The sequence below is a fragment of the Puccinia triticina genome, chromosome 12A (assembly GCF_026914185.1).
Source record: "Puccinia triticina chromosome 12A, complete sequence".
In the NCBI taxonomy this organism is placed as follows: Eukaryota; Fungi; Basidiomycota; class Pucciniomycetes; order Pucciniales; family Pucciniaceae; genus Puccinia; species Puccinia triticina.
In genome coordinates this window covers 4877569-5018983 of record NC_070569.1, presented here as the reverse complement: position 1 = coordinate 5018983, position 141415 = coordinate 4877569, and the positions used below count along the sequence as shown (strand labels likewise).

At 45.7% G+C, this 141415-nt stretch overlaps 20 protein-coding genes across 20 annotated transcripts in view; 12 read left to right on the top strand and 8 right to left on the bottom strand.

Moving 5' to 3' along the window:
- Window positions 1–10284: 10284 nt before the first annotated feature.
- PtA15_12A487 (uncharacterized protein) lies at window positions 10285–13700 on the top strand (the record flags this gene model as incomplete). Its single annotated transcript, XM_053162100.1, has 10 exons — window positions 10285–10479; window positions 10650–10793; window positions 10957–11601; window positions 11680–11853; window positions 11924–12243; window positions 12313–12574; window positions 12671–12799; window positions 12868–13017; window positions 13090–13410; window positions 13527–13700. 10 exons carry the CDS (start codon window positions 10285–10287, stop codon window positions 13698–13700), a joined length of 2514 nt encoding a protein of 837 aa, XP_053026052.1.
- A 13806-nt stretch (window positions 13701–27506) lies between these two features.
- PtA15_12A486 (uncharacterized protein) lies at window positions 27507–28496 on the top strand (the record flags this gene model as incomplete). The annotated part of the gene is made up of 3 exons (XM_053162099.1): window positions 27507–27648; window positions 27742–27845; window positions 27942–28496. 3 exons carry the CDS (start codon window positions 27507–27509, stop codon window positions 28494–28496), a joined length of 801 nt encoding a protein of 266 aa, XP_053026051.1.
- A 4123-nt stretch (window positions 28497–32619) lies between these two features.
- On the top strand, window positions 32620–34306 carry PtA15_12A485 (uncharacterized protein; the record flags this gene model as incomplete). The annotated part of the gene is made up of 7 exons (XM_053162098.1): window positions 32620–32741; window positions 32847–32918; window positions 33086–33455; window positions 33539–33683; window positions 33784–33899; window positions 34007–34107; window positions 34222–34306. 7 exons carry the CDS (start codon window positions 32620–32622, stop codon window positions 34304–34306), a joined length of 1011 nt encoding a protein of 336 aa, XP_053026050.1.
- A 1578-nt stretch (window positions 34307–35884) lies between these two features.
- On the top strand, window positions 35885–37164 carry PtA15_12A484 (uncharacterized protein; the record flags this gene model as incomplete). The annotated part of the gene is made up of 7 exons (XM_053162097.1): window positions 35885–36064; window positions 36157–36255; window positions 36368–36507; window positions 36614–36747; window positions 36847–36922; window positions 36990–37066; window positions 37142–37164. 7 exons carry the CDS (start codon window positions 35885–35887, stop codon window positions 37162–37164), a joined length of 729 nt encoding a protein of 242 aa, XP_053026049.1.
- Window positions 37165–37972: 808 nt separating this feature from the next.
- PtA15_12A483 (uncharacterized protein) lies at window positions 37973–40445 on the bottom strand (the record flags this gene model as incomplete). The annotated part of the gene is made up of 15 exons (XM_053162096.1): window positions 37973–38069; window positions 38148–38188; window positions 38271–38290; window positions 38367–38418; window positions 38496–38575; window positions 38645–38748; window positions 38853–38974; window positions 39064–39290; window positions 39369–39411; window positions 39470–39570; window positions 39651–39814; window positions 39884–39894; window positions 39971–39987; window positions 40079–40328; window positions 40401–40445. The coding sequence occupies 15 exons, from the start codon at window positions 40443–40445 to the stop codon at window positions 37973–37975; spliced, it is 1374 nt and encodes a 457-aa protein (XP_053026048.1).
- A 928-nt stretch (window positions 40446–41373) lies between these two features.
- PtA15_12A482 (uncharacterized protein) lies at window positions 41374–43046 on the bottom strand (the record flags this gene model as incomplete). The annotated part of the gene is made up of 4 exons (XM_053162095.1): window positions 41374–42060; window positions 42146–42587; window positions 42679–42858; window positions 42988–43046. 4 exons carry the CDS (start codon window positions 43044–43046, stop codon window positions 41374–41376), a joined length of 1368 nt encoding a protein of 455 aa, XP_053026047.1.
- Window positions 43047–43745: 699 nt separating this feature from the next.
- On the top strand, window positions 43746–44582 carry PtA15_12A481 (uncharacterized protein; the record flags this gene model as incomplete). Its single annotated transcript, XM_053162094.1, has 5 exons — window positions 43746–43810; window positions 43880–44010; window positions 44086–44231; window positions 44299–44379; window positions 44445–44582. 5 exons carry the CDS (start codon window positions 43746–43748, stop codon window positions 44580–44582), a joined length of 561 nt encoding a protein of 186 aa, XP_053026046.1.
- A 1184-nt stretch (window positions 44583–45766) lies between these two features.
- Window positions 45767–46469, bottom strand: PtA15_12A480 (uncharacterized protein; the record flags this gene model as incomplete). Its single annotated transcript, XM_053162093.1, has 4 exons — window positions 45767–45855; window positions 45958–46205; window positions 46320–46356; window positions 46460–46469. The coding sequence occupies 4 exons, from the start codon at window positions 46467–46469 to the stop codon at window positions 45767–45769; spliced, it is 384 nt and encodes a 127-aa protein (XP_053026045.1).
- A 2190-nt stretch (window positions 46470–48659) lies between these two features.
- On the bottom strand, window positions 48660–50635 carry PtA15_12A479 (uncharacterized protein; the record flags this gene model as incomplete). The annotated part of the gene is made up of 6 exons (XM_053162091.1): window positions 48660–48704; window positions 48810–49840; window positions 49946–50225; window positions 50362–50413; window positions 50508–50523; window positions 50629–50635. The coding sequence occupies 6 exons, from the start codon at window positions 50633–50635 to the stop codon at window positions 48660–48662; spliced, it is 1431 nt and encodes a 476-aa protein (XP_053026044.1).
- A 646-nt stretch (window positions 50636–51281) lies between these two features.
- PtA15_12A478 (uncharacterized protein) lies at window positions 51282–52205 on the top strand (the record flags this gene model as incomplete). The annotated part of the gene is made up of 5 exons (XM_053162090.1): window positions 51282–51373; window positions 51449–51473; window positions 51546–51644; window positions 51751–51824; window positions 51944–52205. The coding sequence occupies 5 exons, from the start codon at window positions 51282–51284 to the stop codon at window positions 52203–52205; spliced, it is 552 nt and encodes a 183-aa protein (XP_053026043.1).
- A 419-nt stretch (window positions 52206–52624) lies between these two features.
- On the top strand, window positions 52625–52909 carry PtA15_12A477 (uncharacterized protein; the record flags this gene model as incomplete). The annotated part of the gene is made up of 2 exons (XM_053162089.1): window positions 52625–52742; window positions 52830–52909. 2 exons carry the CDS (start codon window positions 52625–52627, stop codon window positions 52907–52909), a joined length of 198 nt encoding a protein of 65 aa, XP_053026042.1.
- A 2275-nt stretch (window positions 52910–55184) lies between these two features.
- PtA15_12A476 (uncharacterized protein) lies at window positions 55185–56597 on the top strand (the record flags this gene model as incomplete). Its single annotated transcript, XM_053162088.1, has 5 exons — window positions 55185–55711; window positions 55824–55894; window positions 55980–56111; window positions 56209–56305; window positions 56399–56597. The coding sequence occupies 5 exons, from the start codon at window positions 55185–55187 to the stop codon at window positions 56595–56597; spliced, it is 1026 nt and encodes a 341-aa protein (XP_053026041.1).
- A 542-nt stretch (window positions 56598–57139) lies between these two features.
- On the bottom strand, window positions 57140–58088 carry PtA15_12A475 (uncharacterized protein; the record flags this gene model as incomplete). Its single annotated transcript, XM_053162087.1, has 4 exons — window positions 57140–57261; window positions 57332–57571; window positions 57667–57819; window positions 57902–58088. 4 exons carry the CDS (start codon window positions 58086–58088, stop codon window positions 57140–57142), a joined length of 702 nt encoding a protein of 233 aa, XP_053026040.1.
- A 9944-nt stretch (window positions 58089–68032) lies between these two features.
- Window positions 68033–70282, top strand: PtA15_12A474 (uncharacterized protein; the record flags this gene model as incomplete). The annotated part of the gene is made up of 3 exons (XM_053162086.1): window positions 68033–68234; window positions 68322–68590; window positions 70271–70282. 3 exons carry the CDS (start codon window positions 68033–68035, stop codon window positions 70280–70282), a joined length of 483 nt encoding a protein of 160 aa, XP_053026039.1.
- Window positions 70283–78188: 7906 nt separating this feature from the next.
- On the bottom strand, window positions 78189–79125 carry PtA15_12A473 (uncharacterized protein; the record flags this gene model as incomplete). The annotated part of the gene is made up of 5 exons (XM_053162085.1): window positions 78189–78214; window positions 78363–78395; window positions 78499–78666; window positions 78775–78849; window positions 79044–79125. The coding sequence occupies 5 exons, from the start codon at window positions 79123–79125 to the stop codon at window positions 78189–78191; spliced, it is 384 nt and encodes a 127-aa protein (XP_053026038.1).
- A 7611-nt stretch (window positions 79126–86736) lies between these two features.
- PtA15_12A472 (uncharacterized protein) lies at window positions 86737–89829 on the bottom strand (the record flags this gene model as incomplete). Its single annotated transcript, XM_053162084.1, has 2 exons — window positions 86737–89717; window positions 89808–89829. 2 exons carry the CDS (start codon window positions 89827–89829, stop codon window positions 86737–86739), a joined length of 3003 nt encoding a protein of 1000 aa, XP_053026037.1.
- An 8981-nt stretch (window positions 89830–98810) lies between these two features.
- On the top strand, window positions 98811–126951 carry PtA15_12A471 (uncharacterized protein; the record flags this gene model as incomplete). The annotated part of the gene is made up of 2 exons (XM_053162083.1): window positions 98811–98818; window positions 126186–126951. The coding sequence occupies 2 exons, from the start codon at window positions 98811–98813 to the stop codon at window positions 126949–126951; spliced, it is 774 nt and encodes a 257-aa protein (XP_053026036.1).
- A 7050-nt stretch (window positions 126952–134001) lies between these two features.
- Window positions 134002–135145, top strand: PtA15_12A470 (uncharacterized protein; the record flags this gene model as incomplete). Its single annotated transcript, XM_053162082.1, has 3 exons — window positions 134002–134310; window positions 134382–134643; window positions 134718–135145. The coding sequence occupies 3 exons, from the start codon at window positions 134002–134004 to the stop codon at window positions 135143–135145; spliced, it is 999 nt and encodes a 332-aa protein (XP_053026035.1).
- A 3679-nt stretch (window positions 135146–138824) lies between these two features.
- PtA15_12A469 (uncharacterized protein) lies at window positions 138825–140183 on the bottom strand (the record flags this gene model as incomplete). The annotated part of the gene is made up of 7 exons (XM_053162080.1): window positions 138825–138909; window positions 139008–139193; window positions 139297–139449; window positions 139550–139684; window positions 139886–139923; window positions 140002–140082; window positions 140181–140183. The coding sequence occupies 7 exons, from the start codon at window positions 140181–140183 to the stop codon at window positions 138825–138827; spliced, it is 681 nt and encodes a 226-aa protein (XP_053026034.1).
- A 567-nt stretch (window positions 140184–140750) lies between these two features.
- The window catches only part of PtA15_12A468 (uncharacterized protein), a gene marked incomplete at both ends in the record, with an annotated part of 1308 nt that continues 643 nt past the window's right edge, over window positions 140751–141415 (top strand). Inside the window, 2 exons of the mRNA XM_053162079.1 lie at window positions 140751–140940; window positions 141025–141415. The exon at window positions 141025–141415 is cut by the window's right edge and continues 643 nt beyond it. Of these exons, the coding sequence (XP_053026033.1) occupies window positions 140751–140940; window positions 141025–141415 (581 nt within the window). The remainder of the gene's footprint in view (window positions 140941–141024) is intronic.

Here is a 141415-nt window from a genome sequence, read left to right as displayed (position 1 = left end):
AACATCAGAGCACCTCCAATGGCCCTGAGGTGACCCAGCTGGGCAATTGGGGGCCCTCATGGCAAACATGGAGTGTAATACATATGTGCACCGTGATCCCAACACATCCCAACCCCTTTTCCAAGTGATTTTGGCCATAAAAAATTGGGAAAAAACAAAAAAACCGGCCCTAAAATTCCGGACGGGGGTCCCCTGGGGGTATTTCTTGTACAGTAGGATGCCTTGCGCAACTGTATTGTATCAAAAAATATATGATACAGTGGTATTGTATTTATAAGTATTACCCCTTTGGGGGCAATTGGCGCTCAATCCAACTCCCTGTCCCAGCAATACACTTAGTATTGGACTGTAATGGATCAGGTTGGCAACACAATCTGCATGTATCAGATTGGATCAGTGAACTACTGATACATTTTATTGGGCCCAAAAACCCATCTGATACTGATAAATCTCAATATGTGTATCAGACCAGTTTCACTGTTGGTACCAGTCAAGAGTACTTAAAGTTACAGTACAAGAAAAATTCCAGAAACTGGTAGCAGTTGACATGCGGCATACTCTAGTGTAACTTCCATTGGAACTCCACATAATTAAATCATCCCCTTTCATGCACAGTCACTGTGCAATTTTCACAGTTGCTGTGCATTCAGCCTTGGTTAAAATAAACTTTGAGAGAGGCTTGACTATCAACTCAACCTTTCTTTGAGCTTCTGCATTTAAAATGCTAGTAGTTCTAGAGTTGTTGTTTTTTGTATTGTTACAGCTCCCCTTGACAACCAGTCAAGCTGGTCATTGAGCTGATTTGTAACTCCCTTGGATGACCAATGACCAGATTTACCAGTCATTGAGGGGAGTTGTATCCCCCCAATGACAGGTGACTGTTCATCAAGGGGAGCTGTAGTTAAACTTGATGGCCATTCAGTACTCTAGTCATCAGGGGGATTTGCAACTCCTGCCAATGACCAGTACAGCTGGGTCATTGAGAGGAGCTGTAACTCTCCACAATGAGCCATGACCAGTACAGGTGTTCATCAAAGGGAGTTACAACTCTGCATCAATGACCTAGCTGTAACGGTCATCAAGGGGATGTAAATCTCCTCAACTTCTGTTGCAGCTGGTCATTGAGAGGGAATACAAATCTCCATGATGACCTGTACTTTGCACGGGCCTGTCCACCCTAATTTTGGCGATTAAGGGAGGCCATATGACCAGTGATCCTTGGATTCTGCAAAAAATATGGTGTCCAAATTGATTAAATTGCTTGATAACATTTTTTTTCAAAATTTAGAATCAATGAAAATCTCAGATAAACAGTTTTGCATCAAAATATGGCTTTTTTGGTATTTCAGGTCGTATGTAGTTATAAGCTGTTTGGAATATAAAGATGGTCTTTTTTGCACATAGGCATGTTGTGTGAAGCTACACTGAAAGACAAGAGAAAAACACATACCTAATTGGGTAAAAGTGATGAACCAATATATGTGCCCAACTTGCACTGCCAGCATATTTGGCTGGGATGAAGTCATACCAGTTTAACTGGGATGCCCTCAACCAACTTAAAATGGGTTGATCTCATCCAATGGAATATAAAACCAAGACCTTGGATTTATGTTTCATCAGTTGAGATCAACCAAGTTTAAATTGGTTGATTTCATCCCAGTTTAACTGGGATAACCTCAACCCCGCCAATTATGCTGGCAGTGTTGAATCAAATACCACAAGGAACAAAGCTATAACGGTTCTGATCCCGGGAATGGTGTTGTTCCTTATCAGCCTGAAATTCAATCCAATATTTTTGGATTGGATTTAATTGGCCTAACATTCCAATACCCTTGTTGAGAATAATGGGGATTAGACATCCAGTAATGGGCAATACACCAGCTATTGGCTTGTATTTGCCGGTGTTTCAATAATTTTTATTGGATCTACCCTCCAATCCAATACACAAAGTTGATGAAATCATGTATTGGGTGAGTAATCCAAATTCCAATCCATGGTATTGCCAATAAAATCTTTGTATTGGAACATTTGCAGTGTTGCAAGGAATATTGATCCATTTTTGAAGTGAGAGTGTCCAATGGACACACTAGTCCAAATTGGACACTCAGGGCAGAGGGGTGTTGCTGGTTGCAGTACTTGACTGATGAAGGTGCCTGAGATTCACAGGTGTAATGTTTGTGGTGCAGTTGGGAGAGTGGTGGGTTTAGAAGATGTACTGTACATTGTAGAAATAAACACCAGGGGAGATTTTGACGCACTCTCCAGAGAGTGCCGTACTGTACCCTTTTTCTTTAACTGCGCTGGATGCGTTTGATGAAATTAGTGTAAGAATTAATGAAAAATTTTGGAACTAATCCACAAGTTATACAAAACTGATCCTGGATTCATGCATAAACCATCCAGAATTCATCCAGAATTCAACTGGAACGCAGTTGAAACCACTAAGGCACAATGGCCACAATCAAATAATGATTCAATTTGAACAGTTTGTTAATTGAGATGAATTCTTGGGGTTCAATTCATATTATTTACATGTGCATGAAGGTGGTCATTGTTTTCACTTTGCTAACGTAACTTTCATGTGTGTGTGTAAGTTTGTTACAAATTGCAGGTTGGGCCTCCCACAGATCAACAACATTTACACCCCTGTTAGAATGATGGGAAAGGCCCATCTGAATTGGCATATTTACCTAAAGAAGGCGGGTATCATCTAGAATTGATCCAAAAAAAGGATGAAAGTAGGGTGAAAATATGAGTTAAGTCAAGCTTGGAGGTGTGTGGTCCCAGTTTTCAGCTAGGCAACCTGACTTCTTAACATATATAAGCTTGTGAGTTGTTTTTGTGTTTGTTTGTTTTCCAATGTCTCCATGCACATGCATGTGGGTTTTTTTCCACTTCGCCAATGTCACCTTTGTGTGCGCACGTACATTAGGGTGACAGATCACTGGAGGGGGCTTTCACAGCTCCATTACAAGTGAATACTGTTCAGAAAGCCATGAAAGCCCCCGCAAGACACATTTACGTTGTGTGGAACCCCTTTGAAATAGAGAAATTGATCAACAGAAATTCACCATAAATGAGTAATAATTGGGCACTGATTAACTATGATTTCATTACAGGTTGTAATTAATTTATCCTTAGAAAATTAAATGGTTCTATACAACATTGCACAAGGTCCTGTGACAATTCTGCATCACTTCTGAAACACTTCCCATTGACTTCTGAATAATTTATCAATCATTTCCTAATCCACATCTAACTCAAATCAGACCCAGAACAACATAAAATTAGACTCTGGCACTCTCTGGAGAGTGCATCAAAGTCTCCCCTGGTGAAAGGATGTTACTGGTAAGAAATGACCAAGTTTGCTGTGGTGATCAATTCTGGAACACATTTCAAATTGTCCACAGAGCAATCAGTGCGGATACGGTGCGGAAACAGTGTGGAACGGAGCGGAGCGGAGCGCTCAACTGAAGGCGGCGGTTCACGGAGCTCAACGGCAGAACTGGACTCAGACTAAGCAGGCCAGCGCGGACTGGATAGTGGAGGTGGTGATTGGGGGAAGCCGTGGCAGCCAGAAGGGAGGCGTGTGGGATCCTGACATCATAGGCTAGACAGGGGCGTGGAAGCTAGAGAGAGGAGTTTGACGGCGGTCAAAGGCGAGCGGCGCAGACAACAGGAGTTGGCGTGAGAGCGGAGCTTGGCGGATGACATGCGTGTGTTTAGCGCTTGGCAGATGATGAGTGTGCGGACAGAGTTAGCGGATGGCGTGCGTGGGAGGTGGGCGGAGGATATCTTTTAGTTGTCTCCCTTTTCTCTATAAAACAACAGTGGGGGAGGGAGGATTCATCATCATACTCCCCAGAGACTCTCTTTTTACGGTTTACTTTACTTTGCGGATTGTTGTGCTTCTTTTACGTTGCGTACATTGCAGAGCGGGGTTTTACGTTGCGGACTTGCTTTATGTGTTACGGTTGTGCTTTGCGGAGTTTTGTGCTTGCTTTACGGCTGTTTTCTTGCGGTTCTTGTGGATTTTTGTCGCGGAGTTATCTTCTTTATGAGGCAGAGCTTTATTTTGACAGTTTAAATCTGCGGAGCTTTGTTATTTTTACGTGCTTTCCTTTATTCATCCCACCCAGAGCCCTGCAAACGCGGTGGAGCTGCGGAGCGGAGTTTCTCCACATCACCCAACTTTACCTGGGAATCATCTTGGAGCGGTGGATTCCTGCCAATTCTACGCAGTGACCACTTTTGTTCATCACACCACCCTTCTTTAAGGATAGTTTTTGTAAGAGTTTCACTCACATTTCACCCTTACTCAAACGCAACTCAGTAGAAACATACATACTTATGCTTGTACAGGATACTGTGCACAATACATCTTGTACTCCCGCTCAGATGGACTTCTCTTCTCTTTTTCCTCAAGCTGCACTTCACCATGGTTTTGCCTTTCTTGTCTTTCTTTTGAAATCCACACTCTTTTGATAGAACTTCTGGCCTTTGGCCCTCTGCTCCACTGATTGTTCAGGGAAGGACTTGCAGTACTTACAGTGTTTTGGGATTGAGTGATTATTAGTGACTTCCTGTCTGTACCAATATTTCTGCCTATCTCCAGCACTCCACCATGAGCCTGATCTTTGAGAGAATTGGAAGGACTAGAAGATTTATTTCATTAACTACTCTTCTTGTTGGCTACTCTTCTTGTTACAACTCTATCTTTCTCTAGCAGTCTACTTGTTAGGAGAGGGAATAATTAGAAACATTTATTTACCTAGAAGCAGACCTCTTGGCCGTGGTCTAGATAAATATGAAAAAGGTTGAGCGTCCTTTCGCTGCGCTTCAGCTTTTAGTCTGTTACAGGTTAAACTGTCAGCTTCAGCTTGCACATTCACTCTTGGTGCATTCTGCTTACTTGGCCGGAGTACTTCTCCAACTTTGTGGCCTAGCGTCTTCGTAGGATTAGTTCGGTCTCGCCGATCCTGCCCGCGTTGTCTGCTTTAGCACAGTCAACCGTCAGGAACTAATCTTTCTCTACTTTGCACTTTTATTCTTATAGACTCGGCTCCTTACCTCCTTCAGATCATGTTGGATTGGGGATGACTTTAGCTCTGGTCCTGCTTTCGTCGACTTTGTCTACGGAAAGAGAAACATGCTGATTTAGCTATATTCTGTCAGTTATTTGGCTTTGTCTCTTTTAGCTTGCTCACCTACGGTGTTTGCCGAGATTCTTCCTAGTAACGACGATCGACAGGTTAGACCTGTTTTATCAATCTTGCTTTCCGCTGCGCCTGGTTCTGCTTTCATCAACACGATGCTATCAGTTAACTCAGTCGCGCGTTCCGCTTGGGCTGCGGAAAGAGGTTTGCTTAGGTTTGCTTGGCTTACCAATTTCCGCAGCTATTGTGGTTCGCGGCACTTTCCTCACTTTGTGAGGATAGCTCCGCTCCCCTAGGCTTGTATTCTTACAATCTTTAGAGTAATAATTTTCATGTGATAATTTCTGCACTCTGTAAGCACAAGCCTGCAACTGTGTGCAATCACAAGTCTTATAATACTCTAAGCACCATCTGTCAGGTTTAAGTATATTTTTGAGTAGTAAGGTAGATGGTAGAAGGAGAAGAGATCCTGAAAATTTTCCCCTTCCTCCCCAACATGCTTTTCCACTTCTGTTCCCACCCAAATCCACACTAAGGATCACCAAGTGATACCTGTTTGGTGGTACTACTACAGCGGGTACCCACCCATGGGTGCAGGGTGCAGGTGCAGTTGTTGGAAGATCCTTAATCTGCACTAATAAACCATCCCTGCCTGACATCCACATGCTACACTCCCAGGCTTGTAAGGGTTCACCAGGGTTCACCCTTACTGAAACTAGATTGTACTAGAAGCATTGTATTTATGCTTATACATAGTATTTGTTGCTCTACATATCTTGTACTCAAGTTCGAACTCTCTCTCTTCTTCTTCTTCTCAAGCCGGTCTTCACCTTGAGGTTCTCTTTCCACTTTTTATCACCAACTTCTCACATTTATATAGTGTAATCACATTTTTTTTGATAGACTTCTGGCCTTTGGCCTTCCGTCCCACCAACTTTCTCAGTGAAGGGATTCAAACCCTTGCAAGGCTCTGCTCCTCTCCAATGCTTGACCTCCCACATCCTCTGTCTAGCCCCCAAAATTCAGTCTCTGACCATCTCCATCCACCGATGGAACCCACTTCAGCCGCCCCCTCTCACCTGCTGCTGCGCTGCTTCTATCCAGTACAAGCCTTTGATCTTCTGTGGTTCAGCTCTTGCCTTCCCCTTTGGTCCAACTACCAATCCGCAATCCGCAAGCCGTCCTGGTCACTTGCTTTCCTGGGTGCACAACTTTCCACATGCATTTGCCTGAGCTTTCTGACATCACCACCCGTGCTTATGTCACCAAATGTGTTTTGAGCTCAGCCACCCACGCTAACTCCAAGTGTAAATTCTTTAAACCTGTACCCACATGAACCACCACAATTTTATGGGACTCCATCCATCCTAGGAGAGCCCTGGCAGCAGTCGGGAGAGGGGAAGAAAGGTGCTGTTTAGGCTGCTCTTTGTGTTGGTATGGATGATGTGCAAAATGAATCAAAGATGATAGCTGGGGTTGGGTTGGATTTTAAGAGATACACCAATTTTGGAACCCCCGGTGGCGGTTTGGATGGTTTATTGAGGTCCAGAAAATGAAGAAACAATGGCGGAGAAGACTCTGCAATACTCAAAACTCTGAAAATCAATCAAAAACTTTGATGGTTATTCTGTGGATCAGAAATTCCCCATGCCAACCCATCCTATGAGTGCCAATTATCACTTGGACTCCAAGAGGAACATGCCACACAAGGTTTCATCCTCTCCTTGCGTGTGAAAAGTGCACAGACCTCAAAACAACACAAAGTAAAAGAGAGAAAAACAATTATGAGAAACAAAAGAAACAAATTTTGGAGCGGAGCAACTTCAGAGTGTTGGACCAAACATTGAAAATTGAACTACGCCTGCGCAGTGCGGAGGAACTTGCAAACCAACCCACTACTGGAAATTGGGGCAGAACCTTGAATATCCCTCTCCACCTTCTGCATCTTGAAGTCAGCCTCTTGATTCATCCGCTATCCTGAGACTTCTGCACCAGTGGGAACACCAGAAAGTTTGTAGGCAGAATGCATTTTCAAATACTGCTGGAGGCCTTTGTGAAGGAAGTGTGGCTGCAGGTGTCCAGTGGATTTCCTTTGAGACAGCTGAGCAATTCAATTTTTTCATCCTGGCTGAAGCCTAGAGCCATCCAGAAGACAGCCCTTCAAACATCTGTTGGACAGTTCCAAGCCAACCAGTGGATGTTGTCTTCTGTTGTATTTCAGAGCCATGCACCCTTCAAACATCTGTTGGACATTTCCAAGCCATCCAGTGGATGTTGTCTTCTGTTATATTTCAGAGCCATGCAGCAGAGTAGTCTCTGATGGACAGTTCCTGCCTCAAAAGCACTGAATGGCAAAAGATAAGTTGAACAGGACATCCAATCAAAATTGGATTTTCTTGTGAAGAGAAAGAGAGGTTCTGGGGTTCTGGATCTTAAGATGGTAGATTTCAGGATGAGGAGACAGTCTGGATCTCCAGCATTTCAAACCTTGAGAGTGTGATCTGTGAAACTTAGTCCCTTGCTGCTGCGGGCGTGTGACTTGCAAAGCAAGCCTCCGAAAGCCCTTGGCAGGAGGGACTTGCGCCCTATTGTCCCTTTTTGCGGGGGCTGGACTCTAGATTTGGGTGGAAGGAATTTTCAGATGTGTATAATTCCTTGCTTCCACAATTTGCTCAAGATTAGATTTGCTGAGGCTGAAGACTGGCTTGTGCCTGTCCAACCTATAGAATCTGATTTAGCTGAAGTTATTCCTTCCATTCCAAATAAAAACATCAACTCCACCCAAAATATAAATTTTGCATGGAGAGGGTCTGTGCTCACCAACTCTGTTTCCACAGTTGGCTCTCCACCAGAACCTAGAGGGGATCATTGTCGATATAAAAAATTGCACTATTTTCTACAGCATCTTCTGATGAAAGTGAGCTAACAATATAGGAGCAGATGTGGTAGGTAAGCTGTAGAAAAATTAAACAAAATACCTTCAAAATCCATTCTTGGTACATGAGTTTGGGGAGCTAAGGGGTAAGTCCCTCTGACAGAGGCTTGCTTTGCAAGTTCACCCCCAAAGTCTTGAGGGACTTGATTAATTTCAAAGCTATGTACATATGAGATCCCGTGCTACAGCTCATAACAGGTGGTCATCTATCAGCTCTCTGGGAACCCCCAGCAAGTTTGTAGCTAGCCTAACTAAGCCTCTCAAATGGTGGGGGGGCGTTTCCAAGGGATCTCCCTCAATGAATGGAGGGGGGATGCCATCATGCAGGGACCCTCCAAAGGAGGGACTTACACTCTATGTCCAAGTTTGGACTGACAGAATCAGAAATATGCCATTTTGCAAACCTTTCTGGCTGCACCCTTCCCCATTGGGCAGCAAAAGTTTTGGGGAAAAAAAGATTCTCAAGATCATGGAGAATCTCTCCCAATTTTTCTTGATTTTTGAGGGCCTTTGGCACCCCTCAGATTTGTTTTTGTGACTTTCAGTGGTCTGCTTCATCCTATATTACATTTACACAGTTCACACTGTACAGAATCCAAAACCAATGATGTTACAAGGGATATTGCACATCAAGAAGACAGGTTGGGGATAGATGGGTATAGTACATGGACAGGGAAGACTTTGTGATGATGGAAATCCAAACAAGAATGAAATTGGGTGAGAGCAGTTTCAAAAATGTCCCCACCAAAAACCAAATGCTGTCAGCCTGTAAGTCCGTTTAGCGCGCAAGTCCCTCCCTCCGGTTGGCGCAATGCGACTCGTGTTTTACCACTTGACGGGTAGGAGGGTGGGACTTAGCTAAGTTAGGGACTCTCTCCTCCTTCGGAGGCAGTTCGCGCCAGCCCAGGCTGTACCAGTGCCCTCTGAAGTGAGGGATTTGTGTTCGGTTAGAGTGGGTAGTGCGCAGCAACTCGGCTCGCCCTGGCCGGGGAGCGAAGCCGCCAATCGTCGGGTCATAGTCGAGCTTTCGGGCCGACCCGACAGAAAAATGCCCTTCCCCCACCCGAAGCATACCAAGAGATCCTCGACTTACACTGACAGCCCGGGCCCCGACGGCCCACGGGTTCCGGGTTTGTCGCGGGTTAACCAACATATTGCAGTGGTGCCCACTGCGGTGCATGGGGAGCTTTTGGCAGACATAGCATGAGCCCAGCAATGTGGGTTGGATAGGATTTCAGCTGGTCCTCCCTCCGGACCCAGGGGTGCAGAACAGCAGGCTAGCTCCAGCTGGAAATCACCCTAACTCACCACTATCTTAAGATGTTATATGGCAATTCACAGTATTTGTGACCTGAAAGTTAGATCCAGACACAAGTGGGACATTCCATCATGGAGGTCTGCAAGCTGACTCTGGGAGTCATATTTCACTACATAGTCAAATATTCGCTCCTCTCAGTCTCAGATCAATATGTTATGAGGTCAGTTGGAGGGGCACAAATTACATCATGGGGCAACCGTTATTTGCAACCTCCAAGGACACCACTTTCCTCCAAATGAGTGCATGTGGTAATACTTAGCAGTGCATTATTAATCTGCCCACCAATCTATGGTGTCTCTTGAAACGAAACTCGTACAGAAATAAGAAATGTAGGGACGGATGTGTGCACTAGACGGTACATAACTTGTCCTTATGGTCTTGCCTTCGATAGGTTGTTCTGGCGACAAAACTGGACAAAACCTGGGTTAAACCGAGATAAGTTTCGGATCGTGATTAGCTAAGCACAGTCGACCAAAAAAGAGGCCATCTCCTCCAGAGCCGGCAGCTTGCTCCCTCCCGCCAGCTCCCCTCAGCGATTCTCTCTTCCCCTCGTTCACTTCTGCCCTCCTTCCCCCCGATACGATACTATCCTTGCTTCCGACTCACTCTCACCCTTCGCTCTTGAACCAGCTGGGTGTGTCCATTCTCGGATCGTGTTGCCTCCTGAGAAATCAATCCACTCACCAGCTCGTTCTTGTGAGACTTCACCAGTGTCCTAGTAGTGATAATCGACCTTCAAGAGTCTCCAGACCAAACCAAGCCAGCCATCCTCCTCCTTCCCGCTTGCCTCCATCCATCCCTCATCGCTCCTCAACCACCCATATACTCTGACTCTGCTCAAAATCGTTGTGGATGTCATTCCAGTCGTCCCGATCATGTTAGACGACCAACGAAAGAGAAGGATAGAGCTCAATGCCGGACCTACTGCACGCAAGAAACCTATGCTTAACGCCTCGAGCTCAACCCCATCCCCAATCCTCGATACTAACCATCTCAACCCGGCCGATCGAACTCTGGCCGAGCCGGCCAACCATCTCAATCAATCGGTCGGCGATGACGATCTCCTCGAGGTTTGTCCTCGTTCTCTCTTCTCTCACCTGCCTCCTTTCCTTCCACCTCATCCATCTCTATAAGCTGTCCTCAGCCCCTCAGTCCCGCTCGATCACACGCTTCTCACCATGATACCCATGCTAACTTCAAACACCATATCCTTCGATCTCAAAACATCCTCCTTATCCAGAACTTTCGCAAAGAGGCTCTTTGGAGGCAATTGCAGGAATATAAACGCGACCTGCAACGGGCTCAGGAGAGGATCGAGGAATCCGAGTCACAAAAGAGTGATGTCGAATCACGTTTAGCAGCGATCGACATATGCTGGAACCAGGTCAGCCATTTCATCTGCTTCAAACCAAACCATCATCCGCACCCCTCTCCTTCATCTCAACTCGCACACAAGCCCATCGTTTCCATTTGTGCCTCGGGTTTAATTAAATTGACTCTTCCCGTCTCCTGCATCTACAACCTTGGCTATCGGTATCATCTCTCAGTTAATCGAAGATGTCCGCGTCCTTTTTAAAGACTCCTGCACCAATCTTGACAGCTCCACTCACGCCACCCTCATGTCGCTCCCGTCTACACCCACAACCCTGGATCGCGCACTTCACCAACGCTCAACCGCTTCAAAAGACCTCATCATTCACCTGATCTCACTCGCATCCTCCTCATCAGTGGCTTCGCCTGATCTCGAAGAAATCAGAGCGCGCTGTCGGCGTCTCACTGCCGAATCGGCCTCGAGCAGGGCTGCGCTAGGATTGGCTGAGAGTAAACTCAAACAGCTACAGGATCAGCTTGATGCTGCCCAAGAAGCAACCAGACGAGCTGAGAAGAAGCTCGACCGGGAACGTAGTCGAACCGTGAAAGAATTAGATGCCCAAGGTCAAGGCGGATCTACATCTCAGCCCCCCAAGAGTGAAAGCCGATTACCCGCTGATGATTCTCCCAAACCTCCTGCGGAGCAAAATGGCAATGGAACTCATACTGTCAAACCTTCCAGTCTGCCTGTGTGTAACGGTACTGATTCGACCGATCACGATTCTTCAAAAGAACTTGACAACGCTCGCTCGCGAGAACTGGAAACACTTAAGGAGCAGCTTCTACAGCGGGCCCATGAAATCGATATACTGAATTGGAAGGTTTGTCATCTCAGAACGCTGTTTCAATATGCTACTCAGTTCAATCATCCATATTCACTAGCTTACACCAGCCTGTAGATGATTAATTTGCCAGATGAGATTGTACGAAATACCCCCGCTTTTACCCGCCTGAAAGCGGAAGTCGCGCACGCAACGTTAGAACTTGAACGTGTCCGGACCCTGTTAGAGGCTACTCAGAAGGAAGCTGATGATCTTAGGGAACGTCAGGAGGAATTCCGAACCAAGGTTGTGGTAAGTTCATTTTTTCTTACCTGTCCGGCCAACTTGCGAAACTGGACACTCAATTTCATCTTTGCTGTAGACTGAGATGACGAAGCGTGTGGAGGACATGGAGAAAAAACTGGCCAGCAAAGATGCTGATGTTACCCGAATCCGAGCAACACGCGAGGAAGCGCGGTCCGAGCTACACGAACTCAAGTCGCGCGATGTTGAGAAAATGAAGCAAGTGGCCCAAATAAGAACGCTGGCCAACAGTCGTCAGGACCGCATCAACGCCTTGTCTTCTGAAGTTCGTCGGCTGAAGATGCGTCTTGCTGCTGATGTTGGGGATCGCAACACGGTTGACTTCCTAGCAACGAATGAAGAGGTTGATGTTGCCAAAGCCCTCCAGGAGCGATTAAAGTGAGGCGTTGGTTTGGATGCTACTCCCCATGTCAGAGTTTAATTGTTTCGGTTATGTTTTCGTATCAGGATAGCCGAGGAAACCATCACAAGCCTTCGCGCTCAAATAGAACAACTTGCGCAAGATTCAAAATCGGAAGATTCAGCACCCCTCATCCGTTCTGAAGCCGAGGCCCGTCAAGACCTGGTAGTTGCTCGGCAGCGTGTAGAATCGATAGACCGACTGCTGGGACCTGATGGTAATTCAGAAATTTCGGAAATAACTAAAAGGCTTCAAGCGGAAGTTGATCGTCAACAGGTTCTCGAGGCCAAACTAGCTGCTCAAGAAGCGGTCAGTCTCACGCTCATCGTCGGGTAACCTATCTTCGAAACAAAACTTGAACACTATATTGACTCGGTTGCGTATTTTATCTGGCGTGATCCGTAGTCAGCTTCAATGTTGTATACCGAAGTCGATCGACTTTCTACTGCTTGGGCCGTGTTGGATGAACAAAACCGCGACAAGGTCTTTAAACTGGCCGAGCACGACGAAAAAGTACTCAAAGCAGTTCATGAGGTTGGTGGACGGTCAAGCTTAGGCATTACGTATTGAGATCAGCTGACGCCACCTTACGACAATTGTAGAAAGCCAAAGCTGATAATCGATATTTCAGTGCCATGCGCGCGAACGAGACGTTGAAGTCCCAGACTGCTGTGTTGGAAAAAATGGCTGAAAAGCAAACTGTGACGATTTCGAAAATATCAGACGAGCTCCGGGCAGTTTCCGCTAGATTGGTTGGTCACACTGATGATGTCTCTTGAAACTCTGCTTCAGTGTCCCATTGTTGATCAACTTTTTTTTTCTAGACCTCTGCTGAGAAAGAAATTACAATCCATCAAAAAATGGCCGAAGCTCACAAAACAAAGACGACGGAATTGTCGATTGAAAATGCGGACCTCATCACGCGGTGCTCACAACACGACCAGAAGGTGATCGAACTATCAGCTCTTCTACGCGATCGTACGGCGCAAGCTGAAACCGAAGCTTCAGCTCGCAGGACTGCTGAAGAGAGTGTCATGAATCTCGAAAAAGAGATCCAACGATCAAAATTGACAGGCTCAAATGGACGCGGCGGGCTGGAACCGGCAGAGGTCGCTGAACTCCGGAGTTTCAATGACGATTTAACCGTAAGCATCATTGACAGTCGCCATCTTGATTGCGGCGAAGCTGACACATAATCTGGACTTTTGATATTACATGCTCACCTTCCGACCTCGCATCACACCTGAACACGCACCCACAGAAAATGCTGAAATGTAATTCGTGCAAGCAGAGGTTCAAATCGCACGTGATCACGAGATGTATGCATTTGTTTTGTGGTGCTTGTCTAGAAGCCCGGTTAGAAACCCGACAGAGAAAATGCCCGACGTGCAGTATTGCTTTTGGTACCAATGATGTTTCGGCTGTGTATTTTTAATCAATCTATTCATTAATCTTTATTACACTTTTTTCCACATGAAACATCTCAACAAGAATTACAAAATCAAACTTTTTTCTTCCTTTTTTATAACAAAATTATTCATTTGATTATGAGATGTTCATCTTTCTTATTTATACTCTCTCCTTCGTATCATGCATTCTTCACACCAATAAATCCTGTGGCACTTCATTTTTATTGGATTTTTTTTTTTTTTTTGATCCTTGAAAAATAAGTTGGTGAACACTGGTGAGTACATATTTGTGTACTTGAATAATAGGGGGTATCAAATATAAGAAATCCACAATTAGAAACCAGTCAATTAGCCAAAAATATAATTTGTCACCAGTAGATCCCAAAATGGGGGAGGTGAATGACTAACATGTTTAAAAAATGGTGGATTTTTTCAAACCAGTCAATTACATAATGGTGGATTTGGTCATATTTGATACCCCCTAATGAAACCCGTTCCCCCACACAGTGGGGATCAACTTATTTGTACTAAATTTGGGGTCAGCCTCAATGCACCCCAAAAATTTACTTGATGTACACCCACATTTTGGTGTACCCACATGTGCACCCCAATATTAGCACTCTTCACGTAAGCTAAACATCAGCAAGATTGAAATAAAGTTTATCCCATTCTGCCAGCCAATTTGGCTGGGAAAGTATGCTGATGTATATCTCTCACCATGGTCATAGATATCTTACGTGAACAGTGCTATTACTAGGGTGCACTTCTGGAGTACCCCCATTTATTGGTGTGCAGACCTGCTTACCCCAAAAACATTGGTGTGCAGGTGTTAAAACCCCCAGACTGCTGCAATTTTTGGGGTGAAATTCAATGTACACCAAATGAAATGGTGTACATAAGTAGCGCACCCCATTGGGGGAGTTACTCCCCCACCCACCCGCCCGGCTTGTTAGACCTGCACACATTGCGAACTTAACTAAGCCCCTGTCCCCACTGCGGCTTGGCCGGGGAGAGATGTGAGCACTTGTGATCTCTCCGGTGTGGAGGGGGCTTATGAACTATTGGTACATGTTGGCGTGAGAGCATTCACCACTTTTGGTGGTAGTGGATGTTTTTCCGCCATGACCATCACAGTTTGAACCAAGTTCATTTTTCCTCCTGGCCAGTGGTTCTTGAGTATAGTCTTGTGAATTCTGCCAACTCAGAATTTACCCACTCCCTCTCCATCATTCCCAATTGAGCTTTCCAAACTTTGTATTGTGGTTTTTCAGCTGGTTGGCAGTGGTCTGTTGCCTCAACTTCCTGCCAAAACCCTAGGTGCAAAAAGCAAAAAAAAAAAAAAAAAAAAACGGTAAAGGGCCTACAAGACTTGAAGAAGTCGTTGATTTCAAAAAAAGATAGAAAAAATACAAAAAGGGTTAGAGAAAAACTGTTAGAATTTGGATTCAGGACACAAAAACTCAAAGCAGATGCACAAAGAAGAGCTGAGAAGCTCGAGAAAGAGGGCAGTGAGGATGTGGAGCTCACCGGATGCGGCTCAAGGTACGGCGCGGATTGAAGAGGAGAAGAACCAATGTTGTTATTGCTCTGTGCTAGGCTAGGCTAAAATAGACTAGATACACAGGACTGACATGTGGTTGAGACACAATGAATATGAGAAGAAAATGAATAGAAAGGAATGGAACCTGATGGAATCTCAGGAGGAGAGAAAGGTGACATACAAGCTATCACAAACAGAGCGCGCACACGAGTGAGACATATGGAAAACTAGCAGGCAAATACAGGCAGGATCAATTTCACTTGGCTGAGAAGACAGGATAGTATGACCAGAGAAACTACAAGTGAAGAGCGGACATAAGAAGTGATAGAGAGACAATCACAGAAAATGAGGCAGAAGGAAAATGAAAACCCAACAAAAACTGAGCAGACCAAAAGATAGCCGAGATGCCAGCGCTTAGCTGGCGTAGAGTAAGAACTGAAGTACATGTAAGGGTGAGGTGTGAGCTGGAAACCGAGAATCTTCACAGTTATTTTTGAGATCGCCTCATGCAAACTCTTTCCTTTTGGTCATAAGCCCTGCTTGCACCTACACAACTTGCGGTGCATGCGGGCTTTGTTAAGCTTGCACACATTGGTCATTGAGGGGAGTAGCACCCCTCAATGACCATTACAGACCAGTCATCAAGGGTGCTACTCCCCTCAATGACCAACAGAGACCAATCATCAAGGGTGCTACTACAATTGATCATTGAGGGGAGTAGCACCCCTTGATGACCAACACAGACTGGTCATCAAGGGTGCTACTCCCCTTGATGACCGGCACAATTGTTCATCAAGGGGGGTGCTACTCTCCTTGATGAACAGCACAGATTGGTCCTCAAGAGGAATAGCACCTCCCATTGATGACCAGCACAGATCGGTCATCAAGGGGAGTACCCCTTGATGGCCGGCACAGATTGGAGTCGCACCTCCCCTTGATGACCAATCTGTGCCGGCGTTTGGGGGCTACTCCCCTCAATGACCAATCTGTGCCTGTCATTGATGGGAGGTTCTATTCCTCTCAAGGACCAATCTGTGCCGGTCATCAAGGAGAGTAGCACCCCCCTTGATGACTGGTCTGTGATAGTTATCAAGGGGAGGTGATACTCCCCTCAATGAAAAATTGTGCCGGTCATCAAGGGGAGAAGCACCCTTGATGACCGGTCTGTGATGGTCATAAAGGGGTGCCACTCCCCTCGATGACTGATGTTTAGTCAGGCAGGTGGGTGCGGCACCCCAGATACATCTGGGGTGTTGAGTGGCTCACCCCTTTCACAGGCCTGACATGTTGGAGTACTGGGGGTTTGCACCCCAGTATGATGGGGTGTTGTGGCTGTGTACACTGTAGATTCCAACGGCTTTGGGGTACCCTGTGGCTCACCCCAAATTACATGGGGTATGAGGTGCTGTACCCCATCTTCACAGGGGTGTGCAAAAGTACACCCCAAGTGGTTTGGGGTACATTTCAGCAGCACCCCTTTTTGGTGTACATGAAGTAAATGTTTGGGGTGCATTTAGGCTGACCCTAAATTTGTCCCTCCGTAGTTGGAGGGCCCCTCCTAGCCCCTCCCCCCGCAGAGGAAGAAGGGAAATACAAAGGCAAGCATGGATACAAAACTGAACTTAACACAAATACCTCCCGTGCTTGCGGGGTGCGAGCACCCTCCTGCCAGAGAGGGACTTACCTGAACACTATCACACCCCTCAGAGCCCTTACAATGGCTTTCTTGAAACACATGTAGAAACCTCAACAATTCCCTTTTTGAATTGGAAATCATAGGCAACAAGGTAGGCTCCACTTCCCTCACTTTGATTCTTTGTTGGGGTGCTCAGATGTAGGTACAGGATCTTGAAACCAAAACACAACAAAATAACGCAAAAAACCTGGTCTTCTCAGGCCGCGACCCCAACTTTACACGTAAGCCTCTCCTTTGGAGACGCTTTGCACCTCCTCAGAGCGGCTTAGTTAAGGGGGATGTTGAATTTTGCAAATTATTGTTTACATGGTATACTGAATGCAAAATTGGGCCAATGCAAAACTATACACACAGCCCCAAATAAATAATTTTTCACCCACCACACTATAACTAACACTGTGCAATATCATGCTGTGCCAAATTTCCAGTGTAAAACTACCATTGAGTTGTGGAAACATGAGTTTTGCACATGACAATGCACAACATCACCTCAATGTCAAACATGTACAATATAAAATTACATACAGTGAAGTTAAAAACCAAATTTACAACCAAAAAAACAGGCAACATCCAGGCAATGCAAAAAGAAACATGTAAAATTAAATATGCGGAAGAGAGCAGAGAAATTTTGCAACATAAAATGTGCTGCAAAGGAAAAAAATAGGGTGGTAGGAACACTAAAAATCAAGAAAGGCACCATCCAGAGGGAGACTATCGCAGAAACAAACAAAAATAAAAACAGCCTAGCAATCGGACTGAATACCCTTGGCGCGGGCAGATTTGGGATTTGGCTTTTCCTTACCTTTGCGTTCTTGAATAGGCAAATCAGCCGCCTTGGATGAAGGAGGCGGCCAATCCTTCCACCGCTTCACTTCTTTCATCCTTCTCCTGAACGTTGCACCAATAATTTGCTTCAATACAATTCCAATAGTTGTAATTTAAGGGCGCAGGCTGAAAAGTCTTGGATGTATAACAAGCTGAATTTGTTGTGATACAGTCCAGAGAAGAGGTCAGGTGGATGACTGCAGCAAGTCAGTCAGGTGAAGCGGGCCTGGTACAACTTTGTTTATCACTACATTAGGTTTAGAATCTTTTATCTAGTCTGTAGTTGTGTTGTACCGATTTCCTTTTTCTCCACTCATCATTCTTCCGAGTCATTCCCTGCGCACCCCAATAAGTGCTTATTCCATTTCCTTCTCATCTCTCTTTGATGTCTGCCTCCCTAGCTCACAGCCCACTGTTCTGGTTTCTCAGGTTTGCTTGCTTTTATTTTCTTCTCTGTTCCTTTCTCTCTCTTTTGCTCCCTATGCAATGTCACTCATCATTCTTCCGAGTCGTTCCCTGCGCACCCCAATAGGTGCTTAGTCCATTTCCTTCTCATCTCTCTTTGTCGTCGGCCTCCCATCACGGCCTCCCTAGCTCACAGCCCGCTGTTCTGGTTTCTCAGAATTCTTCTCCCGCCTACCACGCTTGGCAGGAGGTTTCTTCTCCAAGGCCAGCCTTGAAGCCGCTGTTTCCAAAACCTAAGTCCAAATCGTTACCAGGGCTGGCCTTGATGCTCAAGATTTAATGCAGCTTGAGATATTTTCTCCGCTGAGACACGCACAGGTCTTGTGCTGGGAACGTAGCAGGTAGAGTTGAGTTGGGACTGTCCTGCGACATTAGCTGATCATCCTGCAGAATTGGCTGTGTGGTGGGCCAGATTTGCTTACTCTGTCGCTTCGTTGTGATGGGCCGGTTAAGCTTTCTTTGTGGCTTGACCACAGGTAATGTAGCAGCAGGGATTGCAGCGGAGTCATTGATAGCAGGGAATGTAGCGGAGGCATTGATCAACAATGTAGCGGAGTCATTGATTGCTGGGTTCACCTCTTCTGGTTGGCGCTGGGTTCGCCTCTTCTGGTTGGCTACTACTTCAAAAGTTACTGCCCCAACCATTCTTGCCAAGGCGGATCTTGATCTTCAAGCCGGGCCAATCGGTCTTTGGCATCTATGAAACTTCCTCAATTTCTAAATGTGGAAGCAAATCAGCAATAATCACATCTGATAATCCTGCATGGATGATTTCCTTACCCAATCGAGCATCTTGACCATTAGCTTCAGTAACTATTACAGTTGGAGTGACCTGGTGGGCAGTATTCCTTCCATCATTCTGAGGAATTGGCATTGGCAAGTGATACAATGATTCAATGATGGCACTCATCCCAATGAAAAGGACACATGCTTTTGATTGGACTCAAGGGTTATTGCGCTTCAAGTTATTGATCCCAAGATCCACAAAGTGGGTTTCTTCAGTGTTCCACTTTTGAGAATAAATGAGCCAACTGGTGTACATCTGAGCTCCACCAATACTACTTGGGACTCCATCCGCCATGGTAGCAACTCCTTTGTGATTCCATACCGCCGTGATACCGTTCACGTTCTGCAAGACTTTACCATAATAGTGAGCTCCATCCCCAAACCCCCGCGAAATCAGTGTATAGTCAGCACCACACATAGTTATCTTGAAAGGCCAATTGATTTTGGCAAGAAACCTTTGTTGATCTGACCTCTTGATTTCCGCAACGTCAAAATGAAAGTACAGATTTACAGTAGCATTCCCATGCACAAATGCAAGCCTAGATTCTACGGATAAAGGTGGGAAGGGCGCGATAGGAGGGGCTTGTTTGCTGGATTTATTGCAAATAGTAGTAGCAGTGTTCTTGTTGTGTTGACACTGCAGACCTGAAACTCCATTGATGCCATCAGTTTTCCACTTCCGTAGGAGCTCGGCTAAGTTTACACAACTGATTTGATTTGACACAATCATCGACCTCTCAATCTTCACAACAAATGACTCGCGGACGGATCAAGGATCAGCAATTGGTGCCCCATCCGGATGCAAGGCACAGGCAAGTTTGCAATGTTCAACAGTTGAGAAAAGGTTTGGTAAAACTTTGGAAGTGTTTGTCTTAGGATCTAACAGTATTTCCATAAAGAAATCAAGTGACGCAAACAACTGACTGGGGGTGAAGTGCGTGTGCCGCATCAAAGAGTGAGTATTGAGCAAATTGCGGAGCTCTGTGTAGGCTCCCAAGTTGCCCAAGAATTGAAATGATTTAAGAGCAGGGAGAATAAATTGTTCTTCCTTCCGCTTGGTTCCATCATCCAAACAGGGCTGAAGACGGCATATAGAGATTCCAAAGCCGCAACAAGCCAGCATCAATTCTTCTTCCGGGGATCAGCCAAATCACCATACAAAACAAAAGTCATCGGGTGACAATCAACATTTTGTGAGTTTGGAGGACGGCCAAGTTTGGCCCGCTTTTGTGGTCTATTCTTTTCATCCAGGAGTTCCGCGGTTGTATCAGGAGGCCAACAGTCATTGATGACATTCTTCCTGCGCTTTGTTGGTTTGGACCACCCAAGAGATTGAGATACTTCAATCTGTTTTTCAACTGGGTGCCATACTCAATTGGATTGCCCCGCATGACATACTGGTAGTCTTTCTCCAAAGCTTTGACAAAAGCATACAGCTTGCCCATACCAAGCATGACCGGCTTCTTGCCCGCACTATGAAAAGTGGCATTGTAAAATTATTGAGTTAACAGAGAGTTTTTCTGAAGATGGGATTATGATGAAGGGGAAGTCGCTTACCTGAACAAATAGTAAACTCTGTGCATACTTTCCTGAGCATTTGTTGAGGCAGGAAGAGTAGAATTGGCGGCTGGATTGTCCTTGAGCATTTTCCATTTGCTAGGGAATAAGATGGCCTTGATGTCTGCCACGGTCCACCAGTCAAGCCACCTCCTGATCTTAGGAAAACAATGTCACAGTTTGTCAACCTTTTTGAGATTAAACCGGCCACCTTCTTCAATTGGAAGCAACAAGCCCATAGACATGGACTTGAACAAAGACTGCACCAGGAATTTATTCTACAATTGAAGGTGTGAAATAGCAGTTAAATCTTACCAACTTCCTCTTTGGCCATTATGACCGCACAATTGCAAGCAACCCAGGTTATCAATTGTCAGAAGTGCTCCTTACATCCTCTGAGCTTCCCCCTTTTCTTCTGTACCTGTGTATGCCGCGGCAAACCCCTTATTTTGAGCTAGTGAGAAATCCACAATACTGATTGCTAGATTTTTGTGTTTGTGTGGGAGGATACCAGGTACAAAGAATTGTTGGAAGAGGACCAAGAAATGCATGGTGTAATAGCTTTCAGATAGTCCCAAGATCCAACTTAACAAAACCGGTATCCATCATTGAATGGCTTTACAGTACATCAATTTTGTGAGCAAGTATCCAAAATTGAAGAACTTGTACGTAACATCAGAGATTAGGCCACCAGTATACAGCTTGTTTCCTGCCTGAAATTGATTGAGAAGCTGCTCTGAAATTCATGCGGTTTGAAAGGTGAAATGTTCTTGCGCCTTCTGAAATCTGCACAAAACTTGTCAAAAGCATCTCCATCCCCCTCCTAGTTTTAAGTTTCAGAAAAGAAAAAAAAGATAGGTTGATTGGGGGATTTGTTGGTTATTTTCTTGTGTATGACTCAACTCATTCCATTCAAGCATTTCATGGATGAACCTGTCATCCACGCCACCGCCATTCTTGTCAGGTGCAAAGTTCAGGTCTTGGGGGATCATCCGTTGGAGGTGGCGCAGTCAATCTGACTTTCCGAGAGAATCATGAATGTCTAAGACACTCTCAATTGGCTTTTGTGGATTGCCTGTGTTGCCAACCTGATGAGGATGCAAAATGGTCAAGTTTAGTAAAATGGACATGAAAAATTGGAGATTAATGTGATTACCTTTAGCTTTAAGGCCCCTGCCAACAGGTTCTTCTTGACTTGTGCAACCAACTGTTCCATTGCTAATGGGGGTGGTTTCTTTGCTGTGGGCCATGGGTGGTTGTGTAACCCGTGGTGTTGGAGGAGAGCCCAGCCGCTTGTGTGGAAATCAAATTGGATCAAGGTGTCTTCGCAGGCCTTCCAGTAAAGCTTTCCTTTGCACTTGCCATCCTTCCCCGGGCAGGGAGGATTTCTGCATAAAAATATACATGCACCAAGGTAAGTTATTGGCTTTTTGGTTGGATAAGGCGTAAGAAATAGAACATTGGAAAAGCTCACCTCTCAATGAACTCTTCAATTTTTCCGCCACCGGTGGGAGGAGACCCTGTGTAGTCACAATTCTCCTGATTGCAGAGTATAACTCCCAGGAAGGTGACCTGGACAAGGCACCATTGATTGTTGGTGTTCTCACTGGAATTGATCCGCCGCGTGAAACCAACCAATCCAAAATTACAAATATTGTCATCAGGATTGAGTACAAAGGTCGTATTTTGGTTTGGGTGGATGGAGTACCCCTGGCTGTCCAGAATACAGCCGTGATCAATGTAAGTCTTGTGATTGTTGCTCATTCCCCAAGTTAGCTGCCACTTTGATGTTGGTGATTCAGCTGGTGAATTTGGGTTGTCTGTGTGTATTCTGGAGTTTGGGGAAGCTCCATCGGTGGACGGTGTGGTGAACAAAAAAGGTCACTGTGTAGAAATGTCAGGACCTCCGCTGCTCCAAGATGTTTCCTGGGTAAAGTCGGGTGATCTGGGAAACTCCGCTCTGCTCTGCAAGTACATGTAAGGGCGCAATGATCAAAGATCAAGTAAAGTAACATATATATAACCGCAAAGACACATAGAAAAGCCGCAATAAACCGTGAAATCCGGCGTAAAGTACACAAAACACAAACTCCGCAAGTCAAAACAACTCCGCCGCAAGTAGTAAGATCTCCGCTGTAAGGAATCCATACCAGAGTAATCAGAATAACAAGAAGTCCAGAATCCCTCCAGAAAAACAAACATCCAATGATGGATAGGGGGAAACTCCCCCCCCCCCCCCGTACAAAAAGGAAAAACAATGTGAGAAAGGAAACCATCCTCCTCCGCCCGCCTCTCACGCACGCCATCCGCCAAGCCCCACTCCCACAACCACACACGTCATCCGCCCATTCCACTCTCATGCGGATCTTCTGTCACCATCGCCACATGTCATTGCGCACTGTCGGACTCCTCTTGCCTTAGCTTCCTCACCCCTGTCTAGCTTTCAATGCCGGGATCCCACACGCCGCCTCCGCCCCAGCTACACCCGCTGACGTAGCCTGCTTTGGCTGCCACGGCTTCCCCCAGTCACAGCCTATACTATCCAGTCCGCGCCAGCATGCTTAAGTTGAGTCCAGCTCCGCCGCCGCCGCCTCGCTATGGACATAGCCTGGCGCTCCGCCTCGTGGACATATTCCGCACTGTGCCGCTCCGCGCCAGCCTTGCGGAATCTGCAGCCTGCAACCTCCGCAAACCCGTGCAGACACTTTGGGTCCCCAACCCAATTTTAGCATCACAACGGCTATTGGGAGCGCGGCACGGCTGGCAATTGAGGTTTCTTGCTCTTGGGTATCAATACGTTTGAGATGGTGGGTATAGATGTTGTATTTATCATCAGGAAGGGAGTCTTCCCTTCTCGATGACCAGCTTGTAGACCGACCATTGAGGAGGGAAACTTCTCTCCTTGATGGCCGGCACAGCGTTTGGCGGTGTGGCACCCTCGCTTGAAATCGGCCCAGCGGGGCTTTGTGCTGAACCCCGCCCACTTTGCAATGTGCCAAGCGGGGGTTGGGAGTGTGCCAGGCGGGCTTGAGGATTGGCCAAGCGGGCTTTAGGGTTGGCCACGCATGCTTGGCCTTTTTTTGGCCAAACTTTGGTGAGTGCCCAGACGGGCTTGCAACACCATAGGTTTGCATTGGCCGGTTTTGTTGATGGCCCATGCAAATCTAGTCTATTTCTTTGAGTATATTAGGGGGTTCCAGAGTAGACCCGCGGGTGCATGCAAGTCACTTTGCATAACCCAGTTTTGTGGGGAAACTGCAAGTCAACGTTCAACATTTGAGTTGAACGCCGGCTTGCCTTGCCTTGCAAGTTGCATGCGCGGGTCTACTTTGAAATCCCTTATTTGCATTGGATGGGTTTTACACTGAGTGTCGGTGCAAAACACACTTTGTAATTTTCACCCACCCCTTAGTTAAGCTCAATACAAAACGTGTGTCAGGATGTGATGTGGCTTGGATTTTTGGTACTCAAAAGCCTAAAGTTCCCTAAACAAATTGCCGGCTTGAACTCACGCTATGCCGCCGTCAAGCACCGGTTGGGCATGAACTGATCTGTGCAATCCTGCCAGATCGGGCTGCCCAACGTCAAAAATTGGCAGGGCAGCCACAAATACATTGTCTGCCTGCCCGAGGACAGGTCATGCCATTGGCTTGACCGCATGACTTGACACAAAGAAAAAAAAACCTTCTGTGATGAGTTTTTCCACACATCTTTCAATTTCAGAAAGAGGCTACACACCTAAGAAAAAAAAATTAGAAAACTTTTTAAAAACTTGGAAAGAATTCTTGTCAAAAAGTTTGAGAGCCCAAATTGGGTACATATCATGCACATCCACTGTATTGTGGTATGAGACTGGTGGCACATGTGGCTAAGGCCTCCACTTCATCTGGGTTTGGTTTTTCAAGCTTTGCCTGCTGTTCCTGCTGACAGCAAGCCAGTGCAGTAGTGCTTGCTGTTTTTATTGGCCTGACTGTACTCACCAACCTCCGAGGTCACTCAACTGACTCACACGGCTTGTAATTCGACACTCCTCTGGATCAGACGTGTTGCATTCTGCGACGAGACACCTGAACTTATCTCAGTCCCTTTGAGGGGGCCCAAAGGGCTCTCACTTGAACAAGCGGTGAAAGTTGGCGTGACAGGAAATTTTTCCTCAAACAAGTTAATTATGTTTGCACTGCGCACAACCTCCTTGGAGAGACTGCGTTACCCGCAGCGCTCTTCTCCTAACTTCCTCTACACGGTGGGGGTACTTCCTGCCATGCCCGTCTGTGGAACCAACAACAGGTGGGTAATCCGTGGAACCGACGAGGATCGGCTTGGTAACCCCTTGGCACCAGGAAAAAAAAAATAGTCACTTGATGACAAGTGACATCATGCCAGCTCCAGCGGGCTACCCACCATCTACCCACCATCTACCCATCATCTACCCACCATCTACCCACCATCTAACCACTTTAAAAATTTCCACAGGAGATCCTCAGTTTTTTCTGGGCACCACTGATCCCCATTTCTGGTCAGCTGATACTCAGCTTTAGCTCCCAGCTTATGCTCAGCTTTGGTGCCCAGCTCATGCTCAGCTTTGTTGCCCAGATCAGAACCAGTCCTGGCCCAGCTTATTTTCAGCTTTATTCCAGTCATGGCTCAGCTTAGACTCAGATTAGGACTATCATTGGCCCAGCCAATGCTCAGCTTTGGACCAGTATTGGCTCAGCTGATTTTCAGCTTTGGATAAATCTTGGCCCAGCCAATGCTCAGATTCTGAGTCTGACCATTCCTGTAACAGCTTATGCTCAGCTGTGGACCAGCCTTGGCTCAGCTGATGCTCAGCTGTGGACCAGCCTTGGCTCAGCCTTGGCTCAGCTGTGGACCAGCCTTGGCTCAGCTGATGCTCAGCTGTGGACCAGCCTTGGCTCAGCTGATGCTCAGCTGTGGACCAGCCTTGGCTCAGCTGATGCTCAGCTGTGGACCAGCCTTGGCTCAGCTGATGCTCAGCTGTGGACCAGCCTTGGCTCAGCTGATGCTCAGCTGTGGAACAGCCTTGGCTCAGGTGATATTAATCTTTTGAATAGTCTCAAAAAATCTGATACTCAGCTTTGGAACAGCCTTGGCTCAGCCAATGCTCAGCTTTGTACCAGCATTGGCTCAGCCAAAGCTCAGCTTTTGAAAAATTTTGGCCCATCTGGTGTTAATCTTTGGAACAGTATTGTCCCAGCTGATCCTAAGCTCTGCACAAGCCTTTTCCAAGATGATGCTCAGCTTTGGACCATTGTTGGCTAAGCTGATGCTCAGATTTGCAATATTCTTGGTCCAGCTGACACTTGGATTTGTTTCAGGCTTGGAATATCTAATGCTCAGCTGTGGCCCAGGCTCATCCAATGCTCAGCTTTGGCCCAGGCTCAGTCAATGCCTACTGCTCAGCTTATGACGAGCATCAGCTGTTCCTGGGAAAAAATGAGGATCAGCTGACTGTGCCACATTGAGTGCTCTGGTGCAGTCCTGCAAGCTCTACAAGTGCTGGAGGAGCAGACTTGGAGCAGCGCTGGAGTAGCTCTGGAGAAGAAATAAAAGCTGCATCATGTCACTTGCCATCAAGTGACTATTTTTTTTTCCTGGTGTGGTAAGCTCGTTGGTTCCACGAAATGGGTTTTTTCCACGTGGAACCAATGGGCTTCACAATTTTCCCTGTTGGTTCCACGATGTGCCTTCCTGGCACGCGTGAAGACCACGTCAGCTTGTTGCTCACGTCGGTTCCACAACATTTTCTTTTTTTTTTCACTTCCAGCCAAGACCACCTCAGGCTGGTCCTGAGGTTTTGAAAGCCAAAGAAAACTTGATGTTGAAGACAGGAAAAAAAAATGGAAAACAAACTTAGCAAAAAAACCAATCGCAAACCATTGTTTTGGGGAGTTGATATTGTGTAAAGCAGCCAGGCACAACAGCGTGAAATGGCTGATCAGCTGTATGGAGCTCCCTTTCCTGTAAGCTCCCTTCCCTGGTTGTGAGTTCAAGTCCCACTACGGATGTTTCTGAACAGAGCTGTGCTCCTGCTGGATTTTTAAGGCCCGCCTCCGTGGCCATGTGGATTCCACGGGTACATATCTGTAAATATCCGTGGAATCCTCGGGGCCATCACGAGGTGCCCCCGTGATCCACTTGGTGGAGAGCACGTGAACGTGTGGACCAGCAGCCGCTGGTCCAACCTCGCGCAGGGGCACTACGGGGAATCCACAAGGATTCCTCGAGATATCCTTGTCGAAGGACTCCCCGGGTGTACGGGAAATCCACAAGGATTCTTTGAGATATCCTCGTCGAAGGACTCCCTGGGTGTAGTATACTTGAGGGCAAACTTAACAAAGTCCCTCGAGACTTCGGGGGACTCGCGAAGCAGGGACTTACCACTTAGCTCCCCGAACTCGCGCACCAAGAATGGATTTTCAAGGTAGCTAGTTTATTTTTTCTACAGCTCACCTACCACATCCACTCCAATTTGCGAGGGCTGTCGGAGGCTCGCTTCGCGAGACACACGCCCGCAGCAGCGAGGGCCTTGGGTTAAGTTTGACTTGAGGGGGGAGTCCCTGCGAAGGAGGGTCCCTGCGGGACAGCGTCCAGTGTTTTACCACTCCACCACTAGGAGGGTGGGACTTTGTTAAGTTAGGCTCTTCTCTTACCGAGCGAAGGTTGAGCCAGTGGCTCTCACAAAGAGTCGTGCACCAGGTATTGATGCTTTTACAGAAAGTTCCAGCCGATGTCGATAGGACACTGAAATTCGTAGTATGTATACTGTGATACAGTCCAGGCAATCATCGCTCTTAACTTGCACTGCGGGGCTCACTTCTTACCGAATATGAAGTCATGTTTCCATCTGGTGATTGGGTTTGAGACAAACCGTCCCTATAAAAAGGGGTATGAAGCCCTTGCTGTATCAACAAGCTTCAACAGCCACTGCATCTGGAATTAGAAATGCTTCGAAAATTTTCAATACTTCTAGTTATTGGTATTGTCTTCCCTGTCTCTGCAAAGTTTGGAGAGAGAGTTAATGAAGCAACGATAATCCATGAATCAGGAGGACAAGCTGGGCCGGAACTTCAACCTGCCCGCTCTGGTAAGAATCTTTCTAAATCTGGCTGTCCGCTTAGCACTCAGGCGGGCCAATCAACAGATACTTAGCTCACCTTTGCCTCTTGGATCTATTTAGGTGGTTCTACCAGCTCCAGTGATCGTCCCGCAGTGGGTTCCCAGCAGCCGCTTGCTCCACCTACTGCCGACAGGCGCCAGGCAGATGGGGCTTACAACAGTGCGGTTAGGCACTTGGCCCAAGGACCCGCCCCTCCACAGCGGGTTTTGTATCATGCACCTGCACCTGCACCGGCCTCGGCGACCTCAGCTGGTTACCAGCAAGGCCCTCATGGCACTTCGTCCGCTCTCCTCCATCAATCTCCACCGGTTCAAGCGGGTGCACGGCCCGCTCATCACCAGCAGAACCCTGGTCCTTCCGCCGTTCCGCTCCATGCATCTCCAGCAAATCACGAATACCAGCAGGGCTCTTCTATTTCTGCTACCGTTTACCATCAATTTCTCCCGGCAATTCCAGGCGGGCAGGTCGGTGTTGGCCCCGCAGTGCCCATGGGGATTTCAGGCCGTCAAGCAGGCCCTACGAGCTACCAGCAAGGCACTGTCCAGTGCGCCGGCCACTCCCAAGCTTTCCCTGGGAGCCCAGCCGGTCAAGCATCAGCTGTCCCCCGCTACCAGCAGCAGGTTGCGGGTCCTTCAGCGGTTTCTCTTCAAAGCAGCTCAATCACATCTTCTCACGTAGGGCCACCCACCCGTACTGCTAGTGATGCCCGACCTGCGGAGCATGGTCAAATCAATGATCCTCGGACTCAATCGACACTCAATCCGAATACAGTTGCTGAAATTCCTGCAAACCCACCATCACAGCCAGGTAAGTGAATAATGATTCGGACTTCCTGCAACACCACTCCTGATTTATTGGTACTCTTCTTCATGTACTCAACCTGTTTGCTACTTCATCTTCTTTCTGGTGCCTTGGAAAAATCAAGCCCAAAATTCAGCCTATCGACAGCAGAGGTCATTCCGTTCAGCTGTTCCTCTTCCTCAGTTGCCCGCTTCAGCAAACCAAGCTGTCCATCCTATTGGGAGTCCGGCTCAACAGGCCCAAACACAGCACAAAACCAATTTGAAGAATGGTAGGCAGCTTTCAATTCACCGTGCATCTTCTATTTTCCTGTAAATTCATACTCATTACCAAGCAAACAAAAAAATCACATACCATCAAATCAAAACTGTCATTGTTTTGTAGCAATTGCGTTGACTGAGGATGGCCAAACATTGAGGATTCAGCTTGCTCTCCCAGTGTTGGCCCAAACAGATCTCACCTCTCAACATGCAAGATCCCCTGCTACCTATTCAATTGATAACCAAGCCCAACCACAAAGTACCAATCATCACCCATTTATGCAAATAGCTGGTATGTATTTTTCTATTTTTTCAAATTCCACAGGTTTTGTTAGACCAATGTGTTTATGATCCACTTTCCTTTCCCCACACCTTGGATTGTCTGAAATCAAATTCAGAAAGTCAGAACAGGGTTGAGATCCAAAATATGTACCAGTGGCTTTCCTTGCATTTGAATTCTCCAGTTAGTTGTCTTACAAAAACATTGGACAGAGGTTATATATCTCATCAATCCCAGGAAAACCCAAACATCATCCATTTGCATCAGGCTACAAAAAATCCATCAAATGGTAGGAACCTCTCCCTCTTGAAGATTGACTATGATTTGGTTGTACTTGACACTCACAATCTTATTCAAACCCCTATCCCTTGTCAAAATTTTGCAAAATTTTGACCCTATTGGTAGTTCATCTGTCCAATCCCAGTGGACAAATGAGACCTACCAGTCAGCAGAGTTTTCCAGCTCATACAAAATTTCATCCTCAGCCAGGAGGAACCCATAGCCCCCCTCTATTGACAAGAGCAGCTACAATTCCAAATCCATCTCCACCTACTCAAACTGACAACCAGTTTGTTGCGTCCTCAACCCACACACAGAATGGTATGTACCTCCATTAATGGATATGGGAAAGATTTATATCAGGATATGCTTCATTTCAATTTCTGATTTTTACACAACAACACACAAAAACATTTATAACCCAGTTGCCCAGGGAAGCCATCAGATGATTCAAGGCAATCCTACCCAATTTCAACAAAGGGTTCCATCAGGATATATTCAACAAGCTCCATCAAATCAAAATGGTATGTAGTATTCCAATAATTCTGATCATGATACTCAAGCATTGACTTTCTTCACCATAAATTTTATGAATCAAATGAATTTTACTCCACAACCAAACTCAGTTGTCCAAAGAGCTGATCAGATAGTGACTGGTCATTCTGGTCCACCTTTAGAGGGCCAACAAAACATGGGTTCACAAAAACAACAAAATATGATCAATAACCCTGATGCAGATTCTTGCAAGAGACTACTTATACTCAGGAACCAGTTGCAACATGCTCACTGTATGATTTTTTCTTCTCATTTTTTTACACAAAAATTCACCATCTTCTTGGCAGATATTGAAAAGGTTCTTGGATATATTTCAAACTTTTCTAAATTTACCAGTTAGGTCTGATATATATAGTAGAATGATGAAGCTTCTTAAAGAAGGGCCACCTCTTCCAGGAACTGCAAGATCTTATTTTGCAGGCAACATGGGGCAGAATTCACAGAATATAATACCCTTCACAGAAGCTAAAAAATATCCAATCAATTGTATGTTTTTCAATTCCAAAACATTTCTTTTTATTTTTTTCCCTGTCTTAAAACTCACTTTGTTCATTCACAAAACACAAATTCTCTACTCATCTAAAAAATATCTCAAATTTAGTTGTTGATGGACTCAAGAATTGGTTTCAAGAATATCATGATGCCTTTTCCAAGCAACAAAACCAGGGTTCCCACACAGGTGGATACCCAAAGCCAACCATTCTATATTATCATCAGGATACTCTTAATTATCTCCACCAGTGTTTGAGGGATACTTCACCAGATCTATATAAGAGTATGTAAATTCATGTTGTAACTTCTGTTTTTAGTTTAACTCTTGATATCTCCTATTCTATCATCTCTGATCTGCTTATCTCTCACATCAAACCTTAAAAATTTGAAATTCAGATCTTCAAGTAGAATATGATAATATTTTAGGAAGGAGACCTCCTCAAGGATCCACACCAAACTATTCTGGAAATCAACCAGATCATTCATCAAGCTTTAATCAACTGAATCAGTCACCAGGCCAACCAACCCAAAGTCTGTAAAGCTTCCTATGTTCTGATTTTCATTTTCCCCTGGAAATTCAGGCTTGTCTCAAAGACTTTCATGGAACTAAAAAAGGCTATGTCTTGTTCAATTTAGAAAACCAAATATCACATGTTCCTCAGCAGCATTTAACAGGCAATACCCCAGGAGGACCAAGTAACCCTTCCCCGGTACTCCTTGCAGAATCTGGTCACATTAATTATGCACCCTACACACAAAATGCACAGTACTCCCCAGTGCCAAATACACACCCTGGTATGTGTTAAGTTTTTTAATTGATGATGATTCACTCTATTAGTGATTCAGAAGATACTCAAAGCTTTTCCAAAACACCCATCCTTGAAAACCACCTACTGAAACTTGAAAGGAGCTTTGGGATCTTCCCAACATATGCCAAGTGAAGATTACCCTCTACAGATTTCAGCAAAACAGCATTCTGGTTCTCCCACCTCTCAGAAAGGCCCTCAAGCCTCTCTTCAACCCAATAGGTCCCTGAATTCACAAGATACTCTTCATGATGGTATGCAAGCTTTCTTTATGATTTAATTAAAAATCTTTAAATTTTGGTCCTCAAATCATATGTTGAATTTACAAACCCTTTGCTATCAATTAAGATCTATTTGATATTCAAGAAATGACTCACAATATTTTGAAGAACATTGAATACTCTCCTGGTCAACAAACCCCAAAAATACACCATCAAGGCCATGAAGTACCCACCAATCTTTCCTCTGATCACTGGAATAGTTCACAAGATTTCAATAAATCATCTAAAGACCCACCCAACACTGAAAATAGTCATCATGAGGTGCTTGAGTACAATCCTCTGGGAACTTCATTGAGGCTAAAAAGAAAGGTTGTGGACATCCAAGATGAACATCCTGAACCAAGTAACCCACAAAAACAAATCAGGCCAAGCTAATTTTGTTGCAATCCAGAACCAAGCTTCTTGAAATATTGAATATTGAACCACAAGCAAGAAGTGTGACTGCATCTTCCTCTTTTTTTTTTTATTGCAATATTTCCTACACATAGCCACTTTTATAAATACAACCTCATTTCCAAACCTTCAATGATATCTTGTGTTTTTCTTTCCCTGAATACTCATGTGCGCTTCTCAAAGATTTATCTTTTGGTTTACTGATCACTCTGTGTCTAATTTGGCTTCAATTTATCACTGCATGCACTCCAGAATGGAATGAATCATCATTAACTAGTGTTCACTCCAATTTTTTACAGTATGAGGTTATGAGGTGCCACAATCCAATCACATCCTGTTTGGATGGCCAGCTTTGAGCATCCAAAATAGTAGGAGTTGAACTACTCCTATATAAGAACAATTTTATTAAAAATTGTGTCAAAATTTTCGGGTTTGAGGTGGTTTTCAGTGGATGCTGCCCTACCGTTGCCGAGACTGCTATCACTGTCTTGACAGTGGAGTCCCTCGCTTGCAGCGGAGGATCCCCGAGCTATCCCCGATTCAGAGAACGGGGGGAAGAACTTGGAAGGCTGCATTGCGCATTCAAATCGGAGCCCTTCGCCCTGTTCCTCCCTTGAGCTCCATCCTTCAACTATTTACTTCACCAGACTCAGTATAGGAACATCCACGGTTGACAGCAAGTCGCAAACCGCCTCCAACCATCACGGATCAAGAAAGCATCTCAAGCTACCACCCCCAGATAACAACCGACCAGCCACATCAATTTTCGTTCCCTTTCTCTTCTTGTCGCGATGTCTGCCGATTCATCGCCCGTTTTGATTGACAAGGACGCGTCGAGATTCCTCACTCAATGCGGCTACATGTACCGTGATGAGCATTCCATCAGCAAGACTTTGCTTTGCTCAATTTGCTCGTCAGTTTTTCGCTCTCTCCTTTCTGTCGCCAAGTGTCGATTTCATACCATGATGATTGTTGGCTCACCCTCGTTTTATCTGCCTGTTACGCTAAACTACCCCAGTGAGCCTTGGGTCCATCCCGTCGTTGCTAATTCCTGTGGTCATATGTTTTGCGAAAGGTGCATCCATACGTGGTATGTCATTTTCTCATCTCATTTCTTCCAAATCTTTACTTTATTTCATGGCTTGTGTCCACCCTTTCTGCTTCACTCACTCTTGCTTGGGATCACTTACACCACGTGTAAAAATGCGTGCCCATCCACCCGAATATACTGACACCGTTCAAATTTTGTCCACAAAGGATCCGACACATCCCATCGTGCCCTATAGACCGATCATCACTCCCAGCCAACCAACTGCACCAGCCCCCGCGAATATTGCAAGAGCTAGTGGATGAACTGGAAGTAATCTGTTCGCTTGGCTGTGGCTGGGTTGGACGACGAGATTGCTGGAAAACACACCTGGAAACCGTTTGTCCCGAAGCAAAACGCGATGACCCAGTCATACCTTCAGCCCTCCTGACAGAGAAAATTGATCCGGTCGAGCCTGAGGATGAAGAGGAAAGCTTCAAGGAACGATGGAAGAAATTGGCCAGAGAGATGCACGTACTGAAAAAGGAGGCCAAAGATTATATCTCAACTATCGAGAAATTTAAAGACAAAGTTTCCAAGGTATTCATCCCTTTTCTATCTCTGCATGGATACTCAATTTCATGATAGAATTAATTCATGTCTTGTTCCTTATTATTTCATAGCTACAACTTGAACTTCGACAGGCAAACGAGCTTATTGTCGTCAGGCCACCTTCCCCATCACCAGTCTCTTCTCCCACCGTACTTCCATTGCACCAAGCCACTTGCGACTTCTGCCGCTCGCACATTCAAGGTACCCGGCACAAATGTAAGCATATCAACTTGGTCCCGAGCGCCCATTTTCGCAAACATATGTATCAGCGCGGGCGTCATCACAAGCTCACCTTGTTTGGCTGTACTTGTTACAGGCCTCAAATGCCCAGACCTCGATTCCTGTTCTGATTGTTTTTCGGATATTAGTAACCTTCATCCGATCCATGACTTCGTGTCTATTCATGCACCAAATGACATCAACATCGTATGCGTTAGTCTGGAATTCACTCCGCGTCATTTCCCTGCGCTAGTACGAACATTTCGCTAACTTGATTTATTTTCCAATTTTGTCGTCCAACCACCATCGATCCCGCACAGCTACCCGAATGGAGCATTGTACATCCTAATGTCAGTTGTAACCATTGTGAGCAACAAGTCATCGGACCTAGGTTCAAATGTGTCATTTGCATAGACTATGAGTTGAGTTAAAAGGATCTAGATGTTTCAGTTGCACTGTCGCTCATCGAAGCACCTCATAAAGATCGCTAACTTTCGAATCGATATTCTATCTGATCTTCTCTTATCTCGCATAGTTTATGTCATCATTGTATGGCTTTACCTCGACCAGTCCATCCGATTGGGCATCCCATGACTCGATTCGTCAATCCTCAGGGTTGATCGCTCATTTCCAAGGTATGCTCAATTCTTTGATTTATATTGCACTTCGTACCATTCTTTTCTTGACGTCAGAAAATTCATCCTCTTGCTTTATCATTCTGATTGTTCCAGTACTGCTATTGGGCTCTGCACCATCGACAGATTTTCTTCTCAATTCAAAAGAACCCTCCTAGGCAGCACAAGACAAAGCTAATCAGCAAGCACACCATCTCCAACCTGATTCCTTTCATCTTTGGTTGGAACACAATTGTACTACTATTACTAACTACATACATAAAGGAAACAAAAAGTTCGCAAACGGATTTCTTCTGGAGTATTGTTCTTATTGTTGTTTTCATTATGCATTGTATCAGCAGATTTTTCAAGCCTGCCACCCCTCCTCAGAACCCCCTTTTTCTCCTCTTTAGTATCTTCAAAACTCATTCTTTCTGGGTGTTTCCTTTTTTCCGGTCATCCGAGATGTCCTTCAATGTTTTCCTTATTGTTTCACCAGTTGATGAGGCTCATGACACCAACATATTCCATCATGTTTTGTTGCATGCGCTAGTTTCTTTTTTACCTCTTCTGATTACTATTTTTTGGGGGCGGATTTTTTGATGGATAGCGTATTTGCATGGAAATAACCATGTAGCAGTGCCAAATATGTAGTACAGTTGCAGTCTTGTCTTTATTTTTTGTATGAGTTTGTACACGTAGGATTATTTTTCAGACTGAGCATATCTGTTTGTACCTTTCTGAGCATAATGGTTGGTCGGAATCATTACCACAAGTCCCTCCCGTTCGCGTCTTCTCGGAGAGGGTTAAGCTCGCGTCGGAATGCAGTCACCAAATCTTCCTCTGCAAAACTACTCAAACTTTACGAAGTCCCACCCTCCTAATGTGGAGTGGTAACGCTTGCAATCCGGAGGGGGGGGGGGGGCACCGCGTCCCCAATCCACAAAGACAGGCAACACGAAGCGCAAGAAGTGTTTTGGACCTTCCACCCATGCCGGGTTGCAACCAGCGTATCTCATCTGATATCCTCTGCTTGCGAAAGCCAAAGGCAACTGGCAAACGATTGTCAGCGGTCGCCAAGCGTTACAGGAGTTTATTCCTCCTTCTGCTTCTTTGGCCTCACCGTATATCACTAGTTCTGGACAAAGGAAAGTCAAATGCATTCGGGACCTTGTATATTTCCCTTTCTTTATGCTGAGTTACTACGGATGCTATCGATCATACGACTGGTACATTTCGCCCATAAATAGCGCTTTCGTGACTCTCATCCAAACAAAGGCTATTAATCCCCGGTGCTATTGACGGCTAATTAAGTGACCATCTACTCAGGAAATGTTCGTAAGTCTCAGCCAGCTTCTCAGTCAACCTCAGTCGGCCTCAGTTGCTGGCCCTCAGTTTCTTCAAGCTTACTATATCAGACATTCTCGCAGAGCCGCCTCCATCCACACAGCCAAAATCTCCTCGCTGATTTCCAAAACACATCTTGACTCCCACTCCCCAACTTCAAAAACCCCCTCCTTATTCTTCCAACCACCTTCAACGCTTCTGAGCTTTCTCCTTTCACCTTGATCCAAACCGCCCAGAATGCGTCTGCTGCTTTGCCTTTTCGCTCTTCTCGCTCAAACCGGTCTTGGCCACACTGTAGCTCGCAATTCAACCCACAGACCGCATAAGTTGAATCCCCGAGTCATTCAGAATGCCTCGTTCTCCAATGGCCACCCTACCGGTAATCAATCAGCATCCTTAACTTCCCGCAACAATTTCGTAAGCCTGGAGATCAACGCTTAAAAGAGTCAATAATCTCGATTGCAGGCTGCTTACATTCTTTTGATACCTCCCTGAATGCCTTCGGGTAGATAAATTTTTGTATTTCGAGACATGCGCTGGGAGCTCAATTGATGAACGGAACCCAATCGACTCACAATTATAGCTGCAACAGTATTCCTATGGGAATGGTAAGTGTTATTTGAGGCATATACTAAATCTTCGACAATTCTAAATAACTGTGACTGTTTTGTTTTTGGTTTGCCTTTTTTCCAATGAATTCCTTGTTCGGTCGCATTGTAGATCGTCGCGCCCGACCAAATGCCATCCTGCAAATTCAAACACCCACACAATCTTTCCAAACTCAAAGCCAACAAGTCATTTGACATTGTCTTAGAGATCAAGAAGATGGTCACTGGGCATTTTGTTAATCCAAACACAAGGTAGGTTGTAAACAAAAGCCATGATTAAATTTACCTCGAGTACTACGCTGACATGCTGTACAAACCGAACGAAAATCTTGTGTGCGACCTACTCCTAACGTGGTAGTTATTATGCTGCTCCACAACAGCTCTCCAACAAGACCAAAGAAGTGATTGGTCACGCTCATGTGGTAATTCAACGCATTCCAAGTTTGAAATCGACCTCGGTACCCGACCCGCGGAAGTTTGTATTCTTCAAAGGTAACGCAGCCACGATTAAATTGGATCTGCATTATGATCACTTCAAGCGATCCCAGACCATAAATCTGATTTTCTCTTCAATACTCTTTTTGTTTCTAGGAATTGATAGTCACGTTTCTAAAAATGGGACTTCCACTGTAGAAGTCACGAACGGTTTGCCTGTTGGTACTTATCGGTATGCAATTGTCTTGAATTTCCAGAGTCTTTTTTCCGGAAACTTACTTCGATCAAAAATTCAACAGCTTGGGAAGTATATTGACAGCTGCGAATCATCAACCTGTCTTAGCTGGAGTCGCGCAACGAGGACTTTTTGATGATGGTCAGCAAATCTACATCGCTATGCCTTTCAAGAATTATACCAAAAGAGAAACTAATGAACTTCATGAAAGAACAGTGGTATACTTTGTAGTACAATGATTATAGTGCCGACCTGACAGCTGTGCAATCCCGCCAAAAGTAAGAATCCTTGAAGGATTGTTCATATATCATCCATCCCTGTTAAATTGGTTGTATTGTCATCACAAATATGCAAACTGAAATTTAAAAAAGATATTTCAGTAAAATGTGCCTTGATGTCTAGGATCAAAAAATGACTGCGACTGCTCTTCTGAAGGCAATTGGCAGTAGCAAGCACTGAGTGATTTGTCTGGGCTAGTCTTTTATGGTTGCAAGGAAAGTTGGATTGGATTGATGCTATCCGGCATAATTTGCCTGTAAATATGGAAGGAGACACATCCAGTGAGGCGCTGCTTGGTTGACTAATAATGACAATACAAAGGATGTTGATTCTGGACTTATCAAAACAATACAATCTGATTGGTAATCCTTAACTGAGACCAATCAAACCAATCAACTGACCCTACCCGATAGAAACACACACCAAGTACATACCTCAATTCGTCCTTACTGCTGATGTTTTGTGTTTTGTTTAGGGCAAGTGCGACGCGAGACAGAGCTACCTGAGACGGCGGGTCGCTCCGGCCTCTATTGTTAGCGAGGCTAGTCATCAACCACGTCATCATCATTTGATCTGCATCGGCATGAAAAAGAAATCGAGAAACAGTTCAAAAAAAAAATCCCTCAACATGGGATTAGGGTATATGTATGAAAATGATTGATGATATGTTATCCAATAATTTAGTGACTTATACAAGACAGGGTTTCTTTGAAGAAATTTGCTATTGTTTTTGATATTCAAGAATATTTGTGTTGAGCAGTAGGATGTTTACTGCTCTTCTGGGTAACCGTTTTCGTATTCTTCTGCTTGATCCTCCTCACCCTCGTACCCTTCTTCCAGATCATCAATTCCAGCGACCGAGTATCTGAGATAAAAAGGTGCAATTATATACAACATTATTCAAGGTACCCACTTCGATTAATCAGCACGTGCAAACACTTACTGTTGGTACTCAGCAATCAGATCTATTAGGTTGGATTCAGCCTGCACAGAATCCGAGAAGATTAGATGATAACCCAATCTCAAACAACAAAATATCTTTCAACGTTGGAGAAGCGCGACTTACTTCGGTGAATTCCATCTCATCTGAAACATAACAAATCATTGAATTTTTCGTGGTTAGCATTGTTGATCCCAAACTAGAATCCTAGGGATGACTGACCCATTCCCTCGTTTGTGTACCAGTGCAAAAATGCTCTCCTTCGGAACATAGCCTAAGGCAGTAGATTGTAATTAACAGGCATACATCCCATTATCTTTGCAGGGTTATTAAATGAATCATCCTACTTACAGAATATTGAGCTTGGGTACGCTTGAAGAGCTCCTGTTGCGCAGTCGAGTTCCCAATGAAAGTAGCCGCCATCCGAAGACCTGTTTAGATATTGGAGGATGTAAGTTGCACTACAGGCAAAATGTGAAGGGTTACAAGGGATTTCATACCATGAGGAGGGACTTGGCAGAGTGAAGTCATGACTGAGTTGGGAATCCATTCAACAAAAAAATCCGAATTCTTCTCCTGAACGGCCACCATGGCGTCCTCAACACTGTATTGCCAATCGACTTGGTAAGCTGGTGTTCGAGGGTATTGATGATGTTTTATGTTTCTCTTGTCGTCTGACAGATGATGATAGGTTCACGCCTTACTTACTCTCGGGAAGAGACATTTGAACCTCGGAAAATCGCAGCAGCCGTCAGGTATCGACCCAGACGCGGATCAGAGGCCGCCATGATAGATTGCGGGGAGAAGACTTGCTGGGTAAGATCCGCAACCTGTTTAGAGTGAGAGATGCGGGTTAAAAAAACTGAAAAGTTTGGGCACTCTCTTTTTACACATCTAGACCATACGCTTAATAACTGACGCTGATTTTTTGATAAGCAACTGAACCAGGAGCAGTAAGTGGAGCAAATCCACACATCAGGAAATGTAGCCGAGGGAATGGGACCATATTGACGGCCAGTTTCCGTAGATCAGCGTTCAATTGGCCTGGAAAACGAAGGGTGGTGGAGCAACCAGCCATAACATTTGCAATCAGACCGTTAAGGTCGCTGTAACTCGGGTTGGGTTTCTTCAGCGTTGTTTGACAAACTAGGATCAAACTTGGATATTAGTAAGATAAGGCGGAAAACATTGCTGCGGAGGACGTGAGCGACAAGGGTTGCTCACTGTCGAAGAGGGCCTCGTTGTCGATACTGAAAGTCAAGTCGCTCTACAAGGAATTGCCTGTCAGGACAATGAAAACTTGATTTTCAATCATGACGACTCACAGTCTCAACCAGCTGGTGAAAACATAGTGTCGCGTTGTAAGGTTCAACCACTGTGTCAGAAACTTTGGGACTTGGTAGGATGGACCATGAGTTCATCATGCCTGATGAAAAAGGGTGCGGAAGGAGAGTGAATCGCTGGTCGAGTGACGTTGATAGGTTTAGTAGTTCGAATGAGGCTTACGATCGGGGAATTCTTCCTTTAACTTCCCCATAATCAAAGTTCCAAGGCCACTACCGGTGCCGCCACCTAATGAATGAATAATCTGAAATCCTTGCAGAACTTCACAACGCTCCGTTTCATGCCGCACCACTTCCATAACGCTCTCTACTAGTTCAGCTCCTTCACTGGGAGAAGATTCCAGCCGTTAGACACCGTGCCCACACCATGTTAGTTTCTATAACACTTTGTCTTACGTATAGAAACCCTGCCCGATTGACATGCAGTCAGTGATACGATGCAGGAGGGAATTCACAAAAGATCATCAATCAAAGCGGAAATACCTTGGCGAAATTGTTTCCTGGACACCACGTCCGAGTTTATTGAGAGCGATCAGATAAGTAGGTAATATGAGTTTGAGGAGGTTTTTACGATTAGTTAGAGCGACTTACCAGCGCCAGACTGTCCATTGACGTAATTGTCCGGTCTATGAAGTTTACCGAGGGGACCAGAACGAATAGCTTCCATCGTGTTAGGTTCCAAATCGACGTTCAAAGCGCGAGGAACCCATTTGTCATTTGAACCCTGGCTGAAGAAAACCTCGAGCCGATGGTGTTGCTCTTCTGTTCCTTCTGGCAGGGGTTTTCCATCCTCAGAGAGTGCATGTTCTTGAAGAATCGACGACCAAAAGGAGCTGGCGACCTGGAAACGAGTCACATAAGGAAACGTCAATTAACATATCTAGAGGGTTCCGATGTAGAGTGGTTTACGAACCTGGTTGCCCGCCTGGCCGGTGGCGACAGTAATGATTTCCCTCATCCGATTGATTGACTATTCGAGAGATTCCAGGTTTAGATATGTAGTTCTGGCTGGGTTTTTCCTCGGCGAAAATGTCCAACGGGAAGTGTCCACTGGGTTTGATATAGGAGTGTCAACCTCCGGCTGAGTCAACATGCAGTCGCCCTCGAGCACGCGCGCATCAACTTTCCGTCAACACAGCTCGGCCTGTCGCCTGTCTCATCGTTCACAATCTCCTTTCGTTCTAGTATACTACACTTTATCAAGGTTTCATGGTTACTCGCCATAGCAGGAGAACCAAACACTTTTTTTGCTCCTGGGGACCATGCGCCTCACCTTTCACCTGATCATTAACTAGTGAGATGAACATGGAGCTTATATGTAATTCTACGGTGGTTAAATACAAAATTAAGGGGCGTGGCAAAACTTGAAATTGAATATTTACTATTGTCACTCAGGATGCTTGATAGGGTAGAGAAAAGCCGTGCGCTTTCTAATCCTCCTCTACTTGCCCGTAGGAGATAATAAATGCCATGGAGAATTCAAGCATAGAAGAATACTCAGAACTAATCTGAAACAGGATCAGATCACCGAATCCAGGGTTGTTTGGTATACTTCGAATAATTAGAAGTTGTCTTCTGGTTATCTGGAATCTTGGTAGTCGAAGGCAGAAGCATAATTTAGCTCAATCAATATACAATATTTTAACACTCTAAAAAACGACCATAGCTTCAAGTGTTACAATTTAACTTTATGTAAACATGTAAATAAGGATCCTTGGATACAGGCCTATACAGGCCACGTCAGCTTTCTTACATACAAAGAAGAACAACAAAGCAAACAGTAAGCAGGAATAATTCTTGGTTGATTCATATATTTTTAGGGTTGGTGAAAACATTAGCTGCCCATCGTGACGTGGCCAATCCAATGATGTCAGAAGAATAGAATATTACATGATAGCACTTTCTCTTCTTTTAGCGGCTGTGTAGAGTAAGGAATTCCAGGATTGAACTTGACGGGTGGGACGAAATTCAAGCTTGGCTCGAGTTTGTGCTGAATTTTTTCCCGAAGTCGGACTGGGGAAAGAGATCACCCTATTCTTTTTGGTGCCAGAAAGATTCAAACGGTCTTGCCGATCGAGTTTCGAAGAAGAAAAGATGTACCTCTCGCCAGTTGGAAGACTATAATCATTACTCCCAAGAATATGCTCGGATCTTTGTGAGGTTGATAGTGATGGACTCGCGGTTGCGGTAGGCTCTGAGAACGTGGAGTAGAGTCTGATTTTGGGGCTCGCATAACCATCGCTTTTGCGGTATTCTTGAGCTTGAAGATTGTTGGAGAAAGATGTGATTGTTCCGATATCCTTGGTGGGGTGATCTGAGACAGGGAAACTAAAACGCTTATTTGTCGGACTACATGGAAGAGGAGGCAGTCGATTCGAGACGTTCAATTTCACTATCTCTTCGTCATATTCGCCGCTTGGTCTAAAGGGCCTGGTGGGTATCGGGCGAGTCTGCCACGGTATGGGAGGAGGGAATTGAGAAGCATTACTGCCTGCAACTGGCGGCGATAGTTGATCGGAATTTTGAACCGATTGTTGTGCGGTGAGAACTCGCAAGCCATATAGCTGGGGATCCTTGAGGGAAGAAGAGACCAACTGAACATCAGCGAGAATCTGGGCAGTGAGAGCCAATTACAAAAATGGTACAAAGACAACAAACATCGTGCGCATGGACCGGATCCGGCTTATTCTCGCATTTGTGATTACAATGGACGCAAGACTCGGCTACGTAGATAATTTGACTATCGTATAATTTCATAACTATAGGTTTCCTAGTTTTTCCCCGTTCGAGCCCGAGATGGCTAGGTGATTTGACGGAGCCACGCGAGGTGGAGGATTGATTCCTCTTGATGATAAATTGACTGGGTTCGGGTTCTTCAAGCGGGGACTTGGTGCATGATGGGCCACTGCAAGATACAGCCTTGAATTTTGCGTACAACCTGTTGTAAAGGCTTCGTCCGCTCGGTTCCTGATGACTGTCGACTTGTGATATTTTCTTTTTCGAGAGGATCGCCTTGCCACTAGCCCATTCGATAGCTTTGCTCGAGTGGGAAGAAAACGACAAGATGGCTGCAGTCCGGCGCTTACCATTCGGCTGTAATCTTTTAGAACGGTTGTGATGATCCTGGATCGAGGCAGAACGCTTGGTTCGTGCTGGAGGTGCAGGGAAAACATAATTTGGGTGTATTGGACCTGATGACATCGAAAGGACTGCAATTCGATTGGAAATGGAAGATTAAGTTTACGATTTGACTAGTGGCAGATCGGCTCAAGATGTTCACTTGTGGCTCCTGATTCTGAACGGGTGTGCTGGCGGGCGACATATGCCGATTAGGGAGGTCTGCACGCTGAACGGCAATAGTATTCGTGCGGCTAGTATGAAAATTCAGTACAAAGATTTAAAAGGATCACGGACAATAAAGTGAAGCAGGAGGGTAATCCGATATTTGAAGATTGAACTGTCTACGCAGGGTGCCTCCTCCACCAAGGAATGCAACAAACCTATCAAAAGAATGGATGCTCAAATAATGTTGAAAAGCCAGGGGGAGTCCAGTCCCCATTGAGGGCAATAAAGCACACAAAGGTTCAAATTAGGGATTCCTGAGTATTCCATTGCTGCTTTCACCCATTCGCTCGTCCCCAAGGAAACAGAAAGTTGGCTGGATCTTAGCTCCAGTCCTGTGTACATAAAGCTGGGTTCATACCGGGTCTTTTGACGAACCTCATGGAACTTGGAGACCAAATCAGCTTGTACTTTTGCACCGGCCCGTCCGGTTCCGCAGCCTCGCTGGGCAAACATCATTAGCGCGATACCTCGTACATAAATATATGTAGCCTCCGGACTCGTATTCCGATGTGGGGCAGCGGTGGCGCATCGCTCCGGTGTCAAAAAGCTGAACAAAGCACACCATGCGATCCCAATGTACAAAGGACGCGATCCAACAGGGTTGGCCAGTGTTGAGAACCTTGTACGCGTGCCAAGCTCCAGATGTATAGACTTATCGCGTACGCGTGATTCACGTGAAGGTGCATCTATGTACACAGTTTATCTTTGAGGAATCCTCGTAGGGCCTTGTGTGCAGTTCGACGCTGGCCCGCGGTGCAGTCTCGGCGCAGCCGTGCAGGGGACGAGCTGACTGGCTTATGTAAGCCCAGAAACTCAAAAGACTCGAATAACTCCAAACCATCCAGGCAAGACATGCCCATGGGCCATGGTCCAGTCTACCACATAACTTTTATCTACCATCAGCATTACGATCATGGGTCTACTGACAATAATACGGAAGCAGCGGAGGAAGGAAAGAGAGATGAGGATCTTGATGCTGTAAGCGATAAGAAAGTCTGTCACCCCCCAAATCAGTAAAACTCACTCTCAATATTACCTCATCTTTAGAGGACTGGATAATGCGGGCAAAACGACTCTTGTGAGGAGGCTCAAGGGCGATCTGGATCTCTCGAAGGTTATGCCCACCCTAGGCTTCAACATCGATACCTTAATTCACCGATCCTACTCACTAAATATCTGTTGGTCCCTTTTTCTTTTCGAAAGACAATCAAGGAGACAGAAGAACTGATTGCTTGAAATCACACAATCCGTAGGGGACATAGGCGGACAAAAGACCCTGAGACCGTACTGGAGGAATTACTTCGAATCAACAGATGCGATCATCTGGGTAATAGATTCTACTGACCGGGCTCGACTATCAGATACCTCAATCGAACTAAACCAACTATTGTTGGAGGAAGTAAGTCCGACATTGTCTCTGTAGACAGGATGGTGAGAAAAGATCAATTCACCGCGATGACTGTCAGCGGCTGGCTGGTGCTTCTTTATTAGTGTTTGCGAACAAGCACGATCTGGCAGGGGCTTTATCCCTCGAAGAGATTGAGCAGGTGAGGACGATTGAATCCTGTCTTCCAAGTCTAAGGAAAAGTGGTCTGACCAAAAAAACTGTCAGGCGCTTGCTCTCAAAGCAAAACCCACCGGTCATCGATATCGCATCATGGCTTGTAGTGCAATCTCAGGTATGAATGTGATGGAAGGCTTGGATTGGGTAGTTGACGAAGTCGCCAGTCGCTTGTATCTTCTTCAGTAACAAAGGTGGGTCCCAATTGGGCTGGTAACCTGGTTCCATCATATCGATTCAACACAACATGGTCAGGCAGTAATCATAACCCCAGCTTCGCCATCATTTAGCTCCGTTCGACTATGTATTCGAAAGCATGGCTATGAGTTTCGACAACCACGTTGGCATTGAGTTAGAGTTACGAGTATATATCGGTCAAATGCACAGTACACTTCCGTTGTCGACTACAAGGTGTATTTTACCATCGATGCAAGAGCACTCGATGCTATAACTGATCGTCCAAAAGCTGGTTGTGGTGTGTTTGTATGTCCAGACCCGAAAACCCACTACTGACCCTTCTTTCCATAGTCACTGGGACTCGGTATTTATTCGGCATTTGCCTTGGAGAAGTTCTTCCCCCACTACCGAACATGGTCACTAATCATCAATCGAGCTCTTTAAGCAAGCGTCCGGGAACTCGGTACCCCAATATCGAAAACCTCAAGGCAGCTTATCCCACGTCTCCAGAAGCATCGCCAAAAAGTTAAAGACACTTTTGGATTGAATTGTCAAAACAAGCCTTGGGTTGGATGTGGCTCCGCGTTCCTCAGTGTACAACTCCCATTCCTTGATGCGGTTCTCAGCATTTAACTCCTGTTCCTTGGCACATGACTTGGATGTCCAACATCACTTTGAATCCATCGAGTAACTTGTCTCCAAGTCCCCCATCAATCAGCCTTTTCAAGGTCGAGTTGACCATGATGGACAGATTCAAAGCAACAGTGGAACCCTCTGATTTATTTGCGAAGGAACAGGAGTTACATCCTGAGGGCCACAATAATGAACATGAGTTACATACTGGGGACACCCTAAGAGCCACTACAACCAGCTGAAGGCTTGTTTCAACAACTTGAGTTAGAAAGTAACCCAATTATCTCGCTGTCTCACATGCTCCTGTGCGTTTCTTTTGAACATTTCTTGTGTCCATACTGCACCCTGAAAGTTTCCGGCAGTCAGAACAAACTGTTTTTCTCACCGGTTGAACTATTCAACATGCGTACATACATATTAAAAACAGTTCACCATCATCCTGAAATCTGTTCCTTCAAATTGATTATGATAGAATATATTGTTCACGCTTCAATCAACAAGTAGACCATAGCATACAGAACCAATAATGTAGCGGATGTTACATACGGATATGGAAAATTGATTCAAAAGGATGGAGAATCAACCAAGACTTCTTTGCCATTTTCCCTGACACTTTTTCTGTCTTTGTCGAGCGACAGGGCCTTCCTCATATCTACGAAACAGTTGGTTGGGAAAGAGCAAATACAAACGTGTCAACATGACAGTCGCAGCGGACAGAAAAACAGGATTGATTAATTCATGTCGTGAAACATACCAAATGCGTCTTCTTCGTCCAAATGGTCACCAACACCACCGCCGGAATAATAGTTCACTACACGTTGATATACCGAATAACCGAAATGTTCATACATCGAGATCGCTAGTGAATTTGATACTCTGACAAATAAGTCGACAAAATAGCACGACTGTTGCTCTGAAGCTGATTCTATCAATTTCATGAGCTCCCTGGCCAGAGAAAGCCTCCTGTATGATGGGGCGACGGTTATCGCACTGACATGCCCGCTGCACGGATTCATTTAGGAATGTTGTTTGTTGCCAGAATGAACAATCGGGATTTAGCCAAGCCGACGGTAGTGTCAGACTTCAAAGAAGAAAAGGAAAAGGCATTCTCTTAACTGGAAATCTTCCTTTTCGCCTTCCATCTTGCCCATAACTGAATGCACCTCAAGTTTGCGGATCAAGACGAGTGAAAGTAGCGAGCTCAGATTTCACCTCGCTTTCACGCCAAGCCAAAAAAGAAAAAGGGATCTGCTCACCGTATCCCATAATTTGACGATTCGGCGATTCGGCGATGTTCATCAAGTTTGGCCATGTACACAGATATTGCAAATAATAGCCAACTGAATAAGTTTCCTTTCATTATAAGGTGACAAAATCATACCCATGCCATAGATTTATACCCAGTGAACAAGGAGAAGAGAGAGATTTTTTTCAGTGACTGGATCAAGATTTTATTGTTGAGGACTTAATTACCGTGTAGGCATCGAGCTGTCAGGAAACAGCACACCACCAATTAGCACTCATATTTTGATTGTAAGGGTACAAGCTTAAAAGCAAGAGCCGGCGATCGAAAAAATTTGGTTAACCACAAATGAACCGCGATTCTTGAGCAGTTGGCAATGAAATCGTCCCAATGAAGATGTAAAAAAGGGCTGGGTATTAATCCCAAGAAATGTCTTACATTGACGTGGTTGAATCGAACTGAAAATCCATCCAGCGAGTTTTATTCAATAAAAGGCAAAACATCATGGTTGAACATCAATGGGCTCGACAGTAAATAAAGAACACCCAGAAACGAAAGGAAATGCTGACATATATCCGACGCTTCGAAGGGCCTCAAGAGGCTCATGTTGAAACTATTTCTACGTCACTTATCTTCCAATTTCACCGAAATAGTTGCAAGTCTTCACTGGAAAGCAGAATGCAGACATTTATTAGTTCCAAACCGCCAAACGATGGAAGCGAAGTGACTGCTTACATGAAAAATGGCGTGGCCCAATGTGGATCCCGAGAACTGAGACTTGGTTCGACACACCGGGCAGTCCCGGGGGCCGCGCGGTGGCGCGCGTGCAGGCGCATGCCCTCAGTTCAAGACCCCCCGGTTTCAGGGCGCGCAAAGGGGTCACAGATTCAATGTGGATAATGAGATTCAAAAGTGCCCGAAATTACTTTGATGACTACATACAAAACCCACAATTGTATTTTATAAAACTTTGGAGGTTGTTTTAGGGCCTTTGTGAACATAATTTTAAAATTTTGGCAAGATGTCCAGAAAAAGGTGGGACTGATCAATCAGTGCAATTGATCAACTTTTTAAAAATATGTTGATAGACAGGTTAAAATGGGTCCTAAAGTTTCACAAATTTCAATTGTGAACCCCCCTATTGAAGGAGAAATGTGTATTTATTCAACAGGAAATCCATGACAAACCCCCTAGAGCATGCCAGGGGGGTTCAACCCCAAGCCAAATAAAATAACTCAAGAAGGGAAAGTTGGGGTGTACTACTTGGAAGTTGAGTTGAACAAAGTTTTGTGGGAACAAGTCCTGTTGGAGGGAACAAAATAGGGGGGTTCACAAGATAAAAATAAAACTGGCCTTTATGAACAATTTTTTAAGAAGTTGCTCTGATCCTCAGGGGACACCCAGTCCTGTACACCTTGCCAGATTTCTAAAAATTTGTTGATAAAGGCCTTAAAATTGACTCTAAAATTTTCTTTTATCCTATTAACCCCTTAATGAAGGTGAAATACTGCTACAAATGTTTTGAGCTGCTACAAAGTTTTGAGCTGTTGTTCATCCAGAACTGCTTCATACTCATAGGCCACAATTTTTTTCAAGGTACAAGTTCCACTTCCAAGCCATCCCCAATGGTCACAAGGAACTGTGTGAAATTAGCTACCCGACCAAAAAAGACTCTGAAAACAAGACCTTTAAAGTAAGTGTTAATCTATCTATATTCTTCTATTCTAGTGTTTTGAAAAAGATCAAGGAATACATCCATTACTCTGCAAAAAAAGCAAGAACATTAAAGAAAAAGAAAACAGAGCAAGAGATGACTTAGTCAAAGAGTGAAAAAGGAAACTGAAGAGGACTGATGACGGAGGTAAGTATCACTGAGTCGCCAAGGGTCGGCATCACACAGACGGAGAAATTAAACACATGTTAAACTGCTCATAGCCAGAGAAACAAAGAATAAAAGAAACTGTCGGATCGCCCCAGTCGTTGTGCGTGGTATACTATGTTTTTTTTTTTTTCAAACGAAAAAACTAAGGAACCGAGGTCTTACTTTTTCCTGTGTTTTCATTTGATGTTTTGTTTTTTCTTCCCTCCTTAGAGAAAAGAGCAATGCGATGAAAGAAAAGACACAAAGAACGGAAATGAAAAGAAGAAAAAAACATCTAAGAGAGAATAAGAGGTGAACGAGAGCAGGCAAGAAACAGAAAATAGAAGGTTTTTTAACCGATGAGGTCTCCAACAGCCGAGTCGATCCCACTTCCTTCCTGCAAAGTTAAAAGAAAAAGTTTTGGTCGAGGGCGTCAGCGCAAAATTCATGCCAGCACAATTGAACAGGAACATAAAGTTAGAGGTGGAAGGGTTTGACTAACTCGGATGGCACTTTCCCAGTATCCGTAAATGATGGTGACTGCTAAAAGGATTCCGGTTCCGCTACCCAAGGCACCCATCAGATCGGCACAAACAGATAGAGCTCCGATCGTAGCCCCACCGAAGGCAGCCGCAGTTGGGATGATTCGCTTGAGTTCTTTGTACATGGAGCCTTCACGATGACCGGCCATGACCATTTGCTGGTCTTTTAGTTGTTTGGCAACCTCTCTTGGCCCGGAACCGGAGACCTCGATCCAAGTCTTGGAGAACAATGCACAGGCCGTCAACATGAAGGAGACATACAATAGGGTGTGGATCGGATCCGAGAAGACGTGGCGGATGTTGTGAGGTGGCGAGATGTAGTAAGCGAATCCAGACTTGGCGAACAGCTGAGACGAGTTCTCGAGTGGCTCCCAGACTCCAAGCAATTTGACCAAGATGTTATCAGGAAATCTGCTGAATAACATTTGCGAGACGATGAACACATTTGAGGTGAGGGCGGATTCAAGCATGATCGGCATGTTGGAAGTGTAGAAGAGCTTGACGGGGAAGGTACCACGTTGGCCACGGAATCGGTTGGATTTGACCGGGATCTCGACTCGGAAACCTTGGAGGTAGATGACGGCCGCGAAGACAACCAGGGTAGCAATCAAGTTCATCACGTTCGGCAATCGATCTCTGTAGAAAGCTTCCTTCAATGCTCGGGTCTTGTCGTTCCAGGTGAACAACAGATGGAACAAGGCAATCAAGGCGCCCTCAAACTCAGGACCACGTCCGGTGTTGATCGTCGTAGGTGAAAAGGCTTTCCAGATGATCGATTCACAAATGTTGGTGGCGATAAAGAGCGAGATCCCCGAGCCAAGTCCGTATCCTTTTTGAAGTAATTCGTCCAATAAGATCACAATCAAACCGGCAACGACTAATTGAAGGATCAGTAGTAAACAGACACCGGCTCCCAAGTCTTTGGGCTGTCCATATAAACCAGTCAAGACGTAAACGGTAGCTTGTCCAAACGAAATCAAGAGCGCGAAAACTACGGGATTGGATAGTGCAAATCAGATGAAGGGGCGGATAACTAGTCAGACGTTTGCTCCCTTTGAAAACAAGATTGATAGATTCATGAAAGAAAGATACTGACGTTTCTGGGCTCCGCCAAAGAGAGCCCGGTCCTCTTTGAGAGTAAAATCGACTTCAACCAACTGGGCACCGGCCAACAATTGCATGATCATTCCACTGGTCACGATCGGCGAGATTCCAAGTTCCATCAACGTTCCACGATTCGAGGCAAGGATAACACGCATCCAGTATAGTGGATCTGAGGAATCGGAGGAGACGATTCCATAGAGTGGGATTTGCGAACAAATCAAGAAGATCAAAAGGGTGATCGCTGTCCATAAGACCTTTTGGTTAAACGGGATCTTTTATCGCACAAAAGGATGGAAGATAAAACAGATCCCATCAGATTCCGTCGACTCAGTTAGCTTGGAGACCTTTGGATTTGTTTGGTGACGATTATTTATCTCCTCTGTTTTTTTAATCTAGATACAAGCTTACTTTTCGATCCGGGGATGCCACTTCTGGCAGGACCCCCATAAAGGGTCGAACCCTGGAGTCGTCAAGAAATACAGCTCGTTTCAGGTGGTTGCTCCCTATGACGTGTAACCTCTTTGGATGTCAAAAATAAAATGTGGATGACTAACAGGTTTAAAAACCGAACTGATTGAGGAAGCAAGCCAAAATAAATAAAATGCAGGGATGATGGTTAAGATTAAGAAGACATAAGCCGAACAAAACCGATGATCCTAGTGAAAACAAGCTCACAACTCATGGTCTTTCTGCACGATTGATCGGTCCAGCAGGTTTGCGAGCTAAAATGAGACGATGGCGATCGGGATGGTAAGCTTTTATCTTATCCTCGCTCGATCATTGAAATATCTTCTTGGTTCTCGGTGACCACTCACTTGGGTCAATCCACCACTGGGAGAAGGACGGGAAGGTAGGAGGCGAACTAGCAGCAGCAGCAAATCGAAGGGTGGTCAGCGGGCAGTTGACCTGATCGAAGGTAAGCAAGGCCGACTTGGCTTTCGCAAACGTAATACGGGGTGTGTACTCGTTTCCTTCGCTGGCTGGTTCTTGATCTCCACTCACCCTGTTTGGTTGCTGGACGTTTTATGGTGGAAGCTTCCTCGGGGGCGACTAAAGACACTCCGGGGGGGATGAATCACTGGGCCTGGTCGACGTGGAACCCGAACGAGGCATGAGACATCCTACAGCCCCCTGCAACGCCTGAATCCGCGTCAGAGCGACCACTTCACGACGCCGTGCAAGCTGTCACAACACGTGGCCCTTCTCAGACGAGTTTCACATCAATACTCTGGAGTTTCACAGGGTGTACAACTCCATGAAGTCACTGACATCAACCAACCCAACAAAAAATACCACCATCCTCGGGCCTCAGTGACAGTACATACACGATGACCATCACTCACATTAACAATCTCGACCAACTCAACAAACTAATCTCACTGCACAAGAACACTATCATCGTAATCGACTTCCATGCACAGTAAGCAAGCCTGAGTTCGCATCCAGAAGGGAGCTATCCTCAGCCTTATTGACATGTTGCGCTGTATGCATGCAGATGGTGTGGACCTTGTCATGCAATCGTTTGAGTGCTTTCCTTTACGTTTCTCACTACATTGGTTGACTCAAAGATCTGTTTTGGAATCGTAATGCAGGCCGATTTTTATTCATCACTGGCCAATTCCAACAAATCACTAACTTTTACGAAATGTGATGTTGACCAAGCAGCAGACGTTGCCAAAAATTACCAAGTGGTCTGTCTCGAATTCATCCCGAAATCAGCCTCGGCTTCACCCAAAGCTGATTCATAAGAAACTCCCTTTGCTAACCGGTACTTCATTCAAATTTGCGTCTCCTCAGACCGCCATGCCTACATTCATCTTCCTGAAAGCGGGGGTGAAGGTCGATCAAGTCAGAGGAGCCGACAGAGCCGGGTAAGACAGATGTTTTAGTTGATAACTTGTCTTGGTTATCATACCATTAACTAAAAAATGATCCGTAAAACTAATAAAAGCTATTTGCCTGCACATCTCCTTGTTTCTGTTCGAATTAGCTTGGAAAAACTAGTGAAAAAGTATGCCGGACAATCGTCAATTCCAAGTGGTTCAACCTTCCAAGGGGCTGGCCATAAATTAGGCACCTCGTCATCATCATCTGCTACCACTAGCACCTCCACAGCTGCGCGCACGGCTCCGAATGTCCAAGCCATTAATACCCAGACTTTGTTTGACCGATGGAACCAGTTATCCGATTATCATAAATTGGGCATCATCTTATTTTCTGTTTATCTCTTCTCAGTCTACAACTCCTCATAGCCGCAAAACAAACAAACACATCAGATATTGTATACATTGATCTATGTACAAGTCACTTCTCCGCTTCATCGATGGACCTGGGCGCGTAGATCCCTCCTTCCTTCCTCGGAATGCTGCTTCTGTAATTTATTCAGCCTTGATTCCCCATTGAAATAGAGGCTGGAAACTATTCAAGGCTGCATGTGCTTGGTACCCGAGCATCACCCCATGAACGTTTATAACTTTTCTATTTTCCTGTGAATTGGTTGCGAGTTCCACTACCAAAGCGCCATCTACTAAAAAGTCAGAGCATTCGCATTCGTCGGGCTAAGTTGACGATTTTGGGCAACCTTCAGGGAGTGAGCTGCCCCGCAGCCCTTCGGTCCGGCCAAGGAAGCTCCCCTGGACGACTCATATCAGACTGATAAGACTGCAAGAGCATGTCCGGACCTGTCCGCAAGGCCCGAGCAGAGGCCGGCTTGGCACAGCCCGTGGGGCGTCGTGGAGAACCCGGGGCCGTTGATGTGCTAGCTGGGCTACGAGCAAAACTCGGCTCCAGTGGGCGTACATAAAAGGGGGTGCTTGGAGGACATGTTGCCTGGGCCTACCCACGAGAGGGCTGAATAGTTTTTTTCTTGCTTTTAGAGACGATTTCAATCTGGTCCGACGAGCACTACGCGGGGAAGAAGCCGGAGCGCCATCTCGGCTGGTCCTCCCGAGACTGAGTGGGCTTGCAACTGGGTCAAAGTCTGACTGACTCGGCGGATTATCAATGCACATGTTTATCACCCAGCCAGGCTGTTCTATAAAAGGATGACTACTGTCCTGGTTTCCCTCCATCATCAGCTTCCATCCTTCACATTTTTCTGAAAGCCTTCCCTGTCAACTATTCCTGCGCTCTAGCCTCGACCCACCCTCAACATCGCACCACACTTTGTACTCAGCTCTCAGCTCTCCAGGCTCCAGCTCTCCGGACTCCAGACTCCAACCGCACAACCACTCTCAGCAAGATGTCTTCCATCCAATCCTCATCACAGCCTCGTCGCAACCTTGCTTTACCGAAGCAATTTGAACAACCTCAAAGCAGCAACTGCGTCCGACGCAAGCATGCCTGTATCCGCCCTTCATCAATTAAGGCTCAGCGAATGCGCATGTCAACTCGAGCTTCCGGCTGCCAGCAAGACATAATATTATCACTCATCAGCCCTCGTGTCGCGCTATCTCCTTGCCTATCATCACCCTCAAAGGTCAATTATTCAATCTCTAGATTGGAATCTGGCGGATGTGCGAAGATCCTTCAAAAAGTCCAGTCTCGTCCGGTTGCAAGTGAACAACAGGAACAGGTCGAGAAGATTATGAGCATAAAGACCGAGGAGAAAGCATACATATTATCCCCTTCGTGGTGTACGCCCAACATTCACAATGCAGCTTCCAAATACCATGTCTCCAGAAGCAGCAAAACCCATCAAGCGGATCGTGATTTTCTGTCGGTTTTTCTCAACAACAACGGCGGCTACTTGGACGATAGCGATGACGAAGAAGACGAAGAAGAAGATGATGATCAACCTGCAGTCAATTCATTCCGAGCCACTGCTGCGTTCCTCAGAGGGATCCCTTCCGCCTTCCAAACACGCGCTTCAAGCGCAACTGGCGACTCTTCTTCCAGCAGCAATCTCTCATCTTCCGCCAGCTCTATGCGAACCAGCGCAGATTCTTCCCCCAGCTTCGCCCCCCTCTCGCGCCATCAGTACTACTGGGAAAGAGTCCAACCCACTCAGCCCGCAACACCACCTCGAACGCGATCTCGATTTATTTTTTTCAAAAAAAAAACCACTTAATCTTCAATTCTTTAATCTTCCTTTCCTTTCTCGTAGTTTTTTTAGTAGTTCAGTATCAGTTTCCGTGTTTCTCTTTGTTCGTTTTTCACTTTCTTTTTTCAGTCTTTTTTTGTTGAAGCAGCATTAGTTTTTTGATTTAGCAACGCAATTTGATTCAAAACAAAAATGTTCTTCGACACCTCCAGATTCCTTTCGCCCTGGGATTGGCAGCAAGTGTCTTCCAACTAGCCTTCAAACCTTAAAGAGATCAGGAGGAGCAAGGGAGAGCCCAATCTACGATGAACTCACTCATCCAGACCTTGCTCATCGCCTGTTCCCTTAACTTGCACTAACTTGGGGCTGAGCGTCACTGTCATCAGATATTCTCAGAATCACTTTCTCCGGATAACAAAGGTGTTCCCTCGTCTGTTTCGTAAGAAACATCGGAACATATTGAATCGCCCTGCTGTGCAGGTGAATTGGGGCGGGTTGGGTCTGATATCGAATTAACAGATGCGTTTTTCCGAAGAGGAGGCCCTGCCGGTGAGGCGGTTGGAGACGTAGGGCAGGTATCGGAATGGGCAACTCTGGTTCATTGGGCAAAAGAAATGCACCGTTGATGGATGGTCAAAAGAACATGGTTTCAAAGGACATAATACCAGAAAGGGAGTCTAGGCAGATAAAGTTGCTCGAGTACTTTCTTGAACGCGAAGAAACTGTTGAAGGCTTCAAATTTAAAGGTGGTATTGAACTTCAATATTTTTGAAGGCAAATCCATCACGCCCAGGACTACATAGGACACACCACGTTGTCTATCTTCTTTGCCCATGCCGTTGTGGACCTGTTGTATGCGGCTCTGCCTCTTTCTACCTGACTGTTGTTTGTCTTGTTTCAGTGCATCTCTTGGGCATGGAAACCCTGAAGCTTTCTCGCCTCTGCTCAGTCAGTTTTTTAAATATATCTTTTTTGCGCAGCGCTTTTTAGCATTCTCCGCAGCCGCAGCTTTTAGCCCCAGACTCCTTTCGCGCTGCAGACCGGAGCTGACTGTCATCTCCCCGAGCGGCCAGTTTGAGTGAGGCATCGGAGGGGACGGGGACCGAGGTTGACAGCCGGAGGAAGTCTGCAAGTGAAGACGATGACCTTTTGGATATGACTCATGTGATCCGGGGAAAACCAACATTAAATGTCGTTGCCACTGATCGACATCTCTCCGTTCCTTGACTCGTCTTCGACCCCGGAGACTCTCCAATCGATTGCAGATAAGATCCATACAGCCTGTAGGACGACCGGGTTCTTTTATCTTACTGGACATGGCGTCCCGGTGGCCGAGCAGAGCCAGATCTTGTCGACGACGCGGGCGTTCCTAGTGGATGGTACCGACGCGGAGAAAGAGGCGCTGTCGATCACGACGAACGACCATGCTAGGGGATACCAACGGATAGGCGATAACGTGACCGGGGGGAAGGCCGACTGGCACGAAGCCCTCGATCTTTATGCTCCCTCACCTTTCGCCGTAAACGAAAAGGATAAGGTTTTGGCCGGCCAGAATATATTCCCTTCGCGCCCCGCCGAATTCCAATCCGTCGTCGAGAATTGGGTACAGCGTATGTGTGCTCTGGGTCTCGTCGTCATGAGGGCGACTGCAATGGGATTGAAAATGTCACTATCTGAAACCGAAGATTTGCTGGATCAGGTCCGGACCTCATTCTGGTCAATTCAAGCCACTTCTTTAATTCTTCTGCTCTTGCTTCCGTTCTTTTGCCCTTCCATCAAAAAGTTTCTCATGTCTGGTTTGTTTGTATTCAATACTCTCTCTATGTAGGGTTTTGCGTTGTATCGGGTATCCCCCCTTACCATCCACCCACGATGGTGTTTCGTGCGGTGCACACAAAGGTTGGATGATCACCGTTACCATTTTCAGGTCTTGTTAGGAGAGGCTATATAGCTGGATTGACTGTGGGCGAACGAACGATTCTAGATTATGGCTGTTTTACTTTTTTGCATGCGGATTCAACAAAAGGATCATTGCAGGTCTACGTGCCCAAAGATGCTCATGAGCAAGACCCGGAGTACCATTGGATCGAGGCTAATCCAATCGAAGGAGCTTTTGGTAACCGAGTTTCCTCGACTACCTACTAATTCCCAACGCTCAAGGAAAACGCAGAATTGATAGCCTTTGTTCATTATTTCCTTCTTCTTCTGGCCAGTGGTCAACATTGGGGAAATGTGGGAGACGTGGACCAATGGACTGTATAAAGCTACGCTGCATAGAGTGATCCACAAGAGTGACAACTACCGAATCTCGTTCGTGTGGTTCTCTTCAGACGAAATGACCTAACAAGTTGTCCAATGAAACTGGGCTGACGGTGCTGCCCGCTATTTACGGTTTGTTGACAGAGTCCCCTTCTTCTATGAACCGGCATTTGACGCCATCGTGGCCCCTTTACCGGCGGCCGTAAACTTGCAACAACATTTGCAAGGTAAAACGCAGGTGGAGATCACTAAGCAAGCGGTAAAGTATGGCGATTTTCTGATCAACAAAGTCGGCGGAAACTTCTCTAGTTCACCCAAGGGTCCAACACGGGATCGATATTGATTTTGGAGTATCCAGTCTTGAGATCGACCCTTCCTTCCACTTAAAATTACCATTGTTGTACGATTATCCCAAGTCTGCGTTGTATTATCATGTCAACGGCGATAGTTAACAGTTGTCGATCACTCAAAGATAAGTGTGAAATCATACAGGTGTAAAGATGTTTGCGATTAGACCCAATGGATTCCAACGTTTTGGGTACCGCAAGCCATGCAAATGACACGACAGGCTCTGATGATGTAACGGTAAGCGAGGCTACTTTGGTGGATTCGCTGTGCTTTGATGGATATTCAAGAGGCCTTCAAACGTAGATGGTATTATAAAGGTGCTAATCTCCAAGGAAACATTGAACTTGATTTCTGATTTCAAAATTGGAGAAAATCGAAATGGAGAGAAATAGAGGCCTAGGCAATTTGTTCGAAGCTCTATGTAGTCGAACCTCAACCAATACGACTTATCGATTCAAATTGCAAGAGAAAAAAATGATGCGACTGCAGCAAACAGCCAGGATACAGGGTCTATTTCCAGTCACGAAAAGACCATGATCATTGTTGTAGAGCATGGGGATCCAGTTGGACTTTTGGTGAGTCGGCGGGGATAGTAAAAAGAGACTCAGAACAACGCGCCCTAAATTTCTGGAGGGTTTGTTTGCGGATTGCCGATTCGACTGATAGATATAGATTGAATCAAAACAGATAAGTCTTAGTCCGGGATAGAGATGGATAGCTGGTACTTGCCAGCTAGCTCGTCATGGACCATTCTCCGCTTCAGTTCAGCCGTGTACACTTCAGCTTCTAGCTGTGACTTTTCCTTGGACGAAATCTTCTGTTTGTTTGAAGCTGTGGTATCCTGAGTGGATTGGGACGACAAATCGACCGGGTTGGATAAGCGTTGGATGGACTGATTCCTTTCGAGGACCGACCGATCGACGACTTCTATACAAGACCTGATCAACTTTTCCCGGCTCAACCAACTAGCTTTATCATTTAGGCCAAAACTTAAAAGAATGTTAGTAACAAGTATGATGTGCACCAAATTTTCTTTCTCAAAAAAAATAACTGAGACACTTCACCAGTTAACATTTTCCAAAACTCTGCGCACTGGCTCGGGGAAGTCTGCGTTTGGCTCATGCGATGGTGATAGTCAGAGGAGCCTAAGAGGACGAAGGATCGATTGAGAGAGACGGTGATGGAGTCATCCAACTTGCGAAACCGCTGCAGTTGCCCTGTGGATTAAATGTTATCATCTCAGTTCACCATGTCCTGAATGGGTTGTGGTCTGTCGAACAAGAAGAAAAAGTTACTCACTTCGAAATTCTGAGATATTCGAACATAGTGATGTTCTTGGCAGACTTCCCGCATTGGTTTCTTGAGCTGTTGATGTGTTCAGTGCCCAATCTGGTGAAGCCAGCTGGGCTTCAAGCCATTCGGTACCGAGAAGCGGCGAGGTGGATGGAGGAGGGTGAGACTGGGGCTGGCCATCACCAACCGACATCTTCGTGATAAAAGTTTGGCTGAGGTTGAGAAAGACAAACACACGCCGCGGCCAATTAAAGGGCTTTGGGGTCTGACTTCCACCCAGCAAAACACCCCATCCTGTCTCCACAGGCTCCAGGCGGAGGTCAACGGATATGCTGAACATGCCCAGATGAAACTCGACACTCACAATCCCTCAACAGGCAATCCCCCACTCACTTGTGGTGTTTGGGGTTGGAATGCACTCAAGGGCTTAAATCACATTACTTTCATAAACTCCTTTGCAGGTGAACTGAATCAAAGTAATCATTGCCCTTCACAATATACCATTCAATGACAATTATGGTGTTCAAAGTTGGTTTGAATGTTTTTATGCATGCATAAATCATAAAATCATAAAAATATTTTGGTGAGGAAATTTTGTATTACATAATCAGACAGTCATATCCCCTGCAAAAAAGATTTTATGATTTTATGATTTATGCATGCATAAAATTATGCAAACCAACTTTGAACACCATAAATGGTATGAGGATGTATGCCATATTTTGAATAACTTTTCTCAATTGTGTTTGATAGGCATAATACTATGAGTGAGTTTTCAGCAAAAAAGAGTATTCACTCCAACCAGTACCAGATATACTGTGCAAGATATCCAGTGCTGTGAAGGAATTCATGCCAGGATATTAGCCTGTCCACTCTCAGCTATTTGGCCTAGTGGTCACTGGAGGACTTCCTGTTGAGATCTGCAGACCTCCCAGAAGTGATCTAGAGCCAAAAAAGCTAGATTTCGCTGCAAAAATCTAGACTTTTTGGGTCTAAACCAACATCTGCGGGGGTCCCAGATTGCACAGGAAGTCCTCCACTTGTCTCCTAGTTTCTGTGTTTGACCAAATAGTCTTTCCTGTTTCTTGTCTGTCCAAGTGGTCAACCTGTTTCTGTCACAGTAGGACCCCAGAGAGCCCCTACCAAGCCAACATATGTCACACGTATCTGGGCAACATTTTTTTGCAAAATGCTCCTGATGTAATTCAGCGGATACATATCCAAATTGAATTTTTGTCCCAAGATGATCCTGATGTGGTCGGTATCTTTTTGGCATTTCCTGGAAACCAAAAACCAAAACCAAATATTTGGGTCTTGGGTTCAATTCCCACCCCAAAAAGGGTTTTTTCTGCCCAATTGGTCCCTTTAGGCCTTTATTGTTCAGCATCCTCCTCATGTACACCATATCTAAACCAGGTCTATTTGGGAAAAACCCAATTTCCCCACGTATCCAAAACCCGGAATTCCAGGAATTTACATGTGTTGGCTTGGTTGGGGCTTTCTGGGGTCCTGTCTGACCATGTGATCAAATTACTATCCTGAGTTAATGTAGAGACTGTAAAATGAAGATGTGTCTGGTGAGAGTCGAACTCACGACCTCAGCTATGCTGAGACACATACTAGAGTGCTGCCTTTACCAACTAGGCTACAGACGCTCGTGGCTGCCAGCTGGGTGGTTGGTTGGTAGTGCTCATGGGTCGATCCGACAGCCCTCCATACTGTGGTGATACATCATGGTAGCAGACTAACAGACAACTCAACAGTTAATTGTCCACCTGTCTTGGCCCCCTTGGACCCTACCAGGGGGCTCTCTAGTTGTCTCTACTTCAGTTGCTCATCCTGTGTGAAATTATCAAGTCCAAGCATTTTCATCAAGAACCACCTGCACCACAATCTCTCAAAGCTCCTTGTTCAACTCCATCTTGAGCGTAGATTCATAAGTTTGACACTTCCTGTCAACTTTGAATAAATCTGGAATTTCAGATTTTGAAAGGAAATCTGAAATTTGGAACTCTGGATTGAATCAGATCTGAGTTTCCAGATCAACAGGAAGTCCTCCAGTGGAGTACTTCCTGCCAATCTGGAAACCCAGATTTTCTCAGATTTTGCAGGGAAATCTGGCTGATCTAGGATTTGGACAATCAAGCCATGATTTCCCTGCAAAATCTGCAAAAATCAGAGTTCCCAGATTGACGGGAAGTCCTTCAGTAATAAATCCGGGATACTGTGTATCCCAAAGCACACTCTGCTGTAGGGGTTTTCCAAAGCACACTTTGTTGTGTGATTCACCAGGGGGTGATTTGTTGCACTCTCTAGAGAGTGCCAGACCATAATTTCTCTCTGTAATTCTGCCAGTAGGGAAACATTTCCCATGCATAACTCAATTGTGGGCCAGCTGTATTTTGATACTAAACTCATACTGAGTTGTTCCAGATCCAATCTTGTGGGTTCTGGTGAGTCAAGCTCAACTAATGGGTGTCTCCAATCAATTGCTGGTATAAAAATTGATCATCCACTGGCCATCAAATGGAGATACCCTCCACTTGAGTACCAGTATTCCAACTCCCAAAAAATCCTCAACCAATTTTGGGTCCTGGAGAGCCGCGACGGACGTCAATTGGCGGTCCTCAGGATGTCAGCAACATTTGGGGGTTGGAAATCTATTTTTTGGGAGTCAATTTTTCAACCCCCTATCTAAAAGTCTGTCCTACTTAAGTGAAATGTGATAAGATAAATCAACACCACATTGTTTCACCATGCACATGGAAAAAAATGTACCTGTGATTAATTGATACTATGCAGAGGAGAAAATTTACAAGAAATATGTATTGAAAAATATGTGAAGACAATCAATCTAAAAGAAAAAAGGTGTACATAACCCAAGCTGAGATTTGTGTGAGCATTTAAGAATTAACTGATCACCTTGTAGTTCTCAGACAAGCTGTTGAATTATTTCTCCATCTGGTTTCAGAAGCAAGGGGATATTAATGCGCCTGTTAATATCCACTGATCTAACCCCCTTTGCCTTGGCAATTTTTCTTTGTGGCTCTAGAACCTGCATCCTTCCAAAGTTGTAGGTAAAGGTGTGAAAATTGTACAATGAGTGGTCCTGTAATACACCAGGTGTATATTCCCAAATGACAAGCTATTCCCACTTCAGAATTTAAAATTCTTCAATGTTCCATAACTTAGTAAAAGCAGTGGGGAAAACTGAATCCAGTATATTCACATTTCATGTTGGTGGGAATCAAAGTGGATGGGAATCATTGAATTAGGTGTAGGTCTTATTGAGACTTGCTCTTGTGAAACTCCTTGTGTATGTGGGGGGAAAGTTGCAGGTTACACCATTTTTCCCAGCTTTGGAACTGTTTGATACTTGAAGAATAAAAGTTTGATTGGTTACAAGGTACACGGGCAGGTACCCGCTCTGACCCACTCTGCGGGTGCAGGTGTCCCATTTTAAGCCGCGGGTACCCGCACCAAAATGGGTACCCGGGTGTGGCGGGGCCATCTCTATTGAAATTCATAAATTCATGTTCAAAATTGTGATCATGATGAACCAAACACACAATTTTAACAGAGATGTTCATGTGTTGATGTTGAGTGACAGATCATTCCACAACAAATTCATCTACATTTATCCTTGTATTGGGAAGAAAATTCAACAAAGAGTTACAGCTGAAATTGAACTTTCAGACCATTTGACTGATAAACTTATGGTCTGGCCCTTTCTAGAGAGTGTCAATCAGGACCAAAAGCCATGGTAATCCTTAGTGACTGAGATTTAATTGGTTGAAGAAGCTCAACCACCCTGGAACAAATGGGTTGATTCCAGCACCTGCAATGCAGGTCCTGCATTGACCATTCTGTGACAGGTTTTATTGAACAGACTGTCTAGGTGACAAAAGAAATTTGTTGAATCAGGTTGGCACCAAAAAATCAATGTTATCCAACTCTAGTGTTTTCAACAAAGTCATGTGAGTAATTTACCAAATCTAAGTTTATTAAAGACAGTCAATCACAGAAATCAAGATCAAGGGTTCCCCCTAAAACTCATCAAAATATCAAAATACAAAAAAAACATGGAAAGACTGGGAAAAACCCAACACAAACAGCCCACCATCCTTCCCTGGCTAGCAGGGTCAAAAATAGTGGGCGGATGACCCCCAGCGCGCCGCAAGGGCATTATGCAAAGGGGGGAAAACAAATATAACCCCCCAAACTGCGCAAATGCAACAGCGGAGGGGCCTGAGCCAAACCTCTAGCTGGAAGTGCAGTGCAGCGGTTCGACTGAGGAACAAATCAACCCTCAAAAAGCCTGCTTTTTATACTCAACACCTCATGGCCTCAAACACCAGCCTTGCCCAACGGATGTCAAGCCAGCAATCACCACAAGTTACAAGCCCGGCGCCATTGTCCCCACCATGCCCATGGCCCTGCCTGCACCTTGCCTGACTGAATCTGACAACCTGCCCAACTTATGTAGCTGCCCCAGCGCTACAGACACGGTATCCTCGCCAACGTCACACCCATTGTATCCTTGCCAGCGCTACACCCACCCATTGTAAAAATGCTTGCGTTAAGCTCAATTGGACAAGCAGCTGAGCGGATCCCAAAACCTTGTCAAACAAACTTGTCCTGGTCTTGTTCACCTCCGCCTGCTTGGGATATGGCTCTGTGCTTGAGTGTATGCTGTTAATCATCCCCCTCTTATAGAACACTAAAGACAACTTACTCCTTGTCACCAGCTCGCCTCGATGGACTCAAACATAAGTCACCCAATTAACTGTAATTTACTGATCTGTGGAGGCCTTACCCCGCTCTTGGCAACAAGCACGCAGACGGCGCGAACCTGATGGAGTACAAGCAATCATTGTTTGCACTGACAGGCGCCTCGCTTGCCGTGCCCTCGCCCGCCCATCCAATTTTCCAGGTCCTCATGGCCTTGTCCAACTGCGGCCCTCCTTCTTGTCCAAATCGCGTAGCTGCGGCTGGGTCGCTGGCCTCATCTTGGGCTTACAGTGTTGGCTGCTCTTGTGGCAGATTGGAAGTTGCCAGATTCCCTTGATCAGTCCCGGATCCTTTAAAAAACAGAACTGACATCTAAAACAGTGATAAACTCCCTGTCCGCCCTCCTCCGGGTGAAGTTAATCACACATGTTGTGATACCTGGACTTTCTTGATCCATTTGATCCTAGCCGTGGTGAAAAACAACAGCGCAGCGGAGAGAATGCTGGTGCCTAAGTGGTAGCTATCATAATCACTCGGCTGGCCTTTGCAACAGCTATGCTGGAAGCTTAAGAACCTTTGCACCCCCAAGAGCGGATCACATCACTCAACCTCAATTCTCCAGACAATTTGCAAGGTCTATGTCTTCTATTGAGCTTTAATGCAACACCAAAGACTAGCACATCAAATTGAATCAATTCAAGTATTTGTATTAGCATTTGATTTGAGTCAAATAATGCCTGGGCAAATTTAAGCTCAAATATTTGAATAAATTCGAATAATGGCTCAAAGGGGTGCGTAGAGGGCCAATGCAAGCTTTTCTGGGGCCCAAAGGCCCCAGGTGAGTTTGAAAAGGCCCAAAAGTGGGTCAGCTACGCTAACCATAGCTTTTAGTGTAGTGTAGCGCAGCGCAAATGCACTATTTTTTAGCGTAGTGTTATCACAATTGTGCGCATCTGCGCTGCACTATGCGCACATCTGCGCTGACGCTACGCGCACAGGGTGCAAAGCTATTTTAGCTTTTAGCATAGCGTTAGCACAGATACATTTTAGATTTCAGCGTAGCGTTAGCACAGATACGCGCAATTGCGCTAATGCTAAGCACGCAGGGCGCAAAAGAGCGTGCGCTATGCTGCGTCCACCACTATCAAAAGTGCGTCTGCCACTATAAAAAGTGCGTCCACCACTATCAAAAGCGTGTCCATCACTATCAAAAGTGTGTCCACCACTATCAAAAGTGCGTCCGCCACTATCAAAAGTGCATCCGCCACTATCAAAAGTGTGTCCAGCACTCTGAATAGTGCGTCCGCCATTATGAGATATGCCTCCGGCAATATTTCAAGCGTCTTTGGCACCATGATGTTTTTTGAGAGGAGGTCAAGCGTCTTTGGCACCATGACATTTTTGACGGATGACCTCCTCAAAAATTTATGGCCCAGAAATGGGCCAAAAGAAGTCAAAAACACAAAAAATGTAATTTTTTGGTGTTTTTAATGTATTTTGGTTTTTCCGTTGAACATCTCCAAACACTTGAATATTTGACAAATCAGTATTCAAGGGGCCCAAAAAACACGTCGAATACCACTGTGCTAGTCTTTGTGCAACACAGCTTCTTTGGTGTCAGTTTGGATGATGTCAATTCTAAAAGTGTGAACAGCCACTTGAGACTTTCTATTTGCTATCCAAATATTTATGCAGATCAATTTTTTTGATGATCAGCCTTTCAGAAATATTGATTAATCTAATAAAAGATAGTATGGAAATAAAGAAGGAGTTGTGTTAAGATTGATAAATGGTCCCCAGAGGTACAAAAATAAGACCACGGTGTAGGTCCCAGGATAACAGTAACCAACATGGAGCCTGGTTATGTGGAGCCAACTTGACAAGCTCCTCTTCTGTGTATTCTGTAACCTTGTTGAAGTCCCAGGCTCCATCTTCCCCTACCCCAAAAATCTTTACTTGATCAACAATAAAACAATAATATGAAAATTGAGGAAAAACAATAACACACCAATGGGAAATGCACATCAAATAAAATTTAATGGTCTGCTGTCCTCAAACCAGGAAGAAAAGAGGCTTGGAAGTTGGTTTTGCAGCGGCGCAGCCGCCTTGGACTCTAGTAGAATCTCAAGAGTCCAAGGGTGGTGTCCATTATTTGGTGCTATTGCAATGTTCTACTTAAGCACTAGAACCAAGCAAGCCAAATTCCAAAAGTACCCAGAAGACAAGGGTTGGTGCAGGCATCTGGCAGACCGTCAGAGCTCCCAAGTTTTTGACAACATCAAACACAAACTCATATATAGATCCTTGGTATGTAGAATGTGTGGAGATGTCTACTTGTATAGTTCAGCTACTAATTCTGAATAAGCAGACTACAAGAGTGTGCCTTGGCACATTCCTACACAATAGATCAGCATGCTTTTGCACACTCCTAGGAATGGAGTGTGCTTGGGTGCACTCACCAGGGGGGAATGTGTTGTACTCTCTAGAGAGTGCCAGACCGTAATTTTGTCCATCAAATGGTATGATGTGAGTTCAATTTCAGTGGTAGCTTTGTTCAAATTTCTCTCCAAATACAGGGGTAACTGTAGGTGAAGTTGTTGTGAAACAATCTGTCACTCAATTTCAACACATCAGCATCTTTCTGTTGAAGTTTTGTGTTTAGTTCATCATGATCAAAATTTTGGACACAAGTGTCAATAGGGGGGTTCACAATAGGATGAAGATAAAACTTTAGAGCTAATTTTAAGGCCTTTATGAACAATTTTTTTTAAAATGAAGAAGTTGCTCTGATTCTCATGAGACACCCAGTCCTGTACATCTTGCCAGATTTTTAAAATTTTGTTGATAAAGGCCTTAAAATTGGCTCTAAAGTTTTATTTTTATCCTATTGTGAACCCCCCTAATGCACAAATGTTTTTCCAAGAATATACCTATCCTTATAATAAAACTAGAGGCCAAGGCGGCTTCGCCGCTGCCCTCCTGAGGTAATTTCTGGCCACCCATCTTAGCTCATAGTGGCATCAGCATACTTCAGGTATGGGTTCTCCAAAATTAGAAAATTAACCCTGCATACAGAGTGCAAGGTATTCTTGTGAAGAAAGCCTGAATCAGGAGGAAATTAACCAGAACTGAAAGCTATGTTCACTTCATTTTGCTAACCAAGTTATATTTTGAATTTTGAAAAGATATAAACCTTGAGAGCAGTTGGATCCTGGTCTCTCTGGTTTTAAAAAACTTATCCAAATCTCTGAAGATCCACAGATACTTAATAAAATCCTTGTATGTGTAGGTTATCAAATTACTCATGAAAAAGATGAGACTTTACTTACAACTGAGCATAAAAACTCTCAAGAATTAATATATTAATTTTTAATATAATGTTTCAGTAGGTTTGTTTGGAAGGCGGAGTACTGCAATCAAGGACAGGGCAAAGAGAAAATCAAGTCAACCAAAGTGAAAAAAAGGAGGGAGAAGGGCAATTAAGAAAGCAAGAATGAGCAACTGGAACATCAGAGGTGAGAGGGAAAGGGTAAGGAGATAATGAAAAGTGTATTTCATCCAGCTGTTTTCCTCTTGTTCCAAGAAATCCTTGCGCACATGAGCGCCTCTTGATTACTTTCCTGCTTTTGCAGAGCACTTTGTCTAAGCTGCACTTTTTTGGTTGAAAAATTAGAGACTTGGAAACAGAAATAGTTCAGTCCAAAGAAAAAACTACTGACCATACATCTCTCACAATGTGAGTTCAGAAAGTATCTGCCCTCTCCTCAAGATCCTTGGGTGATCAAGCATCTGGCATTGTAAATAACGGTTGGATGGAACTGGACAAATTCAATATCTTGTGAGGGCAATCCATCCCGGGACCATGGTGTGACTGTCCCTAGAGCAGGTGTGGGGACTGGTACATGAGAAGTAGGCACAGCCATAACCACCCGTCTCAAGGACAGTCTGGTGTGCCCTGAAATGGTGGAGGGTGCCTGTTACAACCTTGTAAACCCCCCTGTACTTGCCAGGGGTTTCCATTCCTGAGGAGGTTATCTTCAAGCTCTCCTCCCCACATTGTACATTCCCCAGTTAGCAATCTACTCATCAAGTCATGGTTATAACAGTGCCATCTTGGTTGTAGGTCGTCACACCCACGCAGTAGTTACCAGCATCTTCCTCAATCCAATCAAGCGCAAAGAACTCAACACAGAAGTTGGTGTTGCAGCGGACGGATTGGCCATAAAGAGTGTGGAGGATCGCATGGCTGGTCCAGTTGGCGGCTGAGGCACATTGGTAGGCATGTCTGCCCTTGCTGTACTTCAACAACTGGACCCCAAAGGCTTGCTGGTTGATCTTTCCCTCCTTAGTCCGCAAGAAGGGCATGCAGAAGTGTTTGAGTTCAACAACCTCCTGGGGGGCCTCCTTGCACATGTAATGGATTGCGTCCTGATCTCCGAGCTAGCCTAACTAAGCCTCTTGAACGGAGGGGGGGGGGGACCCCAACGTCCCAAAGGGACTCTCCATAGGAGAGGCTTATGACTTATGTCATACTTTTTGCCTGAGAGTTTGGGGCTTTTTGTGCCCTTTTTTCCTTTCGTCCTCCACACAGCAAAAACTGACAAGCCTCTGCTGAAGCCCTGAAGGGTCAATATAGCTGACCATCTTGGCTTCATATCCATGTCCTCATAATGAGGATTGGATGCATGAGCTGGATTGGCCAAGGCATATTGACCAGAGCTCGGAGAGCTTGGATCCTGTGGAATTGAATTGAATGAGCATACTGTTTTCCGAGGTCAGTTTAATCCACACATGTCATACAGCCCAGAATACCCCAAAGACCATAAGTTTGGAGGGTCATGGGAGGAGAACGCTTGGACTTCCAGAGACTTGTGTAGCGGCAAAAGATAGGGAAGAGTGAGACAAGTTTCATGATCCAAAGGGCATGCCTGGGGCCCTTTGGGAACAGGGTCAAAATTTGAATGGCACAAAACACCCACCAAAAGGCCTCAAACCCTCAGGCCAAAAAGTGGACATTAGTCCCAAGTCCCTCCTTCGGAGGTCGCGCTTCGCGCGAGGGCGCTTCGCGCCAGCCCAGGCTGTACCAGGGCCCTCTGAAGTGGGGGACTTATGTTAAGTTAGATCTCCGAGCCAGTCCGAGCATTTGATGGTGTTGTACACATGCTAACACCAATCATCCTGGGTCATGAATGAAATATGTCAATTCTGGGATGATAATCAGAGAGACACAGAGGGAAATGAAATATGTCAATTATGGGCTGATAATCAGAGAGACACGGAGGGAATTATTGCTGCCCAGGGTGGCGCAAGGGCTGACCTAGGAAAAAAGACTTGTGAGCATCACTCGGCTGCATTGTTTGATGTGCTGGATTAATGATTGATCTCTCGTTTGTGGAACATGCCACAATGGTTGAAAAGAACGTGACTAGAGCGGTGGTTGCCAAGCGGGTCGATGCAGTAGCACGACGAGAAGAGGCTGTCGTGGCAGAATCGTTGACCTCAAGCATCCCGATTGCAATTGATGCTCCACAACGCGCCGTAGACCCCAATTTAGATGACGAGTTCATGACTCCAGAGGGCAGTGATGAAATTACTAAGAGTACTAAGAGTGAGGATGGTTTCACGTTTTGGAGGACCGAAGAATTTCCTTTCTTCTGGTTCACAATTCTGACTCGCTATTACTTTAAAATGATAGCGGAGGTTTTGGATTTAGACGCGATTACCTTGGTCCCAAAGTTACCCAACGCTACTATCGAAGCTATATTAAATACGACCAACGTGCCCCCTCCGACAATTGAAGTATCCGACGATATAGATCGGGAGCGAACCCATATCTGGGGGAAAATCAAAGAAGCTCAACAGGCCGGCGATGATATTCTGGTTAAATACTTGATGAATGCGTCCGGTTTAAATGATCCTATTAAGACTAAACCGGCTATCGCGAGGGCCGTGTCAGCTACTCCGGTGCTCTTGACGGTTGAACCGAGGATGTTCGCAAAAACAGGTAAAGCAGAAAAAGAGTTAGGTTTGGTCCACGCGATAGGTGCGGTATCGAGCCATCACGACGTGGGATTCACTCCGTTCTTTGACGAAAAAATCAAAGCGTTAAGGGCACCATTGCCCCTAACTATATTTAACAATGGTAAGGTTTATCTTTGAGATTAAATGAAGATACTATTTCAAAATCTGACAGGATGTCGTTCATTTAGAATGGAAAAAAAGGGCCATTCACACCCACATAAATATGAAATCTTCCAGATTGGTTGAGTTGGACAAAGCTTATAAAGGCTTGGCGTATCCGTCCGAATGGACTCAAACTCATTCGGATTGGACCAATAACCATCACAATTTTTATTTGACGCTAAGAGATGTATACAGTATGGAGTTTTTTGCCGCCAGATTGTTGGTGCACAAAGAACACTGAGATGCAATAGCGGCAGGCGGTTACGGGTTTATGACAGCTCTCTGTTACAACATGGCAATCAGAATGACCGTGTTTGCTCACCGTATTGCGTCAGAAGAAGGATCTGCAATCCAAGACATATCAATCCGACAACAGACTCTCATAGAAGAACTTTACGTCACCGTGCAAACCTTTGGAGAAGCGGGCTGGAAGGAAAACCGATACGCTCCGGGTCAAGAATACGCTCACGCAGATCCAGAGATAGGAGTTTTTGCGAGTTTGGCGCGAAATCAAGGCCGGCCAGTTGTTTTCGAAGGTTTCAAGAGTCACCACACTCCAGTTTACGGTGCACCAAATCCCACAACACACAATTCTTTTCACCTGAGTAATTTCAACACCGGCCTTCAGATTCATCTATTGGGTGGTTGGAGGGTTGCTCTGAGGGCTCTGGATTGCTAGGCCGGGCCGGGCCCGACCCGTCTTGGAGAAAAAGTCATGCCCCGGGGATTGGTGCATACCTTGGGGCATACGGGGTTCAGGGTGCGGGCTGAGCACTCATGTGTCAAACTCAGGTCAGAAACAACAAACAAAAACAAAAGAATCAGTATTATAATTAAACAGGGAAAAATCTACATAAAAATCTATTAGCTACGAGTTGTATGTTTAAAAGCGGATCTTGATGCACTTTGGTATAGGTTGTCTTATCAACGGTTTGATGTGTTATTAGAAAATCATTCATCAAGGCCCCGTTTGGCTGCCGCGTTATACGTCATAAATTGTTGAATTTATGACGCCGCGACCCAAAGTTCGCCCCCCGTTGCCACCAAAACTTTGAAACCCCCGGGGGTCGCGCGTCATAAATTCGACCATTTATGACGTATAACGTGGCAGCCAAACGGGGCCTAAAATGTTTCTCTCATTATAAATACAACAGCACAGCAGCATTGTTTTTCCTTTCTTCAAGAGACTTATTTTCTCATTTATATTTGTCATCACAAAAATCTTATCTTATATTAAAATAAAAATCTTAGTGTGTTTTTGTCCAAGAATTCCATACAGTTGTGGCGTGTTCTTTACATTATAAGTCTCTCAATATTCACACAAGTCTCTCAATATTCACACTCAAAAAGTAAAAGGAGTATAAATTATCAGTTCCGCTGCATAGTATCAGTTTATATAGTAACACAGTTCAGAGGTGTCAAGTTAAGAGTTTGTTTTGAGATAGTCAACCTTTTTGTCAGCTGTTTCTATAACATTCCCCAAGTATAAACTTAGTTCAAAATTCCGTCATACTCTCTTGCAAATCTGCCGGAGGAGGAGTCCGACCAGTCCGTATCCTCCACTCCTTGATCGACAGACATTTCTCAGCTGTTGTTCTCTCCAAATTCTTCCCCCATCTGTCAAAACCTTCCCAGAATTTCTTCTCCCCTCCGTCAAACTCAAACTATTTTGTCTGAACAAGAAGCCTCAAATTTCCATTCTTCGGAATTCATACATCAATCTCCACCACATCTTCCCCCATCCTGGACAAGCCTTTCTCCGACGCGTGTCGCCTCTCCTCTTGCGCGGACCGCCCAATATCAACAAGGCAACCATTCAGCAACAGTGGGTCAGCTACGCTAACATAGCTGTTAGCGTAGCGTAGCGCAGTCCAAATGCGCTATTTTTTAGCGTAGTGTTAGCGCAATTGCGCGCATCTGCGCTAACGCTACGCGCAAAGGATGCAAAGCTATTTTAGCTTTTAGCGTAGCGTTAGCGCAGATGCGCGCAATTGCGCTAACGCTAAGCACGCAAGGCGCAAAAGAGCGCGCGCTATGCTGCGCTAAAGCGTTTTTCGCGGCAAAAAAGTGTCTTTTTTCCGCTAAAAGTGTAGAGACTGTAAAATGAAGATGTTTCTGGTGAGAGTCAAACTCACAACCTCAGCTATGCTGAGACACATACTAGAGTGCTGCCTTTACCAACTAGCACAGCGGGCAATCGGGTGTCGCACGCAGCCCGCAGCCCGCAGCGACACCCGCGTAAAGGGGGTCCCCTTGGCTCGGGTGTCGCTGCGGGCTGCGTGCGACATCCGATTGCCCGCTGTTTAGGCTACAGACGCTTGTGGCTGCCAGCTGGGTGGTTGGTTGGTAGTGCTCATGGGTCGATCCGACAGCCCTCCATACTGTGGTGATACATCATGGTAGCAGACTAACAGACAACTCAACAAAAAGTGCCTTAGCGCAACGTAGCGTAGCGTAGCGGCTGTAGCGCAGCGCTAATGCTAAACAAAAATTGGTATGCTTTTAGCGCCGCTGAAAATTAGCAAAGCGTAGCGCCGCTAACAGCGCGCTAACGCTATTCAAAAAAGGTTGGCGCTTTTTGCCGCTACGCTAAACGTTAGGGCTAAAATAGCATAGTTTAGCGTAGCGGCCCACTGTTGCATTCAGTTGCCCACTCCCGACTACTCCACTTGCAAATCCGGTCTCAGGCCCAACAGCTCACTGTGGACACTGAGAATTTTGGAGTTAGGCTGTGCTCGTACATTGACTCTGTTTCTTCCCGTAATCCCCTCAGTCTTTTGACACCTGTTCCCAGTTTGCAAGCACAGTCATCATACAACCAAATGGACCCGAATGAGCAAACCCAAGTAAATCAGGGCCAGGTTCCTAGGGATGAGTCTTCTTGGTTAGCAAATCAGTCCCAACGTTTGGATAATTTGGATCAACAGGTCGGAAGAGTGGTGTCCGGATTGGAACAACTCATTTCCATCATGAAGGACAACAATCTTTGTCAATATCCCCCTCCACCAGCATCCCAGTTCAACCCGGTCTGCACTGCCTTTGCGGACACTCCCAATTTTGCCCGTTTTGCATTTGTCCCAAACGCAGAGGTTCCGGTTCTGCAATTACAACCTGGCAAGAAATTTCTGTCAGCGGGTGGAAATCCACAACAAGGGCAACCAATCCCCTCTCCAACGGGCAATCAACCGGTCGAAGTTGCGGAAGGACAAGTACAAAACCAAGTGTATTTGGAGCCTCCAAAGATTGCGGATTTGTGGTTCTCGGGTGATCCCAGACACCTGGCACGTTTCCTACAGCTGATACGTGATTTCCTTTACCCCCGGGAAGCGTTCTTCTCCTCTCAGGCTAGGATGATTGTGTGGATTTCGCGTCATTTTGGGTATAAACCATTGGATTCAACTCGTGCACCCAGCCCTGCGGAGAACTGGTACAATTCCCTCATTTCCACAAACGCTTGTGCTCAAAATGTGCTGGATCCCTACACCAATTTGGATCGACTCCCTCAAGGCTGAAACGCTGCGCTGCGCTACAAAAAAGCGATCTTTTAGCGCAGCGCAGCGGGGAGCCGCTGCGCGGTCAGCCCAAAAAGCGGTAGCACAGCGCCAGTCCCGCTGCGCTACCGCTGAAAATAGCGGGGCCCCGCTTTTTTCCCGACCCAAAAAACGGTAGCGCAGCGGGCGGGGCCACTCCTTTCAGCGCCGCGCAGCGGCCGCCAAAACAGCTGCGCTTTGCGCTGCGCTTTTTTGGCTGGCAGCGGGGGAGCACTACGTGGCCAGCTCAAAAAGCGGTAGCGCAGCGATGGTTCCGCTGCGCTACTGCTGAAAGTAGCTGGTCCCTGCTTCTTGCCAGACCCAAAAAGCGGTAGCGCAGCGGGCGGGGCCGCTACTTTCAGCGCAGCGCAGCGGCCACCAAAACCGCTGCGCTGCGCTTTCACCCTTGACTCCCTTTCCTTCACCTGATGTTACATACAGTCAAATCCTTTGAGAAGGTTCTTGTGGAGTCGTTTGGGGATAAGTTTGTGGTGGATACGGCAAAGAAGGTGCTGGAGGAGTGTGTTCAAGGGAATCAAACGGTAGCGGAGTACAATGCCCATTATCAATCATTGTGCCATTTGGTGGTGGATTTGGAGCGCGCCATGATCAATAAATACGTGGACGGACTGAATGAAGACATAGTGGATCAAGCAATGTCCAAAGCTTGGCTCACTACACCCAATTTGGCCACCAAGATGAGTATGGCTCTTTGTGCGGCGGTTCAGTTGGAAAACTTGGTTCGACGAAAGCAGAAAAAGAAGTGGAAGCATTCCCAATCCTCTTCCTATCCCATTCATCACCCATCCACCCACTTTTACCAGCATCCAAATACGTTGGTACCGGTCAGAGCCCCAGATGTGATGGAAATCGATGCCGCGTTGACCTTTCAAGCTTCCAGAACCCCAGAGCAGAAGTTTGAGGTGTTTTTTCGGACGGTGTGCATGGCCCAACAAGTTTGTTTCCGTTGTTTGCAAAGGACCAGCCCCCCGGATCATATCAATGCCTATAATTGTCCCAACATGGGGGTTTTGGGCACTGCTTGGAAGAAATTTGTGGAGCAATATCAGAATGTGGTTCCTCGACAGGTTGCCAAGATTTTGTTTGGTCTTTGTCCGCCAGGCAAGAGTAGCGTCAGACAACTTCCCCTTTATCCTGAAGGCCCCCCAAGTCCTCCGCAGATTCCTCAACGTCCCAGTTGGAATTGGTCGGAGACGGTAATTCCGGCGGCTCCTGACAACTTGACAGTCCCTCCGGCAACTCAATCTCCCTTCAATGATCCAATTGGGTTTGATGAGCCAGAGGACAAGAGTGAGGTCATACCAGTGGCAACAGTTTGTGTGAGGCTGGATGTTTTGAAAGCGGGCCAAATTTTAATCCCGGTTTCTTTTTGGACTTTGGCGACGGACTCAGTCATTGCATTGGTTTTGGTCAACACTGGTTCAATGGCGAATTTCATCAGTGATTGCTTTGTTCAAGAAAATAGGCTCCCTTCTTGAAAGCGCAAAACGGCCATTCAGTGTGTGGGATTTGACGGTGTGGAACTCCTAAAAGATCTGGAAAGAGCTGTGAGGGGGAATAGTCAACTACACTACTAATAATGTAGAAGAGGCTACAGGTGCTGGTGAGGCTGCCCTCTTGACTAATGCTGATGGAGAGAGGGTTACACTAAGAAAAAGAAAAGGGTGTGGCTGATGATTCTCTTTGACTTAAATGGCTTTAACACTAATGGGTTTGAGGTGTATCAATCCTACTGAGTGAGAGAGGAGAAGTGAGATGGGGAGAAAAGCAGAAGCTCTTGGGGAGTCAATCTGAGATGGGTAATGAGATATATGCTGAGGGATATATTTCTGAGGGGTGAAATGTTATCTAAGTGAGGTGTGTAAAGGTGCTACAGAGAGTATGAGGGGAGAGGTGCATACAAAGTGTAGTGGGTGAAAGTGCATCCAAGGGTGATGTTAAAAGGTGCTACAGAGGGGATGTAGTAGAAAGTGCATGATGGGGATACAACATCTAGAGGGGTGTTTATATATGTGAGAAGTACTACAGGGGGGTGATACATGATGAGCACATAGTAACAATGTCTGAAGATGAGCAGTAATGATGAAGGTGTAATGACCAAGGAGTGTACATGAAAGGTAACTATGTAGAAGATGAAATAATGATGAGCATTTGGTAATAACTACAAGAGCTATGAAGGAATGTACTGCTGATATCATATGAAGAGGAAAAATGAGTAATGAAGTTATGTAAAATCTGCAGTCCTATGTATCTATGATACTAATGAATGATGTATGTAATAATGCTAAGGATATGTATGAAGAAAATACCTGCCAAAACTATACATGCCAATAACTGCTGATCCATTTGGAAATCCTAGATGACATGGGTGGGTGACTAGGGGTAAAATGGGGTGTAGAATCTGAATATGAAGTAATAATGGGGTATTTATGAAGGGCTTAGGTGATATGAGGGTGATAGTATGAACAGGAACAGGGTTACCACAACGGTCAGCCGGGGGTGGGGGGAACAGTCACTCATGACTGGGCGGGAAAGATCACTTTATTGGCAATAAATAACCGACATGTGCAGTTCAATAGCACTTTTGGCATCACTTGACTTGGATCGGTCAATGCTATTTTTGGTTTGCCATGGTTGGATCAAAAAACTTGGAGCGCTTCAGGAAGTGTTGAGCATGGTCATCGCTTTACTTTGGGTTTGACTCAGGTCTTTGTCATAGATTCTTTGGATCTTGGGGATGGACTTGAAGGTAATGTTGAATTTCTTTGTAGTATTGCTTCCATCTCTGATTCCCTGTTTAAATTACCATCTGAGTTTGAACAATTTGCTGACGTTTTTTGACCACAGGATAATTGTACTCTCCCCCCTCACTGTGACATGGATATCTCCATAAATCTACGGGAAGGCGCGGTTCCCCCTTTTGGCGGATTGTACAATTTATCCGTTGTAGAGTTAGATCAGCTGAAAGATTATGTTGATGAGAATTTGAAAAAAGGTTTCATCCGAGTTTCTTCTTCAAGTGCTGCAGCGCTGATCTTTTTTGTGAGAGTTCCTGGTAAGAAACTGTGTCCCTGCGTGGATTATCATGGCTTGAATTCAATGACCATCAGGGACAGTTACCCTATCCCAATTTTGGGGCAATTGTTGAATCAATTGCAGGGTTGTAAGTATTTCTCCAAGATTGATTTGAAAGTGGCATTCAATCTCTTGCAAGTGAAAGAAGGGGATGAATGGAAAACAGCTTTCCGGACACCCTGGGGTTTGTATGAGTATCTAGTCATGCCTTTTGGTCTGGCAAATGCACCAGCAAGTTTTCAACGTTTCATTCAGCACGTGCTCCGGGAATTCATCCATGTTATCTGTTTTGTTTATATTGATGAAAGACTAGATCCAAGCATACCAAGCACGTACAAAAGGTTTTGTCTAGATTAAAGACAATCATCTTTTTGCTTCTCCAGTAGGGCTGGGCCCCGGGTGATACCCGAGGCCTGGAGGCCATCCCACGCTGGTGCCCTGCGGGTATACCCGAGGTCGGGTATCTAATTACCTATTCCCGGGCACTATCCGTCGGATATCGCGTACCTCCCGCGGGGACCAACTGGTTCAGGCCGTAGTATCTTGTCAATGAAAAAAAAGAGAAGGTATGATGCACGGCAATTTTGAAGAAAAAAGGCCGTTCATGTAACACTTTGCTAACCCGGGACAAATGCTCAATCAAGCACAGAGCCTATGTGTGAGCTTTTATCTCACAAATATCAGAAGATGTCCAGTTAGGTCATCAAGCAGCTTTCCTCTTGCTGTAAATCCTCTCAATGACCAGTCTGCATTGGTCATCAAAAGGTTTGAATCCCCTTGATGACCACTCAGACCGGTCATCCTGACATCCCACTTGTCCCGCTGTGTAGTACTGGATGATGGGTTTGTACCAATCATCGGCAGAACTCACGCCCCTCCATGACCGGTAGAGTACGTACAAACCGGTCATGGAGAGGCTTTAGTGGCGTTGAGACCTCTTGATGACCGGTCAGACAGGTCATTGAGAGGGTTATTGCCACCGTTGCATATTTGATTCAAATTTCTATCTTTTTTTTTCTTTCAGCAACACTCTCTGTCTCTTGTAATGAAAAGTTGGTCTCCGACCTTCTCCAAGGCTTCTCCCAAGTCATTTACCCAAGATATCCGCTTGGGTAAAAATTCCCCGCTCCGACCAACCGGGTCGGATAGTTGGGTATACCCAATTGGCCTCGGGTCATGGCCCAGCCCTATTCTCCAGAGAAGTGTTCTTTTTATGTTGACAAGGTTTCTTTTTTGGGGTTTGACATATCACCTTTAGGAATACGAATGGACCCGAGGGAGAAAAGGATAGAAAGCCGCAATCACAAAACTGCATTGTAATTTCTTGGGCTTGGTAGAGATCTTGAGACTACATTTTTGCTCGTAATAATCTGGGGATCCATCCTTCCAGGAGGTTCCCTGTCTTTGAACCTTTTCCAAGCATATGTAGTTGCTTTGGCAAGGCTGTTTGTTTATGCATACGGGGATATAATTTCCTAATGGTCCTTAGTACTAGCTGAAACAGTTACTAGTACTCGGTACCCATATGCTCAATAAGACTCTTGGTGTGGGGAGGTATTTGCTCCACATTCTCTATTAGATTCAGTCTCTTGGCGTGTGGGGGTAACTCCCCCGCGCGCTCTGGAAGCGGTCACTTAGCAGTCACCTCCACGCGCCAAGTCCCTCCTTGGGGGAGCAAAGCGACCTCCGAAGGAGGGACTTATGACTTACGTCATACTTTTTGCCTGAGAGATTGGGGCTTTTGTGGCTTTTTATGCCCTTTTTTCCTTTCACCCTTAACACAGAAAAAAATAGGCAACCTCTGCTAAAGCCCCGAAGGTTCAAGATAGCTGAACATCTTGGCTTCATGTCCCTGTCCTCATGATGTGGATTGGATGCAGGAGCTGGAGTGGCCAAGGCATCTTAACCAGAGCTCGGAGAGCCTGGTTCCTGTGTAATTGAAGTGAAAAACCATAATGTTTTCTGTGGTCAGTTCAATACACACAGGTCATACAGCTCAAGGAAGCCTGAAAATAAATAACTTTGAAGGGTCATGGAGCAGCAATGGTTGGACTTCCAGGAAGATGTGTAGCGGGAAAAAAAAGGGAAGGATGATTCTCAGGGTCCAAAGGGCATGCCTGGGGATCTTTGGGAACTGGGTCAAAATCAGAGAGGCAAAAACTCACCAGCCAAACCTCATTGGAAGATTGGAATCTCTCAGGCCAAAATGTGGACATTAGTCCCAAGTCCCGCCTTTGGAGGTTGCGCTTTGGGCCAGCCCTGGCTGTACCAGGGCCCTCTGAAGTGGGGGATTTGTGTGAAGTTAGTGACTCCTTGGCTCCGCGCGCTCAAGGCTGACATTTTCCCTCACTAAAAAGAAAGACTCTGCTCTTATTAGAGTAAGTCTCTTGGCACGTGGAGGTAACTCCTCCGCGCGCTCTGGCAGCAGTCTCTTGGAGCGTGGAGGTGACTACTTGGCTCAGCGCGCTCAAGGCTGACAGGGAGAAATGATAAATTTAATTGCCTGTATGTCTAGCTAGGCTACAGTCTGACTGCAGTCAATAGAATTATTAACACAAAAAAAAATTGACAGGTACCAGATGGCAGAGAAGGAGAAAAAATTCCAACAGATTTAGAATCCTGCAAGGCCTCTGAAAACACATAAAATTTGCTCAAGGGTATTCATGCCACATTTTCACATTTGACCCACATTCACAAATTAAATTATACCTGCAACTTGGTACAAACTAACAATTATGGCAACTTTACATAGCTCAATAGCAACTTTCAACCCTTGAACCTATAATAGGGCTCATATGGACTGGGTTGACTGTTGGTTTGCAGCCCGCGGGCCCTATATGTGGTATAGGGTCTTGGTATAGAGCCCGCGGCGGAGATGCTCTTTTTGAAAGTTTGGTTTGGACGTGATTTTTCCCTTGCAGCTCTACTTGCAATTCTCAAATGTTCCAAAAGCTTTTCAACTTTGACAGAACCAGGATTTCAATGGGTTTGTGGTATATCAGCTCAAGTTTGTTTCAACCAAAAAAAACATTGGTTTGTGGAAGATCAAGAATGAAAACTTACGATTGGTGTTTTCATCAAATCCTTGGTAATTACTCGTCACGAGTTCTCCATTGTTGGCCTTGTTATTTTTGATAACTGGAACAGCTTTGGGAAATGTATGAGGAGTTTTTTGAGACTCTTCCCTCGGAGCTCTACTTGCAATTTTTAAATGCTCCAGAAGTTTCTCAACTTTGACACCACACGGACGTCGATGTGGTTGTGGTATATTAGCCTAAGTTTTTATTTTTCAACAAAAACATAACATTGGTTTGTGGAAGCTCAAGAACAAAAACTTACCGTTGGCGTTTTCGTCAAATCCTTGGTAATTACTTGTCACAAGTTCTCCATTGTCGACTGCGTTTTTGCTGAAGACTGCCACAGGTTTTTGGGAATTGGTGGGGGGTTTTCGACGCAGAAGAACGGCGGGAGGGTTGAGTTTGATGCAAAATCATCTGATCAAGAGGCCATCACATTTTTATGCATTACTTGTCCCAAAAGCAACCCAAAGAACGGTTCCACCCTCCAATCGCGGAAGCCAAAAATTGTTGCAAACAAAATGAACGTACCTTTGGACCATAATGATCTCTTTTTGAGGTGGTGTTCGCGATCACCTAGGACAGTACCATTCTCAAGTTTGCATTTTGTCATGGTGTCTGGAAATGAAGCTGGATGTGCTGAGATCCCATAGAAATAGAGAAGAAACGGAAAGATGAAGATGCTGGAAAAATGCATGACTTCAGACTCGGGCTGGCTTGATAAAAGCAGTATGTGACTGATTATACGAGGTGAGTTGGGATGGGTGGAACCAACAGATAAAGAATATTTATGGCAAGACCTAATTATTAGAACTTAGGACCATTTAGACTCTAGAGGCAGTGTTACTCGCTGTGAACGACTTGTCGACGACAGATCCATGTATCACGTCGTACATACATATTCTCATGGCTGGGACCGCCGACCCCACATGCCACAAATGATCATGTTTTTGCGTGCTATCTATGATTTGCTGGACGCCTCCTATCTAGCATTTTCTCAGAGTAAAGAGAGAGCCTCCTCGTTTCAACAGCCCTGCGGGCCCCCCATCGAGGGGACGTTTGTTGCGTCGACGGTTTTTTTTTTTCTGGAGAGACGGCCAAGAGAGTCACAGGTTCAAAGTATTCCGGTCGGGCAGAGAACAAGGAACATTATAGTTTTTGTTTGATAATTATTTACACGGGGATGACGTAGACTGTTGTAGACAAGTCCAGACAGCCTCGGATGGCCCGTTGCTTGCAACGTTGATGAGTTGTTTGAGAACTCGGCATATGGGGCCAATCCAGCCGCTGCTTGGCATGGCCGGTGACTCGGCCAGCGCGTCCCGAGGACCCGCCAATCATTCAGGCGACATTGGGTCTTGTGTGCAGAAAGATTGAAATTTGTGTTTCAAGACTCCCTGATGGCTCTTACAGCCTTTTCTAATCTCTGTCCTAGCCTCTGTTCCCGAAGGCCATCTGCGTGAAATACACGAGATCTTGGCAGTTGTACGACAGATCCTTGCAAGTAGTGATTGAATGTCGATTGGAGGCCATCTGAAGGATGTTATTGAATTAGATTTGATTCACTCATTCATTCATTTTTTTAGAAAACAGGAAAGAAAATAAAAAAAAATGGGAGGGCAAGGGCGTTATTGTGTTTGTGCTCCGAAACTGAGGAGGCATAACAATGTAAGAGAAACGAATGAAAGAAGGATTAGCGTCCTCTTAAAATGAGTGTACAGATAAAGAGACTGTGACGTTTACTGACCAGTTGTTCCCGAGGGGCCGTCTGGTCAAGTGCTCCATGGATTAACAAGACTCGGTGTTGCGTCCTGATCATCTGGTTGGTTCTTGCTGCTCTCAAGGGGCTGGCGAGTCTGGTTGAGCGGTTTGTCCTCCGCCGTAAGCTCGGTGGAGGAGCGCGTAGGCCGGGCGGCTTTTGATTATGACTGAGTCAATTCTATTCAATGTGTTATTCATCTCCTCAAGGTTTTTCTTATTGTTAGTTAGTTCGTGATTTATCTTCTTTTCAAAATCATGATGCCTCTTCTCGGCTTGCTTCTTGCGCTCGATGCGGTCCTTCTTGGCTTGCTTTTCGCGTTTGATGCGGTCCTTCTCGGCTTGCTTTTGGTCCTTCAACGCGAAAAGCAAGCCGAGAAGGACCACATCAAACGCAATAAACAAGCCGAGAAGGACCACATCAAACGCGAAGCTTGCTTTTCGCGTTCGATGGCCCGCTTCTCTAACGCCAGGAGTGCTGGGGGAAGGAGTATTGTACCTAAGGCTGTGACCCGGGGTTCGGGTTGGGGCATGAGTGCTCAGCCCGCACCCTGAACCCCGTATGTATGCACCGATCCCCGGGGCATGACTTTTTCTCCAAGACGGGTCGGGCCCGGCCTGGCCCGGCGATCCGGAGCCCTCGGAGGAACCCTCCAACCACCGAATCTGATGGCGGGCAAAGCCTCCCCTTCACCGGCCATCTTGGATGGTCAAGCGTGTTTTTTGCCTTAATCTCCACTGATTTTTAGGCAACCAACCTTGATTTTATCCCTGCTAAGTTACCAACACAACATGCAAATGACACATGGTCATTCCTGCATGAACACTTGAAGTAAAAAAATGACTAAAAAAATTGCTCAATTACCTGTCCTGAGCAATTTACCCATCAAAATGCAATGCCCCTGGGTTCAGGGCATGTCAGAGCGCCATCCCAAGCCCTGAACCCCGGGGTCCAATTCCCAGGGCATAGCCTTGGGGCATGGGTTTGGGTTACAGCCTTAGGAGTACCTCTGGGTCTGAAGGATACAATTAGAAATCAATCATTCAGACTGAAGAAAAAATATTGACTGATCACCATTGGCTTTGATATATTCCAACAATGTTTTGAACATTGGAGTATGTGCCTCCATCCAGTGAGTTGGATCCACCGTAGTTTGGTTAAGAACTAAAAATGAATGAGTATTCATCAGATTGGTTGGGAACTCAAGAAGTGAGTGTAAGGGTACCAAAAACACTATTAGCCAGGCCAACCGGGGTGGCATAGTCCACACATGATACTAACTTGGGGGTAGTGGGGGGGGTTGGAAGGGGTGGTGGGTGTTTCACCCTGGACTTGAAACTGCTGGTTCTTAATCTGAGTGTATTGATGAGCTATTAGAAATTGGAATGGTGGCTGGTTGGTTGTATCCTCACAGGTGTGATTTTCACCAAAACCAGATAAACCCCAACAACCAACGCATAACATCATACACACCTGGTCTACTTCACAATGACCGGAACAGGGTGTGCCATTTTAATTTTGGGTTTGATAATACGCTGGATCATGGTTACCTGTTGTTTGTTACCTGCCAAGTATATAATTTGGCTCAGGCTTTTAGTCTCTAAAGATCCCTTTGGTCAATACAGTCTGGCTAGTGAGATTCACAAGTTCAGTTTGTATCCCTATGTCTTTGTTTTTGTAATAAAATCAAACAATATCTCAACTGTTGAACACTGAAAGAGCTTTATCACAGATCCCACAACCTACGGACGCATCAGTTCATTAACGGCTCCACACAGCAATCACTGAAGGTCCGCTACCATTATGATGAACTCAAAGACATTTGTTGACAAGATCACAACAAACCTCATGCTAGTGTTGAGTTTTATGTTGTCATTGCTATCAAAACCAAGCAGCAACAACAACAATTCACTTCTTCTATCCCACCATCAAGCTCTTGCACTGTTCCCTCTCCATCTGCTTTTGCCTCTATAAAATCTTGTTTGCCTTGGTAGCGTTCTGGTTAAACCAGGGCTCATCTTGTTTTGTTTGCTCTTCCTGTTTCCTTTGGTCATCCCATTTCATTTGCTCATCAAATGTACATAATTCATTTTTACTGAAGTATTTGCTATGGCCCATCATTCCTTTGCACATCTTGGTGATTGGGTGACACATGTGATATTGGGTTACACAAGTATGCAAGTGGGCACCAAGGGTGAAACCGCTGCGCTGCGCTGACATCAGCGGCACTTTTAGCGCAGCGCAGCAGTCCACCACTGATCCTCCAGCCAAATCAGCGTTAGTGCAGCAGTCAGGCCGCTGCGCTAACGCTGAATTCAGTTTTATACCGCTGACAATTTTGAGTGATCAGCGTTAGCGCAGCGCTTTAGTTGCCGCTAACGCTGACAATTAGCGCAGCGAAGCGGAAAACCGCTGAATGCCCGCTGATACCGGTATTTCAGCGGTCAGCACGCAGTTGATGCTGGGAGCGCTGAACGCTTCCGCAGCAGAAGCGGCGCTGACTGCTGCCGCAGCAGTCAGCCGGTCAGCCAATTGGCCTTATATATGTGTGCATATACCTATATATTCTTGGCTTCCACCATATTGCCCAGTGCCCTATAGTAGTCCTCATCGCCATGGCTGAAGAAAATGGCAAAGATGTTGAGATTACCCCTAGTACCCCTCCTAATACCATTGATGATCCAATCAACCATCCCCAATCCATCTTCCGGGAATCATTGCGTCTTAGCTTGGTGGAAGGTGAGGCAGGACCCTGGAAAGCCTCTATGGAACAAAGTAACCTAAATTCCAAGATTTTTGAAAAATTCATACATTCTTGGAGCCCATTCATACATGTTTTGTGTGTAGGTGCAGAGCTTTTTCAAAAAATTCATACAAATTTTGTGTGTACGTTTTTTTTTGCCGCAGGCGTGAAGAAATACTCCCAGAAATACTTTTTTGAGTAGCCATTTCTGCTACATACCCAGAGGAGCAGTTACAAAGGTAAGAAATGGAAGAAGAAGATATTCTAAATTTTATATTCAAGTAGAAAACTACATAGACTATCATCAACAACTGATTGTTACTTTTCATCTACATTTTTATTGCTTTTTTTGAGAGCTTTTATCTTCAAAAACATTTTCTGCCAGTGTTCTAGAAAAGCAATTTGAGACATTGTAATAAGAAGAGAATGTAATCTCTGGGAGATGGATACACAATTCCCACCAGCATCCGTAATATTTAAGCCTTTGGTGACTGGGAATAAATGGTGCAGATGTGCTACTTCAAGATGTGCAAAACTCCCGGAACTCAGCAAGGAAGTGTAGAAACCGGCCGCAATTGGGATATGTGGTTGATACAGGAAGAGCTGGACCAATATAGGGGGGGGGGGGGTGCAAAAAAAACCCTGGCATCATATCCTCATTCTCATACATTTTTGGTTACTACCCCCCTTGTCCCCCAAAAAACTTCATACAATCAACGGTGAAACAGATACTATACAATACAGTATCTTCAGATACTTGTGTATTGTATCTGTTGAAAAATACAAAATTGTAAATACAAATTTATTGTATCTGCCTGAAGATACAATACCATGGTATTGTATCAATAAATTATTAAAACTTGATTTTCTTGTTTTTGGCCACTGTGGACTGTATACAGGAAAACTATCAAAAAACATAAAAATACAGTATCTTGTATTGGGCTGTATTTGCAACAAGATACCAAAGTTTGAATACATTTGTATAGTATTGGTCTTTGAATACAATACAAATAGATAGTATTGGGTGCAAAACAGATACAAATACAGGCAGATACAGATACATGTATTGTATTTTTTTCACCATTGATACAATTGGGGTGAGTACCTTACCCACCAAAGCCCCCAAAAAAGTAGCCTATTTTCTTCCTCTTCCTCGTTTATATTTACTATTTCTCACTCCTCATTGTTATTACTTTTTTTCTAATGTTTTTTTTTTCTAATGTTGTACTTAGATCAGCGGTCATGTCCAACCCCATGGCACTCCAATCAGCGGTTTTTGACCGCTGAGCTGCGCTGAATTTAGCGGGTTTTCCGCTGAAAAAGTGTCAGCACAGCGGTCCTGCAGCTGACAGACCGCTGATTTAGCGGGCTAATTATCAACATTTTTTTTGTGGTGAGAACTATCAGCACTTAGTGCAGCGCCCCACCCGCTGAATGTCAGCGCAGCCCAGCGGGCCCAAAGACCGCTGCGCTGACCGCTTTGCTGTGCTGTTTGCAGCAAAGCTGTTTCACCCTTGTGGGCACCCACCACATAGGATTGGGTAAGGAAGAGTTTGGTGATATAGGCCGTTTTCAGCCCAGCCTTGGCAAGTCCTAACTGCTGGCGCCAGTGACAATCACATCATACTTGCTGTCAATGATGGGGTACTTGTTGTTGGCGAACTTAGAGCTTGTCTCAGACGCCTTGATAGGCTGGGTAGATATGACCCGCACGCAGGAAGAGCTGCTTGCAAAGGTCTGGCTAGTGAGTTGTCTGTAAGGTTGGGCAAGGTTTGAATGGGAGGGCTGCAACAGCCCAAGCTTGGCTGGTTCAAAGGCAATGGCGCGAGACAACGGTGGTGTGGCTTGGATAATGGTGGATCTGGTTGTAGCGGGGTGATTGGGGTAGGGCTGACAGGGGGTAAAGTGTAACAACCTGTTCTTCATTACTGGGCGGCGGGAGCTTATTCATCCGGCTTATTGGCGGTTGCCAATCCTTGTGTCATGCGCTTTTAGATTACTAATCCAGGTGGTGGATTAATTAAGAAGATCTAAGTCATTATGAAGTGTCTCTTTTCACGATCTTTGTTGGCTCTGTTTGGATTCTCATTGTTGTCTTTCTGTTGATTTTGTGTTTTCCTCTTTTCCCTTTCCTTTCTTTTCCCCATTGATATATTCTTTTTCATCTCATCCATTACTATCATCATTGTGTATCCAAGAAACCTCAAAACTTGGTAAAATCATCATTATCATTGTGAATTCAACTTCTATTGCAATCACATAGAACTATAATCTTAGTTATTACTCAAGCATTGGCAAACTATCCTCTTGGGTAGTTTCATAGCCTTATATAGTGAACTGGGTAATAGCCAAGTCCTCACATAAAGGGCTGGTTTGAAGCATGTGTTGTTAAGGGCTCACTGTTTTTGGGTGATAAGGTTGGAATTGGGTCGAGTGGAATGTGGGGTGGCCGCAATGGTTTGAATACCGGTTTAGTCGGACCAATCCAACTCAAGCTATCCTGAAATGGTGTTGATGACAATCGCCAGAGATGATTTTGGGCCAGGTTTTCAGGAAAATCATTGCGGGGAGGTGGTTGGGTGTTGCAGGTGAAGTATGGAGGTCAGAATTTGATGGGAGGTGTGGGTGGAAGGTCAATTGCTTAAAAGGCACCAGTTGTTTTTCAATGTCCCCCGCAATTGGAGATGCTGCACTTCAAGCTATCCATCTCCCTCAACCCTTCCGCTGCTGCACGTGCACAGTTTGAAGGGCAAAGAGTGGGCCCCCACTGGTCACCAGCCTTTGCTTAGGGCTGGGGGCCTTCACATCCAGTCCTTTTGACCCATGCATTTGACACGGGCTGGGGGCTGAGCCTGTGGCACAGCACTTTTGCTGATGTTGGAAGGCTATTTGAGTTATTGGAATAGTTGCGGTTGTTGCTTTCTCTGTTAATAATTTGGGGGAACCCATGATTTTTTTTCTCACTTTTTTAAAGTTGTAGGGGGAACCCATGTTTTTTTTTTTTTTTTGAAATTCAGGAAAATCTGTGCTTTTAATAAACTTGGATATGTTTTTAACCAATTGACAGGCAATATTTTGCATTGTTGAATTGTTTTAATTCAAAAAAAACACCACATTAGGGGATATCAAATATGAGAAATACACAATTAGAAACCAGTCAATTAGCCAAAAATGAAATTTGTCACCAGTGGATCCCAAAATGGGGTAGAAGAAGGACCAGCATATTTTAAAAATGGTGGTTTTTTTCAAACCTGTAAATTATATAATGGTGGATTCAGTCATATTTGATACCCCCTATTATGAAAAATAATTTCAAAGTATATCAACTTCAGAGGATTGGCCAAATGGCGGATGAATCCTAGTGAGTGACATATTTTTGTCATGATATTGATTGGGGAAGAAACTGTTTTGACATCAAATTTCTATTCTGCAAGTATCAAACAGTGTCAAAGCTAGGAAAACCTGTTTAACATATCCAACTGATGGATCTTTTGTAATTGAGAAATAGTCTGGCATTCCTCAAAAAGCACTAATAACAAAATCAAGAAAAATACAACACAAAAGGGAAAAAGAGAAAGACAAGTAACAAAAAATCAAATACAAAGGCGAATAGAATTGTGAAAACAAAGCAAAAGATCAGATTAGAAAATATGACTTTTTTGTGAGATTAATAAAATGCAATAAAACAACAAGGGAAGAGAAATGAGAAGGGAGAGGGGAGGTCAACCGAGGATGGCAGATTTAAGTTTATCAAGGGCGTCATCTTCAACATCGAGTGCGCGGACAACATTATGGAGATAATCGAGATCGACGAGCAACTGAGCGAGGCCATCGGAGGAGAGTCGATTCTTAGGTGCAGAGTTAGGGTGAGAGGTATTGTGCTGATTATTGAAGAGGAAAGTATTGGAGATAGCGTGGGAGAATTGGTTGACGACGGCAAGGGTTAGAGAGGAGAGCCAGGTCGAGATGACCATTTCTGAGCTGAGATGGTTACCGAGCTTTTTCTCGCGATTTTTTGCTGAGGTTATGGCCTGTTCGTCGTCGTTTTTCTGGGATGCGGATTCGTGGAAGGCTTGCCAGTTGGAGAGCACTTCGAAGAAGTCGACGAAAGGTAAGGTCTCGAGCGAGAACGCCAGAGCATCCTCGTCGACGGTCGTGTAAATCTCGAACAGACGGGGGAGGTTGAAGAGCCCCTCACCGAGCTTCGAAATTGCTTCGGTAGGGCTCTTCGAGAACTGGTTCAGGATCTTCAGGTCAATCGTCGCGATCGAGCTGGTCTGCTTGAGCCGCTGCAACTCTGTCGTGCTCTGCGTCCACATCGTCTGGTGCGGATACTCTTCAACTTGCTTCAACAGGGGCAATAAGATTATCGATTGTACAATTTGCTGCGACTCTTGGATCAGGTTCGAAACTGATAAGTTGGTCTTGTGAAACAGTGAACGGACTTGAGTGACCATTGACTTCATGTTCGGGTTCGATGGCCGGATGTTATCACCGCTGCTGAGTGAAAAACTCTTCTCTCTTCGAGAGCCAAGGGGATTAGAACTGCTGGGCCCTCGTGCCGATGATTGCAAGGTTTCATAAAATTCCCATAGTTCACTACTGTTCAGCAGCGACTGTTCCAAAATCACTTTCGCGCCTTTGCTGAGCTTGATTTTCACGGGTTCGAGATCCTCGTTGAACCCTATACTCTCATCTGAAATCTTATTACGAAGCGACGCAAGGATCTCGACCAATCGAGTGTGGATCTTCTTCTCGTATTCAGATAGTTTATCGTGAACGGTCTTGCAAGTCGCCAGGAGCTTAAGGCCGAGCTGGAAGACTTCCCAGTCTTCAGACGAATAATCAAGACCTTCGAGTTCGAGCATTTGGGAAGCAGATTCGTCCAGATAAGATGATGAACTTGCTGGTGCTCTACTCCTACTGGAACTCTTACTTCCATCAAGGCGCGCATTGGTTTCCTTCCTCTTTTGCCGACTTTCCCGTTGGGTGATCAAGGTCTGCCGGTTGATATCAAGATGTTCACTGAGCATCAAATCGACTGCCTTGGCATAGCCCAAGACGCCATAGCCATGCGTGAAAGCTTCACAACGATCCAAGGCCTTATCTGCCAGAGCGAACATTGATTCCAAGACTTGTGGTAGTTGTTGAATCATGGCAACCATCAATTTCTGTCCAGTTGTAGCTGCGTCCAGGGTTGGCTGGGTCGACAGACCAAGAGTAATGTTCTTGAGGGATGCGCGCAGGAAGTTGGTTTCTCGCTCGAAATAGTTGGATTGGAAATCGACAAAAGGTTCGTACAATGAAGTTTCCCAATCTTTAATGAAGTTAATTGCCTTACTCGCCGCCGCAGGTGAATCTTCTGGATGTGTCAAGTCTGCCCCACTCCTTGAGCCTATTGATCGAGAGCTTGGTCGCTTGAAGGATGTTCTTCGATCCACTTTGGAGGATCCAGAGCCCAATGGCAATACTGGACTGGTAAGGTTGGCCGAGTCGCAATCTTTCTTGAGCTTCGATTCGAGTTGAACAATCAAGTTTTCTAGCTTCCAGCCGACATCCTCGGTGAGATTCCAACAGCTAACCAGACAGGGCCAGGACGCTAGGACGTGAGCACATTCAACGTTTTCGATCAAGCGGGTGGAAAAAGAAGGCTTGAGATTGTCAAGAACTGATTTTAAAAATGCCGTCAGAGCCTCGATCGGATTAGTGAAAATGGACGGTAGAAAGTCTAATTCGGTTTGGAGGAGTTGGAGCAGTTCTGGGTAGAATCGTTTCGCTAGAAACATCGGAAGTGAGTTTACACTCAACTTGACTTGAGTGTTTTGAATCGATGGTCCGGCCGATCGAGTAGTCAAGATGGGAGGTTCGAGCATTGTTTGAGACCATAGCGAAGAAATCGGACTACGCCGGCTTCCGAAGTAATAATTTTTGAATTCTCCCTCTCTTTCTATCATTTTGAAGATTTCGTAGAATTCTTTGCAGCGTCTGACATCCTTGGTACTCAAAGCTTTGACCAGGTTGGTGCTCAGACTAGCCTCCAACTCGTTCTGAAGGCTTCGCATTAGGCCTCGCCTGCCTTCGTATTCAGGAGTATGTTGGAAGACGACCATCGACTTTGCAGCCTCTGATAATCTTTCAGCGGCCTTGAGATGGGATGGAATGGGATCGGTCAAATACCCCGTGACTTCTGATTCTAGGGTTGACCAAGCTTCTGCCTCTCTGAGAACCGTCCGAGCTGACTCCATCCTCTCCTTGATCAAATCCAGAGTGCTCAGATGAGACAAGAGTTGATCAGTATCGTCCGACGAGGCTTGATTGGTGGCAGGATCATTCGAGGGGGCCAAGGCAGACTGGATGTTTTGTGGTTGGGATTCATTTGAGGGTAGAGATTTAGCATGGATGGCTTTGAGAGAGTAGCGGAGTAGGAGTGCATTCTCCCTCATCAACTGTAAATCCAGATTGAGGCGGGGGACACTTCGAACGATCTCCTCAATCGATTTATCGACCAATGTAGACGTATCGCTGATAGAGAGCTCGAGTACGGAGAGGACTTTCGATAGCTTGTTCTCGAGATTGGATAGTGAGAGTTGGCTACCATCATTCAGATCATCCTTATTAGCCAATAGCTCGTTAAGCCAATCGATTTCGGTCTCGTACTCATCCAGATACTTTAAATCATATGGGTTCTGGATCTTAGTCGTGGCTAAGCCAAGATTGACAGTCATCAAGAATATCCTATCAGTATCAAGTAGTCCGATTTAAGGCTCGGGATAATAGCAGGTGAATCACTTACCGGAGATGTTCTTGGGTTCCATGACGGTGACGACGCCAGCGATAGTTCTCCTGAATGGTCAACAAATCCACTACAACACGCTCAACACCGGCCAACTGGCTCAAGAGGTTGCACGACCGTCGATCGGGGATTCCGGTATTACATCACTCCCCGAGCGTGTACAGCCTCTCCGTCGAACGCACGCTCGCGTGTCACAGTTGGGGTTCTGAGGTCCTTTTTTTTGTAAAAATCATATAAAACACAGCAACTTATTTTTCCAAAAAGTGACTTGGGCATGGCGTGCCCCCGCCCCGGATGTGGGTATTCATTATCATCCAGTAAAATTTCCAAATTTCCAACAATTGTTGCATGTATGAGTAGGAAATGTTGAGTTGTCTGTTAGTCTGCTACCATGATGTATCACCACAGTATGGAGGGCTGTTGGATTGACCCATGAGCACTACCAACCAACCACCCAGCTGGCATCCACAAGCGTCTGTAGCCTACACTGCCAGCAAACAGGTGACGTAATCCGGATTTTGTCGCGCTGACGTAATCCAGATTCCAATTCAAATCCGTGCCCCGGGTGTGTCGTCACCTGTTGTGGATTTTGTCAGCTGCCATTCTCAGTGGCAGGTGCAAGACGAAAGCACAACTCCCTTGATGGCCGGTGCTAACCGGTCATTGAGGGGACACACACACCTCCCTTGATGGCCCGTCTGGACCGGCCATCAAGAGGAACACACAACATTATCTCGTTGGCCGGTCAGTACCGGCCAGCGAGAGTAAGGCACTGTTTGCACTCTTGATGGCCGCTACTGACCGGCCATCAAGAGGTGATACACATACCCCTCAATGGCCTGTCAGTACACCGGCCATCGAGACAAAAACACTAAACTCTTGAAAGCCCGTACTGGCCGGCCATCAAGAGTAAAACTCTTTTCTCGATGTGTATACACATCACCCTTGATGGCCCATCAGTACCGGCCATCAAGAGGAACATAATACACTCTTGATGGCCTGGACTGATCGGCCATCAAGAGGAAATACACACCCCACTTGATGGCCCGTCAGTACCGGCCATCAAGAGGAATATACTACACTCTTGATGGCCTGCGCTGACTGGCCATCAAGAGTGAAGCGCTTTGCTCTCAATGACCAGTTGGATCACTGTGCGAGATGCGCATGTCCTCTCAATGGCCAATCAGTCCAGCCCATCAAGAGTGTATTATGTTTCTCTTGATGGCTGGTACTGACGGGCCATCGAGGGTGATGTGTATACACATCACCAAGAGAGTTTTGCTCTTGATGACCGGCCAGTACGGGCTTTCAAGAGTTTAGTGTTTTTGTCTCGATGGCCGGTGTACTGACAGGCCATTGAGGGGTATGTGTGTCACCTCTTGATGGCCGGTCAGTAGCGGCCATCAAGAGTATAAATAGTGCTTTATGAAGTGACTGAAACGTAGATGATGACAATGCAAGTAATAGAACCAGCTCTACAGCTTGTTCCCGGGCTCAAATGTGGTCTCGTGGGAGGGCGAGTGTCACAGAGCTGTAACCTAACAGTCAGGTTACAACAGCCACCCCCTCGCCCAGACGCGAGACCCTACATACAAAAATGTAAGAAAAAGAAAAAGAAAAAGAAAAAAAAACTGAAGAAAGGAGAAATCAAGAGAGAAGAAGAAAAAAAAACATGATATGATGCAGAGAGACAAGAAGAAAAATATGACAAAATAACCGTTAACCGGGACTCAAGAGAAAACTTCGCATCTTCCTAAACTATTCTGGGGGAAGACTCTTAGTGAACACATCAGCTTGTTGCTCGGCAGTCGGAATCCAAGAAAGCGTTATCAGCTTCCGATACAGTGCCTCATTTGTGATGTAAAAGTCTCTGTCCGTATGACGGGTACGCTTGTTTGACGCGTCATCCGTACCTACCCGCACAGCCGATTGGTTGTCGCAGTGAAGATGACCTACAAAATCGGTTTTCAGGATGTCTTTCAGAAGGTGTCGTATCCATAGTGTATGCCTTGTCGCTGCGCCGAGGGCCATGTATTCAGCATGGCACGTGGAGGCCGCGACAGTTGTCTGCCGGCGCGCCACCCACAGGATCGGGCAACCTAGAAAATGGATCAGTACCCCATAGGAAGAGCTAGAAAACTTGCCACCCCAGGAGGCATCACAGTAAGTAGTTAGCGCTTTTGGATCTTTGTTGGGAAAAAGACAAAGTCGCTGATCAGTGCTCCCGGCAATGTAATTAACTAGATGTCTCACTCCTTTCCAATGAAGGACACTTGGTTTTGCCGAGAAACGGGCCAGATAATTCACAGAGAATGATATATCAGGTCTCGTTCCCACCGCTAAGTAACTGAGAATACCTAAAACGTGCAGATAGTTAGATGATGTGGTCGGGTCGCCTTCCTCTGTTGAAGCGTTGAAGTTGGGCGGGAGTGGAGTTTTCGCCATTAGAACTCCGTCCCATTCTTCTTCCAAAAGTGACCTGATAAGTTTGGGCTGAGATAGGATGAAACCTTCCGGAACTCGCTGAATGCTTAGCCCGACAATAGAGTCGAGTTGTTCAGACCATTTGATTTTTAGAATGTCCTTTAGATCCGTTTCCAGGCGTTTCAACAACGCAGTGCTGGAGGCAGTTACGACACCATCGTCAACATGAATCCAAATAACACCAGTTGTAGATTTGTGTCGCAGGATGTAGAGACTATTGTCATATTGAGATGGCGAGTATCCTAGTTTATCAAGGATAGCCCTCAAATGGAGCCACCAGCATCGCGCCGCTTGGCGTGTCCCGTAAAGTGCTTTCTTCAAAAGAAAAGCATGGCCTTTTGGTAAGTCAACTCCTTCAGGTGGCGCGACCCACACCTCTTCATCAATTGGTGAATTGAGGTAGGCGGCAACAAAATCAAAACTGTGTACCGGCCAGTTGAAACGTGCAGCAATCGTCAGTAACAAACACAGGGAGACGAATGTGGCTGTAGGTGCAAAAGTCTCGTTGAAGTCTTTTCCAGCTATTTGACGAAATCCCTTGGCTACATATCGAGCTTTGTAGCGCTTGGTGGTTCCACCATCACCAGACTTTTTGGCAAAAACCCACCGACCGTCAAGAGGCTTCACTCCTGCAGGCATGGGTTTGGAAACCCAGACGTCCATCTGAAGCAGGTTCAAGAGTTCTTCTGATATAGCATTTGCCCAGGCTGCTTTGTCTTCGGCGCGCATTGCCTGTTTGTAGGTCTTAGGTATATCGACGCCATAGAAAGCGCAACTTTGCAGAACAGCGTCAACTAGGAATTCTTGATTGTCAAACTCCACCTCGTTGATGAAATTGCCCAAACTGATTTGTCTGGCAATGAACTCCAAAGACATTGCATTTGCCGAAGACGAAGGGTTGGGTGGTGGTGTTCTAACCACTTTAGGCAGAGAGACTTGCGGGATGCTATCCACGAAACGGACCATTGCAGACAACACAAATTTGTTCGTGGCAGGGAGGTAGAACAACCATCCTTTGCTGGATTCCAAGTGCGCCACAACATATGCTTCCATTGCTCTATCGTCGAGTTTGTTGCGCTTTTCCACCGGTACATGGATAAACGCTTTAGAGCCAAATATTCGAAAGGTGTCAAAATTTGGAGGACGGTCAAACATCGCCTCATATGGTGTTTTTCCTTTGCTTGACTTATTGGGCACCCGGTTCAAGACATGGTTCGCCCAGAGGAAAGCATAACTCCAAAAATGCCTGGGCAGTTGGCTATCACTTAGGACTGTACGCCCCATATCGGCAACTGTGCAATTGAATCGTTCGACCACACCGTGTGGTACGGCAGTGACCTTTCTGCGATGATCCCTTTTTCTTTGAGGAAATTATTGAAAGTCTTGTTTGCAAACTCACCCCCATTGTCGCTACGGAGGATTTTTACAGAGTCGCCTGTCTGCTTTTCAAGTTTCCTTATGATGTCAATCAGAACATCGTTCGCCTCTGATTTGGCTTTCAAACTCTTGACATATGAATAGCCAGTGGCGACATCTCGGAGTGTCAAAAGATATTTGGATCCGTCAATAGCCTCTTTGGGAAAGGGTCCCATGAGGTCTGTGCATAATATCTCCAACCTGGCTGGTTTCCTCATTGTACTTGTCAGCGGATTTAGACTTGTACTTTTGGTGATTGCACAGATTGGGCAATGTATCTTTCCGGGTGGCAAGTCCGAGGGGAGGCCAAAACCTCGTCGTTGTTTTATCAGTGACCTGATTTTCCTGAGACTAACGTGCCCGAAGATACGGTGCCAAAAGAGCAGAACCTTTTCTGAGTCTGTAAGCGACTCTGGCTTCCAGGAGGACGGATAAACCCGCTCGAATGGAGTAATAAACGGGTCATTTGGCGCTGTCACCAAAACTGTACTCTCATTAGTTGATGATTGACTTGGGAATTCATTCCTTGATTTGCCGGGCAAAAGAACAGAAAAAGGAGACGTAGGACGATCGTTTGATGACGTGACAGGAGAGGTTATTGATGTTGGAGAAGAAGAGACAGGAGCAGCAGAAACAGAGACTGGAACGACACTAGCTGGAACAGAGCAGAGAGAGTGAATTGGAAGAGAAGTTGGGGCCAGATCGACTCGACGTTTGACCATCGGATAAGGGATGCACCAGCGGTTGCAATCGCGATCAAACGGGCATTGGAAAACAAGACGATTGACTTTGTTAAAAATGTCAAACGAATCTGCTGTTCGGTTATATATAAAAGACCAATCAGCCTTCCGGAGGGCCGCGAGCGAGATGAGAGTAGAGGACGCTCGCTCACAGAACAATACTCCATTTATGGTGATTGTTGATCCGTCCGGCCCTTGGAAATGAAGCGATCCTGCGCCTGATATATAGGCTCCAGACCCCGCAGTTGCTACATTGAGAGCAATGGGTCGTTTGAGCACTCGGAAATCATGTAGGAGACTCTTGTCCCCGGTGAGATTGTGGGTCGCCCCAGAGTCGACAATAGCTGCAGTACTTACGTCAATTTCAGCCGTCATGGCCCCAAAATCCACATCAGCGATGCCATCGGGAAGTCCCTCCACTTCCGCTTCCTTAGCCAAAGGCCCACCCCCCCGTTGATTCTCGGATTTGAACCGATTGGCTGGTGGCGGTTGTCGTTGAGTCTGACTTGGTTGAGGCCGGTAAGAATCAGCCGGCCGGTAAGTCGATGGATGTTGAGGATGTTGCATCGACTGTTGGTGGAATTGAACGGGGAAGTATGGTTGAGCATTTGGTTGGTAGAATTGCTGGGGAAAAGACGGTTGTTGATGTTGGAAGTTGGTGGGAGAGTTGGCGTAAGGCAAAACCGGTGGCGGGTACACGGCACCGATCATCGGCAGGAAAGGCGGTTGCTGATATGTCGTGCGAGGAACGATTTGGGGTCGGTATGATAGAGCACCGGGTCCTCTTTGTCGTTGATTCACTGGCTGGGATCTGGCTCTAGTCGGGCAGTCACAAAGATAATGGGCACTATCACCGCAACTCCAGCACCTGTTGGCTGTGACGTGAAAAAAATGAAGAGCATCAGGCCACTCAGACTCCGGGATGTCTGCTAGGAATGCTGCCTGATCGAAAGGCGGCAGATTGCTGTCGGTGTTCAATAGTGCTGGGGACGTTCCACTAGACATAACTTGTCGAGACGAAGGTCGAGTATGATCGTCTTGCAATTTGCAGGCCAACAGGATTTGCACAAGTCTGTCGAAGGTTGGTGTGACACTTTCTTCGGACGCTTGAAGCTCCAATTCGATTCTTCTGTCAAAATCTTGGCCAATGGAGGTATCTCTGCCGATACTGCTTTGCAATATAAAACCCATAAAAACGTCCGCAGTCAGTTCAACCTTTAGGTTCTTCCACTCGGCTGCAAGATCCTTCAGTCGTGCTGCCACCCCAGCCGAGGTAGGATTGTCGGAATTTTTGAACTCGATAAAACGGTAAAAGATGTCCAGTTGTGCGGCTCGACTGACTGTCTTGAACTTCTTGAACATGAGCTGATACATGTCGTAGCAGGTACCGGAATCATGAACATCTGACTTAAGCGACTCGTGAATCATTGCGAGAAAAATTGCTCGGCCGATCTTTTCGAGAACCGAGTTTCCATTCTTCTCAACAAAGAAATATTTGTTGTTCAGGTGGATACCACCTTTCTCGCCTAGCTCCCGATGCCAGAGTTCGAAGTTGGAACCATCAGCTGAAAGGACGGCGTGATCGGGAATCTTGGTCGTAGCTGCTTGAACAGCTTGGCCGACGATCTTCGATTCTTCAAGTTGAATTTTTGCCTCGGCTAGATTGGCTGCACGTCTGGATGCTGACAGGTGAGGCGGTTGGTCCATGGCGAAAGAGACCGGGGGTGGGTGATTAGGGGAAGGGGGGGAAGGTGGAACGTTGATGTTGTAGGAAGACTCAGCCTCTTGCGACGGCACCGGCGATGCAAACAAGGGAGGGGGATGAGGAGGCGGCGGAGGAGCTGGTGGGGGAAAGATCGGTTGTTGAAAAGTTTATCGGGGAAGAGGTACGTAGTGGCGCTCCGTCAAAGCAACTTCTGCGTCGGACGGTAAGAGGTTGGGAAGCGCGGGAAGTTGGGGGTAATATCGATTTCCGGGCGTGGCTGGCCAAGCTTGTTGCCAAGCACCTGGGATCCGTTGATCAATGACTGTGGTTTCTCCCGGCAAGGGAGCTGACTCGGTCGTAGGCTGGTTGCTGGGTCCGGGGACTTGACCAAAAATTTGTTCCAGACGGTGGGGGGTGTCACGAATCGATGCTGTGACGGCGTTGACGAGGTCTTGACCACTGAGCTCTGCGATTGAGCGACCTGACCAAGCGGAGGAGGCGGATGTGCGGCGAAGTGATCCAGAAGGGGGAGGTGGTTGGTTGGGATTGGACATAAAACAGAGAAAGACAAGAAGGTGGGGAGGTAAACCAAAGAGTCACCCGAAGCAAGCGAGCAGTCTGAGACTACTTGCTCGATTGTCTGAGTTCTTCAGAAAAGGAAAAAGAGAGGGAGTAGACTTTGGATCCACAAGATTGTGTCTAAGCCCTACCCCGTGCCAGGGAGTAGATTTCACGGTTTTGGCGTACCGCTTCGCTTTATCGCAATGTGCTTGTTTTTCCTCCGTCAGAGAAAGTTTAAGGGAATGCAAGGAAGAACTCAGAAAATCAAGCAAATAGTTGCAGGTACTCGAATACCTCGGAAGATCCTATGGACTACTGGGTGCCGGAGAAGAAAGACGATGATGGAAAGAAAAAATAGTCGGTGACGATTTAGGGATGAAGAGAGGGAAAGAAAAAAAAAATTTCTCCGGGGCGATTACTCCCTGCGCTGGGATACCCGTGCCGAAAAGGATGATAAAGTTAGATTCAGGACGATTACGCTTGATTCAAAGCTACCTAATTGAAGTAGAGATAGGGATAGATAAAGGTATGGCGAGATTTACAGGCTCATAACCTGAAGTGACTGAAACGTAGATGATGACAATGCAAGTAATAGAACCAGCTCTACAGCTTGTTCCCGGGCTCAAATGTGGTCTCGTGGGAGGGCGAGTGTCACAGAGCTGTAACCTAACAGTCAGGTTACAACACTTTACTCTTGCTGGCCGGTACTGACCGGCCATGGAGAGGGTGTAGGGTGTTCCTCTTGATGGCCGGTACAGACAAGCCATCAAGGGAGCTAGGTGTGTGTGTCCCCTCGATGACCGGTTAGCACCGGCCATCGAGGGAGTCGTGCTCTCTTGCACCTGCCACTGAAAATGGCAGGTGACGAAATCCACAACAGGTGACGACACACCCGGGGCGCGAGTTTGAATTTGAGTTTGGATTTTGTCAGCGCAACAAAATCCGGGCTACGTTAGCTGTTTGCTGGTGGTGCTAGTTGGTAAAGGCAGCACTCTAGTATGTGTCTCAGCATAGCTGAGGTCGTGAGTTCAACTCTCACCAGACACATCTTCATTTTACAGTCTCTACAGGAAATTTTACAAGCCAATTTCAGTGCAGCTTCATTTTTTATTTTTTATTTTTTATTTTTAAACATGTCCATTTCCTATGTAATCAATAGGGTTTGGGACTACCATCCCATGACCGTACATAAAACCAATATGGAGAAATTTTATTGGGGAGAGATACTGATTACAAAAAAAAATACATGACCTGTGTTCTACCTTGAGAGCCAATATATTTTTGCAATCTTGTAAAAAATGCTGCTGGTCCAATTTTCAAGAGTTTCCTTTGAAATTTTTGTCAGGAAATCTGCACAATACTTCTCTACCTTCTATCCTACTTACCTCCGGGGAGATGGATGTGAAAGAGGTGCAGCCAACCAAAATTTGGCTGCACCAAAACCGGTCAACCAAGACATGGTTGTAAGTCGGTATTAGACTCAAGTCCCTCCTTCAGAGGGGTCACTCCGCAACCAGGGCTGCCCACACCCTGCAGAAGTAGGGACCTCTACAACTTTGATCACTCCCCAGGAGTGCCCATCCAGGAACTTAGGATGAGTCAGGTCCAATATACATAGATCTAATGAGCTTGTTCACACTCAGCATCAAAAATTTGGCTTAAACATTTACCAGCTGTGCTGAAGGTTCTTCATATACCCCATCCTGTGCCATCCATCATATAAATTTACATTAGAAATGGTCACTTCAAACCCGCTATCTGCTGGCCGGTACCCAACAATGCCAGCGGATGCAGATGTCTGAGATCTTGGGAAAATCCAGCGGATACCCGGGTATCAGCAGCTGCATCCACTCACCTGTTTGACCGGAAGGGATCTCCCCCAGTCGTTGAGCCCTTCTGGTCCCAGAGGTTGTATAACTTTGGCAATCAAAGTGGTTTCTTCTAGCCGCAGAGTTTATCCAAACTCAGCTACCAGAAGGAATTGCTCTTGCATGACATCTGCAACCGGAAGGAGTCCTCTCCAGCCTCAGAGATCTTACAACCTTGATGACCGGTACACGCAGCGGAATGAAGGATTTGGCGCAGGACTAGCGGAATATGTTAAAGTTTGTGCACTTTTGAATATGCATATGCAACAAAACTCCAATTCTCACTTGCATTGTGAAGATCCTCAAGTTAAACCTAAACCTAACCCGAAGCCCTCCCGACATCAAAAGCAATACCAGAATTGCCCGAGCCATCTAGTCTTTTTCCTCACGCGTTACAATTATTATTCCAACTCGTGAGGAAAGAGACTAGGAAGCAAATCCCGTTTTCACATCATCAATAATCAAGACACAAATCAAGCCAATAAACAACTAACAGAAAAATCATGTTTCCTTATATCATATTATTCCCGTTTTCTTTTTATAGATTGAATCTCTGCTACGCGTCCCTCCCATTCCATCATCATCAAAAACAATCCCGCTCATCAAAACATCACTGCGTTCATCGCAGGTATGACAAAATATTCTATCATTCAAATATCTTATTTTTCATTCCTTGTCACTCAACTAAAATGTTTTCCTTTTTATCTTTTGTCATGTTTCTTATCAGGTGTGTGTGTGCTTAAGGAGTCGTCGTCGTTGTTGTCCGAGTTGTTCATTAAGGTTCTTATATTTTGTCAAAAGGTTAGCTAAAATAATAAAAATCACGCGTTACAATTATTATTCCAACTTGTGAGGAAAGAGACTAATTGAATCTCTGCTACGCATCCCTCCCATTCCATCATCATCAAAAACAATCCCGCTCATCAAAACATCACTGCGTTCATCGCAGGTGTGTGTGTGCTTAAGAATTCGTTGTCGTTGTTGTCCAAGTTGTTCATTAAGGTTCTTATATTTTGTCAAAACATATTCCACTCTATTCAAATTCTGCTGAAAATTACAGAATACACTTGAGATGTTTCAAACTCAACATGTATGATTTTTTTGTGCAGAGAAACTTGCCAAAATGCATGCAATTAGTTGCTTGCTCCCAACTTTGAAACCTCCTGAGGCATCTCCACCGCGGGCCCTATATGGCTTGAAAGGGGTCCAAAAAAAAAGATATAGGAGCCACACAGATTCTCTTTCTCCACCGCGCGGGCTGTATCACTGTGAAAGGGGTTGCATTGATTGCAACCCTGTGGTGAGGTCAACCAGGGGCAAATGATATAATATTGGTCTGGGAGACCAATATTACATTGGTGGGGCCCACTGCTACATTACAATAAAGGGAAAATTTATTGGTAGGCCCCACCAATATAATATTGATCTGGGAGACAGATCTTACATTGGCCTCTGTGGTGATCTATACCTGTGTCAACACCAAGAAGAAGGTTGAATATGTTTCACTACAGTTAGTAGTTACAATAGGGGTTTTCAGGGAAATTTGTTTGGTTACTACGGAAGATTGGACTACACAGCAAACCTGGTCACATCATGGATACGGAAGATTGGACTACACAGCAGCCTGGTGAAATCATGGATACAGAAGATTGGACTACACAGCAACCTGGTTACATCATGGATAAGGAAGATTGGACTACACAGTAGAGATTGCACTTCGCACCCAGGTGCGGGTACCTGCCCAAATTTTCACAAATTTTGGACACCCGCACCCGCTGGCGGGTACCTGCCAAATGGTACCCAGCGCCATCCCTACCCTCTAGGACGGCACTTTGCGCGCAGGTACCCGTGGCGGGTGCAGAAACCTGTCTGAAATTTTGCTGATATTGGACACCCGTACCCGGCACCCATTTCCAGGTAGCCATCCCTACTACACAGAAACCTGATGAAATCATGGATACAGAAGTTTGGACTGCACAGAAGACACAGTGTGAGAATAAAGGCTGGTACGTTGGTAGAAATGTCCGCTGACCACCCTCTTCAAGAATATATGTGTCCATGCTGTGTGATTATTGGTGACTTGGCTCCGCACTACTACTATCCGCTAGCCTTCAGTGCTCCTCTCTGAGCCTGATCTATAGCGTAATAATCTGCAAGTGACTAAAGCTCTGCACATTGTAAGCACAGAATCTGCAAGTAACTCTGTAAGTAAAGATAAGGTCTGCATAACTCTCCTAATACTCTAGTACGTCCGTAAGTGTAAGTGCAGTAATGAGTAATCCGTAAGATTATAGGATAACAGGATTAGGGAAAGAGAAGAGAAACCGTGAGCCTTCCCCTGTCCTTCCCTCCACGCACGTCACCGTTCCCACCCAATCCTGCAGATTCACCACTTTCCCGCACTAGTCCTTCAGCTCCGCCTGCTTTCCCCACATTGTTGTCCCAGAGTCCCCTGCTCTCCGACGCTTGCTCTCCCACGGTCCTCTGTCTAGCCCCTGCCAGTCAGTCTCTCACCACTGCCTCCGCCCCGGTTCCACCCGCTGGTGGAACCCGTTTCAGCTGATGTGGCTCACCTGCTGACGCGCTGCTCAGCGCTGCTATCAGTCCATGTGTGTAGTCCGCCACAGTCCAGCCCTGTCTTTCCCCTCCAGTCCGAATACCCGATCCGCAATCCGTGCATTCCATCCGTGCGCGAGTTTCCGTAAGCTTTCTTAGCGTGCTTTTCTGACATCATCCTCAGTGCTTATGTCACCGGAATGCACTCTGCCTGAGCCGCTTGGTGCATTCACACCCGGGCTATCTCTGAGTGACATTCTACCATGCATGTCTATATAAATCACCACAACGGTGACATCATGGATACGTAAGATTGGCTGCACAGCAACCTGGTGAAATCATGGATACAGAAGGTTGAACTACACAGCAAGCATGGTGACATCATGGATACAGAAGGTTGAAATACACAGCAAACATGGTGACATCATGGATATGGAAGATTGGACTGCACAGCAAACAGGATGACATCATGGATACGGAATGTTGGACTACACAGCAGATATCACTGTACCACATACTATGGCATGGCTACAAGGCTTATTGTTTGGTTACCACCAAGAAGGAGGCTTTTACAAATAGCAACAGAGTGCATGCACTTAGAAATCAGAATCTCACCAGCAAAATTAAAGCACCAAGAGACATTACGTGCAGCAAAAATCCCTCACCATTTACTATAAAAGGAGGCCCTATCTCTGTTTGTCTCAACTTTTTCCCACCATCATCCTACATAGTCTACAAGAGCAGTAGTTGGTCCTGAGCTACCAGAAGCATTTCTGGAGTGTCAGTAATTAGTAGTAGTCATTAGTAGCACCAGGAAAATATAATATTCAGTTGATGACAAGTGAAATCACACAAGCTCCAGCCAGCTACCCACCATCTATCCACTATCTACCCCAATCTCCCAACCATCTCCTCAACTTCCAAAATTTACCAAAAAGATCCTGTTCAGTTTTTGATGAGCCCAACTGATCCTCAGTTCTGTCCAGCTGTCACTGATACTCACCTTTGGTACCCAGCTCATACTAAGTTTTTTTGCTCAGCTCATACTCAGCTTCTTCACGCAGCTCACTCTCAGAATTGGAATAAAGCCTTTTGACCAGTCCTTGCCCAGGTGATGATCAGCTTTGTACTAGTCCTGGCGTAGCTGATGCTGAGCTTTGTGACAGTCCTTGCTCAGCCTTTTCCTAGTCCTGTCCCATCTGATGCTCAGCTTTGACCCAGTCCTAGGCCAGCTGGCCAGCTGATGCTCAGCTTGCTGAGTATCAGCTGAGCCAGGCCAGTGAAAAAGATGGGAATCAGCTTGGACAGGACCTGAGCTGAAAATCAGCTAGGCTAGGGCCAAAGCTGAGCATCAGCCAAGCCAAGGCCAAGGCTGAGCATCAGCTGAGCCACAGCCAAGGCTGGGCATCAGCTGAGCCACAGCCAAGGCTGGGCATCAGCTGTGCCAGGGCCAAAGATGATCATCAGGTGGCCAGTGCCCATCAGCTGGGCTAGGGAAAAAACTGAGCATCAGCTGAGCCAGGGTAAACACTGAGCATCAGCTGGGCCAGGGTAAAAGCTGAGCATCAGCTGGGCCAGGGTAAAAGCTGAGCATCAGCTGGGCCAGGGTAAAAGCTGAGCATCAGCTGGGCCAGGGCCAAAGCTGAGCATCATCTGGTTTTGTCACATTGATTGCTTTGATCCTGATACCTGTCATGTGAACCTTAGATGTGCTGGTGGAGAGGAGCATCGTTGGAGTAGTGTTGGAGATGAATAAAAAGCTGAATCATGTCACTTGCCATCAAGTGACTACTTTTTTTTCCTGGTGTAGTTATTTACAGTAGTCATTAGTAGTAGTCAGTAGTAGTAGTCATTAGTAGTATTACTTAGTAGTTGCAGTAGTAGCCATCAGCAATAATTATACATATCACTTATCAACAACAATTATTAGCTTAGTCAACCAGCAAAAAACAGTAGAATTATCAACAACCATATCATTAGTAGTCTCAAGCCAACATCAGTAGTAGTAGTCAACATCCTTTAATATTAGTAGCTATCATCATCACCAGTGATTCATAGTAGTCAGCAACCAAAATTATTCATTAGTAGATTCACCCTCAACCATCACCATTACCCATCACACCCTGAACTATCCTCACACAACCTCAATATCACATAATCAACCCCACTGGGTTGCTTAATCCACCTTGTTACAGTTATAAACATCTGCAAGAATATTGGTTATTTGATCGAGGTCTGATAGAGACTGCTATACTTAGTAACTCTATCTTGAAATCTGCCAACCTTTGTAAATATTGATTTTAAGATTCCTTACATATTTGTACTGTCAGCCTTAGAGATACAACAAGTATCCTAAAGTCTGCAGGGACTGGTAAACCACTTACAAATCCTGAAATATTATTGAATATTCAGAATCCTTGTGTTAAATTTAGGGGGGTCACCCACTCAAAGTAACCCCTCATTCCTACTCCTTCATACATTTTTTCACATATGTACATATAGCCACAAAGCGCTCCAAAGAGCAGGAAAACTACATAAAAAATCTTTACATAAATTAAAAGGGGGTTAATTAATTGACTCCCATAAATTCGAGTTCCGACTCCCAAATGTTGCGGACGTCCGGGAGACCGCCGCAAGACGTCCCCTGCGGGTCAACCAGACCTCAATTTGACCCGGCCGACTTTTGGGAGTCGGAAATCGAATTCCTCCCAAAAGTTTGGGAGTCGGAAATTTAATTCCAAAATAGTCCCATCAAATCAAATAAATTCAATAAATCCTCAATGGGGCATCCAAATGCCCCCAAAATTTTAAAGCCATCTGGGGAAACACCTTTGAGCATATTGTGAGCTTCACGGCGGGATTACACATCAGCAACACCTCATATGAGTGTGGGGTGGATTTTGCGGATTTCCTACTAAGGCAAACCACCAAATCCTGAGCTACGGTGCTCCAGAAGCCCGCAGATTTTTTTTGCCACATAAATACACTCTCTAGAGCATATTGTAAGCTTCACGGCATTGGCACACCTCAGGGAGACCCTGTGTAGCCGGGGGTGGATTTTGCAGATTTCCTACTAAGGCAAACCGCCAAATCCTGAGCTACGGTGCTCCAAATACCCCCAAATTTTGATAGCACTGAGTTAAAAATATCATTGAAGAATTATCAGATTCTGGGAAGTACACCGCCAACAGAAATCTTTTTGGTGGGGGGGACATCTTTTCTTATTTCTCCTACTAGCTCACATATGTCTTTCATGTTATGTTAGACATGGAATAAATTGGCCCAATTTTAAAACTTGAATTGAATGAAAAGGAAAATAACTGTATTGATGGGAAAAAACAAGACAACACAAAATAAAAATGATAAACCAATAATGCTAAACTAAGAAAGAGAAAAGAAAATACAACTAGTAATGGGTTGCTTGAGTCAAGAGCTTCCTCCCAGATGTACATTTGAAACTTTCAGAGAATCTTTTCTCCCAAGGGAGAGCTTCAGGAGAAGCCTTGGAAACCCAATCCTTGCGAAGAAGCTGGGGACAACGGTGGGCCGCTACGCTACACTACGCTACAGGGCCACTTAGCGTGAGCGTAGCGGCAAAAAGCGCCCGCCCATTTTGAGTAGCGTTAGCGCGCTGTTAGCGCCGCTACGCTGCGCTACGTTTCAGCGGCGCTAACAGCGCGCCAATTGTTTGTTAGTGTTAGCGCGCCGCTACAGTCACTACGCTACGCTACGCTGCGCTACAGCGCTTTTAGCGGAAAAAAAGGCCTTTTTTTCAGCTAAAAGCACTGTGGCGCACCGTAGCGCGCGCTCTTTTGCGCCCTGCGTGTGTAGCGTTAGCGCAATTGCGCGCATCTGCGCTAACGCTACGCTAACAGCTAAATTAGCTGTGCACCCTTTGCGTGTAGCGTTAGCGCAGAAAGGCGCAATTCCGCTAACGCTACGCTAAAATTTAGCGGAATTCCGCTACGCTACGCCACGCTAACGCTACGGTTAGCGTAGCTAGCCCACCGTTGCTGGGGAGCAGGGAATAAGAAAGGAACTTTGAGGACTAGGGGAACAAAGTGATCTTTGAAAAGACCAAGGAAGATGGGGGGATTTTGGTTGGGGGGGCAGAAATATGGGAGGAAAGTCTGAGACCAGTTTTTGGAGAAGAAAAAAATTGGCCGCTGGAAGGCATTGGCCATGACTTCACCCGTTGTTGGCATAGACATCCACTTACTCCTACCCACAAAGCCTGGTGTTGCCCTCAGTCGGTCCAAGAAAGAGTCGATATTGTGGAAGATTTGGTGCTGGACATACCATTCGCGGTGGTTGTTGATTTTGTCAATCAATTTGTCACGGATCCACTTGTAATCGTCCTGTCCGCGTCCCAAAGCCCAGGCCACTGCTCGGAATCCACAATGTCCATCTGCATCGACGTCCAAGACCTTGGAGACGCTATCCTGAATGATGAACGGGAGGGAGCGAATGAGAGAATTGTCTTCAGGGGGTTCATTTTCAGGAATGGGAGCGTCTGGTGGCGGAGGAGATGGAGAAGGAGGGAGTTGATTTTTTCGCATTGGGCACCATTTCTTCTTGGGAGCGGGTTGCTCTTCATCTTCTGAGCTTTCTTCCTTCATTTTTGGCGGCGCAGGCTTTTGTTGAGTTTTTTTTGGCGGGGCTGGCTTTTCTAGAGCTTTTTTTGTCGGAGGGGGCCGCGCTGGCTTGTATAGAGCGTTTTCAGGCGGAGGGGGGGTTGAATCAGGCTCTTTCGGCGGGGCTGATCTTCCTTTGCGCGCTGGGAGGAGTCTCTTCTTTGCTGGTTCTTCTTTAACCGGTTTTTTGACCTCTGAAACGGATTTTTTTGTTGGCGGGCGTCCTCTCTTGGGTTTCTGGTCTTCATTCTTCTTTTCTTGATCTTCTTGTTTCTTCTGTTCAAATTTTTTCTTCTCAGCGGCGTCAAATTTCACTTTCTTCGTCTTCTGAGTTTCTGTTTTTTCATTCTTGCGCTTTTTTTCGACATGTTCGAATTCTGACGGCTCCCGGCGAGTAGATTTCGATTTATTAGGCGCTCCTTTGGGTCTTCCACGGGTCTTCTGGGCTTCGGTTGGCAGCTTGACGTCAATCACGGTCCCTGTGCCCTCTAGAAGGCGGTTGATGGCGGCCAATTGTATGTCAAGCTGCGCAGGGGTCATGGCGAGGAGTTTCTGTTTGATTTGGTCGATGGTGGAAAGGGCTTCGTCTTTTTTGTGTTTGTGGACGGGGTGCATGCTCTGTGAGGAGAGGAGAGGGAAAGGAAAACGTGATCAGTCACCGTAATACTACGACTCCCAGTTCTATTTGTCCAACTCCCAAAATTTAATTCCCGACTCCCAGAAATTATTTCCCGACTTCCAAAATTCAATTCCGACTCCCAAATAAAAATCCCCCCCCCCATATTGGAAAAAATACAGGGAAATCAATAATCAAAAAAATTTCAGCCGGCTCACCTTGATATGCCATTGGGCATGAAACATCCCTGGACTGATCAAGTCCCCGGCCGCGACGACTTCGGCGAGCTGGTGCTTACATGGAATCCCCATACGTCTGTGGTAGTCCCCGCGGCAATGCTCGTCCTCATCCAATTCTTTGGCTTCCACAAGGTTGTTGTAGGCCTTGCGCAGCGCATAATTCGTGATAATACCGCGGCAATCACGAAAGATCTTACCAAGATAGCGCAGACTAGTAATCTTCTGCTGGTGGAATTTGGCCGCGATTTCGTGGTACTGAGACTCGAGGGCGTTGCTAATAAGCGTGATGACGGAGGTGAAGCCGTGCTGGGGGCCAAGAAGATGGGACTTGACGAAAGCGTGTGCTGATTCCATTCAAGAGGTTGTGCGATTGTTGAAATGGGGGAGATTTCGAGTCCAAGCATTGGAATAATGCTCCGCAACCGGCAGCCAAGTTTTGGTGACGTATTTCTCGAAGGCAGGGCCGTATTTCGTTGAAAATTGCGCAAAGGAGGACCTGAAATCGGCCTGAGTTTGTAACTTGACCAAATTCGCCCAATATCCAAGCATTTCCTTCTCTTGCTCTTAATTCTCGATGTATTTTGAAGCTTTGGCGAGGAGATTCTTCTGGATATGCCAAACACAGAGCATTTGATTAGCGTCGGGGAAGGTGGTGGCTAGAGAATTCATGAGGGCCTGTTCACAATCGGTGATAACGACGGCCGGAAGAGGAATATTGTGTGATCTGAAAACCGTGAGCAAGGAATCAAGGGCCCAGTCGTAGAAAGGCTTAGTTTCTTCCGCCATGAAACAGAAGGCAACACTGAAAGTTTTGTTGGCGCCGGTGATTCCAGAGATGTGAAGTAAAGGCATTTGGTATTTATTTGTCTTGTACGTGCAGTCAAGGAGGATGACGTGGGGGTATGCGGTGAGCAACTTGACCGATCAAGCGTGACAAAAGAATAATGCTTGGAGAGTTCCTTCATTGTTGACTTTGGTGGCGGTGGTGAAATCAGTGTTCAGTAAGGTCTTGTTGAGATGGCTAACCGGGCTGAGACCTTGAAGGGATTCCAATTGAGCACGACGTCGGGCAGTATAGATTGTACTGATGGTAGCTAGAATTTGTTCATCTGGGTGAGTCTTCTTCATTGCCTCAAGGATCGCCGCAGGTTTTAAGCCGGCATCGCCTAGTTGCTTCATTTCTTCGTAGAGGGACGGAGTGAGCTTTCGATTTGTTGTGTGGGCGGCGGCATACAAGGATGGAGGGTGATTGTGGGCTGGATTTTTGATTGTGAATTTCCAGACATTCTTCTTTTTTTGAAAGTAGGCGGCGGCGGAGAAGGGACAGTTGATTAATCTTGTTGATGCTGTGTTTGCTTTTTCTTTGCCTGGGCGCCGGTTTTGGTTGGGATCCCCGCCCCTGGATGCCAAAGGCAAAAATTATGTATCAGTAAAACAAATTCAAAATGGGAGTCGGGATTTAAAATTTGGGAGTCGGGAATTAAATCATGGGAGTCAGGGAAATGAAAATCGGAGTTGGAAATCAAAAAATGGGAGTCGGGAATAAAGATATGGGAGTCGGATAAAAAACAAATGGGAGTCGGGGTTTTTCAAGCGGGATTATGACCCCCAAATGGGAGAAAAAGAACATGTACTTACCTATCACACTTCCAGGTCCTGCTTTTTCCCGGAACACTCCTCCTAGTGGCAATGGCGTACCCGTGACGGAGCGCAAAATCCCTTAACGCGGCGTGAATCTCTTCATGCGTAGTGTATTTGCCGGCGGGCGGGACAGGGAACTCGTATAGCGGATTTCCGGAGTCAGGATCCACGTCAAAGACCTCAGGATCGAAATTGGCAACATATTCGGCGGCAGGGTTCTCAGCCTCGTCGTCTTCTTCTTCTGATTCATATTCATCATCATCATTCTCAAATTGTCTGGCCGCTCTCCTCTTAGATTTCTCACGAGTGGTTTCTGGGGAGTTTTCAGCTAAGTTTTTGGTTTTTTTTGGCGAGTTTTCTTCATTTCTTTCATTTTTTTTCGGTTTTTCTTGAATTTTTGGTGTTTTTTCTACATTTTCAGATTTATTGTCTTCTAACATACAATGATCAGTTGAGGAATCTAGAAAACTTAAGCAGGAATCTAACATAATTTCGGCCTTGAGCTCGTTGTAGATCTTGTCGGGATTTTTCTCGGGTCTTTCAATACTTTCATTGTCATCATCTTCATCTTCTTTTTCTTCTGCTTGTTCTTTTTCTTCTTCTTTTTGGGCTTGAATCATCTCCTGGGTCAATTTAAGGATCTCAGGATCAACAGCATCGTCCGATCGCGCGGGGGAAGCAATCTGGGTGAGAGGGAGGGCGTTCTGGGACATCTCGGCGGTTTGGACGTTCGGCAGAGCGTGGATGCGGGCTACGGGAAGCTGGATCAATCGATTGGATCGGGTTCGGCGGTTGGAGAGCGTTTGGACGGGGTCGTTGGCGGTCGCGGTGGGAGTCGGAAGGCCTGGTGTTGCCTAGGAATGGGAGTCGAGGAGGGATATGTATCTCAATTCCCACAGGGGTGATTTTTGGGGGTCGACTCCCGGGCAAGGACGGGGAATTGGGGGCCCGACTCCCCCGCGGGACATGAGGAAATAATGAAAAATAATACAGCCATTCCGAAAAAGCTTGGTTCCTTTGAAAGGAATTTCCGCTGGAAATTCCAGTGGGATTTTCCAACCTTGTATGCAAAGAAGTATCAAGGTTGGACATTTGGATATCTATGCCTACATCATTGGTATATGCAGGACACCTATATCACGAGCAGGTGAGCTCAATCACTGACTTCTACTCATTTCCCCCCTTTTTTGATTCCAGAATTGGAATCCTTGACCAATTTTTACCCCGGTCCGCCATCATGATGGACGCACCCAGGTGTCAAGATGCCGGTCCCCCCGCGGCCAGCATTTTTTTTTGCTACCAAACGGCTTGGCCGGTAGCATCCTCTCAGCGACTGCGCTTGTGGGGATGGATATCCATCTGTCCAACCTTGTTGTTGGATACACACAAGTTGGAAATTCCAAAAAGAATTTCCGCTGGAAATTCCCTCCAAAGAAGCCAAGCTTTTTTGGAATGGCTGTATATGGAAATTGAATTTCCGACTGCCAAACTTTTGGGAGGAATTCGATTTCCGACTCCCAAAAGTCGGCCGGGTCAAATTGAGGTCTGGTTGACCCGCAGGGGACGTCTTGCGGCGGTCTCCCAGACGTCCGCAACATTTGGGAGTTGGAACTCGAATTTATGGGAGTCGATTAATTAACCCCCAATTAAAATACATAAAATTATATTAATCAGTAAAATTCTTTTTCCCCGTGAAACAGGAGCCACGGGTGAGATTAACACTTAGTAAAAATTGATATTACACTTCATATTAAGCTATTTCACGTGAAAATTGGTTATACAAATGTCACGTGTGGAAGTAAGGGAAGTTGTATAATATTGAACAAACAAAATACCCATAACCAAGGCAAATTACACGTCTACTCTTGGCATTTACCCATAGCCAAAACTAATGGGAACTTTTCAACGCCCTCAAAGACCTCTCCAGTATTTAAGGATGAGCCACTGGAATTGTCCCCCTAGACATTTCACCACCCATTAACCTGTAAGTTAACTCGTGAAAATTCTCATCTGGCTTATTAAAGCCACCACTTCCTTTATTTCTGCCCTCCTGGCAAGAAACCCACTAGATCTTAACTCTAAAAATTGCCAATAGCCCTTATAAGCATTTATTACAGTTATATCTTTATAAATAGTTGCTGCAAGACCTCCGCCTCTGACACGCAACCAATCAGTTTAGGCGCTTACCAGCTATTTCTACGTCAAAAAACCTTATATATCCCTGTTCTCCTTATTGATTACAAATATCTTCCTCTTACATAAGAGTTTTTAAACCCTTGTAGTGGCTAAATACCACGTAACAAGTTTGGCACATTATTGCCAGTCTTTCATTTCAGTAAAGTTATAGTACTAGGGCAAAAACCCTTATTTCTGACGGGTTTTTACCCTAAGTTTCATAAACATAGCTGACATGTATAGTAACATATAGGGGCAGGTCTTTCAAACCACCCTTAAGTTGTGATAGCCTTTCAACCTATTCCACAATTTATTTCCCCCTCACGGAACTACCATCCAAATATATGTCATTTGTCCCACAGAAGTCCTACACCGCCCCCGGTCAACCTTATTGCAGGGTGTTGTCACCAATACAACCCCCCTGGCACTGTATTGAGTGGTGAATGTTTTCTGATTGGGGTTGTGGTGTGTGTGAGACTTTGCAAAACCTTCCAAGGTGGGTAGGTTTCACATGGGATAGGGCAAGAGATGGCAATCAGAACCTGGGTACCCGCCATGTGTGCAGGTACCACCTGCTTTTTTTTTGCTCAAAATGGACACTGTTATCCATACTTGGAACCCGTGGCGGTGGTACCGGGTTCTTTTTGGCGGGTACCAGCAGTACTTTTAGTTGTTTTTTGTAGGTATGTACCAACTCATCAAGGCCCAAGAGGGTTCCAGAGAGCAGGTACATACACTAGCTCACAGAGAGGGATTACTCTTGGCGGCCACAAGCAGGTATACATAATGATAATCCCTCTCAGAAAGTAGGTGTTATATTCCATTCCTGCTCTAGTCATTCTGAAACCCACTCTTTGTTAGACTTGATGATCGTAATATAGTGATAAGCAATGTCAATAAGACTTATCATCCTAGGATTACATACAAGCATAAAAGTTGATCATGTCTAGACTAAATGAGCCCAGCATGCATCAGTGCACTTGCTTAGTGCTTAAAGCATCACTCATGTCATGGTTTTAATTCCCATAGTGCACATCTATTTTGGTTTCTGACAGCAGGTACAGCAAAACTTAAAAAGCTTGCAGGCAGGCAGGCCCAAATTTTGGACTGCTGATTTCAGCCTCAAAGCCATGTATACCCCTGTTAAAGTGTATGAAAGACTTCATACAGTAGGATGGTTCACATTTGAACTCAATCACTACTGGTTTGCTTATGCGGCTCTGCTTGCTGGTTTTGGGTGTTACTTAACTCCCAGCCAAATTGGCTGGGAATTGTAATTGAAAAGCTGAATTGCTCTGCTGATTTGAATTTTTTGTGTTGCTGAAAAAATTCAAATGTGAACCCCACTAGTAATGCAATCAGATGAAAATTTCTATTTGCTTTTTTTTTAACTTTGGGGCCTCAAGGGTTGCACCATCTGAATCCTGGAGCAATTTTACACCCAATTGGACCCTTTGCCACATGCCCCTGCCCTTCCCCGTGGCCAACACCACACCCTCATTGATCCAGAAACCAACAGATTACTCACCGTAAGAACACTTCAGCCAGGCAGATCCTGCTTTGAATCAGCTGCAATGAAACAGAAGCTGAAGTTTAAAAATTCAATCAAGTACAGCCACAGGATTCTCAGACTCAATTTTGAAAAATGGCAGAAGCTCACCTCAGAAATTGTTGCCATCCACACAAAGCAACTCCATTAGTACACAAAAAGACTCTTCAAATTCCAATTACCCTTGCCAACTAAGCATGACATCTGTACCCAAAAATAAATTAGAAAGGGGATAAAAAGTTTCAAATTTTGACTGTATTTACACACTAAACAGACCATATACCAGCCACCCTACTAATCAAAAAATACTCCATTCTCATCAGCACCAACTCATAACATGATGAAAAATCATTTGCAGAAAATTGAATACTAGATACCCAATTTTATACTCAGTTGGTGGTTCCATTTTTCTCCATTATCTTGCTTTGGTTTTCTTTGGCTTGTCTTCTCAAAATTTTACCTTAAATGTATAAATAAATTCAAGAGTCATGTGGGAATGAAAATGACAGAAACATGAAAAATAGATACAGTCAAACCCTTGAAACCGCATACCCCTTGGTGGATAGAATTTGCTATGTGGGTTGACAGGTTAAGTGGTTAAAAGGGTTAGCGCTACAGGCCAAAATTAAATTTTGGTGGACCCAAATCAGTATGTATGTGGTTTGGGAGTTTATGCGCTTATACAAGTATGCGGTTTCACAGGTTTGACTGTAAAGAGAGATTGTCAGCCTCAAGGTTTGTAGGAATATGTAGGAATATCAACCCGGTCCCGCAGCAACCAGCCAGAAAACTAGCGCGGCTAGACCGCAAGACACACCCAGCTGGGAATAAAGGTAAGCCCCTTTTTCCCAAGCCCAGACCCACAGCCCTAACAGGCCAGAAAGCTAAAAGTCATTTTCCACATCGCACACAAACAGCCCCAGCCACAACAAGAACCGCAACGGCCCAAGCAAGACCCAAAGCTCAAACAGACCCCAGAACACCAACCCTTGCGGCGCAAATTGGTTCCAAGACCAGAGACAAGCTGCTCAGCAGAATTACAGAAGCCTCAGAGCAGCTCATGGTATCCAAAATAAAAAGACAGCCAAGAAAAGCCAGCCGATCTGACAAAGACAAACATCGTTTGCATTGCAGCTCAAGATTTAGCAGAATTGTTCCAACAGCAGAAAACAAAAGTCTTAAGATAACTTGGTTATTCCCAACTAAAAGAAGACAAACACCAACAGCAGAAGCGCAAATCCCTATCCAATCAACTACCTCCCACTCCAGCCCTTAAGCATTTCTTGCCCTGCCTTTAGGTAATTAGCCTTTATACTCTCAATTATGACTTCCTCTGATGTTAGATAATTTGTAACTAAAATCTAACAAGGAATAAAATACTTTAGTTATTCCAAAATTTTCAAGGTACACCACCTGGTTACTCAAGTGTTGTCCTAACATTTGTTCACAATTTTTTTCCACCAAATTTGTTTGGTGTGAGAATCACACCTAGGTGAACAGCATCTTTTGTATAAATTGAGAAAGATGCCAGGATCTCAATCAGCTGCAAAATCTGGTAAGCAAAGCAAACCATTTTCTGCAGTCAGAATCAGTGCAATGGTATTGTAAAAATGACATCATCTTTTGATGCAAAAAGGTCCAATCCACGTGAGCAGCAAGATTAGGCTCAAGGAAGATCCTGGCTCTTGATCTATATCCAACAGAATTACTACTAGCGCCAAAGGTAAGTGGTTTAATTAAAACTCAAGGACAGATGACCAGATATTTGCTAATGTGATATCCAAATAAATTCTAGACACAGTCAAAGAAGAGCATACCAAACACACCAAGTTCACTCAAACATTTGGAAGAAACAAAAGGCTGAAGCACAAGCAATGTTAAACTGCTGTAGATAATGTTGCAATACCTCTTTGCCATTTTTCTGTTGCTAAGAAAAACAGGATATAAAAAGGCAAAGGCCTTATCCAAGTAAGAAAGTCTATAATTTATAGCAGTGAGATGACAGCAAAGACTTACTGTCAGCCTTAGAGTCAACACAGCTGACCTAAAAGCTGCCTTTTCTATCTTTTTACATATGAATTAATTCATATCTTTTCCATCTTAAGAGATAACCTTTTTTAGACTTCATATTCTGTTTACTCATGCAATTTCAACCCTAGTTACAACTTATCATTTCTTTGTAACTCTACTCTTTCTCTAAGTTCCTCCAATTGGGTCCCGCGACTCAATGAATTACGATTGAGTCCCGCGACTCAATGAATTACAATTGAGTCCCGCGACTCAATGAGAGTTATGGCGCGCATGCGCAGTTGTGACGTGGCAGCACTACCAGGCAAGCCAACTTGTACATGTGTAATTATGTAAGAAAACTGTGAAAATTTTCAAAGTCAGGATCTCCCTTGCCTGAGGAGGATCTACACAAATCAGACACCCAGAACCACACCCGCAGATAGCCCAGGATCACCACCAAAGAGGATACCACGCTCCCAGTATACCTACTGTCACAGGCACCTAGGATATTGACAGTAAGTATCACTCTTTCACTGAACCTTGACTATCTCAGAGGTAGAACTCTGTGTCTCTTGATTGCTCTCTCTTTCTGCTTGCTTTTGCCCATCTTTGATCACAGGTCTGCACCTATCTTGACATCATCAACCAAAGGATTCTGCTGCATCATATCCTTCTTTTTCTGTGGTTTTTCTAAGAAACAAACCACATAGGTTTACCTTTAAAGAACCTTGACTATCCAGAAGGAATCTAAAAAATTGTGGCTGGATTAAACTTGTCTAATCTAGAAGCCCTCCACGTTTCTTTGGTCAGAGGAGGCTGTTCCACTCTCTAGCACAGCCAACAATGGGAAGTTACTTACGTTACGTTATCCAGCGGGATTTTCGTAACGTAACTTCCCACCGTTACCAGATAACGCGTTATCGTTATCTGGTGAAATATTCCTGCGCTATTTTGGATAACGTAACAGAGGCGAATTTCCGCCTTGATGCCGCAAAAAATAACGCCGATAACGCGCTAACCGCGTTATCTGGCGTAAAAGCACCGTAAAATAGGCAAAAAACCCGCGTTATCCGCACGTTATCCTCCTCAGATTGCGGGGGATAACGTAACGGGTCTAATAAAACAGAAAAAAAATCAAAAAATAACGTAACTAAAACAATGCTGCCGTTAGCGCAAGGATAACGGCACCAATTTAGTTACGTTATCCGTTACTTTTTGTTACGGATAACGTAACTTCCCATTGTTGGCACAGCTTGGCAGCACTCTTCTAAAGAGGTAGCATTGCCAGTGGATGTGCATTCCCACCAGAATAACCTTGAATATCTGCTTAATCTTGAATCTGCTCAGTCTCTTTCTCTCTTTCTCTCTCTCTTATATTTGTAGTTTCTTTATCCCAAGAAATCCAAATATTTCCCCCCACATCCTTGTGTCCTGCTGTCACTATAGAGACTCAGGCTCACACTTACACTATAATTATCTCATTCAAACAGATCATCTCAATCCAAAGAACCACCTGTGGTTTCTTTTCTTTCTTACATTTAGATTTCAATCTTCATTTCATCAGAGAGATTGGATGTGTTTCTGCTCTTAGGTAAAATATATTTCATTGTTACATCCTTAAAATGTCTTTTCAACTGGAGAATTATAATGACTAAAAGACTAAAAAGAAATAACAATTATCTTAGTCCTGTGAATTCTTTCATTTGGCTGGGTGGCAAACATTGGGATCTTGTTTTCATGTTGTCCTCAAACAGTAACAATCTATGCATTGGCTTGTCCAATTAGTTACTAACAATCAGCAAATCATGTTGTAACTTCAACAACAAAGTGGTGCAGTCTGTTTTGGGGCACCTAAGCAAAAAAAAAATTGGATGGATTCAAACACACAACCTCCTTCCAAGCACCATTGATGCCAAGCTGTTTAACCATTAGACCAGGCCAAATTTACTGGGAATGTCACAATTGACAACAAATTCACCAAAATTTGGACCCACTCATCCAAATTTGTCAAAGCGGACAGAAAATGTTGGGACATGTTTTTCTAACCGGTCTCAAACAAGGCCTCAAGCCGTGGCAGCGTTCCATGGAAGAAAGGTGTATTGGTTTATCCAATGTTATCCAATCAAGGATTTGTTGGAAAAACAAACACCAATCAAATTTTTTGACCTGCTGGTGTAGTTACTCCACACACCATGGCATAAGGCTATTACATCCTAGTAACCAAGGTGATTGGATAGAATTGTTTGGTATATGATCCCTAAGAAGGACTGTGGGTGTGTACAGAATTCTCTCTGCTTTTGTAAGAAGGGACTCTCTTTGCTTAGAGAATCTAGCTGTTGCGTTGCTAATATTGTTTGATTCAGCTGACAGAGAGTATCATCATTATCTTCCTGATCCTTAGGTAATAGGAAGCTGAGCTTCTATTCTGTTTGGCATAACCTCTGCGCTCCTGGCAGGAAACTGGTTAAACTTGGCTTGAAATATTTTTGTTCATCATATCAGCTGATACCAATAGCCAAACAAGTTGGACATTAGACAACTTCCTTATTCTTTCACTATACTAATTGTATTATCCTTTGAGTAGAAGTAAATTTCCTTTGAATATAGTGTCCCAACAAGTGTAATTACACGGTGTAACACCACAAGCTTCCCCGGAGTTCTTGAATGTCACCTGGTTGCAGTTGTACGGCTTTTGCTTGTGGTGATATGGACTGCAACACCAGCAGGCAACAACCAATTCCAATGCAACATGTGCAACATAAATTGTTGGAGCATCTAAGACTACAGTGGGCTGTTGTGGTAGCTGGAACAAACCTCAATGGCCCGCAAGGTGTTTTTGGCGTTCAAGTTCCAGTGGAGCTGCCAAATGCAGGACTTCCCGTTGCCTGTGTACATATGTAAATGGCTTGATTTAGAGGGATCCAAACCTTGCTTATTGATTTTCACAAGCCAGTTCAAGCATTTGAGCCCATGGGGACCCCTCCAATGCCGCGGGACCGAAACCGCCCTTGGCTGCTCCTTTTGGCAGTTTTGGCTGCCTTTTGGCAGTTTTGGCTGCCTTTTGGCAGTTTTGGCTGCCTTTTGGCAGTTTTGGCTGCCTTTTGGCAGTTTTGGCTGCCTTTTGGCAGTTTTGGCTGCCTTTTGGCAGTTTTAGTTGTTTTTTGGCAGTTCTGGCTGTTTTTTGGCCCCGCTCGCGTCATCTGCCCGAGTGCTGTGACATGTGAAATATCATTGACACTTGGGGACATCCCCTTGCAGGCCGCTGAAGGCGAATCACTCCCCAAACCATCGGAATTCTGTTTCGACTGCGAGTCGATCACCGGACAACGCAAGGATGATATATATACATACAGTCAAGACGGCCAGCATCCATTCTGGCCTTTTGGCTTAGATCAAGTGTAGTATCTGTTCTTATCAGTGTAATTACTGGTATTGGTTCATCGAACCAATCAATTAATTACTCTTATCTTTGCGATGCCCTCAGCCATACCCCAGCTTGCTGGAGTGGCTGGGACGATGGCCTCGGGCTCACACTACCCCCTTGTGCTGTCAGGCAAAAACATTTTTGATCTGATTGCTTTTTCTCCCGAAGTATTCAATGAACATCCTTGTTTCTTCCAGATTCCCAGGAAAGGAAAACGCCCACACCAGCAAACAACCCCTGTGTAAATATTTAACTGTCCTTTGTTCGAAGGCACGAGCAACCCTCGAAAGAGGGTGACTTATAATTCCCTACCTTGCAAGATAGTAAGCAAAGAAAGTCGATTTTGGACCTTTTTCATTGTTCCTTCTGCAGCAGCTACACGATCGCATTGGAAGTCAAGCGAACTAGCCCATGAGATGCACAAGGGGCATAGCTCGCTGCTCGTATTTTTTTGGTATCTTAAAAAATCACCAAAGAACTGTTTGAGCTACGCCTCCAAGAACCCATTTTTTTGTTTAAGGATTCAAAGGAGATTCAGAAGGTATGTGGTCACACAGAGGCAGGCCAACAATTGTATTTAATTTATTTCTGATACCTTGTGCCTGATCAGTGAGATACACATAATAAGGCATAGCCCACAGGAGCACTTTCGACGCCTTCGGGCCGAGAACCCGACATCAAACATTGTCCAACGCCAACCTGACAAACAGGTCGGGTTGCCGTGGTTCTTCTGGTGATGCCACGGTCGGTGTGACTTGATGGTCATGGCATGCAGTCAAACTTGCGGTGGGCGGCCACCGGTTGGGTTGACCATCCCATACGTTGGACAAGCCGCCCGGCGGCTGACCTCTGTGTTTGTGGGCACCACGACTGGCAAGGGTCCCAAAGTCAACCTGCCGGCGGTTGACCATCAATACATGTCGTCAGCTTGACCATTAGGCTTTGACCCAAAAGCCAACCCTTACAGACCTAGCAACCTGACCATCAATTCTCTGACGGTCAGGCTGCCTCTGGTCAAATGTTAGAATTGGAAGCTCGCCGAGAGATTGAATGGAAAGGGCCAGCTGATCAAATGTTGGGGGGCAGCTCACGGATGCTGTGGTGGCCGGATCCTGGGCGTCATGGCTCGAACTTAATAAAGTTTCGGGCCAGGCTGAACTCGCGAAGCGAGCCTTCGTCATGCAGCAGGGACTTCACCGTACCTCACCAAACTGGCACAGCAAGAATCTGACTTCAATTATTTTTTCAATGATCAATGCTCACATCTGGTGAGCAAGTGTAGTCTTGTAGGGCTCGCACTATATTCTGAGGGAAGGCTACACAAAAAAACAACCACAAAATGTGCACATATGTTACTCAGTCCCGCTGGCAAGTTAACCACTTCTTGGAAATCCAGTGGTTTAGGGAGTTTTTGTGGAATTTCTGTGGGTGGCAAGATTTGTATGAACCACCTCAAATTCTATAGGTCAGAAGATAAAATTGATGCCTACAAGCTAACCTATTTTATTCCAAACCATGTTAAGAGGGTAAGGAACTTTAGAACTTCAAAATTAAGGTGTGCTTCAAAAATTTGGATGGGGCTGAAATGAAGAAATCAGATTCAGCTTAACAAACCTGGAAGCGTTTTTTAGTTTGGCCGTATACATGTACCAGCTTGCCAAGAAGGATCCCTCTTGGTGGGCTGGTGTACATACATACTGTAAGGACTCTGTTAGTCCTTCACTGAGAGTGAGCTGTAACAGGCACAAGGGACAAGGTGGAGAGCCTAGAGTGGTTCTAGGACCAAACACAGGGGGGTTTGATTACTGGCTCAGAGAGAAGGGTGTCAGTTCTCTGCTGAGAGGAAGAAGAGAAAAGAGGAAAGAGCTTGAAAAACTTCAAAGAACTAGGAGTTATATTTGTATCAGACTCTTGAAACTATCTCTAAACAAATGATAATCTGAGTGAAATAAAACATCCTGAATGATAGAAAATTTACCTAGGAGCAGGTACAAGCGCCGCTCTCTACTTTGGATAGATGATAGAGTGATAGAGATGAAATGGAAAAGTTATCGCTTGGCGATGGTACAATTGGTCTTTGGACCTGAGTGCGTTCTCACTTGCCTTCGGCAAAACGGCTAAGAAGCAATGCGACGTTGTCTAATATAGATCAACGTCTCATTAGCGTTTGCCTTTTGTTTCTGCTTATGAAGCTACACGAGTCACTCACCGATATGTTCTCCTGCTCTTTGAGCGGTATCGGTGCGATCGGTCTGTTTAACTTCGACAGTTCTGTCTAAGAAAAAGGGATAGCGCATTAGCAACTATCTGAACAGCTTGTCGTTAGATCTCTGCAGCCGCTTACCTTTGGTGCTAGCTGAGATTCTTTCGATGAGCAAACGTGGGCCGGGATTTTCCACGAGCCTAACCTTGCTGCTCACGTGCGTCGGATCTGTTTGCATCAAAGAGATGAATTCAGTTTCACGACCCTCTACTGAGCCAGAGAAGGAATGAGACTGGGCTATTTACAAGGGTGTGACAGGGGTTATGTAAACTTGTGAACCCCAAAGGAAGAGGGGGGCTTACACATACACCAGCTCTCCCAGAGGAATCACTCTCAGCTGGCTGGTGTAACCGCAGCTGGGAATATCTTGTCAGCTGGCTACGCAGCGCAAGCCAGCGTAACACATATAAAATCAAATGTAAATAATAATAAATTAATATGTCACATATGAGTGACTAAGAAGTAACATTTTGGTGAAAGAAATCTATGTAAAAGACCTGTCACCTATGATATAAGGGTCTTGGTTAATGGACTGCCCTATTTTTCATTTCCAACTGCCAAACACAATTTACGTTGGGTGTACTGCTACCCAATATTGCGCCTGGGTTTCCCGGACCAAAAATTGACCCAGGCGCAATTTGGTAGTCACAAGTCAAAAATGGGAATACAAAACAGTAGTTGGATTTTTAATTTTTTCAAAAATGGCAAAAAAAACCATAACTCCTATGGCAGAAAAAAAGCATAACTCCTCATGGTGTGGTGATCAATTCTGAAACATGTGTCAAATTGTCCACGGAGCAATCAGTGCAGAGCGCAGACAATGTGGAAGTAAGCAGAGCGGAGCGCACAACTGAAGGCGGCAGCGCGCGGAGCTTGACGGCGGAACTTGCCAGCGCGGACTGGCTAGCGGAGGCAGTGATTGGGTGAAGCTGTGGCAGCCAAAGCGGGCGGAGCTGGGGCGGAGGCGGCCTGTGGGATCCTGACATCATGGGCTAGACAGGGGCATGGAAGCTAGGGAGAGGAGTTTGACGGTGGTTGAAGGCAAGCGGCGGAGACGACAGGAGTTAGCATGAGAGCAGAGCTTGGCAGATGATGTGTGTGCGTGTGTATAGCGTTTGGTGGATGACAAGTGTGCGCGTGTGAACGGAGTTAATGGATGGCATGTGTGGGAGGCAGGCAGAGGATATCTTTTAGTTCTCTTAATTTTCTCTTTAAAACCACGGTGGGGGAGGGAGGATTCTACCTCATACTCCCCACAGACTCTCTTTCGCGGACTGTTGTGCTTCTTTTATGTTGCGGACTTACTTTCACTGCAAAAAAAACTTGGACAACTGCTTGCAGTTGACATGCAGGATACTCAAGCCAAGCTGCCATTGTAACTCCACATGAATGCACAAGTGTCTTTGTTGGCACAGTCACTGTGCAAGGTGCACAGTGACTGTGCATTGAAGCTTGGGTTGAGTCAAACCTTGAGTAAGGCTGGTGTAAGACCACAAGCTTCCTCAGAGTTACCACATGTCAACTGCTCACAGTTGACACAGTTTTTTTTGCAGTGTTTATATGTGTTATGTTTGTGCTTGCTTTACAGCTGTTTTCTTGCATTTTTGTGGAGTTATCTTCTTTATGCAGCGGAGCTTTATTTTATGGTTTACTTTTGTGGAGCTTTATTATTTTACGTGCTTTACTTTTCCCCTGCTCAGAGCCCTACAACAATGGTGAATCCACTGCGCTGCAAACACCGCAGCGGTTTTTGGGAGCGCTGTACTGCGCTGAAAATCAGCAGGGCAAGCGCTGCACTAACCGCTGATCATTTTCACCGCAAAAACCTGCAGATTTCAGCGCCGCTGAATCAGTGGTCAGTCAGTGGTCAACCGTTATGCTGAACACTGTTTTCAGCAGAAATCCGCTGAAATCAGCGCAGCGCAGCGGAATGGCCGCTGAATGACCACTGACGGCCGCTGACCACTTTTTCAGGGTCAGCGCACTAATTTTGTGGTGCCCCAACATGTTCATAAGGACCAGGTGAGGTCCAATGGGGGGCAAACAGGTGGTGGGGAGCTTGATTGAATGAATGAAACTATGTAGGTAACACGCTGGCAGCGCCGCTGTCACTGCAGCCATGTTCAGCGCCTGGTGGGGCACAGCAAAATCAGCGCGCTGATGCCAAAAAAGAGGTCAGCGGCTGTCAGCGGTCATTCCGCTGCGCTGCGCTGATTTTAAGCGTTAGCGCCCTTCAGCGGCGCTGCGCTAATGCTGATCAACAGCAGGTGTCCGCGGCAAACCACTGAATTCAGCGTTAGCGCAGCACTCTAACTGCTGCGCTAATGCTGATTGGGCTGGAGGATCAGCGGTAGACCACTGCGCTGGGCTAAAAGTGCTGCTGATGTCAGCGCAGCGCAGTGGTTTCACCATTGCCTACAATGTTGACGGAGCTGCGGAGTAAAGTTCTCTGAATCACCCAACTTTCTCCGGGATAATCTTGCGGAGGAGTGGCGTGGACACTTTTTGTGAGGGCGGGGCCCAAGCCCCAAGAGTTGAAAATACCCTAAGTAATTCTTAATGTGGAACGGTATCCTTGGATATCGGGCCACAGGTAAAAAAAATTTTTACATACTTCAAACCTAATGATTATCGCTTTGGCTTTCCGGCAAGGTACGTGAGGATGATGAGCACCAAGATTATCCCACATCATGTCCGGTTGTCTGAGCTCTCCTTGCAAAAAACAATCAGAAGTAATGTGTTTTCCCGAGGAGAGCCCTGGGACCACGGGCCCCATATAAGCAACCACCACTGTCCCCCAGCAATCCCCCATTCAACACATACCCACTCGGCCCGGAGCCAGCTTTGATATTTTGCTTTGTTTTGCATCGACCATTAAGGGTTGTGATAGATATAGTCTTAGATATAGCACTTGGCAAATTTTCCATCGACCACAGCGTTCAAACTCTGCCCAGAAATCCACCAAGTTTGTTATCTGTCTGCATCCGGCATACATACATATACTCCTTGAGCTTATTCTCCAACCTTTCAACCTTCAACGTTATAGCTCCTTTCAGCCCGCGCAACCTTGTTTAATCTTTAATCCATCTCCCACATCACCGCACCATCCGGCCCATTCCCTTCCACATCACTCCACTCGCCCATCCACCTCCACCACCACGGCCAACCCCATACCCTTTGCCCCACACCCTTCACCCTCCCCCTGTTCCACTCGCCCATCCGGTTGACCGCCTCACCCCCATCACCACCAGCCCCCCTATAAGACCGACCCTCAACAGCTACGACTTTCCCACCATCCCCCACCAAAAGCATGTTACCCATTACTTCTCCTACAACAACATCCTTTCACTCTTCCGTGCTAGCCTCTATCGACCAAATGCTAAAGGTGCATTCCGAACCCCCGACCAACCTGTATCCTCTCATACTTGACATCGAAGACATCGTCCCGGAGCCATTTATTGAAGAGGTTCCAGTTCCGCACGGCGTTAAACTCCCTCCATGCACGATGCGAATGGTCCGATGGATCAATGGTACTACACCCAGTTTTAATACCCATCCGCTCTGCTTCACCATCCCCGGTCAATCCTTCTTTGAGGCCCACGACTTTGTTGAAGCGATGCAGGCCACAGTCCGATGGAACCTCGATAATACATTCTACAACAAAGCCCCGTCTCTTATTAAGAAACCCGGTCGGCCAGCTACATTTTTTTTCAAGCTTTACTACGAATGTCCGCGCAGCGGGTTCCACGAGGCGCCCATCAATTCCCGGAAAGCACCCTCTGGTCGAAAGTGTGGCTGTAAGGCAAGATTCACCGTCACCCACCATATTGCCACCAACTCGCTGCGGGTTGATTGGTTCTGGAAGCATTCCCACGAGCTCAACACTAAGGAAGATATGGAAAATACCCGAATCCCCAAGGTTGTCCATGACTGGATTGTTGCCCGCGTGGATTCAGGTCTTGGATGGAAGGGGATCCGTCGCCTATTGTTATCTCGTGATCTTGACGCCGTAAGTTTTTTTTCACCTTATCGGCTCAGAATGTAGTACTGGGCAGTGGCTGAATCAAGTTTTCCATGTCAACTCCTCAGCTTTGTACTAGGACCGGTGCAGCCGTGCCAGCGGTGTGGTACGCAAAATGTGAAAAATCAAAAGTTTTTCTCATGTACATACAGAAGGCCTCAAGATACCATCAACTGGACACCATAAATGGACTCCACGGCTAAATTGACCCCTATTCCCCACTGGAAGCATCACTGGAGCCCCACTACACTGGAAGTTAGACCCTCTGGACAACCTGTAGCACCCAGTCAACCACCTGTCAGGCGCCCCAAGTCACATTCCCCGCACCATTCTATCCCCACTACATATATTGGTTTGGTGTTGTTTGTTATGTACATGACATCATGCAGCACTGCCCCTGCAGGCTGTGCCCCTTCAACTGAATGGTTCCCCGCATTCTAGTTCCTTCTAACTCCACTTTGTTTGGTCTTATTACATCACCTGATCATTCCCTGCACAGCTTATGCACCCCTTGCATAAATTATGACATCATCTGGCACAGCCCCTCATCATGTATGCACCCCTTGCATAAATTGTACACAGCCACTCCCTCTTAACTCCCTCATGTTGTACAGTCCAGGCCAGCTAGAATACCTCACTCAGGGGCTGCCCTGGAGCCAAAATCCCTCACATTTGTCTATATAAGGAGCTCTCTTCCCCCCCATTTGTAGTTCCTCAGTTTATTACTCATAAAAGTTTTATACTCACCCATCAACCAAAACACTTACGTACCCACTCAACCCTCTCACTTACATATAACAACTCTTACATACTGAATAACAACCTTTTTATACTGTGTCACGAGAAACTTATCTTGAGCTAACCACTCCTATCACTTATTAAAACTTGCCAAGCTTACCTTGGTGGGTCTTGTAGCTGGTAGTATAGAAGGGCAGAGCTTGCACCTCCTTCATCCCCTTCACCATTCAGCAAAAGGGTTTCACAACCACTTTTGAGTCTTACAGCGGCGAATGGTGTTCTCTACAACATCGTCAACTACTTGATCAAGACGCGGCTCACCATCCAAGCTAGACGTAACCCGGACGTGTTTGTTTCGCTTTCTCTCTGGCAAGCTCACTTGGACAGTACCGGCTGGTACACTTACGCCCCCGCGCTCACCGACTCGGAGGACTTTATGTTTGCCATCCAATCACCCTGGCAGCGGGAGATGATGGTTCGACACGGTAAAACCATGATATTCATCAACGCTACGCACAATTCCGTCCAGAACTACTTTCTCTCTCAAGGTCGCAAGGTCAGCTTATACACGGTTCTCATCCGAAACCCCGTCACTGGCAAGGGGTTGCCTGTATGCTGGGCCTTCACCAGCTCTCTAGGAACGTAAGTACCTTTCATAATCGACTTCATCCACGCTCCCTCCCATGTTACCGCTTGTCACACCCAACCCAAACACTGACTCGCTACTTTACTCAACAAAAAAAACAGGGGGCCTGTCGCACGCTTACTAATGTGGATACGATCTTCTTCTGGCCTGGTGCCACACGCCGTGATGAGCGACTGTGCTCTGGCGATCAAGCGAGCCGTTGAGGAAGTGTTTGCCGACCTCTTCGAACAAGCACCGCTACTTTACTGGTGCCTTTTCCATGTCCTGAAGGCATTGAAGACCAACGCCATCATTCATCTTGGCAAGCGATCACCCGAAGCAATCAAAGATTTCCGCCAGATGCTGTACGCAGTCGATTGCCCAATGAGCCGAATGATGTTGTATCTCAGCAAGTGGCGGCAAATCAGCCCGACGTATGCAACCTATGTAGATACGCAATGGTACACTTATATCAAACATTGGTTGCTGCATTTTCGTACGGTAAGTTTTTTCTTGTTTTTCTGGCTCATCCTCGAACACTGTGCAAATTCACTGAAATAACTTATGTGTGAATAAGACCGCACATCAGGGTATGCATACGAACAACTATGCGGAAGCCTGGCACCGTGTCCTGAAGACTAAATACATCAAAGTATCCGAGCGGCCACGAATTGATGAGCTGACTCACACTTTCTGTGACGTCGTCGAGCCCGATTACGGCCGGGATTATTGCCAGGTGAACACAGGATTCGTCAAACAGAGGACCAACAAGTATCAAAAGCGGGCAAAGGATCGTGCCAAAGGCTTCACGAAGGAGTACCTCCAAGTCACAGGGGCTCAGGTATACAAGTACGACAAGCATGTATGTTGTCCAACATCAACCTGACATTGATGCATGAAACTGACGGAACTCTGAACTTAGTTTCAAGTAGATTTGTTCTCCAGGCCCACGGAGGCGTCTTATTGTGTGGATTACGAGCCCCCCTTTGGCGTCATTGAAGGTCGGCTCATCGCCTGTGGCTGCATGCACTTCATTCGTTCCGGAAGTGCATGTATTCACATGTACTTTCTGGCGCGAGAATACAAGATGCTTGTTGTTGAAAAGGCCCCCAGTAGGCCCATCTCCCACGCCGCTAACGACATTAACTGCGACACGGGCACCGATTCCGATGTCGAGGTCCTCACAAACCCACGGGTACACCAGGCTAAATCTTCCAAGCGACCAAGCGCTACGGCTTTCTCACCTCGTGACCGGGACTTAGCCAAGAGGACTCGCCTGGATCACGAGGAATTCCCTGACTTTACCACCGCTCACCCAGCTTTCCTGACTGGTGGGGCCAACGCTCCCGTTCCTCCTGGTCCACGACCTAACAACAAACATCTCACAACGTTAGAATCTATCGTTTCACCCAAGCAGCTGACGGCAAAGGGAAGAGTGACACAAAACTTCAATTCCGGCGTGTTGGCACTCAAGCGGGTCGTGGACGTACTCAAGAAAAAGAAGGAGCGGAAGGTGATGGCGAAGAATTCATCTCCAAGCGCCATGAACCGGCTTCAAGAGGTGTGCCACGCGATTCTGCAATCGGTCGAAGATCGTCTGGCGGGCTTTACGAAGACGGTAGCACCTGCGTTCCCGGGTATCAGCAATACTTCCCGGATGAACGGCGCCGAGATGACGGTCCTGATTGGTGAACTGGTGGAGGTCGGTTGGGCGGCACTCAAACGTATGGACGACTTACTGAAAGTCGTCAAGAACTCAAAAGAGTTTGTCTCAAAGTCGGACGAGTTTTCCATGGCGCTTTTCAGGGAGCGACTTTTTGAGGTGGTCGGGGTCTTGGAAGAGGGAAAAGTATTGGCTCCAAGGGTACAAATACGATAGGCCAACACTACAGGCGCAATGAGCTGATGGGGCGATGATATGTATACGGCAGGCGGGGGGGTGAGGAATCGGAGCTAGCAGATGTTTAAGATAGTGGGGAAACGGAGCGGAGGCCGAAGTGTTGCTTATAGCTTCAAGTGGTTCATCTTGGACCTCTGACTTGTGTATTTTCATCTTCCCATTTCCCGTCCACCTGGCAACGTGCCAATCTCCTTGTCTGTCACAATGTCATAATTGTTCGTCTCCGCTGCCAGTCCCGTTGCTATGTTGCTGATCATGTCTCTTGGTTACAAGCTGTGTGTCATGATTTGTCATAGTAGCTACAAATTTCTCGATGATCTTCCTTTTTTTTCTTTTTACAAATTTTTTTCCTCTGTAATAATTTTTTTTCGGCACTGTCTCCACCCCAACCGGATTCCTAGTTAGGAATTACTTAGGGTACATTCAGGTTTGCCCCAAGCCCCGCCAAAATTTTACAGAGGGCAGAAACCCCTCTCCAGAGCATATGGTGAGCTGCACAGCATTAGCACACCTCAGGAATGGGGTGTGCTACTGTGCGCGCATTTTGGCCGGTGTCCTACTATGGAATACCACCAAAATCATAGCCACAGTGCCCCAAAGGGTCCAAAAATGTTAAATTGCACAGAAGAAACCCTGAAATCAATATTTTTAGCTGCATGGAATTATTAAACCTCAGGAATGGGGTGTGCTACTGTGCGCACATTTTGGCTGGTGTCCTACTAAGGAATACCACCAAACGCATAGGCCTAGTGCCCCAAATAGCCCCAAAATTTTACTGTGCACAGATAAAGCTCTGAAAAAAATATTATGAGCTTCATGCCATTAGCACACCCCAGGAATGGGTTTGGCTAAGGTTTTGGTGGTGTTCCTTAGTAGGACACTGGCCAAAATGGGCACACAGTAGTACACCCCATTCCTGAGGTTTAATAATTCCATGCAGATAACCTTATTGATTTCAGGGCTTCTCCTGTGCACTGTAAAACTTTTTACCCTTTGGGGCACTGTGGCTATGGTTTTGGCAAGGATGAAGCGCTGCCGCTGCAAAAAGCGCAGCGCAGCGGGTTTTGGCTGCGCTGAAAGTAGAAGCCCCACGCGCTGCGATACCGCTGTTTGGGTCGGGGAGAAGGTGGGGGCTCGCTATTTTTAGCGGTAGCGCAGCGGGAACATCGCTGCGCTATCGCTTTTTGGACTGGCCGCGTAGCGGTCCCCCGCTGCTCGCCAAAAAACGCGCAGCGCAGCGGTTTTGGAGGCTGCTGCGGTGCGCTAAACGTGGCGGCCCCGCCTGCAGCGCCACCGCTTCTTGGGCCGGGGGAAAAGCGGGGGACCGCTACTTTCAGCGGTAGCGCAGCGGTACCACCACTGTGCTACCTCTGAAAGTACCAAGTCCCCACTCTTTCTCCAACCCAAAAAGAGGCAGCGCAAAGTACCCAACTATGCCCCTGCTCCTCCATACCATGTGTCCTAGAATTCAATTGGATCTCGGATCGGAGCTAGGCTGTCCCGAGCCCGATCCGATCCTAAGATCCTTTGGGTCGATCCGAAATGACTGGGTTTGGAGCAGAACCCTAGGTTAGTGACTTTTCAAAGGCATCCATGCAAGACAAAGATACATGAATCCAAAGGACATCAGCACATATTAATTGATTCACAGGGTCCCTGGAAATCTTGAGCCCATCCTTGACAATTAATTTGATGATGTGAGCTAGAAATTGCATGTGGAAGTAGGCCAAAGGCACAGCGACAAGGGTAACCCTGTGATCATCAGACAATTATTGAATTCAAAACATGGCCCTAGTTTTTGCTTGTGCATTTTAAACAATGAAAAATGCAAAATTGCTGAGAATAGAGATGTTACTTTCACACCCAGGCCATGTGGGTGTGAGTACCCACTTGCAAGAAAGGGTAGTTACGTTATGTTGCGTTATCCGCACGATTTTGGTAACGTAACTACCCCTGTTATCCGGCCCCCCCTGTTACTTTACTAGTAACGGGGACATTTCAGGCCCCGCGCGTAACGTAACGGGCCTCATTTTTGAGGCCCGTTATTGCATTATCCCCCGGATAACGCAATAACGGATCATTTAAGGCTTTTCTAGCCTCATTTTTTTCCCGTTTTCAGGGGCTCCACGCGCCTGGGTAACGCAACAAGCATAAAAAAAGGGCTTAATGTGGTGCGCTAAAGTAATCGCACCGCCTTTACGCGTAACGTGTAGATAACAACAAAAATTCTGTTACGTTACCGTTATCTACGCGTTACGCGTAGCGTAACTACCCTTTGTTGCCACTTGCCTTTTTGTCCAAATCCTGACATCTGCACTGCCAGCCTTTTTGGCCAAATCCTGAAATCTGCACATTTTGGTGGGTACCCGCTGGCCCAGATGGGTAACCACTAGTGGTTAGAGGGTACGTGCAACGGGTTCAAAGTTGCTATCTCTAACTTACAAGCTTCCAATCATGCAGAACTTGGCTGACACCATGGGAGTTTGCTTGGCACTTGCGTACAAGTGCCATCACACAATATTTTTTAAGAACCCTGTTAGATATATCCTGGAACTTGAGCCTCAATGTATGCTGAATTCATGATTAATTTATGTTTAACTTATGCTCAATTGAGCTGAAGGCACTTTGGAAAGGAGTTGAATTCAATTGAAAACCATCTCCAACTTGACTCTAGTTATTACTGGAACTATTTTAGAACACATTTTCAACTACCTTAGCAATATCAAATACTTGGCAGAAACAAGGTATTTACCACAGGAATAATATATTTCTAGAGCTGGCCCCTATCACCTGTTGGCGGGTACTTGGCACCCGCAGGCAGGTACCTGTGGAAGCTCACAGGTATCTGCCGGGTGCGGGTGCAGGTGTCCAGTCTGGGTCCAAATGCAGGCAGGTACCTGCGCACAAATTGCCATTCTGCACAGTTCTTCTTGCCCCTAGTGCCCATTGGCGGGTACTAGGTACCCGTGGAAGTACACAGGTAACAGCCAGTAGGTGCGGGTGTCCATTCTGGGTCAAAATCCAGGAAGGTACCTGCACCCGCTGCGGGTACCTGGGTGCAAAGTGCCAGCTCTGTATATTTCATTCTATCATGTGTTTATCATAAATCCCAAAAAGCTCGAGATATGTTAGTGGTGCACAGAAAGATACATGTGTAAGTTTGTGTGACACATTCTTTAGTTTCTGAATTTTTTCACAAAATATTTGAAGTTCCGGGAAAATTCCAGCGGAAAAAACCTCATATTAATCAGGAGTTGTGTATGAATTCAGAAAATATCCCCAAAATCATTTGCGTACATATGGCTGAACGTCATAAACAATTTTTGAAGGGTCCACCTAAGCCCCTGGCTCTGCATGAGCACTCAGGTTGGCATCACTTAGCTCAGTGAAGAAAAATGTGACACACCAGCACACATGTGTAAATTTGTGTGACACATTCTTCAGCTGCTAAATTTTGTCCCAAGGGAGTTAGAATTCTGGGACAAGTCCAGGGGAGCCTCAGATTACCCAGGGTTTATGAATGAATTCAGAAAATCTCCGTACTGATGGATGAAAATCAGATACAATTATTAAAGGATTCAGCTAATTCACCCCTGGGATTGCGGGGGACTCATCTTGGCATGATATGGCTGGTTGATGGTCTATGTGTCATACAAACGCGCGCGCGTACGTTTGTGTGACACAATTTGTCACAGAAACCCGCACAGGTTACATGGTTTTGTGACAGTTGGCCCCGCAGCGCCAAAGTCAAACCATAGTACCAGAGCAAAATCAGACCTCCCACTAGAGCTGACACTTTGCACCCGGGTACCTGCCTGAATTTTGACCCAGAATGGACACCGGCACCCGCTGACAGTTACCTGCATATTTCCATGGGTACCCACCCTCAGGTACCTAGTACCGGCCAATGGGCACTAGGGGCAAGCAGAGCTGTGCAGAATGGCAATTTGTGCGCAGGTACCTGCCTGCATTTGGACCCAGACTGGACACCCGCACCCGGCAGATACTTCCACGGGTACCTGCCCCGCCCCTGTACCGGCCAACAGGTACTAGGGATTAGCTCTACCTCCCACAGTATCACTACACTCCATCCAAATTTTTAACCATGTGTGATAGAAACAACTTAAAAAGAACTGGCAGCTTTTTGGTGTGTGCCCTGAAAATAAATACAAAAACCGTTTCAGAGAAACCCACTGGGTATGGGTTTCCAAAGAGGTCAAAAATCATGATGATTGAAATATGAGGAACTTTGGTCAAGCTTGAGGATCAAGTGAACCTTATCATTAGATTGGCCTGGTTTTCAGAATAGGTATGGCATACATTTTACACAGACATTGCACAACACATTTGGTATGATTCCAGCTCTTATAAAATTACTTTGTGGCAAACATGAAATTGCCTTCCAACCAGCATCTAAATGAGATCCAACCAAATCTATGACTGAGTTCAGAGATGGCACTTGCACACAAGTGCCGAGGAAACTCCCATGGTGTGAGTTGGTTGGAAATTACTTGGCCGGAGTGCGGAGGTGGAAGCGGTCAGAAACTGATTATTATGTTATTTAAATCTCAGTTCAAGCTGATATTTCTGAGATATTCTTATATCTACTATATAGCATTCTTCAAGCCATAACACTAGCAACAGTGTATATATTCTATACTAGGTTGCTGTAGGTGTTTACCTTCAGTAAAACAGAACCTTTTCATTCTCACTCCCAAGTGTCACAGGACATTCTGTCCGTGAAGTTCAGGTCAAGATGGCTCCAATGATCCTGGGTACCCAGTCAGGGGACTTGTTGGTGAATTGCTTCTGTACATTCCATACAAAATTCTGCCTGACCAACACAAGTGTGTGGGATCAGCCCAGGTGGCCTGCCAGTTTTTGTCATGCCTGCTCTTCAGCATCTTGGCACACAGAGCAGGGTCCTCTGGTACCACAATTACAATTTTTCCTTTTTTGTAAAGGATCACATCCACTGCTGAATATCTATCATGCTTCCCCATTGGAGTTTCTCATAATTCAATCTATTTGGTCAGTTGCTGGTCAAGTTGGGCCAATTCCCTAATTTTAGCCGCGATTTGAACATCTGACATGGCCTCCAGTGTCCTGCCATTGGCTGCTTCCATTGTGTCCAGTCCAATACCCAACACATTGACCTCAAACCAATGCTCCACATCATCTGTCTCGGTCGATTTGTCCTCAATTTGAGGACAAATCTAAGAAGTGATGGAGTTCAACCGTTTGTTTTCCAACTTTGAGGCTCAAACCAACAGTTGAACTCCACCACTTCTACAAACATCTGTTCTATGATGTTACTGGGCTTCAGAAATTGGCCAAAGGACAGCTTTTTTCCAGGGGCAGAGGCCAGGTCTAGTCTTTGGGAACAAGCATCTGGCTTGGTGGCCTGGCAGCCCGGGCAAAAGATGATCTCAAAGTGAAAGCAGCCCATTTTCTCTACTCAGCGCGCCTGGTGGTGGGTCAACTCCCTGGTGGTCATGAATCTTTCAAGGTTCCAGTGGTTGGTGTAGACAATGGTGGTCAGGTGTTGCATGTTTCCTTTCAGATAGTTCCACCAATCTTTAAAAGAGGCAACTAATGCCAAAATTTCCTTATCAAACACTTTGTAGTTCTTCTCTGCCTGCACAAGGGAGCATGATACATGCTTCACTGGGTGAAGCTCTCTTTCCTTCTCATAAAATTGGGATAGCACCATTCCAAGGACAAAGTAGGAGGAGTCACATTCAAGGTTCAATGGCTTGTAGGGGTTAAAAATTTTAAGGATTGGGGCACTGGTGAATGCAGTCTTTAGAGATTCAAATGCGTAGTTGTATTGGTCATCCCAGATGAAAGGGGTCTGTCATGGAGCAGCCTGGACTTTGGAAAAATGATTGATAAAGTGGCAATAGAAGTTGGAAAGCCCAATGAACCGCTGCAGCTCTGTAAAGTTCTGTGGGGAGGGCCACTAGTCCTTCACTGCTTTCACTTTAGCGCATTCTATTCTTATCATATTACAAGCAATCAGCAGTCCAACGTCTCAAGTGATAAAAAATACTACATAACACCAAAACAATAACAAGAAGCAGGCCTTCATTGTCTGTGAAGAAAATTGGGTGCATGTGAACAATAAAGCAGCTAAAGGGTAAGAAAGGCAAAATGGAGGGATTTCAGCCCAAATCCAAAAACACATCACACAGGAATTTTGACATAATGCATAATATGCCTTCACTGAGCTCTGCTGCTTGCTCCTGCTTCCTGCCTGTGCAGGTTTTGTTGCGGGGAACACAGGGATGAGAAACCTGAAGTTCATAGACTGAAATTCTTGTGTCACTTGTGAGTGAGAATGATAAGGTTCTGATTCACTGAGAGAGAAAATGCCAGCATTAATCTGGCATAGACTAGCTAAACAATTACCCGTGTTTTGATTGAAGCATACTACACATTATATGCATTTGGCTAGCTCAACAGTTTGCCAGTCTGTTGGGTTGGGCCAACATTACAAATTTCCACCAACAGCCAAGTCAAACCTGACCCTTATAGGAGTGTGCCCATTGTATAGGAATGTGGGATCCATAAATATCCGCGGATATTCAGATGTCCGACCATATCCGTATGTTTGGGAACCTCGGATCCTGGCGTGATCCGCGGTCCTTTACCGGATATCCCGGATTGTCTACCGGATATCTCGCACGGGAAATCTGGCTAAGGGTTGAGGTGAGTGTCAGTTTAATGCTCTCCTGGCGAGGCTGATGCCATAGACGACTCATATATGCCATAAGCCTCGCTAGCACCGAGGGATTCTGGGTGCTTGAAGTTGGGGGTGTTGTTAGCGAAAATAAATTGGGCGGCAATGGATGCACATTAAAAATGCTTGAGGATCTCGTCTGCTGTCGCCTGGCACGAAGTCAATATGGCCGTCGAGGGACCAGGGTGACGAGCTCCGCGCTGGAGTTCAAGTTCCAGGTGTCCAACTTGGTTCATGTTTATCGAGTCCTTTAGGCATCCTCATTAGCCTCATTACTTGTTCATGTCATGCCTTTTTTCTTCTGGTTGATGATATGCGCCAACTTGTTCTATCTGATTTATGCTAGTTTGAATGCTGGTAGCCTCCTTAATAGAACCCAAGAATTCTTATCGACGGCATCGAGCTTGAGCTTCGATGACAGCGGTCACCGGCACGGGTCAAAGCGACCCATCCTGCGACGCCGACAGCTTCCGGGAACTGTTCAGACAGTCACCGCCACCGTTACGCTGACGGTGACCAACAACGTCGTCCCATCAACCTCGCCGGCCGGTTTGCCCGCAACATCCACTGTGGCTTTACCGCTGGCGACGAATTCCGTGAGCCTTGCTTAAAATCTCTGAGCGCTTGTCTGTTTTCTCTTGCTCGCCTAGGCTGACAGCCGTCCCAGCTGTCCGAAACACTCAGCCCTCAGGCTCCAATATTCGTCACTGCCACCAGCGAAGGCCTTTCTCCTTCGACCCTTCCTCCTAACAGTCTCGCCTCCTCCGTCATCTCCTCAAGCGCCGCCCTCCCAACAGCATTCGATCCTTCGTCCTCCACCTCATCCATCATAGACCTAGTTCCTACAAGCACTCTCTTTCCCCCGGATAACCCTTCATCAACATCAGACTCGAGTAGTCAAAGTAACCCATTGGCTTCGACAAATCCAAGTAGGTGATTTTCTCCTTACCTCCATCAATTTCAATGCTTTCTCTCAGACAAAAGAGCTGAGAGATTTTTGAAGGCTCTAGATCGAATAGCTCTGGACAAGCTAACAGCAGCGATTCCGCGAGAGAGGAAAGCGAGGATACGAGAGGCCTCAATCGGCTGTTGGTTCCGTTCATCATCATATCGGTAGTCTGTACCCTGGGACTAGTCGCTGGCTTCCTCTTCTACCTCTCGCCATACATGAAAGAAGCGCGCCTTCGTCAACACGCCAGGAGCGGCTCGATCTTTGAGGATTATTCGGCTAGCGCTCGCACCTTCGAGCCCAATCCAACCGGCGCCTTGAATTACCAACGTAGCTTGTCTCGCAAACGTAACAGACGCGCTCACCTCGTCGAGGCCTCCGGCTTGCCTACTAAGATTCCTAGGCCCAAGACAAAGAGTTTAGATGGCGGTCTCTGGCTTCCTCAGACGTCTGCTGGACCAGGTTTAACCCGACCAGCTTGATTGAAAATCTTGTAACAGTAAATATGTAAATAAATAGATAGCTTATCTACTGATATTTGGGCCTTCTTCTCCTGCTACTCTATAACATCTTATATTCCCTCAGGATACTCAAACTAAATGTAGGCTTATTGCACACACACAAAGATCGTTGGTTTTGTTGAAATTCTCGCAAAGAAAAAGGTGGGGATTGTCAGATAAAATTGAGGGTGCTCAAACCAATCTTGACTGTGGTTTGTGATTTGTGACAAGTATGTATTGAAGAATCATTTAAGCTCTATTTTGGGGATACTCAATATGTAAATGCTTCTCAATCATTTACAATGACTGAATTATCAGGTCCCTGTGAGTAGCCTGAGTTGCTAGGTAAGTTTTTTGTGAGTGTCTGTTCAAATTCTGATATAGTTCAGCTGCAAGTCCTCTAACTTTTGAAACAAATCATTGTCAAATTCAACAAGACTAGGTAAATTGTGGCTGCACCGCAGAAAATTTCATACATAGCTCAAAAATGTTCTAAAACACCTCAACTCCATTATCAAACAATTTCCCTACCAAAATCAAAACAAAACACATTGAAATGCAAAGAATCTTTTTATTCTATGAAACCAAATGTTTTGAACATATGCTAGATAAAAAATGTAGATAAGTTACAATTTCATCTAGTTTGAAAATTTCTTGTCACTTGTGTTCTTGTGTGTAGTCAAATAGTCCAACTTTCATTCCAATTGGCTGCCAATTGAAAAGACAGACTTATCCTGTTTGGGAAAGTATTGGCTTAAGGTTGGAGAGTCATGGCAAGATTTTGGTGAATTGAGAATCATTTGGTTGATGCTCTGCTCTTGTGGGCTGGTGTATGTACTCCAATGATGGCCAAGACGGTGGGAAACATTCAGGGCTAGGATCTCAGGGAGCACTGGTTCCGGCTCCTTAACAGGCTGTGAGAAGCTCCTGATCCCCATTGAATTGAATGGTAAGACGGGCCACTCCAGCCTTGGTGGCCAAGGGGAGGGGGGGGGGGGCAGGTTTTGTATTGATGGAACTATCAATGTGTTCCTTGTAAAGGCTAAAGCCCTAAGGCAAAATAAGGAATCTTGGCAGAAACTCCGCTCCCTGATTATGGGCTTGGTCACTACTTGCAATTCCCAATCTGGATTTCCTTGGGCCTAGGGGAGCCACCAGAAAAAGGCTGGTAAGTTGCTGAAGACAATGGCTTATTGGGGGCAATAATTGGGATTTGATGCTCTGATTCCAAAGATGCAGTATGCTAGGTCGGCGGGGTTTTCCGGTACGGAGCTGAATGAGACTGTTGGGACAAAGAGCCAAGGGCTATTTGGGGATGGTAGACAAGCATGCACTAGATACAAGCCTCTGAATTGAGGCTCAACCAGTCTCTGACGGCCCAATTGCTATCATTCAAGCGTGAACAGAGACATCAACGGACAAAATTGGTTGAACTTTGAGACACTTTTTGAACAAAACAATTGCTGCAGCAAACATTAAATTTGATGATAGGACGCCAAGTGTGATTCCCCACAATATACCCTTGGAATGATGGGTACAAGACTGTTCCACAGCCTCTGGGTATTGCAAAGTTACCAGAGAAGTAGAGTTCATGAGCAAGCTCTGCTGAGTGGGTGAGGTTTGGACTGACAAGGGAGAGGCTGAGCCAAGGATAACTCTGAGTCTTTGGTATTTTGATTTCATGGTACTGGATATGTGCAAGTAGATGAAGTGTTGAAAAAATTATTTTTAAGTGGATCAAGCAATTGTCCTGTTAAAATGACCAATGTTGGGTGGCAACCTTCCAGGCACCCAGTGAATCCTGAGGTCTCTGCTTTGTAATCTCCTCAATGATCTACCTAAGGACTAATGCACTGCTGAGTTCCGAGTAGCAGCAAATGAAATCATGGCGCAATCAAAGGATAATTCACACACCAACTTGGCCGTTTGTATGGATTTGTTGTAGTTGGTATATAATGTTTTGTGAACAACTTGCAATCACCAGTACTTCAGGCAAAGATCAAATTGGTTAGAGCAATAAATTGACAATTGCAACAGGGCAAGCTTCATCCTATTGTTCTTGGTGGTGCATTAAAGAGTCAGTCCAGAAAAAAAAAGATAAAAATTGCCAATAGTAGTAAGAGGACATGATACATTGGGACTGACTGTTATGTAGCAAAGCAGAAGTACAAATTGGGAATGAGAACAATGGGGTTGGCTGAGGTTGTTGGGTATAAAAGGAGGAGATATTGCAGTCAAGTCACCTCAGGTTGCAGAGTTTCAGACTCATTAAGCTGCCTTGGGGAGGGGGAAATTATGCCATTTTTTTCCAGAAAGTAGCAAATCTCTGTATTTCCAGAAAGTGACAAATCTCTGTAGGATATTCTGAGCCTATCTAAGATCTCCATTCAAGACTGAGACTTTTGTCTCCAAGTCAACCACTGCTCTGGAGCTTCCAGGTGGACTGGTGAGGCTTATATTGCACCTGCGTAATGCAGATACCTGCCACCTTTCATCAGGTATCCCTGGCAAGGGTTTACACAAATTCCTGTGCCCCTTCCAAGTCATCTTCAGTGAGGTTCCACAGAGAGTCCACTATCTTGATCTTGAAAACCATGAAATGTCTTGAGGTACAAAGCACTCACTATATTGAGGTGGAGCAGAACTTACATAAACTGAATCTTGAAACCGTGAGGGCAAAATAGCGCACCACAATTCGCAAATCCCTTTAAGGTTCATTAGTAGCAATATCTACGTGTAAATTCAGAAAATAGTGCCACAGTAAAATATAAGTGTTACTCCTAGAGTTTATTCCATGGAGGGCAGCCCTTCAAGCTGACAAGCACCCTTGTGGTGTGTCATTATCCATGACATCCTACCCACCTCTAGTACCACCAGTATCCGCTAGCGGGTACCATGTCCAGGTCCATATGTCCAAAATTGGACAAATTTGCAGGGGGTAACCGTACCTGTTGCGGGTACCCGGGCACAAATGGCCATCTCTAGACAGGACCTCGGAAACCCCTGATATAGGTGTGTAAGTTAGGTATCTGATTTTTTTTGCAGTTTTTTTCCAAAAAGGTTACACACATAATTGACATGCATGGAGGACTTCCTGTGAACTTTGAATAAGGGCCTGTACCATTGGCATAGGGCATGAAAATTGAAATTTTCCAAATTTATTTGCCTCAAAATTTCTTGGGACAAAAACTGAGCCTGGCCAAAATGTAGGCTTGAGCCCAAATGTGAAGAATTTCAACATTTGAACCCTCCACTAGTTTTCAGTTTTTGTGCACAGGGCAAAAAAAGTTGAAATTTTTCAAAATTGAGGCCCATGGTACAGGCCCTAAATCTGGAATTTCAGATTTCGCAGGGAAATCTGACATCTGGAACTCTGGATCACTTTGTGGAGCTTTGGGGACCTAGATTTCCCTGCAAAATCTAAAATCTGTTGGCTCAGATCTGACTTTCCAGATTGACAGGAAGTGCTCCAATTGGTTTTAAAACCCAAAAAGGTACACGCCTTTCAAATGCAGTGACCCCAGAGATGAATGTAGCTCCTCACCAAGCTTGCTGATACCCCCGAAATGGTCACGAGGCTGGCCATCTCGGTTTTGACTCAGGCACAATGATCAATCAGAATCCAGAAGATCGATTCTACAAGTTCGTATCCACTCTCATCTTATTTAGACGAGGTGGAACCTGAAGCGTTGTCCTTATAGCTGATGATGACATTAAACACTTGGCATGATTTTATTTTACACAAACTGCACATGATCGATGATTGAAGTAAAATGGGCAGGTGTTTGTTTGTTTTTTTGTTGGTGGAGAGGTATCAAAACGAGTGTAGAGAAGACGGATGTACGAGTTGCAGGATCCGTCGATAGAAATACGCAAGAACAAGTAAGTTAGTATTCCTGACGGTGCGAAGAGTGAGGATAAGTAAATGAAAAACTCAACCTGAGTTAAGTAAGATTCAGCAACGATTCTAGCACGGGCGTTCAAGCTTAACTTCATCTCGCTGATTTCTCTATCAACATCTTCCATGAATCTGCGACAAACCAAATAGAAAAGAATAGCGGGGATTGCACCAGTGAGTCATCAATCAAAATGGGTAGCCTCACTGATATAGGCAAGCATAGAAAGTACTGAACTGGATAATGAAGTCAACTACTTTCAATCGGATCATCGATTCTATGTTACGCGACGTGATCAAAAAACTGATATCGAATGATTTGATTGGTTTTCTCCTCAAGATAATGAAGTTTTCAGCTCGAAGACTTAGAAATCTTGTCACTCCTCTTGCGCTGTGATGGAATATCAATCACACAGGTAGTCACAACGTGAAAACAAAAGGTTCGATGAGAATTGAATTAAAAGGATGTGTTGATCAAATGGAGAACATACAGGATTTGTTCAATGTCATCTGCTTGTTTGATTTTGATGCTTAGTCTCACCGAATTAATTGATGGTTCGATTAAGACGTATTCGGACGGAGTTCTGGAGATGTACAGGGGAGTCAAAAGCACTTCGGGTGTTTTCCTAGTTCACAGAAACAATCGTCAAATCAGGCATCTTTGCTCGTTTGCTTGTTGGTGCGTTGTTTGGTGGTCGATTGGATCTCCCTGGAAGTGAGGAAGCAATATCGACGAAGGGATAGCATATCCATCTTTGATCGAATGGGATCGGTTCTAGGTTTCGTGATTGGTCGAGGTAAATCAAGCAATTAGATCAAAAACTAACCCAGCTTCGATTTCTGGTCGATTATGCCTCTCAACGACCTACAATTCGTTCCACGTCAAACAAAAGTTGAGGCCACACAAGAAATGCGAAAAGGGAACAAAAACAAGTGGACCTACTTGTGAAGCAAAGTCTTCTAATGTCAGCGCCGCCGTCAAAGTGGCTCTGACACAGGCCAGGTAAGGCCTCAAAGTATTAGACTAAGGCCGATCAGCAGGCGTCCATCAGAATGTCCGAAACAAAATGGGAGGTCAGCACATCTTCCCATCGCGAAAGATATGGATTATTTTGCACTAACCATTTCTGTAAGGGAAGCGGTGGCTTTATCGGCTGGGAGTTGCCTGCGGGCGTCGTCGCTGAGTGGTGCAACTTGCAGGCAAATTCACAGAAGTAAGTTTAAGTGGAGCTCACACACCGGGTGAACCGGGCAAGCCCCCCTCGGCCTTGGCACCCCCGATCGGGGACGACGTCATCACATCCACCACAACAGACCACAACCCGATACTGTATCGTCGTGGAAAGTTGCCCCCCACATGGCCCCGACGCTCCTTCGATTTTCCCGAAAGAAGACATCCTATGACTGTTTTGCCATAGAAGTGTCCCCCTGTGTCCACATTGGGGCAGTCCGATGATGAGGGCTTTACCGTAAGTTACCGTCAAAGTTGCCGTAAACTTTTTTATCTGAAGTTTGAAGTCGTACAGATTTGCATAACAAGCATGTGGGGCTCATGGAGGAGCAAGACTAGGTGCGCATGGAACTGTTATTTTTTTTTGTATTTAAATATGTATCTAGAATTAGCCTCAAGGCGATTCATAGAAATGAGGTTCTTTAGGGGCGCACGGCCAAATTCGAGAACCTACCTGTACGATGAAGGGCGCATTGGAGATGATGGTCCTGCGAAGGGCATTTCAGCATTCCACCACCATCGGCCGGCAGTCCTTCAACACGACCACGACCACCTACTCTCTCAGCAGGACGAGTCCCTGGAGCAGAACGCCGGTCGACTATCATCGATATAGCTCCCGAGCATTGGACCCGACATCCTCAATCGATCAACGTCAGTTGCTTCTTTTTGTATCTTTACCTGTCTTGCTTCTTAAATTTAGCGACTGATACGCTTGAACTTGATCCGTTTCGGCAGATGAGACGACTCATGCAGACCGGCCAGCAGTTGCGGACAAAAAGAAGTCGAGTCTAGTGACGTTCAAGACGCTCAAGGAACTATATCGAAAGGAGATCCCGATCACCATGCTCACCGCATACGATTTCGCGACGGCCAGGATGGTAGGAATGGCGACGAGCCCATCGGAAAGCGAGGAGAAAGGGCCGAGTAGCGAGCTTCCGGGCGGTATAGACATCTGTCTGGCTGGGGACTCGTTGGCTAACGTCTGTCTCGGATACCAATCCACGACCGAGCTTGGGGTGGACGAGTTTGTCTACCATCTCCAAGCGATCCGCAGAGGCTTAGACAGTCTCAAGACCGAGCCCAACTATCGGATCCCGCTGTTCATCGCCGACCTGCCCTTCGGGAC